Genomic DNA, 144,179 nt, shown 5'->3' with positions numbered 1-144,179 from the left:
AATGGGAGCACAAAATAAACTCGTACACTCGACACGGGGTAACAATGGCCATTTTTTCATGATCTCATCCGTGAAATTCGATTTTCCACTATCCACTCTTCAGATGCATGAATGAAAAATACCTGGCTCGCCAGGGTCGATCTAATGAGTCATCGATCCGCGGAAGGGTTAGACGTCTTTTTCCTTACGTTATTCAACTTTCTGCGTTCTAGACCAAGACGTGAAGACTTTTCTAAGTTAGGCCGCTAGTTTCCCGCAGGAGATTGAGTAGTCGGCAGCTGTGTATAATAACGCACTAACGGGGCGACCATCGAGCAGAACAGGTTTGTCTAACGAGAGTCTGTCACTCTGTTCAGCTGCTGTCGTCGTTGAATCGCTTCGAACAGAACGTACTCGCGTCTGTGGGGGTTCTTCGGAAGGGCGATTTTCAGCGGCCTCGCCCCCAAAGGTCGCTGTTCTCAAATTTACCGGAGAGGACTTCGCGACCATCCTTGCGCTGCGCTTGGAGGGCTTCGAGGAGCAGGGAAAGATTGCCTGGGAGACGGTGAGCGCGACTGTCGCAACGGGAACTGCGACGATGTTGACATACTCTGTTGGTTGAAGTATTTCTGAATCGCTCTAGGCCTTTAGTCATATCAGGGGCTTCATGAATCTGTGGCAAACCTTGCAGGCCAAGGTGGTGGTCTGCGGACTCGCGGCATGCATGACCGGCTTCGCCACATTAGTAATAGCATAGCTGAACATCTGTTCGGGATACGTCAGACATCAGATTTCCTCTGGAGCAGACGCCGACCTTAAACCGACCACAAGTTTGATCGGTTGCACTGATGGGAGTTAGACGTATGCGTCGGAGGCGTCGGAGCGAAAGGCGTCGGAGCGTGGACAAAGGCTCGCTCCAAAAGTTTCGCATACGATGCACGCTGAAGCTACAGGATGTTTGGATCAGCGCAACTCTTCCTACTATTAACGGTGTATTGTCTCAGGTAACTAAACAGGCTCAAGTAAGCGAAATTCTGCGTTTTTAATTGCGATAAGAATTATGCGCTTTCAGACGATGTAGACGATCGTCTTCTTGCGCTCTGGCGCGCCCGCCTTCATCAGAATGAAAGTTTGGCCACCCTCTTTATTAATGCCGTAGACGCCAGGTCTCACTAATTTCGAAACATTTGAACATTGAGCAGTCGTCAAACAACGCGAAACTTAAGACGGTATCACGCGTACGCTGTACCTGCAGTGCGTCGCGAGAATCGGCGGCTAGAATGTGCAAGGGGCGTGCTCTAGCGCGCTCTTACTCTTAGCTGCTGCTTGCTAGACGTCTTGGCAGACATCTCCTTGTATTAAGTGTCTCGACCGGCCTGTCGCACGGCAATTTTCCGTGTATTCGCGGGCTGCTTTCATGCTTGGAAAAACAGAATTATGTAGCATGTATAGAGCAACAGAAAGCTGTATCGGGAGTTTTTCATGCTGCTCTACAATTTTCTAATTGGCACTTCAAATCTAATTGCAATACCTGAGAAGTTGATTAATTTACTAGGATCAATTATGGAATTAAGCGGAGCGCAGAAAAAGTAATCTATGTCCAAGCGACGGCAAACAACATTAACTTGGTTGTGCCTAAATACGCGTTATTTTCATATTTTTCAATCTTCATGCATGATAGTTGGGGCACCCTGTGTAGACGGCGTATCCTGCGGGCCGCGGCAATTCTGCAATTGCGATAGAGATAAGCACAACAAGAAAATAGTGGCACCACTCGGCACGGCAAAAAACAGCCTCGGGCTGCTATCTAATACGTTGTAGCATTACAAAGCGATGAGACCAGTATACCTATAGTGTCAGCGACTGGAAGTATATGTTGGTAACCACACTCGTCAATTTTCGCAAAAATAAGAAATGCAACTTTGAAGAAAAGCAGCCAGGCGTGGTAGGTGGGGCACCGCCAAGCAGCGCTGCTCCACTTTTTCGGAACGGAGGACGTTGAGGGGTAACGAGAAATGTATATATTGAACGTCTGGGCTATCCACGCTCATGCAAGCGGTTTGAAACATTTCTTCTTGTGTTATATTCCTACAAGGCACCATACTAGTTCTAAGGATTTTTCGAAGCTTCAAAAAAAGCTGGTATAGGGCCCTTTTATTTATCTCGTTGCTGGTAACATTGATCTGAGGTCGACAGTTGAACAGTAATGTTTATTAACATGAACATGAAACCGCAACAGAAATACACGCAGAGAACCGATCAGGGGCGCTATAACGTAAAACTATTGCAAACTTTGCTATTCCAATTCTGCAATAAGCCCTTCGCGATTGGTCAAAAACTCTTTTGGACCACCCCCACTTCCCTTGTCTGTCACACGACATCACGAAAACTGCGATAGCTCCTCATCTGATATGGCATGCACATACTGATTATGCATGATTGGACTGAACAAAAAAAAATTCGAGGAAGTTTAAGCTTCGCCTTCAAGGGTGGAACGCGATAGCGTTCCCGTCGATTCGCCAAGGGGTGTAAGACAATGCGCTACGCCGCAGCGATCACTTACGGTGCGCCCCGCATTAGACTTTGCACCCGTCAATCACGCGGTGAGCGCCGAGCAACGCAGCGTTCGGCGCGGCAACGAAACGTGCGCCTGAGCAAGCGGAACGAACCAAAGAACTCGGTGTCTCGGAGGGGGAAACGATCTACGCGAGCCAAACGTCGTGATCGGCACGGACAGCCAGACCGCGACGCGCCTTGAACCGGTCCCCCGCACGGCCCCAATGCGCTCAAACGAGACGAAGGCGATAAGCGGGCGAGTGGCGTGCCACCTGTCGGGGCAGCGCCGTATATTGCGAGGAGGGAGTCTTCTGTATTTGCCGCAAGATGGCTCTGCGTATGCAGGAAGCGCAGAAGAAATGTAGCGGAAACGTACTTCGCTACGCGGTTTAACTGTGACTTCTGTAATTTACATGCTTATAATTAGCGATATACACCGCAGTATAACTTTCTATGGCAAGTTTCTAAGGCAACACTGGATTCACTAGAAGCGCTTTTCTCTCGCTTTGACGAATCAAACTCATGGCAGAGTGGTAGCGTCTCCGTCTCACTCTCCAGGGACCCTGATTCGATTCCCACCCAGCCCATCTTGCAAGTTGTTTTTATTTATGAATTGCCTTCCGGAATTTTTCGCTCACGGCCGATGCCGACACCGACGACACCGGCTTTTCTGCGACACGATCTCTTTAACGTTGTAGCGTTAAAATAGTTATTTGTGATTCGACGCCTTTTTGCCATTAGCTCTCGGCTATTGGTCAAAAGTTTTCGGGCTGCACCCACTTCACCTGCCTATCACGCGACGTCACCAAACCGCAAAAACTTACCCCGTCAAAGTGACGTGTACGCGTTAAATATGCATTAATATGCCGAACAAAACTGAATTTTTTTTCTGAATAGCCGCAGGCTGCCCTGGTCTGAAATGAATAAAAGGTAGCTGCCCTCGATCATTCAGACACTGGCTACTCGCACCTGCGAGAGAGCATGGATTTATTTTGAGATAATAAATGTCTTTGCGTGGCTGTGTAACGTTTTCCAGCACTTTCGACACGTTTACGACCTCGTTCTGCTAACTCTCCTTTCCTGATAATCTGTTTTAGCGTTATTCTTAAGCTTCCGTTGCATGCCGCCGCGATTTTCCACCAGCCACCGCCAGCTAAGTAAGGGACAGCGGACCAATCGCAGATGCCGGCACCACCCTCTTCATCCAGTTATCGATTTTCAGTGCACTGGCTCGGCCCCGTCGAATCCCTTTCCACTTCAGCTTGCTCCTCGCCTCTTGTCAACCAATTAGATAAGACAAGGCACTCAGTATAGACAATTTTATTCGTTTTTCAAGCAAACAAAAGTGACCTCCTATGAACGAGGAGAGCGTTTGATTGGTCTGTTCAAACAACCCTGCGGGTGACTACCCTATGTTTGCGTCGGCTGTTACGCGAAGTTGACGTCGGGAGAAGGGAATAAAAACATATTGGAATATTTTTACGTTATACAGCCCCAGGACAGTTGATGAATACTAACAGTAAGTGTTCTTGATGTTAGAATAAATAAAAACTAGAGCGAACTTTGAGCACACAACCACAAGACGGCATTTGTAAGAAAATTAATAATACGCAGTACTTTTTGAAAATACAGTACTGGGACACGTACACGGGTTTTCGTATCCCAATAATTCATTAACATACTTTTCGGGGTTTAACACACGTTAGTAGAAAGCGACACGAGATAGAATGGGCGGATATGAGCAAGGCGGACCTTTTGTTTTGCTCATAGGCTGCCGCAACTGTTCACCCATGCAACAGTCAGTTTGCCTAATATAAGCTCTTCCACAAAAAAGGAGGCATCCTATGAACGACGAAGGTATTCGAAGAGTCTATGTGATTACATATTGAATTGCAACTATCGGGTGTTGGCTAGTATTTTTTTTTTTCAAATGTGATTCTGTCTCAGATGAAGGTTGACCTTTTAGTATTTCCTCTTTTTCCTTAGAGCTTTCCATCTTAGTCAGCGTTTTTCAATTAATTACCCTATGTTTTCGTTTTCTTCGGTGTGTGCACTAACGAGTATGAGTCATAATCACCTAGCCGGGGTGTCGACCTTTCTACAAAATATGAACGGACATTTTTACCGAGCAATTCTTCGCATGTCACGCAGCTAAGTCGGAAGCAATTATGTCCTGCTTTCAAGAATATTGAGCGCTAAAAAGGAATAAATGGAAGAATACTGCGTTGTGGAATTTGAACGAAACGAAAAACATGTTTTAGCTACTTATATTTGAAGTAGGAAACCTCTTACCATTCCAATGTAGTCCACAGCGCAAGAACTGTGTGAATAGGAAATCTGTGTTCTGAAAGGGTATAGTGCGCTGGTTATTTAATCATATAAGAAATCCACACCAGCGAAACCCCAGGCACATAACAATTCATTACGATCTGTGTGTACGTAACGGAAAGGCGCCTCTTTGACCTGGCGCTCAACGTACAAAAGCACATTTCACTGATTCCGCAACATACTTTATTTGCTTCTCTTGATCAACACATGATTTTATGCAAAATTAGTTTTTGCGATGCGCTGCTACACTTAACCGGGTTTTCCGTAGGGCGCCTGATAGCTGGCCTCAGTGGAGGGTACGCAAAATGAATGAAAGAAAGAAAAGGCTAAAATAACAAGTAAGCTGTCAAGGAGAGCTAATGAGCGGTGCATGACAGATGGTGTGGAACTCTTGCTTTCATTTACTGGACTGCAGGGAGAGCGCGATTGTGCATATTTTAACAAACTAGAAGGAACGCGAAACAGCAACTAGCTTCCCAACAACCCCGAGCTGGGAACCATGGCACATCCTGTGCCACAGCCTGATATATTTATATTGTAGCAAAACAAAACAAACAAAGAACACATCGGTAGTGAACCGGAAACACGCACAGGAATTATTTCACCAAGCCAAGGTAAACATCATAATGGTGCTGCAATCATCTGCTGGAAAAGAATTTGAAATTTCAAGCATTCTCTAATGAAAGCATCAATAGTATTGCGAAAATGCGGAGGCATGTCCCGAAGGGAAATGACAACCATAATGACACTGAATTTATGGGCAATAAATCGACTTTGAACGCAACCCACTTTTGGCTTGAAAAATGGCGATTTTTGCGGGTTCTTTGTGATAAATTTACCGCTATTTCAAGCTTAAAGTTTCGCCCAGAGGCTACTGCATTTCTGAATTATCTGAAACTGTGCTTTTTTATGCGGTCGAAAATTTCGTTGCAGTTGGTCTTTAACGTCACATGATAACAGACGCTGATATACGTTACCACATCCTTCGATGCATCAATTTCAGCCCTCGATATAATATTTCACCGCGTGTTATTGGAACAGTTAAATTTTGATCTATATTCATTACATTAGTGCCTCAAGCGCCAGCGACAGCGTTCCTGATTGCCACCTGCCACATACAGGCTGGGTTATTCAAATGTGGGCAGGAGTTTTCGGAAGAGCGCGACAAGATATACGAAAGGGAGGAAGGAAGGAAGAAAGGCAAAAAAAAAAAGCTTTTTTAAGGCCAATACTAAGGCTCAGTAAAGAAGAGTGCGTGCTCCGCTAAGACGGTTGAAGATTATCGGTGTGAATAACAGAAGAAAATGCGGTGTACAACAGGCCGTAGAGAACTGGAACGTTTAACTTAGCAAAATTAGCAATGAAAGGCTCGATGAATAATTGACCAACAGAATTAACCCATAACGTATTCAAAAATATGATTGTTTAGTGCAGTATGCATTTCTGAAGGCTCCGACTGTCCACCTGTTTGAGTCGGGTTTTAGACAGTACTGGTGTATGTTCTGAACACACAACTTGCGTTGTACACTGTTGAAAAGGCGCAGCACGCCGGGTTTCTAACATAGCTCATGATATTGAGCACGTGCTCGCGTGCTCTAGCAACAGTCCAATGTTGGTCACAGTGGCGCCCAGGTAGGCCTAGAAGGAAAGGCATACAGTGTGATGGCTTTTTTTCCCTTATATGTCATACCTTCTGTATATAATAACAATATAGGCCTGCATTTCTGGTTTCCTGCGAATATTTCGAGTGAGCAACTTGAAAGATTATTTCAAGCACGCTTCGTGGCTTTCCAGCACGCCGTCACTTAGCGCGTCTGTCTTTTAGCTACTCCTGGACACAATGGCACGGGTTAAATCTTCGGTGGCATTGACGAAGAATGACTTTTTTAGCCGACGAATGTTTAGGATATAACAATTTTCCCGACAGGTACAATACTTCCTAATGCGAAATTTGAGCGCAGCTGTATACGTGTTTTCATTTCGCAATGAAAACGCGGACAATCTGTTGGGTGCGGCCCATTGCAAACGGAGCGAAGTGTGACGTGACTGCCTCACTAATCGTGACGCGTGGGTGCCACTCACCGCAGCTGCCGAAGAGGGACCTACGCTTATGCAGCGCTTTGTTTTCATAGAGAGGACGTGCGCTACGTTGGCGCCATCTCGTTAGCTACTGTCGTCGCAAAGCCAGTCGTGCGCGGCACTACGCTTTTCGTATGCTCGGTTAAGAGGACGCCGAGAGAGGGACGATGCCGACGCTCGCCGAAGGAACGGGCACCTAATAGATGCACTATAACACAATAACGGTAGGCTGAAGCGCTTATGTCTGGTCACTCTCAAGTTAAGAGCAGCAGCACAGGGATTGATGAGATGAATATTAAGAGATAAGCAGAATAAGGGCTTCGCACGCCCCATCGCAATCGAATTATTTGCTTACCCGAAAGCTACGTAAGCAAAAGACAACGATCCAAGTTTCACAAAGCACACCGTTAACAGCTATCGAAACAAAACAGATACTACGGGCAATATTTCCAAGCATGGATGAAAGTTGCGGATATGCCGCTGAAGCAGTAAAAAGAAATGAGAAGGATAGCAATATGAAACTCAATAATGTCAATGAACGAATCAAACATATGTGTACTGTGCGATACTTACACCGAAAATATAAAGAGTGCCAGTAACACGGATGCGTTCAGTTCAGACATCGCAAGATAGGATCGACCTGCCAGTTGCCGTTCTTTCTTGATGTTCACACTGGGTTCCTTTACAATCTTGTTCTATTGAGGGCTTCCTGACGCTAGCCTTACACGGCATTCAACGGCGCTTATTTTCAAACGAGGAGCCGCCTTATCAGAGATACAGGAAATACACATTGTTCTGTCCTACAAGAAGTTCTCATCCAGTCGACGCTCGTCGAAAGTAGCTTTCGCTTGCCTAACACAATGGGCCTGATGGATTTGGGCGGAAAAGTACAGGGGCAGCATTGCGAAGGCACATAGATAGCACCTGCTAGTCGGTTATTATATATTCGCTGAAACAGACTCCAAAAAAGAAGCAGGAGCTTAAAAGAGAATTTCTGCCACTGTGGAAACACGTGAACAGTGAGCAAGTCTTGTCGTTGAGCATTCGGGCCTGAAATGTAGGCGATATGGGCAAGCGTCCAAGTTGATATTGTGCTTCTTGTCGCTGCCAGGTGTTTTTATATAAAAATTTCCCAGCGAGACCTCACAATAGACAAGCTGGCTTGCAAAAGTTCTAGTATACGCATTGCTTCTAAACAAGTCATAGATGCACTTGTTGCCGCCTGTGATTATTTATTTACAAAACGAACTTACTGCTTAAAGACCGCTACATTTCTAAGGGCAGAAATGTCAAACAAAGAGAAGCCAGCAATGAAGCCTGCGCGGGAGTCCTGAAGTGACGGCATCAGTGAGACCGCGCAGCCCACGAAGGTGATGAATCATTACAAAGCCAGTACGGCGGCCTTCCGACGGCGTGCAAGTACGCTGCCCGTAGACAGCGTCGGTAGAGCCAGCGCTGAATACAAGAAATTGTATTGAATATTATACAGAGAGTATAGTATGCTCATATAGAGCTTAGCATTTGCAAAGGATCTAGTTTGGCGAATGAACTGCAGCGAATAAAGGAAGGTGTTTGCAATATAATGGGAAGATATTGGGCTGTGGTAAAACAGATTCATAGTACAACCAAAGGCAGTCGGAGCTCGATTATACAGCTTCACTATCACTAATGTATGAGTTTCTGTTCGCTTCTGTTCTATCTTCTATTCCGTGTGCGAGTTTTCCTTTTGTGGCGTAACTAGATAGCACAAGAAAGTGCTATTTAGAATTTGTGGAAGCATCTATCGCCAAATGAGCCAGCGAATTGCTTGTCGTTTTAGCCAATATTTGTCGTTTTATTCTATATTACATGATTGTTCAGTACTGGCGAAGACAAGCACGCGCGCGACGTAGTGCTCATTTGAAAGGGCATAGCATGTCGAAAAATCAGCGCCTATAAAACAAGTTGGTTCTCGTAGCCGGATGAATATCGTCACGCTCCACAAACAAGGGTAGGATATAACACTCGAAGTCACGGAAAGGAGGTTTAAAAGTGAGTGCCAAGCTGCACTGAGTGTAATTTATTTTCCAGGCCCTGTATCGAGGCTGCTGGGTTCCACAGCGAGGGCCCCTAAACGTTTCCATGTGACAGCCTGTGAGTGACTTTACGAAAGAAGTACACTAGCTCAAAGTGACAATAAATTAGCCCCTAGAAGAAGAGTTGTACACTGCGCTGTAAGGACAGGGGGGTGTCTTCAAGGTCGACCCACATTTCCCAGCCCTTCTTTCATAGCAGCGACCACTCCACACGCCTTATTCGACGGTGTACTGCATTCAGAATTGGTTGAGGCCGCCACAGAACCGCTTGTAAGGTTTTTTCGTTTTAGTGCAAAATGTAGTCGTCGTACGCCATCGCCATCTTGCTGCAGTTGTACACACATGTTTGCGCCAAACAACAAACCAGACAAGTGCTGGCATTGCTCGCACTTTGACCCACCTCATAATGCCTTGAAGAACGCCTGATGACACCGGGTGCCCGATAAACCTGCAAAATGCTCCATTCCAACACCGTGTAGGGGTTGCGTGATGTTAACTGCTTCACGAAAGCTTGACATAAATTCCAGTATGTGCATTGGATCTGCATATATTGTTTTTTTTTTAATTTTTACCCTTTCTTTTGACTTGTTTAGGGCGCGAACAGAAGCATTGCAAGAGGTTACGCGGTGCACAGGATGAACATGAACCTAATTCTACGGACCGCATTTAGTTGGTTGAAACTTTATTGTCGCTTCACTAAAACATCGCCTCACGTAGCGTGACACATGTGCCCTAGATAAGAGTATTTATGTTCATGTAAGAATGGCTCTAATTGGACGTGAATAATTTGGGATGGCCGTACCACAGTCAAGCAGAATAGACTTTGTGAACCACTAATGCGACTTGTTATTTAAATGTATGTATATACTGTCGACAGTGTAGTTAGAAAAAGAATTGTGAAAAGCAAGGCAGCAAAATAGGCGAGGTTAGTGCTAATAGCCGATTGTTTCTGCTCTCAATTTCCAGCGCTATGATCTGCGCCCTACTACAAGTAGTTAGTGCTTTGTTTCTACTTGTGGCTGGATTCTGAATGGTCTTGTAAGCACGCTTCCTGTGGGTACCTTCGGTTTGAATGGTTGGCTTGATAACTTTTTGCTGGCACCACCCGTCCTTGCGTACGCTAACGGCATCGCTCCTAACAAAGCTCGGCTATGCTTTTCGCCTCGACTCTCTGAGCATAGCAACAACAATGTGCCTTCAGGGTGGCATGCATATCATGTTCAAGTGGTCCTTCAAGCGATGACGTTTAAATCAGCTGAGAGTACAGTGCATTTGCTAACTTTAAACCCAGAACAATATAGCTGCCGCAAGCACTTCTTCCTCATTGAAGACTTTGTAGGACTGTCTCAACGCCGTCTATTGTCTGTTCAGGCAAGCTGGTTCGACAAACACTTGTGCTTCGGGGAAGAGAACATTGTTCATGAGCCTGTGCCGCACGCGTTTTGTGCAAATGTAAAGTACAGAAGCTTATTCCAGAACGATTGTTCACCTATGTTTCTTTGGTTCTTTCCAATAAAACATATATGTATGGAGGCAATCAGGTGATACGCTAAATTCGCACTACCGGAATCATTGCTAAAAAACATTTTTCGCTTATTCTTCTGATGATACACATCTGGGGCCCTATATCGTAAAGCTATTTCAATATCCTTTTATTCCAACCCCCTGACGTAAAATTTGTGTAACCGCTGACGCAAGCGTCGCGTGGTGACCCACAGGGTTGTGTGAAAAGACCAATCAAACGCTCTCCTCCTTTATAGGAGCTCACTTTTCTTTCAATTAAAAGCGAATAGGATTGCCTACACTGAGCGGCTTGTCTTATCTAATTGACGGGCCAGAGGCGAGGAGCACGCTGAAGTGGAGATGCATTCGATGGGGCCGAGCCGGTGCACTGAGAATCGATAACCGGATGAAGAGGATGGTGCCGGTGTCTGTGATTGGTCCGCTTTCCCTTAGTTAGCTTGTGGTTGCTGGTCGAAAATCGCGATGGCATGCAACGGAATGTTAAGAATGCCGCTAAACCTAATCCTCAGCAAAAAAGCGTTGGTCGAACGAGGTCGTGAACGTGCCGAAAGTGCTCGCAAACGTTACACGGCCATGCAAAAAGCTTTATTGTAGGCAAATAAACCCATGCTTTCTGGCATGTGCGAGTAGCTAGTGCCGGAGTTATCGGCGGCAGCCATATTTTATTCCTTTGGGAACGGGGCAGCCTGCAGCTATTCAGAATAAAATTCAATTTGTTCGGCATATTAATGCATCTTTAACGCGTACGCTACACTTTGGCGTGGTGAGTTCTCGTGGTTTTGTGACGCCACGTTATGAAGTGGGCCTCGCACAAAAACATTAGACCAATAGCCGAGGGCTAATGGCAAAGAGGCGTGAAATCACAAATAGCTATGCTTATTTAGTTCTTTCTAATCATGCATAATCAGTGTGTTCACGTCATATCAGATGGGTAGCTGTCACGGTTTTCTTGACGTCGCGTGATAGAGAGGCAAAGTGGGAGTTGTCCAAAAACGTTTTTGACCAATCACGCAGGGCTGATTGCAGAATTGGAATAGAAAAGTTAGGAATAGCTTTATGTTATAGCGCCCCTGATTTCCCACAAAATTTAGGCGCGCAACACCTGGTGTGCTAGGGCAAGGATACTGTATCATTTAAAAGGCATTACAACGAAGTAGAAATTTGAATTTGAACGCTGGAACGTCCAAGTACAGACAGAGACAATGGGAGTTGGAAGCAACGTAGTTATGGTAGCATTTTCAAAAATTCTCTTTCGTTATGTATGCAGCATATGCTGAGACACGGAGCATGACACGTGCTCAGAGCAATGCTTTTTGAGGGAGCTCAAGATAAAGTTTTAGCTCGGGGCCAGCTACAATTTTCTTGTTCATGTATACAAAAAATGAAAGAAATGGTTTTCTAAGGCAGCAGCTTCACCAATTTCAATAAATTTCGTTGGTTTTGGGAAGTTTAAGTTGTAGCAAAATTTTTAGCACCGTTTTTGCTTAGAACATCAATTCATTTTTACAGGAAGTTGCAAAAAATTGTAGGTTTTAAAAAGTGGACGCTGGAAGTTCGATTATCTTTAACGCCGTAGGGAAAAAAATACATCGCAGTTGTCGAAATCGCAACAGCGCGAGCATCAGAAGTGCATTATGTGCACATTACGGGCCTTAAAATGGACTTTTGTTGGTTTATCGCCTGCAGATTAACAATGCATGTAACTGTTTTGAACAGCTGCATTATATCTCTCCATATGTTTTTTTTTTTAATTGCAAGTTGGGTGTTGGTTCAATTTCAGAAATACCATGAAAGTATATAAATGCTAACCTGGCATTCAACGGCATTAACGTGTTTCATGCTATGCTCCAAATCAAAGCACTTTTTCCAGATCAACAGATTGTTTTGTAGGGCATCGCAACTCGTATAAAGGCAACACGCATCTTCCATTCCCTAACTTTCCATTAATTCCACGCATAGCCAGATTTACGACGTCAATACATTCGCCTAGGGATTCGTTACCTTTTGGCAACGATAGCATTCTGTTTGTCCTCACACTAATCACGTCCAAAATAGCACTCAGCGTCACAGTGGGGTCGGTGACCTTTCATCTGCGCCCAGTTCATCATTGATGCTTTTATCCCCTCCATGATAGCGTTCGAAAACAGAAATGATTTTAACATGATTGCACGCGCCAATACTGCTGACGATTGACACTATTGACGGTGGCATTTATGCATGCTTACCGCCACCCACACTTGCAGAAGCAATAATAAATAATTTGCAGAAGAATAAAGATGGGCTGTATAGCAAACGGCAGGTACTACCAAATCATTAGCGGGAGCTTACGTCTATCGTTGAAAAGATAAATATAAAATCATTGCATTCTACCAGTACTAACATGTGGGGCAGACACTTAGAGGTTAAAACACAAGCTTCAGTATAAGTTAGGGACCGCGCAAAGAGTGATGGAATGAAAACTGTTAGGTGTAACCATAGGAGACAGAAAAGAGCGCTGTGGATCAGAGAGCAAACGGGCATAGCAGTCTTTCTAGCTGACATTATCAAGAGAAGAACTTATCTCATGATGACGATCGATGGTAATTGGATTAGTATTTGTGCAATGTTACGAAAAAACCTATTTCTGAAGTCTCACTTATTTAACATATTTAGTAGTCCTTCTGGAACTTCCGTTGCTTCAGCTATATGCGACATACTTCGCTATCGTTCCGCTTTGCTATGGCACTCGCTTGCTAAAGACGTGCATTAGCACGGCGGTACAACGACAAATGTATTTTGCCAATGCAGCAACGACGATCAAATAACGAAGTAGGGAAATTCTGGTAATGGCCAAAGTTGTATGACGAAGACGGCCTTCTGAAATGAGATCCCGCTCCATAAATAATAACAGTAAGAAGACGATGGGGTAACGAAGAAGACATGACGACAACGGGATAAAGAAGCTGGAATGATGACGATGGGCCTACCAGGGCGGCATGACGACGACGTATGGCAACAAATACATAATAGCGTCTGTCTGACAAGTATGCAATGATAACGACGGCGGCATAATCATGATTTAATGATGAAAGCAAGATGATGATATACTTACGAGCGGAAAAGGTCATCCCTGGAACGACGAAGGCGGTATTACGCCGTTGAGATGAATACAATGGAATGAGGTTATAAAAGCAATGAAGATGGTGAAACGACGCGATGGCGAAGATAGGATGATGACACCGGTATAACGATGGCTTTATGATGACCGTGGTCCAAGACGGCGGTATGACAGAAATCAGATGTCGAAGTTATGGTGATGATGTAACGACCGCGACTGCATCGCATCGCTGGAATGACGAGTGTATGATGACTTCATTGCGACGACACCATGGCGACAATGGCGTGACAGCGGCGTAAGGACAATGGGATGACGACGAGTGTACGATGACAATGGCGTAACGATGGCAGCATCATGAAACTTTATGACGAAGTTGGCGTGGCGACGACGGCATAACGAGAGTCGGGCAATAAAGCTCGTCTGACAAAGGATGCTTGATACCGAATGCCTGACGCTGACTGCATGACAAGGCCTGCATAATCCCGCTTGAATGAATGCAGAAAGATTGACGTCTATGAAACGTCGATGTTGGTATGACGACAATGGGGTGACGTAACTGCAGTGATGAATACTATAAAGCGATAGGGCGACAACAACGACATGACAAAGACGTGGATGGTGAGATGATGACGGCTTGACGACAGTAAGAACACGAAGGTGGTATGACGACGGTGGAACGACCACGACGGCACCACAATGGCTGTGTGACCAGGAACGCAAAACGACCGTATGACGACGTTGCGGTGACGACAAGGAAATGACAAAAGTCAGATGAAAAAGGTGAAATGACGACGATGCCGCGATTATGAGGGCTTCACACCACGAGCCCATACATAGTGGCCCAAGCTGTTGAACAACATGAACCACTGGGTCAGGGTGGAAGCCGTGATGGCGACGGCATGACAAAAGTAGGATCACGAAGCTAGAATGACGACGGCGGAGGGGACACGACAGCATCATGATGGCGGTGTGACAAGGAATGCAGTACGACTACATGACTACGATGGCGTGACGACGAAGGCAGGATGAGAGCCGGTATACAAAGCTGAAATGACGACGATGCAATGACCACGACGGCAACACGATAACGAGCTTATTTTGTCCAAGCTGCTAGGTAACTTGGCTACTGCGTCACCGTAGGAGGCTAGACAGACAGATAATTGAATTCTGTGGTTTTGCGAGTGAGAAACACGATTTGCTTATGAGGAATATGAGGAACGCCGAAGCGGGAGACTCCGGAATAATTTTGATCACCAGGGGATCTGTATACAGATCACCTGGTGATCACGCTACAGGTCGCGCTATCGCATGACCCAAATGCACGGGACACAGGCGTTTTTACGTTTCGCCCCCACCGAGAAGGAGGAGTAGATTTTAATGAAGACAAAAGAGGAGAGATCGGCCTGGAGAGCGTGTCTCTAGCCTGCCCCCACCGAAATCAACGTATCATCAATGCCTCTTTATATGGTGCAGTTCGACAGTTGCTTTTTATGATGCAACAATTACGACCCTGTGACCATATGCACGCAGTGCACTTACTTCATCAGAGCGAAAACACGTTGATGCTTGACAATCTACAAAGGAAAAGGTTAGAATAATACCAACTGAAAGACAATTGCGCGCTTTTTACTTTCAATAGCATTTGCGCCAGTATACCCCATCTGTCATCAACTCGAAAATGGTGTGGCAATTGAAAGCCCATCCATGGCTTCTTGAATAGGTGTTTTGGTGTGGCCTTTTATCATGTTTTCTTTTTGTATTTGGCCACCTCACCAGAATTCCAATTTTATGAAGATCAGCTAATTTCTTATACAAAGTTTTAGGGTGGAATGCACACGGGCGTCAGCGTGGGTGTATAAAACGCGGCGAAGCTTAACAGGAAGCATCGACATTGGCTCGCATACATCTTCGTCTACTCGGTTCAAACTCTTCATCCTTGCTGCGACTAATATAATGCTGTGTGTACGCCGCGAGTGATAATGGCACAACCACTTGGCCCCATGTAATATATCAGTGAACTTTCCAGGTTTCGCATTTGAAAATAGTGAAGTGGGTCGATACATCGAAGGATAAAAATATTCTGCAGAGCACCTTAAATGTTTCACCTTTGCTTGATAGAATGTTTAACTTTCATAATTGCCTAAATCCAAAAAACTTGTTTTACTCTAAGTGAATGGATGTTTATGGTGCGGAATTTTCTGTGCGGTGAATGGATGGCAGTCCAAGCCCGGTTCGCCAAGTGCTCTCGGAGTGATGCTGCTGAATTGCCCTATTTTGATCATTTGACCTAGAGTCAGCGCTACCCACGACGTCTGGCCTTGGTGGAACGTAGCGAACAATTTATAGATGTTATGTCAGCTAAGCAGCACTTGTCTTATTATTTTGGTGAGAACGCTTACGCAATGCGGAACCGCGATATATATATATATATATATATATATATATATATATATATATATATATGCGAAGTAGAAAAACACATGCGAGCGTCCGACCAAGCCTGATTCAATAATTTGGGGCAAAACGTTTAAATTCTGTAAGCATAACATAGTGTTTAAGCCCACGCCAATCGTTGGCAGCTTTGGCGATTCTCATCCAAGTTCTACGAAAGCTCCTCTTTCGCTGTATTTGGGAGAGGAGGCTAATTTGGTGCCTTCACACTTTCGCAACGATAGTTTTTCTTTTATTTGCATTGGGAATACAGTGTGCTTGCTAGGCATGTGGCAAATAGAAGAAATAAATGCTGTTAGCGGACGTACTTTCACAGAGGACGCTACTTGGCCAACCAATGTTGATGGAAACGTAATATGCGTGTCTCGTTACACGCGCCGGTATTAGATTTATTTCCCTATTACCAAAACTTTTCGTTAATATTGGGGTTCATATCGCATGTAGTAGCCACTCTGAAGGCTACCTCCTAGCGTGAGATTCAGCACAAGGTAGAGTGCTATTTAGCAACGCTGGTTCTCCGGCAGGCAATAAGTACCACCGCTGTCAGCGCATGTTTTCGAGCGAAGTAGGGATTTGCTGAGTATTGTAGAGCACAGAATAAATTGTTGTTTTCCGGCGGCACATCATTTGCTCAGCGTAAAACAACAGACAGTGCTGGAATTTTGTATTCTGCATTTGTTGGTGCGCGAAGCAATTGCGCAACAACTAAATACACAACAAAAAAACACGAACTCAGCATGGGCATCTCGCGAAGGGCTCACTAACCCGCTCCTAGTTGGACGTTCTGCTTTCAAATAAACGAAGCTTTAGACAGGGCGCATATGCTTTTCCTAGCGACGTGCTTGCTTGCTCTGGTTTTGGTGGAATTCCTTAGCACTGTACAGGTTTTTACAGGCGTTTGTTGATTGACACAGGAGTTTATTCAAATTTTTATTGCACACTAGTTTTCTAAATTATTTTTTCAACCTTGCTCCAGCAGTATTCAAGAAAGTTTACATATCTCTATACCTAACGAGTAGTCGTTAGGTATACTAGGTGAATTAGTGACTGGAACCTAGAGATTTACAAATTACATTGCGATGATATGAAGGGTAGAGGACTTTCCACACATTCATAAGCGATAAGTCGTGCTCGTTAGTTCGGCATTGGGCAGGTCGGCGTCATACTGCTGAACATTCACTAGAAATATTTGTTTTCATATGGCGCAATTTTTCTTTTGTTAAACATTCAGAACGCTGCTATGGCGCAAAAGAATGCGAAGGATGTAGTACTTCTTATACTGAAGCTTTATTTGCCACTTCTCGCCACTTTGTGGCAGCCATGGAGGAAGGAAAAAGCTGAGGAGAGGCCCTGCCCCCTCCGCGCCCTAGGAGAAAAGTGCGGAGGAAGTCACCTATATTTTCTCCTTTTATTCTGTTCTTTTTTTTTTTTTTCACTGCAGCGACCATGTTCCCAGACCACAATGGCGGTTTTGTTATGGTTGTATATGCCCACACGTGTCACTCCCTGGTTTTTTTTCGGTGGCAAAGGCGTTGTGCATGCTGAATTGCGTTATTCTCTGTGTTTTGTACCGCTGTGTTATCTAGATTGCGCTCTCCTAGCCGTTGTTGGGGTCGGGTGGGACTGGAAGAAGTAAAACGCGTAAAATGAGCGCGCATGGAACGCCATACACTACGCCACGGAGGAAGAATGACGTGGTGATATTTTCCCCGTCTTCTGTGGATTCGTGCTAACGTGTCATCAAAGACTGAAACCTCTGCGCTTCAGATTTCATTCGATACACACCTTGCGGGTTAGTGACAGCTGTGCAATGTTGCTGCTTTTGACAACGGACGATGCATTTATGACACGTAAAATAGCCATATTTAAGGATGGGAATTGCGCGGCTGATGGGAGTAATGAAGGGACGAACCCGCTTTACTGCAGTACTCTTATCTGTGTGCTCGAGAGGCGCAGGGAAGGGAATGATGGCGGATGCGGTGCAAGAGTGAACAAGGCTTGACGGAAGAACGTACGCCTGCACGTACGGTCAACGCGCTAGTGGCACGCATACGGGCTTACTGTTCGGCGCCGCAGAACATTGTTTGCGTGAAACTTCATTTACCGTGAGCACAGTATAACTCCGGCCTCAGTCGGTGTATTTAAACCGGTAACGACGTTCTCCTCTGCCGGACTATTCGTCGGTGCGCTGTGGCTCGTCACAGCTCCACTGCTAGTGGCCGTCGTAAACGTGGCCAATAAAGCAAAATGATTCCGATGAAGCCACGACCGGCATACGTGTTAGTTCCCATAACTTGGAGATGTGTTTGCCATAGGTTGTATCGCGATGGGATACACTGCGATTAGACCCTTGGTCAGACCGCAGCGGCACGCAGCCCCACGTGTTTGCGACTGTGGTTGCGTGCCGAAGGCGAAAAATATAAACAAGACAGGAGAATCTAGCCTGACACGATGCCGGAGTAATGCCGACTTCCAGTGTCACTTTGCTTCACAAAGAGTGACGTCAGGGTCCCTCCTTACATTTTCCTTCCTCCATGGTGGAAGCTAGCTGCTGGTACCCTGCACAATGCGGACGGGGTCAGATATAGTTCGAACCAACACTGGGTACTGCGCAAACCTGTGGTTCGTAGCGGCAGGTGATTAAGCGCAGAGGTCAGCTGCAACATAAACACCGTTTTTGACAAGGCGTCATCGGGTCGCCGTTTTCATGGGGTCCTCATCATACCATCGAAGAGACTGAATATCCCTATTGTTCAAGGCGAATGATTTGGCAATTTCCTCAAGAACAGAAATGTTTCAGTGATTGTACAGTTAAAACTTGATGAAACAAAACCAGATTTTACGAAGTTTTCGATCTAACGAAGAAATTTCTATTCCACGTCAAGTGCCGATAAGGTTCAATGTTGTCATCAATCCGAATTAACGAAATTAACTTGCATTAAACCCCATTTGAACAAGCTTTTCAAGAAATAAATGAGTAGAGAAAGCTGTGACTTCTTTCTAATTTTGACGCAGACGGATTTTTCTTCGAACGTGGGCTCTAAGGCTATCGCGTTGAAACGTCTAGTTATCCTTGCCACGGCCCTTGTTTTATTTTGACGAGGCTGCATGCCACGCCCATGCACGGAACAACGGGTTCAGCAGTCGCTAGCGTTCTGATGTACCAGATGGAGCTATCGGTGGCGGTAGTTCGGCCGCCCTCGCGGACCTTTTGCACTTGCGAGCGTGGGTTAGCGGATATACAATGCAGCGGTACCTTTTGGGTGTCGCTACATTACAATTTTAGGTGTCAAAAGACCAAACAATTCCTTTCTTAATTTTCCGAACTTCCCGATTTAACGAAATAATTCGAGCATGATCATTACTTCGCTAAATCGAGTTTCAACTGTATCATTGAATATGCAAAACAGAGGTGAGGCGTGCAGACAAGACACAAGAGTAGAGAAGTGGACAACACGAACGCTGACTATCAACTGAAGAGAGCACTGAGGCCAAAAAGAAAGAAGGCACAAAACTCATCTGCGCAAGCCCAAAAATGCGACGTGTCAGTGTGCCGGTCTGGCACACTGACACGTGCTGACATGTGCCGTGTCTACGTGAGAGATAACTGTTAAGGCGCTCAATCTCTTCCTCATGTAATGTTATCGAAGGCTGACTCTCGTAAACACTTCCACCATTATAGATATGCGATGCCTCTACCATAAGACGTGTATCTTCATTCTTATGCCTGTACAATATCGCGCATTCATCTAACTCTGGCGTGCAGTTACAATCTTGGCAATGTAGGGAAAGATTCGAAGGCGATCAACCGGTTAACGACGTTTTATGTTCCACTAGCCTCTGATTGATAAAAATGTATTATTCATATATGCACAATGCCGTACAATTCTCAGGGCCAAACCTTTAAGGGAGGCCGCCACCAGTGTGACTGCTGCAGTGGCCTGGTACCCATGCCAAAGGGAAGAAGCTTAACGGTTTCGAAATAAATGATAACATTCTCAGAGAACGGCAGGTATATTTGGAACTCACTAAGCAGAACAAACGGACAGGGAGTCGGTCGTTATAACGGCTGAGGAAACAGACGTGGGCAGTGCTAGAATATTAGCCAATATATCTGCATAGAATGTTGGTGTGAAGTGAGGCAGTAGAAAAAAATTGGCTGAAGGCTTAGCTTGGTTAAGCCTGGAAGATTGCGAAAGCAATACCCTTGGCTGCGCCTTGGTTCGGCTGATGGTGTGGACATGGTTGCCATTTCTTAAACTTGTGGCTATGCACCATCCGACATAGCGCAAGGCATTGCGCCGACCACTGCGAGGAGCCGAGCTGTCGCCCCATTTATCCTCCTAGCGTGACGTCACAACAGCGAGCGCCCTCTCTCTATGGCGCCGCAGCAGCGGCGCGCAAGGCTTCGCCTCCACCATCGGGCTTCTTCGGTTTTCCACTTCTGGCTACCCGCGGGCTGCCAGAGCCAGCCAGAGCGCCTTCGTTTTTCTCGGGTTGCTCCGCCCACCGCGCGACGCACTTCCGCCGGGCGTTCGTTTTGCTCGGGCTGGACGGTTCTGGCTACCCGCGGGCTGCCAGAACCTGCCAGGACGATTTTGGTCTGGCTGCTCTCTGGAAGTTCTCTGGCTAACAGATGACTAAAAGATGCGATGGGCGCTCGCCGCCATCTTTGCTAGGACTTCACGGATTGCAACGCGGGCGCTTGAGGACTTACATTTACCTCGCTCAGCCAACTGTCTACGGTCATCTTCAGATTTGCTTACGTCTAGTGTTATCTTTTTAGGTGCTAACGCTCCGTTCCGCATCGCGAAGCGGTGTGATATGAGCCATGGTGAACCATTTGAAGCTTTTGTGTGTGTGTATATGTGTGTTTGTCCCCTGATTGCTTCTTCGCGGCGGTGAACAGAGCGCCGCGCTTTCATGCGTGCACGTTAGCTGCATCGTGTTCCACGCAAGTTGTAGACGCTCATTCACACATTGAGGTACATTTTGGATTCGTCTTTCACTGGTGGCGTTCCTTTTCACATATCTCGCGTATGTATATCTCTCCTTTCTCTGCAGTTAGCGAAGGCTTTGCAGCTAGCCCGTGTTCGCTCCGTCTCTCCGTCGTATGCTTAGGTGGCAGTTCGAAACCGATATGTGTTCGGACTGCAGGCCGTTGATATAAGAATACACTGATTGCACTCGGTACATTAGACACACGCACATTGGCTTATTGCTCTCATGATTGCGACCAATGTTTTTCGTGTGAAACGTTTCGCTGGTTACAGGCGACGTGCATTTTCATGCGCCAGCCGCGTCCCCAGCTCCTTAGGGTCAAAATGGGAAGCACCATCAGCCACAACAAACTTTCTGAAATCGAAGCCCAAGCAGGTCGGCGCGAAATTTTATGCGCATGAGATGTACCCGATAACCTGCTTTTTTATGTCTAGTGATGACACAGCGCCAACTCATCAAGGTCGCCGGTGGTCGATGTGATCGCTGCGAACAGGGTTCCTCCAGCTATCGCTTTCGAGTATACAATCACGATTTCGCGTCTTGCCATCCGTCGCGTCGGAGGCCATCTGTTGCGCTGCGCAAGGCGAGGTTGGCCCAGTACGCGCCCTGCGCCGAGTCGCGCGAAGTCGCGCAAAAGTTATCGTATTCCTGAATGCAACTATATATTTTCAAGCTGGTAACGCATAAATGGGCCGACTACGCCGAGCGCGCGCCGGCCTCGCCGGGCGCTGCCATGCTGGTAGCATCTTTACATTCGGCCAGCTGTACCGGCGTTCGATTTTGCCAACTTCGGGCAGGTTCGGGTTGTCTTGGGATCCCAGCCCACGTGACTTCCTGTCAGAACCGGAACTAGCTGGCTTGCATCTGGCTGCCAGCGGGCTGCCAGAACTCCGAAAATGAAAGAGGCCCATCGATACCGCGAGCTGGGGCCCCGTCTCTCCATCTGGCGTGACTGACGTCACGCGAGCGCCCAGCGAGCGCCCTCTCTCGGTAGCGCCGCAGCAGGGGCGCGCAAGGCTTCGCCTCCACCATCGATGCTGCGAGCTGGGGCCCCGTCTCTCGGTCTGGCGTGACGTCACACGGTCACGTGACGCGCAGCTGTGTAAGGAGGCGCCACGACCACAGATGGGCCGAAAGTGCGAGCAGTATTGCTTTCGCAATAAAAAATCTGATCAATCGCCTGTTAGTCAAAAAATACCCACTGCTGCATTCTCTTCAGTCACAGAAGTACTTGTGGCTGTCAACCTATTTATTTGGAGGTAGTGAAGGTGGTCAGCTAAAAAGCCGTATCGAAAAGGATGAAGCTCAGAAGTTTTAGATGTATTATCAAATTCCATGCTCACCGTAGGAGCTGGTACATTTGGGGAAACACTCACTGAATATTACGTGTGCAATCAGGAAAAACAGGAATCAAGCAGTGGAGGGGCGCTTCATGGTTTTAGGACGCGACAGCAGATCACGAGCTGTTGGCGCCGAGACCATGGCTCCCTTGGGACTTCTTTGGTGTTTAGTGCGTCGCATGCCGTCACTAAATCTCTTTATTGGTGAAGGTTGTTGGGTAACCTTTTCAAAACTGGAGTTCCGAAGCCGGACGTTGCCCACCACCGCTCCGACAATGCCTGATGACGCCACCCAGCAAGGCGCGGCCCAATCTCCGTCGGTCATCGTGTAATGCGTGCTGCGCCAGCGCAATCCTCCTTTCTTTAGCGGCACCCATGACCATGACGTAAAAGATTGGCTGTCGTCGTTTGAGAGGGTAAGCGCGCCCAACATGTGGGAGGACGCTACGAAACTGCGCAACGCCCTGTTCTACCTAACACACGTCGCAAACCTCTAGTTCTATAACCCTGAGTCTGACTTCGCCAGTTGGAGTATGTTCAAGAAGAGCTTCGCGGAAGCGTTCGGTCGCCCCGCGGTGGGCAAGCTTCGTGCTGAATATCGTCTACGCGGGCGAGCGCAGCAGCAGGGTGAGAACTTCACGAGCTATATTGAAAACGTCATTGACTTGTGCAAGCGTGTGAAGCCTTCCATGATCGAGCAATACAGGATCAAGTACATCATGAAAGGCATAGACGACGATGCCTTTGATATGTTGGTGGCTAAGGACACACGCACCATGTCTGAACTCGTGAGGCTGGCCTAGAGCTTCGACGATCTACGTAAACAACGCGTCTTAGCTCGGCGGCAGACGTCAACAGCCGATTCCCTCGCCGCGCTGACCATCGGTGGCGACCACACAGTGCTTCTGGCACAGATCAAGGAGATTGTGTGTGAGGAAGTTACTCGACAGCGTTCTTTCTTCCTAGCCACACATGCGCCTACGCACTATGTCTCCGGCCGTCCGCCAGGTGATACAGGAGCAGGTCACCGAGGCTTTGCCGTCTGTCTGCCAGCCGACTCCTGTCGCTGCGCCGCTATCATTCGCGGTGCCGCCTGCCTCTGCGCCGACTCCTGTCGCCGCGCCACTGACGTATGCGATTGCCGTCATGAAGCCACGTTCTCTGCTGGTGTTGACCCATCTACCACCAATTCAACCACTAGTGACGCCGCTTGTCGGGGCACAGCCGCAGTACGCAAATCCTTGGCGCACTGCAGACAACCAGCCAACCTGCTATGCTTGCAGAATTCCGGATCATGTTGTCCGCTTCTGTCGCCGGCGTTTCGCGGAGACCTCCAGTGCACCGAGATATCCGACCTCGTTATAGCACACAGCCAGAACAAGGACCTGAGACATACTCCCGCGATCGTCAGCTGACTTCCGGTGCCCAGTCTTTCGCTTCTCGTCGGTTACCTTCATCACACCGTCGTTCTCTTTCACCTATGCGTCGCCGGTCAAGCCATCTTCACATGGAAAACTGACTGTCGCAGCCTCTGAGATAGGAGCTGCGCCGTCGTCCACCCGTCTAAGTCCTCCCTTGTCTCCCGGCAATCTTATTGAAGTGTTTGTTGAAGGTGTACGAACTCTCGCGCTTCTTGTACCACTGGTGCCGCTATTTCTGTAATGAGCCATAGGTTTTCCCGCTCCATCCATAAAGTGACGACGCCACCTTCAGAGTTTCCTCTCCGTACTGCAAGCGCACAACATATTCAACCCCTTGCAGCATGTACGACCACGGTGCTCCTACAAGACGTGATCTACAGCGTTAGGTTTCTTGTTCTGACTTCGTGTTCTTATGAACTGATCCTTGGGTGGGATTTCTCATCACGAAATCACGCGGTTATCGACTGCGCTCTTGCTCAGGTAGAGCCCTTTGTATTTTGCGAGACGCCTTCCGCCTATGTGGCCGCTCCTGGTGATAGCAAGCTTGTCGTCGCCGTCGATACTGACCTGCCATGTCACAGTGCCGTCATTGTTCCCGTTTCTAGTGCCACGCTTCCCGATGCCGCCATTCTGTTCACGCCATCTCAAATATTTCGTCGCCGCCACAATACGTTAATGCCATTTTCCATTTTCGCGGCTGATCAGGATATTTCCAGACTACTTGTTTGCAACCCAACTCAGGCCCTCTGACTTTGTACCGCAATGAACCACTTGGCCATATGCAGCCTATACACGTTGATGTTATCGTGCCTCTTGATCCCTCTGAGCCTGAGACAAAAGGTCAGCTGAACGCCCTGACACCTCGCCTTGCGTCCGATGCCGAGCCCTCAGAGTCTTTTCACCGGTCCGTCGATAGTGGCCTCGCTCCGGCTGAACGGACGCAGCTTCTTGCCCTTCGTCACCAGTTCCGCACTTTTTTTTAGTTACCGCAAGTGTCACTAGGCCAAACTAATGTGGTTGTTCCCATGATTGGAACTGCCACTAGCGCTCCTTTACGACAGCAACCCCTCGTGTGTCACCAGCGGAGCGTCATGTAATTACAGAACAAGTTGACGACATGTTTCAGCGCGGAGTCATCACGCATCCTTGCAGCTCCTTGTCCTCTCCCGTTGTACTGGTCAAAAAGAAAAAAAAATTAAATTATGGGCTTTTACGTGCCAAAACCCCTTTCTGATTATGAGGCACGCCGTAGTGAGGGACTCCGGAAAATTTGACCACCTGTGGTTCTTTAACGTGCACCTTAATCTAAGTACACGGGTGCTTTCGCATTTCGCCCCTATCGAAATGCGGCCGCCGTGGCCGGGATTCGATCCCGCGACCTTGTGTTCAGCAGCCCGACACCATAGCCACTGAGCAACCACGGCGGGTGGTCCAAAAGAAAGATGGCTCTATTAGGTTCCGTGTGGACTATCGGCGCCTCAACAAGATTACCCGCAAAGATGTTTATCCTCATCCTCGAATAGACGACGCCCTCAATTGCCTTCAAGGTGCCGAATTTTTTTTCTTGCGTCGACTTGCCATCGGCATACCGGTAGGTACCTATGGTCGAGTGTGCTGGTCTGAAGACGGCGTTCGTTACACCGGATGGCCTGTATGAATGTACAGCAATGCCTTTCGAGCTTTGCAGTGCGCCCACAATATTCGACCGGATGATGGATAACATTGTACACGGTCTTAAATGGAAGTTATGTCTTTGCTATCTCGATGACGTCATTGTGTTTCCCCCGACTTCGCCTCACATATCGCTCGTTTACGCACAATTTTCCGCTGACCTATGAACCCACGCCTTCAACTCAACCTGAAGAAAAGTCCCTTCGGGGCTCGCCGCCTCACCATCCCCGGCCACGTCGTCTCCCACGATCGAATTCTCCCTCACTCGGACAAACTATGTGCTGTTGCCGAGTTTGTCCGAGTGAGGGAGAAGTCTTCTACAATCAAATTTCTTATAAGCTTTGTTGGCTTGGCCTCCTATTTTCATCGCTTCGTCCGAAACTTCGCCTCTATCATAGCTCCGCCTACGAAGCTCCTCGCAAGCCCCAGGGACCTTTCTCACTGGACGACGCCTTTGCGACACTGCACCGCCTACTTACTTCGCCACTATTTCTACGCCATTATGACCCTGCTGTGCCAACCTAATAGATACAGAAGCCGGTGGTATCGGCGTTAGTGCCGTTCTCGCGCAACGCAAGCCTGGCTTCCCTGAGTATGTTGTGGCATATGCAAGCCGCGCTCTCACCAAGGCGGAAGCAAATTATTTGGTCACCGAAAAAGAATGCCGCACAATTTTACGGACCCTATTAAAAGTTAGTCCCTATTTGTACGGCGGCATTTCCACATTGTATCAGACAATTATGCACTCTGCCGGTTGGCTTCTCTAAAAGGTCCCTCTGGTCGCTTCTCTCGTTGGGCTCTTTGTATACAAAGACTCAACATTCGCGTTGTTTATCGATCGGGGCGCAAGCATCCTCATGCGGATGCGCTCTCTCGATCGCCCGTGAAATCAGACGAAGGCCCACCTTCAGCAGTAGACTTTTCCTTGAATGCTGTCATCATCAAAGACATGCCTTCGGAACAGCGAAAAGACCTGTGGGTTGCATCCTTCTTGAAAGTTCTCAGCGCCTCTTCACCTGCAAGCCAACCCCGTGCCCTTCGTCGCCAAGCCATGCATTTCGCAATACGCGATGCATTTTTATACCGCCGCAACTACCAGGACGAAGGACGTAAATGGCTACTAATCATACGCAAGCGCTTGCCGGCCGATATGTGTGCCTTTTTCCATGTTGATCCAAACATGCCCCCGCTGGGGGGCTGAAAACGTATCAGCAGCTCTGCCAACGCTACTACTGGCGTGGGATGTACACATTTGTGCGTAAATATATTCGGTCCTTTTCCGCATGTCAACAACGGAAGACGTTTCACCATACACCCGGCAGGCTGCAGCCTCTACCATGTCGAGCCCGCCCTTTTGAACGCATTGGCATCGACTTTTATGGAGTGCTTCCGTGTTTTGTTGCTGGCGATCACTAGATATTTGTTGCGGTTGACCATTTCACGCGATACACAGAAACAGCTCCGTTCCCAGTGGCTGGTGCTTTTGACGTCGCTTCCTTGATATTGCGTCGTTTCATACTCCGTCATGGTGCACCACGGGAACTGCTGATTGACAGAGGCCGAGTGTTTTTGTCCTGCATCAAACAAGAACTCCTCTACTGGAGCCGTATCGTTCAACGCACATCTACTGCCTACCACTCTGAATACAATAGCCTCACGGAACGTTTCAACCACACGCTGGTAATATGCTCTCGATGTATATTGTTTCTGACCATTCCAATTGGGACCTCGTTCTCCCCTTCGTGACTTGCGCGTGGAACACCGCGACACAGCCAACGACCGGTTTTTTGTCATTTTTTCTTCTATATGGCCGTGAACCGCCCTCGACACTTAACACAATTTTACCGCACTGCCCGGACACCTCTGAATTCAGTCCAATTTCTGACGTCTCACTGCATGCAGAAGAGTGTCATCAGCTGGCCCGCTTGTTCACGTCCGACAGCCAAGCCCTCCAGAAAGATCGCGTCGACAACGATCATCATATGCAGAGTTTTGCCGTTGGATCCCTCGTCTGGCTCAGACTGCCATTCCACTCTGGTTGCTGCCGTTGAAGAATGCTTGTGACGTGGGTTCGCTCAAGGTCAGCTTCGCATAAATTTAAGGGAACTTTTCCTTCATTGTATAGCGGCAGATTCCCAATGGCACATGCCTTGTCATCCAAGTTGGCGTCAAAGGTGTGTATTCAAGGGCGGCGCATGCCTGCTTGCACATAGCAATTGACTCATGTTGTCATCATAGAGGTACATTGGATTTCAGCATTTCAGCATTTCAGCATTTCAGCGGCACATACCCGGTATTCCAAGTCGGCGTTAAAGCGCTTCTTCGAGCAGCAATGCCATTCCACCCTAGAATATAACTTACCTTCTCTTGTCGTAAAAAGGAGGCCGCGTTTACGGGAGTATGAGTCATTGCTTAAGGGGGAATGATCCCTTGATTGGCGACGCCTGTCTACTAGCAAATAACATTTGACTCAAGCTGGCATCATAGACGTGCATTTCAAATCAGCGTAGACTGAGTATCACATACGAAGTACTCCAAGTCGGCGTGAAAGTGCTTCTTCGAATAGCGATACCATTCCGGCGTAGAATTTAACTTCTCTTAATGGGGAGGCCCCGTTTACGGGTCCTCCCCGTTATGAGCCACTGAACTCCACATTATGAACCGCTATGAGCCATTGCTTAAGGGGGCATGAGTTCTTTTTGGCTTATATACCGGACTCATTAAATAACATGGGCGATACGCGAATCTGTGTCTGTACCGATATCTCCACGATGACCATAGATTTGGAGAATAAATAAGTTCCTACATTTGTTCAATATTCTGGGTCACCTCTGTGTTGTGTGCTAAAAAAGCTCTGCAAGTCATCCACTTTCGCAGAGTGGAATGTCTTATGAATTTTTTTCGACTGTACTGCCCTCGTGATCGGGTCAAGAAAGTGGCCAGAGGCTGGATGCTGTCCAGAGCGTCGGCACAGAAAAGTGTGTCAAGCTCGGAATGCTTCGCATGCAATTTTTTTTTCCGTTCATGTACTTTTCACTGTGCAATCACAAAGAGAAATTTCCGAATGCGACAGCGTATATCGATGTTACATTAGACCCGCCGTGGTTGCTCAGTGGCTATGGTGTTGGGCTGCTGAGCACGAGGTCGCGGGATCGAATCCCGGCCACGGCAGCCGCATTTCGATGGGGGCGAAATGCGAAAAGACCCGTGTACTTAGATTTAGGTGCACGTTAAAGAGCGCCAGGTGGTCGAAATTTCCGGAGTCCCCCACTACGGCGTGCCTCATAATCAGAAAGTGGTTTTGGCACGTAAAACCCCATAATTTTCATGTTACATTAGATATCACGCCTTTTCCTATTACTACAATGTGAATATTAAGACCTGAGGCTGGCAATTTAATTATGTGAAAGCTATAAATGGCTGATATATTGCTACGGAACAGCCGCCACAGTGTGGCTGCACTGAGGAGAAAGAAGACGACGTGTGTGCCGGCTTGATATAGCGTCGCCATTTTGGCCTCCATTAGCTTTCTTGTAAATAAATTGTAAATAGCATTCAGCTTCGGCTACACGTAACATTAATTTGGTGGAGGTGGACGTTCCCCGTACCCGTCATGGAGCTTCGCAGCGGTCGCAACGGCGACAATGCAAATTCGGCTCCTGCTGGCGGCACTTCATCTACGCAAGCGTCTCCGCCTGCAGCCCCGACCTACGTCGCCGTTTCACCACCTCGGGATCCTGGTGTTTTCAACGGAGTCGGCAGTCCTGAGTTTAACGACTGGCTCCGCTTATACGAACGTGTCAGCACCAGTCACAGGTGGGATGCGACTTGATCCCGCGTTGCCTTACACACTTTGCTGCCCTCGGCCACACGTTCAACCACTGAATACGCCCGTGACGCGATCGCACACGCCGACCACGCGTGCCAATTCGCCCGCACCCGTCTCGAGGCCCCACAGGAGCATCAGAGACGCCTCTATGATTGCCACCATCACGACGTGCACTTTACTCCGGGTTCTCTGGTGCTTCTCTGATCACCCATTCGACGTGTGGGCCTTTTCGAAAAGATGCTGTCGCGCTACACTGGCCCTTACCGTGTGGTGGGACAAGTGACAGATGTCACGTATGAAATCATCCCCGCCGACCTCTCAGCGTCATCATCAGCTGCAAGTGACATCGTTCACGTGGCGAGACTAAAACAATACCACATACCTTTCACCGCAGATGTGTAGATTAAGCACCTGGACGGTGCTTCTACAGCCGGGGGTGATGCTACGAAACAGCCGCCACAGTGTGGCTACATTGAGGAGAAAGAAGACGACGTGTGTGCCGGCTTGATATAGCGTCGCCGTTTTGGCCTCCGTTAGCTTCCTTGGAAATAAATTGTAAATAGCATTCAGCTTCAGCTACACGTAAAAATATAAAACTCGTGACCACACGATGGTAGAAAAAGGCTACAAACCCTTTGGTGGGAGTCAAACCCACAAACTTCGATGTCAATAACTGTCAAGTTAAGCAAGGCGCAGTAAATAATGTACAGGTAATTAAGACACTGGAACCCACGCCTTTTCTTTGGATTGGAACCCTGGACCTTTGTTGGGAGTCGAACCCACGACCTTGCATTGTGCGCACCTTGTGATGAACCCCGTTGGCCATGTGAGGGCACGGCGCTTCAGGTGACGCGGCCGCAATTCTTTCACATTCAACCACGCCGGGATAACTAAGTGCCCCTGAATTTTGATGCAATTTTCCGTCTTAAATAGCAGCAATGCCTGAGACGCGGCTGCACAGCACTGATGTGGCTGATCATGTCCGTTTTGTCTCCATTTACTGTAGCACGCCAGAGCAAAACAAAAAAAGCGCGTCCTGGCTAAGTTGGTGCAGCGCTCGAATGCGCTGCGACCGTAAGCTGCATTAGTTCCTGGCTGTTATAAAATTAGCAGTGGCATAGCTCGGCTATGCGAGGATACACGTAGCGAAAGCTAAGACGTAGCATGGTTAGCATAAAAACAGCGAACTTTCACACCACTAAGTTCATTAGTCAAGTTGCTGAAATCGACTGGAGCCCGATTCTTACTATAACATACCCAATCCTGGCATTCGAACAATTTAACAACAAAGTTAAAAGCGTGTACTCGGAGTGTACGAGTCTAAGACAAAATACTCTCTGGTTCTCCGCCCCTAGAAACCCATGGATAACAGGATCCCTCTTAAATAGTGTTAAGAAACGTGTTAGCCTCCATAAAAAATTCAAACGCCAACCTTTTAATGTAACTTCAAAGTAGCGGTACATAACTTATTCTAATACACTTACCAGACTTTTGAAAGAAGCCAAGCGTTCCTACTTTGAGAAAACGATTGTTCGACACAAAAATAACACCCGCGAAACGTGGGATAGCATTAGGTCCTTTCTTCATCTGTCTTCGCCAAACCACGCACTGAGCCAACTTAATACAGGAACAAGGGTAGTAACGGAGGCCACTGATATCGCAAGTGAATTCAATAGTTTTTTCTGTCCTACACATGATCATTTACTAGGCAGTATACCACAGCCAGTACTCAGGCAAACCCCTTATTCATTTCGCTTGTTCCCTACATCACCCAAGGAAGTATCCGATTCAATCGCTTGTTTACGAACTACAGGTCCCGGCCTTGATGATTTAAAACCTTCTAAAATCAATTTTGTATCATAGTATATCGCCGATGTAGTCACGCACATTATTAACTGCATGTTCACAACAGGTGTTTTCCTCGACGAATTAAAACACGGTAAAATAACTCCTATATTAAAAAAAACATTCAAACTATCGCCCTATCTGCATGCTATCTTTTTTTAGCAAAGACATTGAGAAACTACTTGTAAATCGCTTAACAAATTACTCTCACAAATTTACTCTTCTCTCGCCTGAACAACACGGGTTTCGTAAAGGTTATTCGACTGAAATAGCTATAGCATCATTCACTGGCAAAATAAAACATGCCCTTGACAACTCCCATATTGTTGGTGCAGTTTTCGTTGACTTCAGTAAAGCATTTGACACCATCTGTCATAACATCCTTTCTTACAAGTTAGAAGCTCTGGGCATTCGTGGCCCAGCTCTTACCCTCATCCGCAGTTATTTGACTAACAGAACACAAGTTGTAAATTTCGGAGGTTCACTCTCACGTACCAAATCAGTCACTAAAGGTATCCCACAAGGCTCACTTTTAGGCCCTTTACTTTTGCTGGTGTACATTAATGATCTTCCTCACTGTTTAAGCAGTACTTTATCTACACTATATGCTGATGACACGACTATATTTACTAATAGCAAATGCATAAATACTGTAATAATACGACTAAATTCTGACCTAAGCAACTTATCTGCGTGGTGCACAATTAACAAACTTCACATCAACCCTTCGAAAACTCAGTTTATTCTTTTTCAGACACATAAACGCGTCATTGCGCCCGCGCCACCACTTGTCTTCCAAACTCATGTTCTCTCACCTGCACATGAAGTTGTCTTCCTTGGCGTCAAACTTGACCCCCAACTTAAGTTTAACTTACATGCTGACATGGTCTCAAAAAATTGCCTTTGGAATAAGAGTACTAATTCTAACGCGCTCCAAGTCGCAGGTTTTCAGTACCCCAATTTAGCCACATAGACAACTCGCCCAAGTCAACGCCAATTTTTTTTATTTCCTCTAGCCCAATTTGGCTATATATAGCCAAACCTGGCAACACTGCTTCCAGACATTCAGAGCCTACAGAGAAGGGCGAAGAGATTCAATAAAACGGCGGCGTTAAGTCATGTGACTGACTACGCGCAAATCAGCGCAAAGCGTGCTTACAAAAGACAGTGGCGATTCGACTGGATAAAGGTATTCACTGCTCTGTTCTACGGCAGCAATTGCCGTCATTGCAGAGGTTGCATTACTCTGCTTTCTCGACATGTTCGAAGAGCGTTGAAGCGTAGGACACGAGTAATTCAATTACACCTTGCGGTAGTTGGTAAAGCGTGGTAACGCGCAGCTGTTGCAGCGCTGTGCCTACCACTTTGTGACGTTTCCTCCCGATATGCTCGTGCAGCTTTGGTCGTTCATTGCAACTTCTCCATTTATCGTCTGCAATGGAAGTTTGATCCCGATTGCAGCAGCTTCATGTCGCTGGCTGGCACGTTGTCTTTTCGGAAGAACGTACGCTGAAGGCAGCCATGGAAGAGACTTGATATTCCGCGATATGATCACGTACTACGTGTTGGATTGTGTGTGGTGGGTCCATATATGTCCAGTATGGGACATTCTGTTGAAGACATCCTTCGGACATCCACGGGATGATGGTTTTGGATTTGTTTAGATTACAGAAGTTCAGTCGTGTGGATGTCCGAAGGATGTCCTAAATAGGGCATCCCAAAATTAATGTCCTCATGTTAACCACTGCACGTCCTATCCAATACTTGCGCGTCCGGGTATAATCGGAATTTCCAGAGGACACTCGTGGTGCAATGGGGACGTGCTCCACGTGACATGAAGGCGTCGTAATTTCTTGGTTTTTATGGCGTTCTTAAAATGAAGTGCACGGAAAATAGGTTTCCCATACTTTGTGATTACTTCATGTCTCAATCTGTGCGGCATATGTAATTCCTCGCATATAATATCCAGCCGAAGCTGTAGAGGAGGCAATAGCTGGAGGGATTGCTATGGTCGCAGGCGCGCAATGATCTTGATGTATAGTGCCTTAACGTTAATTACAACCTAAAAATACACGTGCCTGTACTTTCTCCAAATAAACGACCGTAATTGCCTGGTTTCAACCCACGGCTTTATCCAAAGTAGCCCACCAGCATAGCCACTGGAGCGTCGCGGTAGGTTTCGGGAGTGTTGAATTGGTCGTATACATCCGTCTATATTTGGTTTCATTAAAGTTTCACCATTCCTCAGTGAAGTGGCAACGGCGCGGCATAGTGTACCGTTTGCGTAAGGAAATATATGACTTCGGACGCCTTCCTTTAATGCGAGCTTGCGGAAAGGTGTGAACTATTTCAGGTTGGTAAAAATAATGCGCCTTACTTGAAGCCCTTCAGTGAAGTAGGTCCTTGAACATTGGCCAATTAAAGATAGATTTCTGCCTTTACTGCCATCGCTTACCGTCAGAAAATCTGCTCGGTTTGTACACGTCACCTATGCGAACAAAAAAGTAAATTAACGTTTGTGGCAGTAAACACAACGCAACCAGGCATCTGCACGCAACCGCGGAAGTGGACTCTTAAGTTGAGGCCGACTGAGACTAAGACCGTGAAAAGAAAACGAGTAACAGCGTTGAACAATGCGACGTGACGGAGACAGACAGCGCTTCGTATGTTTCAGTCACGTCCTGTTGTTCAGCGCTGTTACTCGTTTCTTCAGGTATGCACCAACCAGCCCAAGTTAGCACAATATTAAAGGGCGTCAAGGCTGACCCTACATATCCATCACCACTATTTAACAAGCCTGCATTGTCCTTTGAAAATCATCATTCCAGGTTACAACTCCAACGACTAAAGTACGGTTTCGATTTATAAGGCGCCCGGCTAAGCCGCATGACAATCCAATCAGACAGTAAATTTGGAAGAGGTAAGGAATAAAGAGCAGGCGGAGGTGAGGACGTAAGTCGCTTTTATGCACCAAATGCTTTTATCCCCCGTTGTCAACGACCTTCAAGTGAATTTGAGCCAAAATCCAGAGCCGTTACCGGGGCACTCAAGATGAGAGTGAGAAGAAAATGGGGCGAGAACGAAACGAGAACATCAAGGCAATCAGTGAAAACTGAAGAAAATGCAGTCTCTGGCCCCCAACCCCTTGTACAGGACCTTTTTATATACGCCAGTTACTGTTCACACAACCTAGGGAAATATTGCTTCCCAGTTCGTTCTAATGTTTGTCCATAATATCCCTCAAGCTGCAATTTCTGGTACGCTGAGGCTTTGTCATTTCCACTAGCGAATTTCAAAAAGCAGATACAAGGCGCCATACACTTCAATCTCATATCTTTTTGCGCTGAGCGCCGAATGCCAGTGGTCCCCGAGTTCCGTGGCGCGGGTATTGCTTCGTCTCGAGAGGAGGCGCCACGCTGCATGGCGCCTCCTTCAGGCGCTTCTGCCCGCCACGGTGACGTAGCGGTTATGGTGTAACGTTGCCAAGCACGAGGTTGTGAGATGAAATCCCGGCCGCGGCGGCCGCATTTCGGTGGAGGCGAAATGTACAAACGCCCGTTTGATCTGCTTTGTGGAGATGTTAAAGAGCCCCTGGTAGTCAAAATTAATCCGGAGTCCCCCAGTATGGCACACCTCATAATAAAATCGGGGTTCTGGAGCGTAAAATCCAGGAAATAATTCTTCTAGCAAGGCAGTGCGCTTAATCTCTCTGGAATCTTTCGCTGCCTGTCGTGCGGTATTAAGCTGGTTTCCTTCTAGTTGAGCAGCGTCTATATGGACCAGTGCACAGTATAGCATGGTGCTGTGCGGTGGGGTGTTCCATTGTCAACATGCACTACACCCATTTTAATATTATGGCTAGTATCATCTCCAGCCAATCGCCTTTGCCCGTTGCCGCTTCATGCTTACATCTACTCAAGATTGCGAGAGAGCCAGCAGTGTTATTGGAATTCATTCTGCACCCGCCTTCTCAAAGCGCCACCGAACCTTTTGTACGCCTATCAGCTGCAGCACAACTGCTGAATCACATTCGAACAAACGGCCACTAGTCTTATACGCAAGGGGGTTATCAGATCACAGATCCTCGATTAGCGCTCGGCGGCGAAAGCTCATGCCATGGTCTTGCTTTTTTTAGCGGCACGAGCATCGAGTGACTAGTATTTTGCGCAGCACTTCCGGTTCACCTCCTGGGACGACAGGGGAAGAAATTGAAAATAAATCAGAAAAAATACAACAATATAGTACACTAAAATGTTTACGGGTTCATTAGAGCTACGATATCAGAGCATAAGTTTAGTTAGCATTTGAGTTGCTGAAGTGTCTGGCATAATGATAATTAATTAGAGATAACTGAGACGACCAGGGATGACATTTCAATTAAGTGAGAAAATATAGGCAAAAATAGTGCAGTATGGGTTTAGTTATACATATGATAACTAAGCATACGTTTAGCTATAAGTTGAGTTACGGAAGTGTCTTGAATAATTAGAATTACCTAGCAATCACTGAGACGACTGGGAACGAACATCAAAATAAGTAAGAAAACTAGCAAAAGGTAGGGTTTCACTATAGTTATGAAATAACAGCGTAAGTTAAGTTAGTTGAGTTACGGTAGTGTCTAGAACAACTACAAATAATTGGAAATCACTGATCACCGCACACCAAAGCACATATACGTAGACATTAGAGACGGGCCTCGTGAGCACGTCTCTGGCGAAATTGCTGGAAACCCAAAAGTAGAAAGCGGCAGTAATGACGTCACTAATCATGTCAAACACAAGAAGGTGACATGATATTCAACCGGCTAATTATAGAAAAACACTTGCCTTCGAGTTTGGTTCGCGCGTTGCGTTCGCCTAAGGTTAACCTAAAGAACACCAACGCCGAGGTACGAGTGCCACAAGAGACACCTAAGTCAAATATTGGGGTCGCCTACAATTTTTTTATTCTCTTTTCGTCAAGCACACTTGTGCGTCATCACGCGAATTTCAAATCTGGAAGGTTCATCCGCCACATGGTGCAAAAGCGGAGAACTAGGGGCTATGTCCGGATCTGATGAGGTTGAAAATATGGAAGAAAACTTGCAATCTTCTGGGATAAAACTCGCAGTCACGAGCCTGTAAGTATCGCCAGAGCATTTATACAAGTGTCCGTACTACACGACCGCCAAGAACGTAATTCCTTACATTTATCAAAAGCAGAATTACACTAGTTTTCAGAAAGTGGTATTCAACAATTGAACATAGCTATGTTATCGGAAGAATATTACAGAGTGCAGCGGAATATAAGCAACCCTTTGATAAGGCCCAGACAAAATACCAAAATGTGATTAGGCAGAGATGCCGGCAGTCACGGAGGCACTTGGTTGTCAGGGCATAGCGTACCATAGCGGACATGAACGTCCAACGCCCGTAGTATCAAAGGTTCCACCACATGACCTTCAACCACGACTGAATGATACACGGCTCTCGACTTCTGGAGTCAGTTCACCTCTGCAGTGCTACTGGGATTCCTGTTGGAAAGGCCAGACGTGCTCACGCCTACTAAATCAAAATAGACGTGGACATTTGTTTTAGCTTCTACGCGCGCTATCGATGACTACTTTTGCCTTTGAAAGGGAAGCTTTCTTTGCCTGTTCTCCGTACTTTTCAGGCGTTGCTGCTGTTGTGCTCTTGCTCACGCGCGCCACTCTGCTTTTTGCTGCACCACCAGATTGTGCTCGCCTGCGCGCATCCCCGCCGGCGCCTCAGCGGCAACGTTTCACAGTCAGTTTGTTCGTAAGCACGGGCTATGCTTGCTTTCCTATGCTACAAATATGCTGGTGCTGGACCGTGGATGCCGCGTGCTGGGCTTCGATAGTGTAAACATTATAATCGTCTATAACCTGGAGAGAGCGCTTGGAACTGGCGTTTCAACAGCTTGCTGCCCACGTATGCAGAAGGAGCACGCGCCTGCAAAATAGCTCCAAAGCGTGCACTCAGTGTCGAGGGCACCCAGGCCCGAAAGAAGCGTTGCGCGGAACAGTTTTCGCTACGCAGCGAAATGTGATGCAGACCGCGAATGTATGTGTACAATGCCTGCAAACAATTTTACAATCATTAATTGAATTACGTAGATCCCCATAATTCAACTAAGGTTTAACACTTCCGCCACAATGCGATGTGACATGTGAAACAATGATATTGCTCAACCTTCTCGGAGATTATGATCAATGACGTACAACATCACCTCAAGAAAACACGTTTCCCTGCTTGTTCTGTGGACTACACAAACGAACAGCAGTGGCACCAGCAACGTAAGGCTTAACATCAACTCCCTACTCTCATATTGAACTAAACACCGAAGAAATTACATATTCACGGGCAGCATCTCCGCTAGTTATCCTCAATCAAAGCAAACAGGATAGGAAACTTCGGTTAGCGCGACAGCCACAGTGCGTGAGATCCGCAGAATTTTTTAGCGCGGAATTTCGCTGTCTAGTATCTTCTCTTCGAACATTATGAAATTTTTCAAGGAAGAAACGCCTTCCCTTTAAATGGGGAAATAAAAGATGCGCAAGCGCTACAGCCTTCACTCAGGATATCCACATTAGTTGGCCTGCTGAGTTGTTAAGGACTTCTGCCTTGAGAAGTACAATGCAAGAGGTTTGTGTTTTCGAATTTTAGGAAGATGTAACATTTAAATGTCTTTGTTTGTGCTAGCGATAGTTCTGAATAGAAGCCCACATTTTTCTGTTTGTTTCACAATCAACTGCTTGTGCAGTTAGTGCCTAGTACATTCTTCCATGTTGTTTAAAGTGCGCAAGCGACAGAATGCACATTGTGCAAAAGAGGGCATTCGAGGGTTGAAGAGTGATAAACTATTATTAGCTGCATAAAAATAATATATTCTATAATGGCTTTGATTTCTCCTTGAACATCCTTAAAATTCACCTGTAGGAAAGTGCATGCAACGTTCCTTGAAGTTAACCATTTCCACAGTGCGTTCATCAGAAGGCTACACCAAAGGCGACGGCAGATGTAACATTGCTTTCTTCAGATGTATTGCTTAAGATGTATTGCTTTCTTCAGCGCATGCGAAATTTGACTGCTGGCTTCAATTTCCCAACAAACTGCGTCGCTGGCCTAAAGGTTTCTCTGTGAGAGCGCACAAGCTGGCGTAATTGATAATTCACCGTTTAATTTATCATTAACACCACCATTAGCTACACTGTGAGCTTCATGCGGTTTAGAGGAACCATGTGTATTTCTATCTAATTGTTTTGCCGCCAGCTTTCGTGATTAGGTAGTCCGTAGTCTATTGGGTATAACATCGGACTGTTCTGATGAGGGAAGAGAGTTCTATACCGACCGTTAGACCAATTTCGGTGATTACTTATATCATATATAATGTGCCGCTCTTCAATTACCTTTTTTTTTTTACGTCAAATTGAGTCGCTTCGTATGTGCCACCAGGTCGGTGCCACTCTTCAATAAACCTAATAACGCCGATTGCGGTCACAGGGTACGAGAGTGTCGCGACTGTTCGACGACAAAGGTATTAATTATTTATTCCGTGCTGGACGGAATCTAACCCGCGTGTTGTAGTTTGTTAACGAAGCTTTCCCTTTAAATCTAACTATTTTAAGGCAGTTTGTCGTGTGCGTATCATCGCCACGCACGATTATATCGCCTTCCGTTTCTCTACCACGGGTGCGCTTTAAAACCACGGCACTGCAATTTTGCTTCAGAGACTTTCCTTTCTTTCCTTCTTCTCCTCCCTTAAACTGACTCTCTTAACTACTACACGCAGAGACAAAGCAACAGCGCGCGGATTAGATCCCATAGATGAGATGAATATTTACAATTATTATTAGGGTTATAATTATATTCGAGTGCGGATTGCCACGCTATCGTTTGTTAACGAAGCTTTCCCTCAAGTCTAAATATTTTAAGGCAGTTTGTCGTGTGCGTATCATGGCCACGCACGCTTATATCGCCTTCCGTTTCTCTACCACGGTTGGGCTTTAATATTACGGTGCTGCAATTTTGCTTCCGAGACTTTCCTTTCCTTCCTTCTTCTCCGCCCTTAAACTGGCTCTCTTAACTACTACACGCAGAGGCAAAGCAACAGCGCGCGCATTAGCAAAATCATATGAATAGTAAAATTGGGAGCTAACATTAAAAACAATGTTCGTTCACCCGCGGCATGCGTTAGAGCACTGCCATTGTTGCACTCCAACTGGTAGTCACGACAGTTATTTTTCCCTTTCATAGAGCGTTCGCTTTCTTTAGAACCCCTAGTAATTGATTGGGTTCCGCAGAAATCTCTAGTGCTGCTGTGCATAGCGGTTCCCAGAACAATCTACTACTTTTTTTAATTCATGGACAATAGATCAGACTTTCGAAGTTGTTTAAGAAATATGGTTTCGCTATGCAATTGTTCTAGAGAGCTGCTAAAGACATACCTAACTGTGACCGTAGGCAATATCAGTTATGCATGAAATCTGGGCTCACATTGTCCGTTGGTCTATTTCATTGCGCTGACGAAGACCACTGACGTCATTGACGTTATTGTATAGCCGTCAGGGCACCTTGTCCACTCCTGCTTCTGTATTGCGATAAAATGAAAAAAAAAAACTGCCTATACCACCATTACTACAATACGTATGCTTCAGAGAAACCAAGATCCTGCAAAGCGTAATTTTGAACGACGCAGTCGTGCCAATAAGCACATGTCTGTTCTTCATATTCAAAATATGTCTTTACATAAAATTTGCGTAACACATAGTCTGTCTATGCACCCAATTACGGCACACAGATCTCCTAATAGAGGAGGGTAGTATATTCAACAATTTAGTAATAAAATGGCACACCTAAGTGGCTGCAACACATGCTATCGTACATAACATGCGAGAGAAATACGTGGAAGCTAGCCAGAACTAGTACTACCACTGGGATTTCAACTCGTTTAACTGCATTAAATTGGACTTTGCTGTTGCATGCGCTAACGACTGTGCTACTTCGAAAAATACCGCCTAGCCATCAATGAAATGAATTGCACTCCTACGAAAACGTGAAAGTTGTGGCGTCTGTGCATCTATTTCTGAAGTCACAACAGGCAATGCTCTATCAAAATGAAAATGCCTTATATATACAGCATAGCCTTGATAAGATGGCGGTTTGTTGGTGCGCAGTTATTCGTTGTTATGGCTGTGAAAACTGTCGACGGCACGAATCACGAGTAGAGGAAAAAGGAGATGATGAGCCTCAAGCATGGCACATTCCTAGAATTGGGTATAGAGGAAGAGCAAAGAACAAGGCGAAAGAAAAAAAGAAACGCTGAACCATCGATGGCGTCACTGCGAACAACGACATTAGAACGAGAATGTGTCGATTTCTTTCCCAATGTAGTTCCCACGAAATAACAACAACAAATCGCGCTAGACATGAACACTCCAAATGTAGAGGAAAAATCGGTGCATCCCGCAATTGTGTAGGAATTAGGGTTAAGCAAAGCTTTTGTTGATGTTAGCGTAAATATGAAGGCAAATATTATGAAAACCTAGGCTAATGAACGAAATACTTGCATAAAATTATGTAAATGAAATGTTATTTTACGTATATAAAATGGTAATTTTGAAAGGGAAATACAATGTTTAACCAAACGTAATACGGTTAGGCAAGTGTAACAACGCAAATGTTTATATTGTTACGTGAAAGCACATCAGCACGTAGGAAAATGCAGGTGCGGCGCCTCTATTTACCGCAACAGAAAGGCACTATAAACGCACACACACCCTGTACATAAATTATTTACGTTGCAGAGACCTTATGTACCTCTGTGTTACAGACTTCTTCTTGCCTCTAGTAAATAATAGTATACATTGACGGCAATAAGTTGGAAACCGTAATATGGGGCAGGAATGATCCCGATGGAACTATGACGACATGACATCGCGGCATGAGGACTATAGACGGAAGACAGCTACATGACAGTGACGGTGGGCTGACAACTGCATGATTACCATGGCTTGACGAATGCATGTGGAAGATTGACGACACAATAAAATGGCGTTATTTGAATCAGAGTGATTGAGTGGTGATGGTAGATCGAGTTCCAATGACAAACTGACAACGGAAGAATGGTGACGATGGAACCATGACTACGGAATAACTCCAGTTGCACGACAATGATGGCACATTAACGATGTGTCATTACGAAGGTGCCGCAACAGGATGTCAAAGAAGTTATGATGACGATGGAGTAACAACAATGCAATGACGGCAATTGAATGACCAAGATGGAATGAATACTACAAAATAACGACGACACAGGCACTGGGGGAACGATGATTACATAACCGCGAAGACCTGAGGACCGCGGCATGAGCACGCCCTAATGGCGGCGATAGAATGACGACGACAGTCACGACAGGAACGATGAAGGGAAGTACGAGGACCGAGTGACGACAAATTGACGACAGTACAACGATGACGATGTGAGCACGAAAGCTTCAGGACCATGGTTCGACCACCACGGAACAACGACAGCCGTATGACATTGACCGCATGCCAAGGGCTGCGTGATTACGACGGGGTACCGACTGAAAGACGACAAAGTGAAGGCTATGGAATGATATCGGCGGAGGAATGACGACACAGTGTATCAGGTATGTAGTATTCACTATAGCCGCACGACAAAGGAAATACGGGGGTGATGAAAGCGGGTTTGTGTTGGAGATCAAGTCGGTGCTTGCGTTTATCATCTGCCGCCCCCGTCGTCTTACTTCGTACACTTTCTGATGTTCGTGGGCAGAATACCCGGAATGGTAATGGTAGGAGAGAAAGGCAGCACCCATTAGCAACACGCGACACATGCCCAGTGAAGCATAGCATTTGTTATCGTTCCGCCTGGACAGATGGAATGCTAGACACACCGATTGTTCTTCGTATTTGATGAGTGTTCCTCGGCAATGCTGTCATTGCTGCAATAGGATATCTTATGCTCACAATGGTAATGATATGAATAACGAATTTGGGAGGAAACAATAAAAGCGCTGTTCGCTCACGCGCGGCATGCGTTAGAGCACTGCCATCGTTGTACTCCAACTGGTGGTCATGATAGTAGTTTTTTTTCCTTTTACAGAGCATTCGCTTTCTTTAGAACACCTAGTATTTCATTGGATTCCGCAAAAATCTCTAGTGTTGCTGGCTATACCGGCTCCTAGAACAATCTACTATTTTTATCATTCATGGACAATAGATCAGACTTTGGAAGTTGTTTACGATATATGGTCTGGCTATGCAACTGTTCTAGAGAGCGACTAAAAACATACGTTACTGTGACCGTAGGCAACATCAGTTATGTACGAAAACTGGGTTCACATTGTCCGTTGGTCCATTTCATTGCGCTGACGATGACCACTGACGCCATTGTTCTTATTGTGTAGTCGTCAGGGCACCTTGTCCTCTGCTGTGTGTTTAGGAAAAGCTTATTGAACAAGTGACGAGAGGAACACTGAGTCCTCTCCTGCTTCGGTATTACCGTAAAGTGAAAAAAAGCTTCCTAAACCAACGTTACTACATTCCTTATGCCGCAGAGAATCTAAGACCCAGCAAACCGTAATTTTTAACCGCTCACTTGTGTCAGTCAGGCTATGTCTGTTCTACGTACCCAAAATACAAGCCTTTAGATAAAATCGGCGTAACACATAGTCTGCTCATCGACCCAGTTATTGCACACAGATCTGCTAATACAGGAGCGCAGTATATTCGACAGTTTCATAATAAAGATGGGACGCCTAAGTGGTTGCAACACATTATATCAAGCATAAAATGTGGGCAAAATACGAGCAAGCTAGCCAGAACTAGTACCACCACAGGCATTTCAACTCGTTTAACTGTAGCAAATTGGACTTTGCTGTGGCAGGCGCTTACGATTGCGCTATTTCGCATAAATACCGCCTAGACATCGATGAAATGCATCGCACTCCAAAGAAAACGTGAAAGTTGTGGCGTCTGTGCATCTATTTCTGAAGTCACAACAGACAATGCTGTGTCGGAATGGAAATGGGTTATATTTACAGCATAGCCTTGATAAGATGGCGGTGTGTTGATGCCCTATTATTCGTCGTTGTGGCTGTGAAAACAGCGACGACGGCAGGAATCAGGCGTACATGAAAAAGAAGATGATGAGCTTCAAGCATAGCACATTACCAGAATCGGGTATAGAGGAAGAGCAAAGAGCAAGGTGACTGCAAAAAGAAACGCTAGAACCATCGATGACATCACTGCTAACAACGCCGTTAGAACAAGGATGTCCCAATTTCTTCTACAAAGTAGTTCAAACGAAATAACGACAACCTAGCACACTAGATATCAGTGCTCCAAATGTAGAGGTAAGATTGGTGTATCCCACAATTTTGTAGAAGTTAGTGTGAAGCAAAGCATTTGGTGATGTTAGCGTAAATAGGAAGGTGACTAATGGAAACGTAGGCTAATAAACGAAATACTTGCATAAAGTGATATAAATGAAATGATATTTTACTTCATATAAAATGTTAATTTCGAAAGGGCAATAGAGTGTTTAACCAAACGTAACACGGTTAGGCAAGTGTAACAACGCAAATGTTTAATTGTTACGTGAAAGCACAGCAGCACGTAGCAAAATGCAGGCGCGGCCTCTATTGAAGGCGACAGGAAGACACTATCAAAAGAGACACCCCGTACAGGAATTATTTTTGTTGCAGACTTATTACGTACCTCTAGGTTACAGACCTCTTCTTGCCTCTCGTATTTAATAGTAGAAATTGACGGTAATAAGTTGGCAACGCTAAAATGGCGAAGAAACTATCACGATGGTACCACGACGGTGTGACACCGCGGCATGAGGACTACAGACGGACCACTGCTACATGACGGTGACGGTGGGCTGACAACTGCATGATTACCAGGGCCTGAATATGTCAAAGTAACTCAATACGAATGAATACGTCAAAGTAACTACCACAGAGTGACGACGAGGGAACGCTGATGAGGTAACCACGAAGACCTGAGGACGGCGGTTTGAGCACACCCTAATGGCGGCAATGGAATGACGATGACAGTCACGACATGGAACCAGGACAGGAGGCACTACGATGGAGTGGCGTCAAAGTGACGACGCTAAAACAATGACGATGCAAGCACGAAGGCTTCAGGACCACGGCTCGACCACCACGGAACGAGGACAGCCGTATGACGTTGACCGCATGCCAAGGGCTGCATGATTACGACGGGGTGAAGAGTGAAAGACGACAAAGTGAGGACTTTGGTATCATGACGGTGGAGGAATGACGACATACTGTATCAGGCATCTAGTATTCACTATAGCCGCACGACAAAGGAAATACCGGGAGGATTAAAGTGGGTTTGTGTTGGAGATGAAGTCGGTGCTTGCGTTTATCATCTTCCGCCCCCGCCGTCTCACTTTGTACTATATCTGATGCTTGTGGGCACAATACCCGGAATGGTATTGGTGAGAGAGAAAGGCAGAACCGATCAGCAACACGCGACACAGGCCCAGTGGAGCATAACCCGCAGCACAGTTTGTTGCGCTATCGTCAAGGCAGCGGCAGCCAGCACCTGAAACGGAGAGATGAGTGATAGAAAGCTTTGCGGCAAAGCTACGTTGATTTACGCAAATCCCATAGCTGTCATTGTGTGACTTCGCCAGGTCTTTCATTGGGACTTTGCCAAGGCGAAAAGGGAGAAGCTTTTCACCAAGCAACTCGAGTTAGGTTAGGAGAGTTCACCATACTGGATTTGCCAACCTGGCTTTCGTATGCTTCCAGTTACTACATTATTAGCCCACCTTCATATTCTATCGCTCGATTCCCGATGCCGTGGGGATGTAATTGTATAGTTCTAATAGATGGGGACCTAGCACATTTTTTTTAACTTTTCTTTTTGAGATATCCCGAAAATACGCTCTTTCCCAACAATGCAGAAAAAAACATGATTGATTGTCTTGGGTTGCTAACACAATAAATAGGTTATGCAAGGCACAACTACACCAGCTTCATTCGAAGCTGTCTTTATTGAAAGCGTTCCTCTATGAACCATTAAAACAAGTTTTTACCCCTCGTGTGATTTGCAGATGCTTTTCTCTTTTTAGTACATTCTGGTGTTGGCAGCCACTATAAAGGGATCTACATAAGACACAAAACTCAGAACCACCCACATGCCAATGCAGCCGTTTCGTTTGTACAGAACTTAGATATTCGCTTGAGTAACCTATGCCTAGGACCCGCAAACTGGACACCAGCTCCTTGAAAATCCCGTAATGATACCGAGAATGCTGTTTGTTTCAACAATAAAATCTGTCACCGCTTTTCACAATCTAATCTGTGCAAGAGAAAACATAAAATATATAAACCTGTTCACAAGCTCACACACAAAGACGTGTTCCTGTCTTGCTCCCCCATCTTTGAATCCTCATAAAGGTTCGTCGTACTACACCTACCCCAACTCGAGGCCCACACAGATATGGGAAATATGCGGTGAATTTACAGAATGTTTAACAGAAGCATTATAACGCCTGCATTGCATATCAGATATTGTTGGCAATGCACAAATTGCGCACTGTTGCGCTGGCAAAGATGGTCACTTTTCCTTGTTGCCAGTGCAAGTTAAGTTACACAAAGATGATGATCAATCTTTATATAATTCAAGCGGCTTACCAAGCTATTTTACCAGAGTAGCTTCTTAACTATTATGTTCGAAAGCAATTTGTGTCTAAGGCCATTCTCCGCGCTATAAACTCAGGCACTTTCCCCAATTCACAGGACTTAAAGAGGAATCACTAAATTGTTCAACCACTCTATGTGCTTGAATGACGCTTTCTTTGTTCCCCCCCCCCCCCCCCCAAAAAAAAAAATAGCTACGCCTTCTGCATAAGCCAAGAATTTACTAGCGGGTGCATGGAGGAGGAAACATCGAATGGCACTGTTCAGCAATATTGTTAAACACGGCGTTTCAATGTGCAGGCAAAAAAAAGGCTGTGGGGGCAACAGTGGCGTACCGACCATTGCACGCTAATTGAATTTTCTACCGCCTTGTTAACAATTAACGGTTTGGAGCAGTTCTGGTGCGCTATGGCTGCACCTTCTTTAATAGCAGTGCGGAAATGGACGTATTTTGATAACATAGCTAACCAAATATTACGCGAAACACAGCTTAACGCTTTTTCGAAATCTATCTGAGAACCGCGGCACAAAGCTGCACAGCGTCACGGCATCGAAGAACGCATCTAGACTTAAATGCGGTTTGAAATTGGACGACTCTTTATAATGCAAGTTTGATGGTCGCCAACAATTCTGGCGTTACAACATGAAGCCTTGCTGCTGAGCTCTTCGTTAAACTCTTATGGTCAACGTTTGTCAATGCGATGGGTTTCTATGACGGCGGCTGTCTCAGTTTTTCCGTTTTGGTGTGCTTCTGGATGTGGATACTATGAGTAGTGCTGCACCATGGCGGCAGCATTTAGGCTCACACGCATAATACAGAACTGCGTCGAGAACTGGGCTAATTTTTTTCTTACTAGCTTTGTAAAATGATGAACTCAACGCATCCAGTCCTGGTAATTTAGTCACATTTATTAAATCTAAAGCTTAAGAGACTTCTGATATCGGCCTCTCCAATCTTTCTCTTTGTTTCATTCTCCAGCCATGGCATGATATCCAAAAAGCATTCTTAAACTTATCTTTGTTACCGTTTGTGAACCAAAAGAGCTTTCGGTGATAATGAAAAAAACATCTGTGCTGTGTTGAAATGGTCAGTTACGAAATTACCGTTCGACTAAATCTGATCAATAGGGTTTCGACTGAGGTATGCCTTTTCTAACACTATCGCCCTTTTCGTTGGCGCTTCTCCTGCGATCAGTGCTTCCACCTTCGCCCTCGCGATTGCACCAGCGTACGTCTCCTCTTCTATTACTTGGATCTTCTCTTTTATTTTTTGTTTCTCATCTTGTTTCAATACCCGAGACGTGCCGCGTTAAACTCAATATAATTCAACCTATAATAAAATACAACTCAATACAACCTTTCAATAGCGTTCATTTTAATGTGTTATTTGCACCATTCCAACTGTTCTCCAGTATTGCTTCCACGTTCAGCGTTTATTTCAGTTATTCGTTTTTTTTACTGTACAAATTAAAACTTTGTCAGTAAATTTTGACAGCTACACATTATTTCCCACCAAGCCCAATTAAAGCTATTACTTAGTTTTTTGTTTCTATTATTAGATTTGTCGGACGATCTCACCGCTGCCACCAGTTGAAGGGTTTGTCGGTCGTAGAGAGGAACTTGGGGGGGACAGTACTAGGCGAGCAGGATTTCTTTACAGTATTTACATTTTAAACAAGAGATACATACGACAGTCTAGCGTGGCTCCCAAATGGAGCACGTCAGACGAGCATACAGCACACAGCTTACGAGCACGATGGCGAGTACATTGACGAGCACGCAGCTCAAGAGCACGATGACGAGCACATTGACGAGCACACTGACAAGCACCCTTTTGTTAGGGAAGTTCTTATTGCTGCAGAGAGACCATGAAGACCCGGCACATCAACCAACAATACACGGGGCGCCAAACGTGGCCAGCCCTGCTGCCGTGGTCTCCACTTCTCCGAAGGAAGTTCATGGTCGGTTAGCGCTGTCGTCCTCGCCGGTTCTCTGAAGGGCGCCACCACCGCGGGTCAATCGAAGCACGTGCAGCGGGCTGAAATAGCTTTGCAGAGCAGTACCCCTGCAGGCCGATCCTAACAGCTCCTGCATGGCCCGGAAAATTTCGCCTGGCCAGTGCTGACAACCGCTGGGCAGGAAGAGAATGGCTGGCGAGCAAGAATACGGCTTTGCTCTCTGCAACCCCTGCGCAATTGGAATGCCTTAAGCCATCTCACAACAACCGGCACAGAAGAGTCGATCCCGGCAACACAATACCACTCAGCGTGCAAACGCCCGGAATCAGCTGTCAACCCACCGGGCTTCCTATCAAAATTTCAACGCAAGCCACACAACTGGGAACCCCACATCTTGCCCCAAAATTTCGTGCCGCCCAAGCGAGCGTTCACGTGCCCCTTGAGTTCGAACAAACCTGACCGTCGCGCTGCATAAGAGTAAAGGTTTACGCAGAACTAAACCGAAGGCTCTCAACCACCAATACCCGAACATAACTTAAGCAGCCTAAGTTCACGAACAGCCTGTTCTTACCCTATCGCAGTGGCGTACTTATCGCACGTACTGGTGCCACGAAACAGTCTGGTGAACTCCGCAGGTACGTAATTGCAATCGCGCTAGCTTTCTGGTCCGTATTCTGAACACGTACTTGCGTCGCACGCAAACGTTCCATCACGCTTACACGTGTCTTACTCTAGTCCATACAGGACACGTAACATAAACGAACTGCTAAACTTGCGTAACTTACGCACTCCGCAGAACCTTAAAAAAGATGCTTTTTCTAACAACTAGTTCTACGCACGCTCACTAAAGATGTGAGCACACGGCCGCTCTAAACACACACGAGCAACCCAGTCATAAACATTCTGCTTCCTTCCGTCCGCACAGGACACGCGCTATGGAAGTAAGAGCTCTTCTCAGTGCAATGGATGCACTAACTGACAATCTACGCGCTTATCCTTAGAAAATTCAAAAACACTTATAAAAAAGAAGGTTAACTAATACACATGCGCGTCACCATAGGCCTCTCACCGATAACCTTGACACTCAGGTTACTAGGTTACTCACAAGAAAAGAAAGCCTATCTACTCATTAAATAACTCCTCGCGAAATTAAAGGTTTACCTAAAACGCCTCCTTAAAATTTTCGAGCTTCTCAAACGAGAACACAAAAAGCTCATACCTTACTTATTTAAAGAAACAATAGCCTCAAATCGCGAAAATTTTGAAAAGGCTCAAAAATAAAAGAAAACAACACCTTTCAATTCTACTGAAGCTCTCTTGGCCTCCAGTTTCAAACGTTTTCGACTGACTCATACTTTTGAGCAGTACTCGAGGTGGTCGCGGTTCGAAAGCTACTCTGGCTACCCAGGAACAACAAAAGGGCTGACACACTATCAGCTACTTCAAGACGTTACAGTCATCTGCCAGTTTGTGACCCGGCGCCTCGCTTTGATCACGAACTCGATTGACCGCGTCGCGACTCCCTACCACCGCGTCTCGTCTTGCCACCTTGCGCTTCTTCGCACTACATGCTGCACGCCAAAAAGAACGACGGAATGACGAGGAACGTAACTGCCCCGTGCCCTTTGTCCGCGTCCGTGCAGAACATGCTTCTCTGTCTCTTTTTGATCGGTGGCTCGAACGTCCTTGATGCGCCACCGTCGTCAACAACGGCCCCACTTTTCTTTTCCTCACGCCCTGGCTTTTTGGGTCTGTCGCCGTCTTTGGCTGCGCTACATTAGTCACCGTCTTTCGGCCTTTACCGCGCTTCTTCTTACGGCGCTTTCTCTTTGAAGTCTTTCTCATGCCGCCTTCTCGCGCCTCGTTCTGGTCGGTACACATCTCATCAGCCCGGATCGCTCTCCTACCCACACAGTCTGAGTGATTATCAGTTAAATCAACTCTCTCTTTGCCTCGACTGGTGGACAGCTCAACCGACTCTTGAACAATGGAGCAGTCTTTATTCGAGCTGTGCAACGCGCGCTCTTGCGAACTGCCCTCTTTTGCACTGACCAGCTCACGCTGTGCGTCGGCACACAGCTCGTCGGTCTCTATCGCTGTCTCACCCGCACAGTCCGAACGATTAATAACTAAATCATCGCTCTCGTGGCTACCTAGATACGCGGAGAGCTGCACCAATCCCTGAACAATGCAGTTGTCTTCCCTTGAGCTACGCAGCTCGCAATCCTTCGAACTGCCCTCAACTGCATCGTCCAGCTGGCACTGCGCTTCGGCAAGCAGATCTGACCCGACATGGGTGCTCGCGTCTATTGCATCAGCAGTACTCTGTATCTCGTTAGCTACCTCACTAACATTACAAGCAGCGCACACGCGTGGTGACTGTGCCCATTCACTCAGAGCTGGCCTAGCTGTCTCTACAGTGCTCTGTTGGCACAGCACCTCGTCGCTCGCACTACGGCCTTTAACGTCCTCTGTTGCCACTATGGCATCGTTAGCTGCTAGCACTTTGAGTTCACTTATGAACGTGGTGCTGATCTCGCAGGTGCTACTCCTTCTCTCAGCTTTCGACCAAAATCTACTGTCTACTTCCTCCCACTTTCGCTGCGTCCAGCCTACAGATTTCTCAAGCCGCTGTTGACTTTGCTCGATTTCCTGCTCCAAACCTTGATTCTCTTCATTCAATGCAGCAACGTACTACCTCGTTATTTGTGTTAGGTCTTTCTCCTGCGAAATGCTTTTCAGTTCCTGCCTAGCTTTTTCCTGTTCTTGCCTAAATTCTTCCTGTTCTTGCCTAATTGCTTCCTGTTCCCGTTTTTTTACTTAGAATTCGTTTGCCCATTTGTTCTATGAATTTCAAATCATTGCCAATTTGCAAAATGGTCTTACGAATCTCTCCTTCCGTCAAGTCCTCCTCTACGTCTACATCGAGCTCTTCACACAACCACAACAGGTCAGCTCTCGTCAAACACAATAGGACCATGGTCGCTAATTCAAGCTTTGGCTCTGCTGTCACACAATACTTGGTGCGATACCCACGCAAATCAGAATGCAAGTAATATATCCCCAGCGAATCAAATATACATACACAGAGAAATTGAAACCTTATAAATCTTACAGCCAAAACCAAACGCTTACCCACTGAAGCAGCGCCATATCACCAGTCCTTCTCCGCCGTATCCAGTCAGTTGCAAGAGGTGGTCGATCCCAAGTCACCTCCAACTTGATCAGGATGCCGGTCGGTCACCATGTGCCAAAGTCCGTGAGCTGCTGTTGCTGTCTACAAGTCGTAGGCACATGTACGAGCCGTAGGCCGGTCACACCGTTGCCATTCAGATATTAGAGTTGTCGGACGATCTCGCCGCTGCCACTAGTTGAACGGGTTGTCGGTCGTAGAGAGGAACTTGGGGGGGGGACAGGACTAGGCGAGCAGGATTTATTTACAGTATTTACATTTTAAACAAGAGATACATTCGACAGTATAGCGTGGCTCCCAAATGGAGCACGCAAGGCGAGCATACAGCACACAGCTTACGAGCACTATGACGAGTACATTGACGAGCACACAGCTCACGAGCACGATGACGAGTACAGTGACGAGCACACTGACAAGCACCCTTTTGTTAGGGAAGCTCTTCTTGACGCAGAGAGACCATGAAGACCCGGCAAATCAACCAACAATACACGGGGCGCCATACAGGGCCAGCCCTGCTGCCGTAGTCTCCAGTTAGCCGAAAGAAGTTCATGGTCAGTTAGCGCTGTCGACCTCGCCGGTTCTCTGAAGGACGCCAGAACCGCAAGTCGACCGAAGCACGTGCAGCGGGCTGAAATAGCTTTGCAGAGCAGTACCCCTGCAGGCCGATCCTAACACTATTAGGCAATTTAAAAGGCAGTGACCAAAATTTACGTTGGTACCGCGTCGTAATTACTACAATCCGAAACCATGTCCAATAAATGTAAATTTGGGTAATGCAAGCATAGCTGGTGCCTATACTGCACGCCATGAGCCACCTGGAAATATTCAGCCGCATCATCGAACTCATATTCCCTGATTACAGCGGTTAACAAAGCATTGCTTTTATCTATGAAAGCCCTCCTGCTCGTTTTCTCATGCCCATTCAACATGCTGTTAAAATAGCCCGTGAAACCAATGCGCTTGTGTGAACTAACGTTCTGGTTAAAAAATTCGCGAATAAATTTTTTCTCTCATCAACTTCTTTCGCCCGTAAACAAAGAAGACCTGCCGTTCCTTGTAGCGCAACAAAAAATCACCTAAAACCAGTCTTTCCCCTGGAGACGACAGTTTTCTGCAGAAAAAGCCCCGACCATACATTAAAAAAAAAAGTGCACATTTAGCTAACGCACCATTTTCTTGGCTGACTACGACGTAATACCTCGACGTGAAACGCTCAGCACCATGCCCTCGTTCATTGTTTCCCCCTGTAATTATTGTCTCTTTGATGGCTAACACATCCGGGTCCTGATTCGTCATTAAGTGATATACTTTACTGTTTCTTTCAATACAACTACAAACTGTAGAGACTCGCATGTTGAAGACTGTAAAGGCATGAAATAATTATTTAGGAGCACGAGCTACCGTACACATGCACAAAGTAGCGCAGAAGACATCATGTGACTTCCATACATGGTAAAACAAAAGAATGCCAAAAGAGCGCGCTGTGAGCCAATCCTTTCCAGTGGGAATTGTGTCGGCTGTCAGGGAATTCGAATAAAAATTCGGCACTGCCTCATAGGTTTGTTCGGATAGCTTGTTATTGTTAGCCGCTGCTTGAGGAACAGGAGCCGTTGTTGCTCTATAGAATGCAATAAAGTTTTTCTAGACTTCCTAGCAGAATACTATTGCGTTAGCGCCCGCAATAACCCATGTTGCCGTTGTCCTGCCAACAATATATATTTTATATTCAGAAAGCTGTTTTACATTGGCTGAAATATATTTGTCCCGGTTATTCGTATATAAAGCGGCTGAGATATTGCACAAAGGTACAGTTTGGACTGCGGGAAAGGGGTAGCTCAGTTAGGCTCACCATGCTGGCAAACAAGATTCCCGGGGCGGTCATTTTGCTTGCATTTTGCTTAATGCTTGTGTAAGTATGTTTCTAAGCATCAATTCTTAGGCTGATAGAATAGTGGCCGATGTTAGATGAAAATTATTGCAGCGGAGTATTTCGCCGATTTCTGGCTTTTGGTGGCTGAATTTACTTATTTTCGCCTTATTCTGTACATAAGTGCAACATACCATATATACTGAACACATTTAATTAAGCTTCCTCCTCGTGTTGTCGCAATATGCCAAAACCGTTGTCTATCTTGCATGACCTCTCCCCAAATATTATTGCAATAGAAGACTTCGCGTCATATTGGCAGGAACTATTTGTAAACATATAGTCGTGTTTTGTCATAAATAAACCTGGCATCTGCAGGTACGAAGGCACGTATAAAGTTGAAATCGCGAATTCGTAGAGCTTTAGGCTGTCGAAAGCGCTAAAGGCGAATGAATCTGCATCGATATGAAAACAAAAAATTGTCAGTTTCATGCGAATAAGAAGGGTTGAAAGCGGCAGCAAGCTTTATGCATACGTTAAAGTAGTGTCAGAACACCGGCGTCACCGCCAGTGGCGCTCGAGGCGTCGAACCTTGATCGTGCACGAGATGATCCGGACAGGCCGCCATTGGAATATGATGAACCTGGCAACGTTTAACGCAAGAACATTATCTAGTGAGGCGAGTCTAGCAGTGCTATTGGAAGAATTAGAGGGCAGTAAATGGGATATAATAGGGCTCAGTGAAGTTAGGAGGCCAAAAGAAGCATATACAGTGTTAAGGAGCGGGCACGTCCTGTGCTACCGGGGCTTAGCGGAGAGACGAGAACTAGGAGTCGGATTCCTGATTAATAAGAATATAGCTGGTAACATACAGGAATTCTATAGCATTAACGAGAGGGTGGCATGTCTTGTTGTGAAACTTAATAAGAGGTACAAAATGAAGGTTGTACAGGTCTACGCCCCTACATCCAGTCATGATGACCAGGAAGTCGAAAGCTTCTACGAAGACGTGGAATCGGCGATGGGTAGAGTGAAAACAAAATACACTATACTGATGGGCGATTTCAATGCCAAGGTAGGCAAGAAGCATGCTGGAGACAAGGCAGTGGGGGAATATGGCATAGGCACTAGGAATAGCAGGGGGGAGGTATTAGTAGAGTTTGCAGAACAGAATAATATGAGGATAATGAATACCTTCTTCCGCAAGCGGAATAACCGAAAGTGGACATGGAGGAGCCCGAACGACAAGACTAGAAATGAAATAGATTTCATACTCTGCGCTAACCCTGGCATCATACAAGATGTGGACGTGCTCGGTAAGGTGCGCTGCAGTGACCACAGGATGGTAAGAACTCGAATTAGCCTAGATCTGAGGAGGGAACGGAGGAAACTGGTACATAAGAAGCCGATCAATGAGTTAGCGCTAAGAGGGAAAATAGAGGAATTCCAGATCAAGCTACAGAACAGGTACTCGGCTTTAAGTCACGAAGAGGATCTTAGTGTTGAAGCAATGAACGACAATCTTGTGGGCATCATTAAGGAGTGTGCAATAGAAGTCGGTGGTAACTCCGTTAGACAGGATACCAGTAAGCTATCGCAGGAGACGAAAGATCTGATCAAGAAACGCCAATGTATGAAAGCCTCTAACCCTACAGCTAGAATAGAACTGGCAGAACTTTCGAAGTTAATCAACAAGCGTAAGACAGCTGACATAAGGAAGTATAACATGGATAGAATTGAACAAGCTCTCAGGAACGGAGGAAGCCTAAAAGCAGTGAAGAAGAAACTAGGAATTGGCAAGAATCAGATGTATGCGCTAAGAGACAAAGCCGGCAATATCATTACTAATATGGATGAGATAGTTCAAGTGGCTGAGGAGTTCTATAGAGATTTATACAGTACGAGTGGCACCCACGATGATAATGGAAGAGAGAATAATCTAGAGGAATTCGATATCCCAGAAGTAACGCCGGAAGAAGTAAAGAAAGCCTTGGGAGCTATACAAAGGGGGAAGGCAGCTGGTGAGGATCAGGTAACAGCAGATTTGCTGAAGGATGGTGGGCAGATTGTTCTAGAAAAACTGGCCAGCCTCTATACGCAATGCCTCACGACCTCGAGCGTACCGGAATCTTGGAAGAACGCTAACATAATCCTAATCCATAAGAAAGGCGACGCCAAAGACTTGAAAAATTATAGACCGATCAGCTTACTGTCCGTTGCCTACAAAGTATTTACTAAGGTAATCGCAAATAGAATCCAGAACACCTTAGACTTCCGTCAACCAAAGGACCAGGCAGGATTCCGTAAAGGCTACTCAACAATAGATCATATTCACACTATCAATCAGGTGATAGAGAAATGTGCGGAATATAACCAACCATTATATATAGCTTTCATTGATTACGAGAAAGCGTTTGATTCAGTCGAAACCTCAGCAGTCATGGAGGCATTGCGGAATCAGGGTGTAGACGAGCCGTATGTAAAAATACTGAAAGATATCTATAGCGGCCCCACAGCCACTGTACTCCTCCATAAAGAAAGCAACAAAATCCCAATAAAGAAAGGCGTCAGGCAGGGAGATACGATCTCTCCTATGCTATTCACAGCGTGTTTACAGGAGGTATTCAGAGACCTGGATTGGGAAGAATTGGGGATAAGAGTAAATGGAGAATACCTTAGTAACTTGCGCTTCGCTGATGATATTGCCTTGCTTAGTAACTCCGGGGACCAACTGCAATGCATGCTCACTGATCTGGAGAGGCAGAGCAGAAGGGTGGGACTAAAAATGAATCTGCAGAAAACTAAAGTAATGTTTAACAGTCTCGGAAGGGAACAGCAGTTTACGATAGGTAGCGAGGCACTGGAAGTGGTAAGAGAATACATCTACTTAGGACAGGTAGTGACTGCTGATCCAGATCATGAGAGTGAAATAATCAGAAGAATAAGAATGGGCTGGGGTGCGTTTGGCAGGCATTCGCAGATCATGAACAGCAGGTTGCCATTATCCCTCAAGAGAAAAGTGTATAACAGCTGTGTCTTACCAGTACTCACGTACGGGGCAGAAACCTGGAGGCTTACGAAAAGGGTTCTACTTAAATTGAGGACGACGCAACGAGCTATGGAAAGAAAAATGATAGGTGTAACGTTAAGGGATAAGAAAAGAGCAGATTGGGTGAGGGAACAAACGCGCGTTAATGACATCTTAGTTGAAATCAAGAAAAAGAAATGGGCATGGGCAGGACATGTAATGAGGAGGGAAGATAACCGATGGTCATTAAGGGTTACGGACTGGATTCCGAGGGAAGGGAAGCGTAGCAGGGGGCGACAGAAAGTTAGGTGGGCAGATGAGATTAGGAAGTTTGGAGGGTCAACATGGCCACGATTAGTACATGACCGGGGTAGTTGGAGAAGTATGGGAGAGGCCTTTGCCCTGCAGTGGCCGTAATCAGGCTGATGATGATGATGATGATGAGATGATACAGAAGAAACACCGTTGGCGTCTATCGACGCCCAAAGAGAGGATTGCATAGTTGCATAGATTTACCTTGGTGTTTGCTGTCCGATCCGCTCACACCAGTGCATGAATCACGGTGTCGCAGTCACGCAGTCGCACGGCAAGAATGACAGCCTTTAAGTGTCGCCAATTCACCAAATGCGAAAATATTGTCCCGTACAATTCATTGATGCAACCGGAAAGCGTGGCCAATTGTGGCCATGTAACGCTTCTGAACATATGCTCAATGAATTTTTGCAAAGCCTGAATTTACGTAAGATTCTTGAAACGCTGCCTGCGCAGCTCTCAGACGATGCCCCCTGTTTTCTTCACGGCACTGTTGGACACTGTGGCATGCTCTGTTTCACTTTGGACTCCCTAGAAACATTGTGCGCTGCTAGTAAAAAGTGTGATATTCCTATAAAGTGCATGGAGTGGGTTATTCACTACAACTGTTTTAATTGACATGAAAATTGAAAATTTGATTGCACATTGCCATCAACATGCCCTCATTTTGACCCAAATGCAATCTAGGTGAAGCATTTAGTTTGCTCGGATACCGGGCGAACGGAATACGTAACAGATATCACACTCATGAGGAATAAAAAGCTAACTTAAAACGAAAATTTGGTACTTACTCCGAAAACTTCCTATTAGTCTACCGATATAAAGCTGTTGGTGTATGTTACTTATAAAGTGGCTCCTATTGTCTCTGACAATGAAATGATGTGACGTTTAGTTCTCCCAGGGAAATGGAAAAGCATTTCATTTCATATATTTCCTTTAAAACCATCAGGAACCAGTGTTTAACAATCTTTATTTAGCCCCCAAAAATCACACAAACTTCAACTTTTTACCGCCTCCTTAGCGCAACGTCATTTCTCATTAAATATGAACTGGTAGAATGATCTAGTTCTTCCAGAAAATCAGCTAAACATGCATGTAACGTTTTTGAGTGGTTCTAGCCACGAAGACTGCTTCCTTGTAAATTTTCAAAGCAGGGAGGACACATCCAACACGTAGCGTGATTGCCTTCGCTCCTACTCCTCCCCCACGCCTCCTCTCGCCACCCAAAACCGAACAGGTAATTTGCCCTTTCAAACTCTTAGGGACGTCGTACAGCATAGCGCGAATACGTTGTGTAGCAGCTGTTGCTCATGAATATTTTTTTGTTTTTTCACCTACTTATCCTAAAAACTTACTTAGCCTTATACGGTATGAAAAACTTTATTCACGTCCTTCAGGTCACGCTAGATTCCTAGCCTGAATCGATCCGCTCCCGCGTCGCGACCGAAAGGCCTAGCCTCTTGGCCGCATCCTGGGCCCGATGGGGTGCCCATGTCTGTTCTTCTAGTTCGAGGCTACATAGAGCCACGTCCCAATGCTCTTTGGTGTTGTCCTTGCGGCTGCGTAACGAGGAGCACCGCCAGAGCATATGCACTAAGTCTGTTCCGCTACCGCGTTGAGGGCAAGCGTATGAAGCCAAGGCTTCGGGAAATATCTTGCTTAATAGGTGGCTGGGATAGGTTCTCGTCTGCAAGTGCCTCAGGGTGAAAGGTTGGGGTCAGTTTAGCTTTATGTGCGGAGGCGGATAGCACCTGCGCGCTAAGTAAAAGTGTTTCGTGAGTTCGGTGTAAGAGAGGATGGTCCCGGCAGTTTGTAACCTCCAAGACTGGCTACCTTGGCGGCACGCACTCTGTAAGCCCTCGCGCAGCGTCGTGACCCGACTCGTTTAGATTAGTCGGGCTCCGCCAATTTCTACAATGTCTGCGGGTTAACGTTGTTGCCGCGGAGGATCGCCAGGGCCTGTCTGGAAACGGTGCCCTTGGCAGAGGCTCTCACTGCCGCTCTCGAGTCACTGTGTATTGTGGTTGCCTTGCCATCCAGCAGTGTCAGGGCGATGACTACCTGTTCGACCGTCTCTGGATCCGTTGTAGAGACGCGGCATTCGTGACGTTTCCTCTAACATCCAGGCATACCACGGGGAAGGCTCGCCTGTTGGGTGCGAACGCCACATCGGCGAAAGCGCTTTCGTCTACTCGTTCCCTGGCTTTCTCGAGTAAGGCTTTGGCTCTAGCTCGCCTCCTGCCCACGTTGTGTACTGGGTGTAGGTACGTCGGAACGGGCATGACCGCGATGCAGTCTCTCAGCTTTCTCTGCCTCTCACAATACTTATCTTCAAACGTGGTGGGGCGCGATGCCTACCATCTTCAAGATTTGTCTTCCGGACTGAGTTGTGGAGAGTATGATGCATTGAGCTCTCTCTTGCGCCTCGGCAATCTTAGTTTGAAGAAATTGTACCATTGTGGATGTATAGATGGTGCTTGGCTACCCTATGGCCAACATGTTCACATGTCAATGTTAAGATCGAATTTTTGATGAAGGAAAATGAAATTTTGTCTACCGACTTTTTTTCGAAGTAAAATTTATTGCTAGTAAATTGTGGCAAGTAAACCTGTGTTAATTTATACCGCACGTATAGCTAGAGCTCACTGTGGTGTGCAATGCATTGTTTGTAGCTCTTACGGTTGGGGTGTTACCCATGTGACACGCAACCACCCTTAAGAGTGCAACATTTTGTTCAAGTGTATTAGCGTCCGTAGCAAAAGCCTAATTAATGCCCCGTTCTGTAGTTCAATTTATCCGCCTTTCTTCATGTCGCACCCCTTAAGACGCACATGACGCAAGCCTTAAGACACACAAACCTAAGACACGGGGAAGCTTAAAAACCCAAAAGAAAAGGATTATAATATAAACAACTAAATACAATGACGTGGTGTGGCCATGAATGGCCCTTGCACCAATATACCCCATATACCATCAACTGAAATACCGGTGTGGCAGTACAGTGCTTGCATCTATCATCGATTGGTTCATGCAATAGGTCTTTTTGGCGCGACTTTTTTCATTGTATTCCGTCTTTGTTTCGTTACTTATCCAAATTCAAATTTTATGAAGGTAATGCTAACTTAGCGTTCAAAGCTTTAGGGCGAAATGCACACACGACCATTCGTGGAAGTTAATTACACGACGAAGCTTAACAGCAAGCGGCGACTTCTACCCGCAAATTTTTTTTGCCTGTTTGGTTCAAGCTTACAATGTCCGCTTCCATGTCTATAGGACTCTTGTTCCTTCTTGTGACTGCTATATAGCGGTAAGTATGCCGCGAATGTTAATGTATCTGCTAACCTCCTTGCCTAATGTGATATACAAATACACTTTGAAGCTTTGTCTAAAAAAATAGCGAAGTTGCGGGATACTTGAAAGATAAAAGTGATTCCGGAGAGCACCCTAAATATTTCACTTTTGCTTCAAAGAACGTTTCACTCTCATAATCGCCTAAATCGCAGTAAATCATGTTTACTTTTAAAGACCCTCTTTTATAGACCGGAATAGTCTGTGTAGCCAATGGATGGCAGTCCTAGCCCGATTCGCCAAACGCTTTTGTATTGCAGCTGGTGAAATGCGCAGTTTTATAATTTGACCTACGGTCACCGCTACTGAGGTCTTGCGCTGGTTGACCGCAACAAATAATTCATAAATTCTATGGCATGTAAGGGGAACTTGTCTGTATCTTTTGGCAGAAACACTTACGTAGTGCAGAACCAGTGCCCCCTCCCCCACCCCCACTTTATGAGCTCTGCTCACCGATTTTTTCAACTGAAGCTTTCATTACCTACACTACTGTGTTAGGCGTGGCTGCTGGGGAGCTTTTCGGATGGTCAGCCTCTCGACAGATAGAGTTTTAGCTCTTTCTGTCTTTCTATATTTATCCTTTCGTCCACATCCATTTCTGTTTCGCGCGCCTTTTCATTATTTTCTACATGTCAACTTCAACCACACCAAATGTCCCCAATGATTTCATTGGCTTCAATGCCACTTGGCTTTATCAGGACATGATTTACAAAAAAATCGAGTTCCCTCGTGCATATATATATATATATATATATATATATATATATATATATATATATATATATATATATATATATATATATATATATATATATATATATTGTTACGGTGAAGGGAAGGAAGAAGTTGGATTAGACGAGAGGAAGACGAAGTCTGGCAGTTGCCTGAACGCCATTAACCTCAGTTGTAAATATACATTATTTTACACTCGTGGGCCTGCTTTCTTACTGCAACATTTTGGTGGAAGGTGCGGGGTACAATCACGGAACTTCGCAGCGGACGTCATCTACCTGCCGCCACAATGGCAAATCAACCGACACAAGCGACAATGCCTCAGCAGCCCGTGCCAACGGTCATCCTCACTCACCCGCGGGACCCAGGGACATTTTGTGGCACGGACAACGCCGACGTCGAGGACTGGCTTGCGATGTACGAGCGAGTGTGCGACAACAACAGGTGGGATCCAACAATGATGCTTGCAAACGTGATATTTTATCTAAGAGGAACTGCGAAGCAATGGTACGACACACACGAAGCTGACCTAACGAGCTGGGATGTCTGCAAAGAAAAAATGCGAGACCTGTTTGGCAGACCTGTCGGTCGTCAGCTGGCAGCGAAAAAAGAACTTGCGTGCCGCGCTCAGAAGTCCACAGAATCCTATGTCATGTACATACAGGATGTGCTGGCCCTCTGTCGCAAGGCTGATGACAACAGGACCGAGGCAGACAAGATTGGTCACATACTGAAAGGTATTGCAGACGATGCCTTCAATCTCCTAATGTGCAAGGATTGTGCCACTGTGGATGCAATTGTAAAGGAGTGCCGGCGTCGAACAAGCGAAGGGCCGCCGCGTCGCTCAAACTTTCGACCGGCTGCCTAATACCGCCGCGACATCTTCTTGCGAAGACCCGCCGCGGTTCGTTCAGCCCGCAGGACCGGAAAATATCACACGCATCGTTCGCCGTGAGCTTGAGGCCATGGCTCCGGCTCCAGTTCGTCCCGACTGTCGGGAAAGCGTGCCCGCTATCTCCCTCATACAAGCGGTCGTTCGGGAGGAAATAGCAAGTTTGGGCATTCCATCTCTCTGCTCGGTCCGCCATACAAACACCTACCAGATTTCTCCGGCCGCTCGCTCCCAGACGCAAAGCTTTCCGCCACGCCGTCGCAACCCAGCTGACTGGCGCACAACGGATGATAAACCCATCTGCTTTAATTGTTCCGGTATTGGACACATCGCCCGTCATTGCCGTAACCATTGGTCGTCGCCCCCTCGGTGGTCGTCTCCGAGTCACTACCGACAAGTACCAGAGAATCGTACTTTCTCGCCCTATATGCCGTCTAGGAACATCAACGCCGACAGTGCTCCACCAAGATCTAGCCGCTCCCCGTCTCCGCAAGGTCGTAGGTCCCGTTCGCCTCTCGTTCACCGCTCTTCGTCCCCTTCTGCGACCGGTCCTTTGCTTCGGGAAACTAGGCGATGCAGCTCCCGGAGGTGAAGCTGCAACTACGACCCGGCCCACAAATCCTCTGTTGACCCTGCCTACGTGTGGAAACCTACTGGACATTGAAGTTGATGGCGTTCCTGTTAGATCTCTCGTTGATACAGGAGCGCAGCTTTCAGTTATGAGCGCTGCTCTCCGCCGAAGGCCTAAGAAGGTTCTGACACCCGCTGTACTGGGCACTGTGCGAGTCGCCGATGGGAGTACTTCACCTGTCCTTGGAATGTGCACAGCACGTGTGACCATTGGGGGCCATTATACCGTTATTCTATTTATCATCCTTGAACACTGTCCGCACGACCTAATTCTCGGCCTCGACTTCCTTTCCAAACACTGCCCAAATTGGCTGCTCCGCAGGTGTTGTACAGTTGGATCTGCCGCTTCCTGCCGACGCAACAACTTGCGCTTCACACCGCTTATGTTCAGCTGAGTTTGCAAGGCTGTCTCCACAAGCGGCTACAAATGTCCTCCTGACGCCCTGTCCTACCGTACCTGATGGCGAGTACGTCGTGTCGCCGCTTACTGACGTGGTTTTGTCGCGCAATATTGCCCTGCCGAGCACCTTAGCGCGGTGCCGAGCACCGCGAAAACTGCACTCGTATGCCCATCCTCAATTTCAGATTTTCGTCGCATGTGCTGCCACACGGTATCTCCATAGCGCATATCACTCCTTTGGAAGAATTTGAGGTTTCTTCTTTGACCTCTCAATCCTTCCTCAGTACCAACGGACCTTTGTCACCCACTGCTCCGTCCTGGACGCCTACGGACGATGTTTCTAAGATGATCGCCCAGACCTTCCTTCCGAGCAAACAGCAGCTCTTCTTCACGTCCTGTCATCTTACCGGGACATCTTTTATTTGGACGACCGTCCACTTGGCCAGACATCTGTTGTCACGCATCGCATCAACACCGGTGACGCCAGCCCCATTCATAGGCGGCCATATCGCGTCTCCGCAACAGAAAGGGCCATCATACAAAAAGAGGCAGACAGGATGATGGACAAGGACATGATTGAACCTTCAAGTAGCCCGTGGGCATCACCAGTTGTCTTAGTAAAGAAGAAAGACAACTCATGGCGCTTCTGCGTTGACTACCATCCCCTCAACAGAATAACAAAGAAGGATGTTTGTCCCCTGCCTCGCATTGATGACGCTCTTGACTGCCTTCACGGATCCCAATATTTTTCATCAATTGACGTCCGCTCCGGCTATTGGCAGATTAGCGTCGATGAGATGGACCGCGAGAAAACCGCCTTCGTCACACCGCATGGTCTGTACCAATTTAAAGTCATGCCCTTTGGATTATGCAATGCGCCAGCTACATTCGAGCGCATGATGGACTCTCTCTTGCGCGGCTTGAAGTGGTCTACATGCCTGTGTTACCTCGACGATGTGATTGTGTTTTCGCCGAACTTTGAGAGCCATCTGCGGCGTCTCACAACCATACTCTCCGTGTTTCGCAGGGCTGGCCTTCAGCTAAACTCCTCCAATTGCCATTTCGGTCGCCGTGAAATTAACATGCTCGGCCATCTCGTAAACGCCGCCGGAATCCAACCTGTACCACAGCAAGTTCACGCCGTGCGAAATTTTCCTGTACCTTGTTCAACAAACGATGTCCGTAGTTTTCTGGGCTTATGCTCTTATTTCCGGCGTTTTGTGACAAATTTTGCCGACATAGCTCACCCTCTCACTGACCTTCTTAAGAAAGACGTCTCTTTCTCTTGGGGACCACTGCAGGAGAAAGTGTTCTCCACCCTGATTGAGCGGCTTACAACTTCCCCAATTCTGTCACACTTTGACCTATCTGCGCCCACTGAAGTACGAACTGACCCGAGTGGTCATGGCATCGGCGCTGTCCTCGCTCAGCGTCAACAGGGCCAAGACCGTGTCATCGCTTACGCTAGCCGCCTTCTTCCCACGCCCGAGCGAAATTACTCCATCACTGAGAGAGAATGTCTCGCGCTCGTATGGGCGGTCGCGAAATTTCGGCCGTACCTTTTCGGTCGGAGCTTCTGCGTCGTAACCGATCATCATGCCCTCTGCTGGCTCTCCTCTTTGAATGACCCAACTGGACGACTTGGACGTTGGGCCTTGCGTCTACAAGAATATACATTTTCTATTATGTATAAGTCAGGGCGCCTGCATAAAGACGCTGACTGCCTGTCTCGCAATCCAGTGGATCAACCGGACGATACCGATCCAGACTCGGACATCAGTGTTCTATCCCTCTCCGGCTTCCTCCATATTGGCGACGAGCAGCGCAAAGATCCTGTTCTTCGAACGCTCATGGAACGCCTAAGCTCCTCGCCCAATGACCCGTTCCTCCGGATGTTCACCTTGCGCGATGGAACTTTATACCGTCGTAGCGTTCGTCCTGACGGCCCGGAGCTCCTCCTAGTCGTTCCCAAGCACCTTCGACTAGCCGTGCTCCAGCAACTTCACGACGCTCCTACTGCTGGACATCTGGGCATCACTCGAACATACGACCCCCTGCGGCGACGCTTCTTCTGGCCCGGCATTTATCGCTCTGTGCGCCGTTATGTCGCTTATTGCGACCTGTGTCAGCGCCGGAAGACGCCTGCTATGCCTCCCACTGGTTTGCTGCAAGCAATTGACATCCCTACAGAGCCCTTCTTCCGTGTGGGCCTAGACCTCCTTAGCCCCTTTCCAATTTCCATCAAAGGAAACAAATGGATTACTGTAGCAACCGATTATGCCGCGAGATATGCCATTGCACGAGCGCTACCAACCAGCTGCGCTACAGATGTCGCCGACTTCTTACTATACGATGTCATCCTGCACCACGGCGCCCCTCACCAGTTGCTGACGGATCGCGGCCGCTACTTTCTATCGAAGGTCGTTGATGATCTGCTCCGCTCCTGTTCTACAGAACACCAGATTGCTACCGCGTACCACCCTCAAACGAACGGCCTCACCGAGCGACTCAACCGCACGCTAACTGAAATGCTGGCCATGTACGTTTCCGACGATCACCGCGACTGGGATGTCGCTTTACCATACATCACTTTCGCATAGAACTCGTCCCGACACGATACTGCCGGATTTTCACCATTTTATCTGTTGTATGGCCGCGACCCCACCTTGCCTTTTGACACGTTGCTACCTTTCGCAGTACAATCACCCAGCACTAATTACGCTCGCGATGTTATTGACTTAGCCGCCTAGGCCCGAGAAGTCACCCGTCATCGCCTCACAGTCTCGCAAGCTTCTCAAAAGCGACGCTACGACCTTCGGCACCGAGACTCCCATTTTTCACCTGGTTCCCTTGTCCTTCTCTGGACGCCTTCACGTCGCGTCGGCTTGTCGGAAAAACTACTTTCCCGTTATTCTGGACCGTACCAGATCTTACGCCAACTGTCCGATGTGACATACGAGATCGCCCCAGTTGGTCAGCCTTCAGTGCCTTCCAACGTCACTAGCGATGTTGTTCACGTCGCCAGGCTGAAGCCCTATGTCCCTCCATTAAGTGAGGCTCTATAACTTGCACCGGGACGGAGCTACTCCGCCGGGAGGGTGATGTTACGGTGAAGGGAAGGAAGAAGTTGGATTGGACGAGAGGAAGACGAAGTCTGGCAGCTGCCTGAACGCCATTGACCTCAGTTGTAAATATACATTATTTTACACTCCTGGGCCTGCTTTCTCCCTGCAACAATATATATATATATATATATATATATATATATATATATATATATATATATATATATATACATGCCAGAAAGGAACTCTAATCTGTATAAATCCCGAGCATGTAGATACAGCTAACTCTCATTGTAGCCATGGAAAGCATTGGGGAAATTAGTTGTGTTTTACTTCGGAATGAATAGAAATTGAATGAAGAAAACAGAAAATGAAAGTGGAAGAAACTATAACTTGCCTCAAGTGGGAGCCGAACCACAACATTCACATTAAGCTTTCATTGCACTAACAATGTGCTACGGTGAGGGCTATCATTCCGTCCACTAAGTTGGGCATTTTTGTTTACTAAATGTAGCCCTGTGCGTGTGAGCCAGCGCCACCTAAAGTCATGATTGGCGGATGTGAAAAAACCTCACGGGACCTAACGCGTCGACTTACTAGAGCAAGCACGTCGCTAAAGAACTCTTGTATATGACCTTGAATGGCAGAAAGGCTGCCAGTTTTGAGAATCTCGCTGTGAACGAAAGAGATGAGAATTGAAACCGAGGGGCTCAATTTTCGTAAAACATGACCATAGTATTACGATATCATCAAGCGATGCTCAAGAGACGAGCCGCCGCGAGAACGACGATGAAGTTGGTCGCTGTACTTGGCGCGAGCGAGTGTCGGCCTCGCTGTCTGGCTCCAGTGTTAATAGCCTGAAAATAGCCTCTTTCGATTTTGTCTTTCCACACGTAACATTCTGGCGAAGGTTAGCAATCCCCGTCCTTGCCACGAAACTCCGAAGTGGTCGGCACATCAAGCTTCTGACCATGCCTCCCGGACCACAGACAACGTCCACAGACAATAATGGCAAGGAAAGTATTGAAGTATCGGGGAAGTTAGCCGTGGTTGATATTGAAATTTAAATAATAATGCAGGAAAGGGAAATGACAGGGGATGAAAAGATAACTTGGCGCCGGTGTGAGTCAAACCGAGAGCCTTCGCCTTACGCGTGTGATATACCACCACTTGCGCTATAGTGACCGCCATGAACCCATCCACAAATTTGGATATTTGTGTGTACTAGATCTAGCCCTGGAAGAGTTGGCCAGAGTGACTCACAACTATGGTGAGCGGATGTGGAAAACCCTTCTATATATACGGGGTGGTGAATTTAAAATTTTTCGGAATTTGGTAATGCTGCATGTGGTCGATTTCACAATTATTGTCCTTGAGCGGCATTATTCAAAGAAGCGGACATTAGCAGCACGACAAATCGAAATACATATTCAACGAATGACCGAAAATTTCCTAACTACTTATTTAATAACTATAGGACATATGTTGCAACTTACGAAGTGTAGCCGGTTAGCTTACGAGAGCTTTCCCCTTCAAATGAATCTACAGGATGACACCAGTTTCGAGATATTTCCCCAAGTGGGTGTCAAAATACATGGTCTTTCCAGTTGCTTTTGCGATTCAACGTATAAAAAAGCGCTTTATTAAAAAAAATTACCGACGATTACGATAATTCCTAATGCGAAATTTCCGGCCAGCTGTATACGTGTTTTCATTTGGGATGGCTGGCGCGAACAATTTGTCTCGTACGGAACGGCGTGAACGGAGCGAAGTTGGGCGCGACTGCCTCGCTGATGTGGAGATCGCGAGAGGCAGCGCGTGGGTGAAAGGTGGGTGTTATCCACAGCAGCCGCCGCACACAGATCTCCGCTCACCCAGCGCTTTGTTTCCATTAGAGTACACTAGAATATGGTTGAATGGAACCAGCGCCTGGGGCGGCGCATGCTTTGCAACGAGGTGTGCGACGACAAAAAATACTGTGGTTGCGCGCGATGAAAGTGGCTTGGGCCACACCAAGGTCGCGCCGTTCGAAACTGGTGGCGGTACTTCTCAGAAGAGTCATTCGTACTGCTTCCCGCGTTGGGATATGCGTTCAGACCACTTAAATGGTGTTCATAATTGCATATTACATGTATTTATGCCTTAGGAATAGATTCCTTTCTTTCTTTTCTTTGTTTCATTTAATTTTTTATGCTGCTTGGCGCGCGCGTGTATTGCGGCCGCAGTGTCGGCTTTCATCCAACTATGTTATTGTACGCCACAATGTTATTGCACAGTTCCCTCTGAAAAACAAAACATTTGTTTTTGGTCTTCAAGCAGCATCTATCTCTCATTTGTATTTTTGCGCTTATAGTTTTTCATTAGTATGTATTGCGAAACGCAGACTGACAACATATCAAAATTACCTGCTTGCCTCTTCAAGTGAACAAAACATATCTGCGCCATCCGTAGCCCTGTGCTCAGATTTCCGGCAAGTATTCTTATAGTAACCGCAAAAACGCACTGCAACATTTAATTCGTGTTTTCGGCTTTCTTGCGCAACAGATTGCGAAGTAATTCGTGCCCGTTCTTTTATTGCGGCCGGACCTCGAGCGCTGAAAAGTTTTAGGAAGCCATTTTTGCTACATTGTGGGTGCGGCGTTGCGCTGATAAAGTCGAGCTCATGGGTTCAGAGCATGTCGCAGAATTTGACGGGAACGAAATGGAAGAGCACTCGTATGTTTCTGTTCATGTGCATGTCAGAGGACCCCAGGTGGTGAGAACGGAACAGTGTGCCTCATAATCATATCATCAAACGTAAAACGCCAGTATCTGTTTAATTAAGAAAAAACGAGAAAAAGAAGGTAGCTGCGTCCTTCGGCTTTGTTCTAGGGTTGCAAATGAAACAAATTCTTCTCATAGTCTTATTTCTGAGAAAAACATGCTACGCTTATCTTATATTTCATACCGAAATGTAATGGCAATTCCAACTGTACGTCCGCGGAACTAAGCAGCTTTTTTATTATATAAGACTCCTTTCAGTTATCTGGTGCACTGTCATAAGGACAATATTGAAGTAATTAAAGGAATGGTATGCCTCACATACACCTAGACATATTTGTAGGTCTGCTGTGTTTGTTCAAGAACATAAGTATGGTACCACATTGGGCATCCAGCTTTAAAGGGTTGCAGACATGGGAGGCTGTCGAAAAAATGTTTCCCTTGCCTGAATCAAGTTAGCAGATTTACAGGTTGCCCCAAAACGGGGTGTTTATATTGAATTACAACTGGGAACTTGTTCAGCAGAACCGATTAGCAGCCGTGCAGTTATTTATTCTCTCAGGAACTGGTGCCCCTCCGCTCCACAGCCAATGCTGTCCAGCAGCACAATCATAGGGAATAAGAGTCCTCACTTGCATCGGCCCCTCATATTCGAGACTTCAAAAGTGCTGTTATGTCTTGCATTCGAACAGAAACGACTATTCGATAATTGTTAATATTGAGTACTAAATTTTAATGCGATCTGAATAGCAAATACCAATACATATGTGTCTACTTCATTTTTCCTGCTAGCATGTTGAAGGAGATCGCAGGACAAGCCAAGGAAATCGCATTAATAAGGACTTCCCGGTCTCCCCGATTCAGTCTGACTACATAGGCAACCTATTTACCCTAACACTGTCGTTTATATTAACGTCCAATAATTGCCTTGATTCCTTTTATCGGAAAGTCGACTGGTTCACCTTAAATGGGGCTGGCGCAGCTTATAAAAGAAACACCTTAATTCTGACAGGCAGTTCTCACATTTTTAATTAGTGTATTTAGAATATTTGATAATTTTTATTACATATTTATTGTAGATATATACGTTTATCTACCCTTAGATTTACCCAGAAGTTCATTAGTCGTCGGCATCTCTGCGCGCCACGCAGATAATAAACCTGTTTTAGTTCACTATCAGATTGTGTTCTTTGATCATTGTCGCTGATAAATATTCCACCAACAAGAAGTGCGCGCCTAATGACACTATATCAATAAAATTTTCTTCCGTAGCTTCCTATGTTGCAGATAGGGGGCTTCTGTGGCAAACATTGCGTGTTACTTTTAGAAAACAGTGTTAAAAACAGCAGTTAGGCTGTCTCAAACGAATTGGTACTGGCCAAGAGTCGCGGGTGCACCAAAGGAAGTAAAACCATAAAAACGTCTATTGCACAGACATTCTGCGATAAAAACTGGGCCTCCGCCTCAGTCCTTGTGATATCGAGCTGCAATCGAACAACGACAAGGCATTTTCAACGTGCGGGTGGGTGTACATATTGTAAAGTAGTAGTTTCGCGGAGGGTGGCAGTCTGAAAAATGGTGGCAGTTTCACCCGCAAGGCGTAGCATCGATTGCGACAGCAAATTAATAGACAGCTATACAAAAAAAATATTGCAGTATTATATTCCGTATGAACTTGTAGCATTCGCTTATAACTAACTTAACAAATACTGTGTCAGCACGCACAGACAAACATGAACACATCACACTCGTTCACTGCGGACACTCGCTGTGCAAATGCTGGCGTGAAGAAGCGCAGCACCTGAAGTGAACCAAGGACCCTATAACGTAAAGCTATTCCAATATGTTTCTTTTCCAACCTCCTGACGTCAAATTTGCGTTACCACCGACGCAAGCCCCGGGCGGTCACCCACAGGGTTGTCTGTACAGACCAATAAAACACTCTCCTCGTCCATAGGAGGTCACTTTTGTTTGCTTGAAAAACGAATAACATTGCCTGCACTGAGCGGCTTGTCGTATCTAATTGGCTGACAAGAGGCGAGGAGAACGCTCAAGTGGAGAGGGATCCTCTGGGGCAGAGCCAGTGCACTGAAAATCGATAACCGGATGAAGAGGGTGGTGCCGGCGTCTGCGAGTGGTCGGCTTTCCCTTTTAGCTTGTGGTGGCTGGTCGAAAATTGCGGCGGCATGCAACGGAAGATTAAAAATGACGCTCTAACTGACCCTCAGCAAAGAAGAGTTGGCAGAATGAGGTGGTAAACGTGCCGAAAGTGCTCGAAAACGTTACACGGTCACGCAAGAAGTTTTATTATACGCAAATACACCCATGCTCTCCGGCAGGTGCGAGTAGCCAGCGTCTCAGCAATCGGCGGCAGCCATCTTTTATTCCTTTCGCAACGGGGCAGGCTGTGGCTATTCCGACGAAAATTCAGTTTTCTTCGGCATATTAATGCATCTTTATCGCGTACACGTCACTTTGATGCGGTGAGTTTGTGCGGTTTTGTGACGTCGCGGGACAAACAGGTGAAGTGGGTGCAGCCCGAAAGCTTTTTACCAATAGCCGAGGGCTAATGACGAAAAGGGGTCGAATCAGAAATAATTGTTTTTCTTTTTTGTGTCAAATCATGCATAATCAGTGTGTACACATCATATCAGATGCGGAGCTATCGCGGTTTTCGTGACGTCGCGTGACAGACAGGTGAAGTGGGGGTGGTCGAAAAAAGTTTTTGACCAATCGTGGAGGGCTGATAGCAGAATTGGAATAGAAAAGTTTGGAATAGTTTTACGTTATAGCGCGCCAAGTTACCTTCGTTTTGTCTTTCGCTCCAATTCAAACTGAGCGGTGAGAACGAAGCACGCATAAAGGCATGAGCCGTCGGCGCACCTAGACTCTGCCTGCAACGCTAATCACTTTGAAGATACGGCCCGCTCGACCCACGCGCGGCCGCACAATACGCAGTTGCTGCCATAGTACTGCGCCCCCCCCCCCCCCCCCCCCGGCGCCTTGCCATTGCCTCGCGCGCGACCGAGGAGGGTGCGCTTCCTGCCTGCTTTCTGCCTTTGCGTTCGCGAGATGGAGCCAGGATCGTGGGCTCCGCTCGCACGATTTCACTTGCGTACAGCATACGACACGCGGCTACGGTGTAATCGCCCTTGGATACAATGCGGAACATCACAGCAACGACAGTGGCGATGGCAACATTCGCCTGGAGGGTCTATATAATTGCTATCGCAGTAAAAGTTGCTGTGCCATGCATTCTGGTCGACTAAGAATTTCATGTGTTCTATGTGAGTTTTCAAAGACAAGTTCTTGCTTCAGTAAATGCCGAATTACATGCATGACCTTTCTGATTTTAGCGATTGATTATATCTGAGGTATTGTAGGGTGCACTATGCGAGTAGGGGAAATTTGCATAGCCTTGCTTCAGGGAAGAGCTCTTACAGTCCCTTAGCCTGGGCGTAGGTACACGCAGATACACGTGGACATACACCTGGTGCAGCTAGTACGCGTACCGCGTGCCTTATTTCCGAGGTAATCGGCAGCGGGTGCATAGATGCGGCTAGCCACGATGGCTGGTGGCTTCATGAGCTTTGTTTTCTGGCGTGAATAGTGTTAGATGTCGCGTAATTTCAAGTTTTCGAGACGCTTGGAAGCGAACAGCAGCACGAGGAGCTCGCCCACTGGCACTGGCGCTCTTTATGACGCCACCGTTGTGAAAGCGAATGTTCGCATTTAGCTAGTGAGATATGTTCACGTTTCCTCTACGCGCGTGATACCATGCTAGTTCCTTGTTAATTTGCTTAGTAAGCGAATTTCATCTGCCATTTATGCTAACAATAAATCTATTAACAATGCTTCTTGTAGCTTATTTATTTATTTATTTATTTATTTACTTTAAATACTTTCAAGGCCCGTAGGCGCTACAGAAAGGAGTGGTACATATACACAGGAAAAGAATGCAGATTAATGAATAAAATATTTGTTAGATGGCATGGAAAACAGCAGTCTTGAACCTCGATGGGTCTATAATAGTAGCGACCGATGCGGGGAGGTGGTTCCAGTCATTGCAGGTGCGAGGTAAAAAAAAGTAATAGTACGCGTTCGTGCTACAAGATGGCACGAAAACTTTATGCAGGTGATCGCTGCGGGATGAAAAGTAGGAAGGTGGAGTAAGAAGTTTTTCTTTTAATAACGGGTTGTGGTAAATCTTGTGGAAAAGGCAAAGGCGACTGTATGCACGACGTACTGAAAGTTCCGGTATGTTAAGGGTTTGCTTCATGTGTGTTACGCTAGCATGACGAGAGAAATTAGATAGAATGAAGCGGGACGCGCGGTTCTGAATGGCTTCGAGGGAGAGGGTTAGTGATACTGGAGGGTGATCCCAGATGGCCGAGGCATATTCTAATTTTGATCGAACAAGTGTTTTGTAGAGCGTCAGTTTTAAAGATGCAGGAATGGCGTAAACGTTTTTGCGTAGATAGCCTAGCGTGCGATTAGCGTTAGCAGTTATAAATTCAACATGCTTGTGCCATGATAGATCGTGAGTGATGTAAAGGCCGAGTTACTTGTAAAAATTAACTTGACAGAGAGGAACGCTATTCAGAAAATACATGTGTGTGTCCGTATTGTTAGAACGGCGTGATATGCGCATATATTTACATTTATTTACGTTTAGTTTCATGTTCCACGCATTGCACCATTTAGATAAATTGCTAAGGTCTTCTTGTAGTTTAGTGGAAACGGCGGGGTCACTAATCTTATCATATATTACGCAGTCATCAGCAGATAGGTTAATTGAAGACGATTTCACGCAATCGGGGAGATGGTTAATATAAATTAGAAAGAGCAGAGGCCCGAGGACGGATCCCTGCGGGACCCCTGATGTAACTGATGAAAAAGTAGAGGAAGCGTTATTGGCAGTTACGTACTGAGTTCGGTTGGGAAGGAAGTCCTTAATCCAGGATAATGCTAAAGGATCAATGTTAAGCTGATCGAGTTTAAGGTTTAGTAGATCGTGTGTTACGGTATCAAAGGCCTTAGCATAGTCCAAGAAAATACAGTCAACGTCAAAGTTATTGTCAGATGCAGCAAAAAGATCACTAGTAAAGCAAGCTAGTTTGATTTCGCACGAGTACATTTTTCTGAAGCCATGTTGACAGGAATGAAAGAATGAATTGGTTTCCAAAAATTCAACAAGGTGAGAATAAATGATGTATTCCAAAACTTTGCATGAGATGCTTGTCAATGAAATGGGACGGTAGTTCTCGGGAGCATGCGCATTGCCTGACTTTGGGACTGGAACCACCTTTCGTTTCTTCCAGTCACGCGAGAGCGAAGAATACTGCAACGACTGAGCAAAAATTTTAGAAAGAATAACAGATGAAAACGCCACAGTGCATTTCAATATTTTTGAAATAGTTGTCTAATATTTTGCTAGCGCGATCAAAGCTTCCACGTTTACGTCAGCGCTTTTACGTCTGCATAATTAAATTTACAGCAGTCAGTTTTATGTATATATATATATATATATATATATATATATATATATATATATATATATATATATATATATATATATATATATATATATATATATATATATATATATATATATATATATATATATATATAAAACTGACTGCTGTAAATTTAATTATGCAGACGTAAAAGCGCTGACGTAAACGTGGAAGCTTTGATCGCGCTAGCAAAATATTAGACAACTATTTCAAAAATATTGAAATGCACTGTGGCGTTTACTTGTATGTTTGACTATAGTATCGAGAAGGTTGCTCAGATACGAGTACCACTCCACACATTTTCATGTTACTTTATGGAGGGGGAAGTTCATTTTACCACTACTTACCCTTGCAAAAAAAAAAAAAAGAACTCGAATTTTATTTAGCCTTCATCCGATGAGAAGCAGAAAATGCCCTGGTGGCTGTCATCCTTGTTGCTCACCAGACATCCATACAGCAGGCACTTTGGTTGTCTTGAGCTCTGCCAGTCGCATTTTCGCCTTGATTGTGAAGTCACGGCTGTGGCCGCTCTCAAGAAACATCGATACAAAGCAGGCGTGCACCAGAGATGCCCGTATGAAAGCAGACAATACGCATGAAAAGACAATGTGCCACCTTTACAGACACGTCAATTCAGAGGAATAAAATACAGTTTGCCCTCATACGGCCTTAATATGCCAGTGTGCAAGTAGCTCACAACTACGTGCCGGAAATATCATGTTCGTTGGTACTTGCGCAATAGGTCATACGCGATACGATCACATCTGTTCTTATATTGACCAAGACGAGCGTCATTTCAATTTATTCGGACTCGATCAGCGCTGCGAAGCAACTGAATAAAGGAACAAAGACCATTTGCATTTCACCATCAAACCAGGCTGCGCAGGGTCATCGCAACTACCACTAACATATTATAGAAGACAAAATTACCGCACATTATGCCTGCTCCTATTACCTTCAAACTGTGCTACATTTCTGTAGCTAAAGAAATCCCTTATATGATTGGACACGTGTGCCAAAATCCTCCGCGTGTTGGCACATTTCACCGTTATCTCACTGGGATGGTAGAAGTCTCTGTAACAAAACTTTGAGCAGGGGCGGCCGCTACGCCTACCATAAGCCTGATGAGGCTGTGCAATCAGAAATGAAGTGACCTGCCCGTTTGTATGAAGTGGGTCCTTGCCATCTGCTCTGGCGGTTTCTAAGGGCAAAGACCAAAATATAAAATGTTCTAAAAGGTGTCGGGACACTGACACGCCAACCCCAAAAAATAGACATTTAATTGTGAAAAATGAGTTTTAAATGTCACTTATGCAGCTTCTTCACGCAGAAAAATTGCATACATATATATAAACGAACTAAAGCACATGGCATTTCGTGGGGTAACGATAAATGTGAAATCCATTAATTGCTCATGTGACGCGAGAGCTGGCGCGGGAACTGAAGTGGTCAGAAGGGGCCGATGAGAGCACAAAAAGAGAAAGCAGTAAGTTATCTTGTGGATTCACCAAAGTTAGGCTCCACTATCCGTTATATTTATGTACGATGCAAATAGCTACGCTTAGGGAGATGCACAATGCAAGCTTGCAAGCAATCGCGAACACGAAACTGGTGCTGACTGTCCACTCAGTGACTATGATGCAGGCATTGAAGTGAAGCCGACGGCAAACTGTTTTTCAGCGCCCATTGCAAGTATTATCTATTTGCCTGTGCAAAGCTGTCATGACCGAATGCTTAGAATGCCAGTTTACACTGTGAAACAAGCTAGCCTTGTCATCCCATTTTGTGAGAAACTGCTGATTCAGCGTTCCCAACAGGTGGTAGCGTTGTGATACACTAGACGCTTGCCCGGGTTTCGCAGAAGTTAGAGTTTTCTTTAGACTGTATTGATCGCCCACATGACAATTACAAGGTAATATAAGATTTGCTGACTGTCTCACCTTTCAGTACCAATTTATTTGAAAGTAAGGACGTTATTCACATAAAAGTTTTCAAAGGATAAGAGATCTTGATTCACGTGTTCTTTGACGTCCATCATCACAAATCCATCGCAGACGGCGATAGATGCTCAATAGATATTGATGTTGTCAGCAGACAAAATTTCACAAAGGACGCTACTTGGCCAACTGATGTGAGTGAAAGCGTATTAGGTGTGCCTCGTTACGCGCGTTGGTATTGACCTTCGCTCCATTACTAAAAAATTGACCTGACTTTTGGGGCTCAGCTAGCCTGTAGCTTCCACCTTTAAGTTTACCTTCTCATGTGAGGTGATGGAAAAGGTAGGTTGCTAATTCGCACTGCAGGTTTCAGTGTAACCTTTAATTCGCACAGGTTACACCACCCGTGTAAGAATAGGTTGTCCAGGGAAGTAGTGGTCTGTTGAGTATGCCACAGTACAAGATAAAAGGTTGTTTTCCGCCATCAAGTTATTCCCTCAGTGGTAAACGCAAACAGTGCTGTAAATTCTGTGTCCGAAATTTCCGGGTTCGCGAAGCAACTGCGCAACAAGTACATACACCACTATAAACACGAACTCAGCAGGGGCATCTCGCGAAGGGCTAGCTAACCAGTTCATTTTTAGATGTTCTGCTTTCACATAAACGAAGCTTTAGACAGGGCACATATGTTTTGCTAGAAACTTGCTTACTTGCTCTCGTTTACGTAGAATTCTTTTAGCATATTGGTGCTTTTTACAGATGTTCTTTGACTGGCACTGCATATTGCTGAAATTTTTATTGGACAGGAGTTTTGCAAAATGTTTTTTATCGACCTTGCTCCAGCTTTCCTCAAGAACGCTTACGTCTCTAAACCTATCGAATAGTCAGGAACGCATACTAAAAGAATCAGTCACTGGAAGCTAGCGATTTTCAAGCAACATCGCGATAATATGAAAGGTGGAGGCTTTTCCAAACATTCATAAGCCATACGTAGAGCTGTAATGTTTGGCGTTGGACACGTTTGCGTCCTACTGTTTCACATCCAGTAGGAAACTTTGTCCAATAGCCATTGATATGGTGAAATTTTGTTGTTCGAATATCTTAACGTTGCTGTGGAATAAAAGAATGCGAAGGATGCGGTACTTCTCATAATGGAGCTATATTTGCCACTTCTCCATACTTTGCGGTAGATAGCTGCTGGTTTCTTGCGCAATACAGCCAGGACTCGGATATAGTTTTAAACAGCATGGGGTATTGCGTAAACTGGGGCGGTCCGTAGCGGTAGTTGATGTACGCGCAGAGGTCAGATGCAACATAAGCACACCGTTCTTGACAGGGCGTCATTGGAATTGTTCGCCTTTATTTCATTGTGATCCCTTCGTAGTTTTGATGCGGTCATCATCATGCCATCAAAGATGCCGAATATCCGTATTATTCAGGACGAATCACAGAGCATGTTCCTCAAAAAGATAACTTTTGAATCCTTGCATTAGTGACACACGCACAATGACGAACAATTCTCAGGGCCGGGCCATTTAAAGACCTGCTTCTGAGAACTGTATGCCGTCACCAGTGCGTGTAAATTGTATGAACTGGATGCCCCACTAAAGCGTCTGTTGATTCATATAATGTCATGCCCCTCATACCTGATACCCATACCAAAGGGACGAGCCTTAACCGTTTCGAAATACATAACAATATTCTCAGAGAACGACAGATGTATTTGGCGCTGACATAGCAGAACAAGCGAACAAGGTGTCAGTCGTTATAACGACAAAAGAAATATGTTACCCACGAGCTCCCACAGAATGATACGATCCGGTTTTTGGATTTGCGCTTAGCTTGTTCCGATATTCAAACGTGTTGGTACTATGAACCTCGTACAAACAAACCACTTCTTCCGTTTCATTCTGATTATTCTAAGTCGATCAATAGAGGCATTGCAAACCTTTGCGTAAATAATTCTTTGCAAAAATCGTGCCACCATACCGTTTTATCTACCTTTGCTTCTCAGTGCGAACGGCTTTCGCAGGCTGGTTGTTCCGTGTCCTTACAGGTGTCGGTAGCAGAACAGATTCTATGAGAGTTTAGAAAAGACAACCGGAACGAAGATAATCCTACAACTACTCGGGGTAGGACAAGCATTATCCCGTATATCAACACTGTCTCACATAATCTTAAGTAAACCGCCGATCGAGCGAATACTTGTGTGGTGTTTTCCGCCCCTAGCAAGCTTATGAGGAATTGCAATCTCACTAATTCGAATAAAGAGGCTCCTCCTAGCTGTGATAAGAATCATAAAAAAAAGCTCTTGAATTGCACACATTCTCTTTATTGTTTTCCGCTCAACTGCTGAAAACGTAACTTCGGTCAAACTGGCCTACGTCTGAATGATAGCCTGCGTGAACATTGTTAGAATGCTAAGGATTGTATTACAGCTGGGGAGTTCCTTGCGCAGCACTGCAAAACGTGTGGTTGCGAATCTGTTTTAGAAGAATGCGTCATTCTAGGTCGTACTCATAATCAGCTTACAAGAGAAATCATTCAAGCATAAGCTATAAGAGGTCTTGACCATGCTCGTGTAAGCTCACCTTCATTATCGTTGTCAAGCAATGAATTCGCGTATCTCAGACTGCCGCCTCAGGCTGTCTGCATGTCTTTTCATATAGTTACTTTTGCTTTTGTTGCTTGGTTTTGTGTTGTCTCTTCATGTCACATGGTTCGCTGAGTGCATAAGTATCCTTCTGAGTCACGAAATAAACCATCAGTTGGAAGTTAGCGCTCGCCCTCTTCTCCGTTCCCTTTCATTACCCCTTCCACCTTCCTTTTTTCTCGTTCTGAGCTGCGCAACAAGCCTAAGAAGGGTAGGCCTGACATCGTCAAGAGGCTTTTAGATGGGTCGATTGACATTACATCTTTATCTGTTGGAGGACGATCACGGTATGGGGGTGACTCGGCCCATTTCGGGGACAGTTCACCTTCGGCCACAGTGAAATAAGGACGCTGTTCAGGACGGTGCTCTTCAGGCACGTCACTATGACCGCTGCTTCTCCCTTCGTTCTTTTAGTCCAGAGTCAGGGACTTACCTGGGGCATCCTGACGCTAATAATATACAGAAGATAGTCACCCTTGGTGTCTTCCAGAAGTGGAGGGTTAGCACGGAATTTATCGAAATATGTTCCAGCACATGTCCCGGGATATTGGCCATAATGGTAACGCTTCGTTCACACTGACAACCTGCATTGTAGTTCTATATGCCCTGCACTGTTTCAGCGAAGACACAGCAGTGGTAGCCCAAAAATCAAGACGGAATGTAATTGGCAGAGACTCGTTCTTTCAACGTGAATGCAGTGCCCCAATTTGTCATTTCCCGTCGTTTCATGCCATCGCTGCACTACTTTTGCAGCGTCATAGATTTTATTGTGCCGCATGTCCCAGAAGCTTGCAGAATTTGTCCCGGCTCAAGGGTCAGACGGAAGCCAGAGGAGTTTCATCTTGGAGTTTCGACTTCATTTCAATTCTTTCATTGACGAGCTTCTATTTCGCCGATATGCTGACAAAAATAGCGAGCCCGAAATGATTATTTGATATTTCTCAGCCCAATGAATTTCCTTGGTGTCAAGTTATGAGGGCAAGCCATCTTGGAAGTTCTCGGTGCGATGCGGGTTGCCACTGAGTTCACTATAAAGAAAGATTTAATTCAGGGCAGTGTTACCAGCTAGCACACGAGGATAGGAGTTATAATATATTAGGCAGTGGTGTCATAAGTTGAGAGTGCATAACACCCTCGGCGTACAATTCATACGTTTTTCCAGGTAAAGCCGTTAACAGCCGTTCTAAACGACTCCTTCTTCCACTCCATCAATGCTGCAGTAACAAATACTACGCCTGGACATTACAGCACCTGGCCTTCTCAGCATGGAAAAAATAGTTGGTAGGGGTCGCGCTCTGTGGCACACCTGCAAACTAGCTTCGAGACGAAATATTATCATCACGCCTACAGTTTATTGCCCTTGAAATTTAAAGGTAAATTCTTAACTCGCGTTTATAGCAATTGTTATTCTTCTCCGTCACTGAAATATTACAATGTGCACGAAGACTGTAGCAAAAGGGAAACCAGGGTAAGAAGAAGAAAGAATCATTTCCCTCCGCTTCTCTGCCACAAAGGCTTTAATGGCCCATGTTTCCTTCTTCCGAGTGTTAATTTCAACCGACATGGCACGACACATTGCAAAACGTACTGCGACTAATATTCGGCAGCTATCGCATCACCCTCCCTCGTTATGGGAGAAACTGAAAGTTTTTCTGTAAACTTACACCAGCAAAGTGTTCCGTAAAACAGGCATTCGAGAAAAGGCATAATGCCATTCTAGGGTATAGTTTGAGCAGAAACTCAAGGGTCTTGCTTTCAGGCATCCACAGTGTTAGACCTCTTTATGTTACAGGTGAGGAGAGGGTAGAGAGGATATCATATTGTAGCGCCCACCGACGCCACTACGCATGGACGATATAGGTCGGCGCCTTCGGTAGGCAGGCAAGACATGATGAAAGTAAAGTTGGGCGGTTTGGGCTCGTGGCGTAAGCACGGCATGCTCTAGTACGTTATAATAGCCTTCTACGCTTGTCCTCTGGTCCTGGCGCTGCGCTGGAACATCTCGGTTCGTGACATTGCTGACTCCAGACTGTGAGGCGACCGACCTCAGTAACTCACCGCCCTGAAGTAACGTTCCGCCTGGCGCTACCTCACGCCCACAGAAAGTGGCAGCTCTACAGCTTCTCCTGCCCACGTTATGGCACAAGGACCCATAGGTTTGGTTCGCCCAGGTCGAAGCATCCTTCGATCGACACCACATCAGTTCAGATACTTCTCGGTATCGCTACTTACTTGCCAACCTTTCTCCTGAGGTCACTTATGAGGTTGCAGACGTCATCGCAATCCCTTTGCGGGATGCCTCGTACCAGCACCTGAAGCATAGTATTTTGGACCTCACCATGGCGTCTGAGGGCGCGCGCCTCTAGTACCTGCTCACCTCCGAATAGCTGAGAGATCACAGCCCTTCGCAGCTGCTCTACAGCATACGACGGGTCCTTCACTCAAGCAATGTTGGAGTGAACGGTGCGCTGTTGACGCAGCTTTTCATGAAACGTTTGCCGCCGTCCAGCCGCGTTGTCTTCGCCGCTGCAGGAGACTTGATACTCGATCACCTCGCCCAAATCGCTGATCGACTGCATGATGTGTCTTCTTCTGTAGTCGCTTTCTCTTCAACACCAGAGCCCTATATCATGGCCATTTTAGAATCCTGGTTCGACCAGCTCCTTGTCTTCATCGATGCCATTCGGACATTCTCTCATGACCAGTGCGACTCCTCCTCACGCCCCAGCCACCTTCCCACTTGCCCGAGCCATCCTCTATCGCTCAGTCCTCTAAGGTCGCCTATTTGCTGTACCATCGCACTGTACCATCGCACTGCGAACGCCAGTGGAAGTCCTCATGACAGTGGTCGGGGTATGCACTCAGAGATCACTGATGGAAGCATGCGATCTCACCTGCGATCTCACCCGGCTGCCTTATCAACCTCATGGATGGGATTTCGGGCCTGCCCTTCCTTCTAGACACTCGTTCCCAAGTCAGCGCACTGCCGTCTCCCAAGCGTTACCACGCTTCTAAGTCATCTGGTCCTATGCTCCGCGCGGCGAACTCTGCTTCCATCGCCACGTATGGCCTACGGTCCCTCACTCTCTACCTTGGTCTGCGGCGCACATCCTAGTGGGTCTTCATCGGAGCCGACGTCAATCAGCCCGTCCTCAGCTTTGACTTCCTGACCCATTTCGTCCTCGATTTCAACATGCGCTGCCGTCACCTGAGAGCAAGACGCAACTCTCTATCCCTGAAGTTATGTCAGCTGTCACGCCTACTGGCATCCGCACGCTGATTACACCACGCCAGTACGCTCGCATCCTCGAAGACTTTCGTGAGGTGAAGAGGCCTTGTTATTTAAATCAGCCGCCTAAGCACAGCGTAACCCATCACATTGTCATGCGTGGTCCCCCCATCAAACTAGTCCGCACCGCCTCTTCGGTGAACATCTGGCCTTGCTAAAGAGGAATTCAGGCATATGCAGCAGCTGGGCATAATTTTCCCTGCGTGCTGCAATTGGACCTCTCCACTTACCTTGGTGCCAAAGAAAGAACCTGGTAACTAACGTCCGTACAGCGACTACTGCTAAATTTTAATGGCGCCAAAAACCACACACAGCACACAAGAGAGACGAACGGGACAGAGCGCCACTCATAACTATTTTATTTTCCCACAAGACGTGTACATATATACCCTAAGTCAGCCCCCGAGCAAAAACCATACTCAAGCATCAGGTACAGTAGGATAAAGCTCTTTCAACGAACTTTTTCTGACTTACAGAACCTATAACGACGTTTCAGTAACACACAAGCTAGCTTTCGTATCCATATAAAATGTTTCCATTAATTCCCTCGCTTTCATTCTTCTGCTTCTGGTCAGAATCCTACGGTCAGAAATGTGTGCCTCAAAGAATGCGAGGGGCAGTTTCTAATATGGTTTGGTATATTACGGCCGTCTTTATTTTGCTCAGCGATTCGTTCATGTTCCCTGATCCGCTCATTTACAAAGTCCGTAATATATAGGAACAACCACTGGAGAGGGGAATCTCATGTACGACCCCTACAGCATATTTTATGAGCGGTCCCACATGCTTGGTTCCGCAGCCTCTTTCTTTTTTATTGCGAAGCAATACTACTTTAGGTCGCACTTCAGCCCATCCGTGGCGAGGCGGTGGTAGGCACCATTGACCTTTAGCGTGACCTCGCTGCGTGACGTCACACCACGTGACTTAGAGTGACGTCACACCAGCTGTATAAAAACGGGGCCCCATCTCACGCCGTCGCGAGGCGAGGCGGTAGCCACCAACGGCGGCCTAACTCCCGCTCCTCTCACCAGGGGCGCTACGGTCCGTCAAAGACGCCGCCCAACCCCATAAAGCGGTCTACTCGAACCGTGTTCAACAAAAACAATAAGAACGCGTTTTGCTACCTGGACGAGGTCTCTATAGGCGACGCGTACGAGCGCGTACCGCGTTACAAGAACGACATTGTAAGACGCAAGATGGGTCTACCGCCGGACCCCGGGGCCACCAGCTACACGCCGGACACGCAGATGCACAAGTGGGGCAAACTTAAGATGACCGACGAACGATGGGGGTGTTATGCAGACAACTTGGCCATCTACAACGTGGCCGAAACATACAAGCTACCGCTAATGCATCGTGAAGACGACAAGGAGACGTACAACAAACTGTATCGCATTTTGGACGGGGACAATAACCCCAACATTTATTACGGCGTAACGCTACCGTACTTTAACGAACGCTACTGCAAGCACCGAGTGGGCATATCTTACGACGCGGAGAAATGGAGTGTTACCGCACCGTCGGCCAATCGATACTGGAAGATTTTGTAATGGGCACGCTGGTGAGGGAAATGTTTGTCGGCATACACGAATTCGACGGATGACTTCCTCTTAGATGATTCACTGTAAGCCGTAACACTAGCATAACCCAAGACTACCACCAGCCATACTACCAGCTGATCCGAGAATAACACACTATTGCTTCGCAATCACCAGGCTTAACCAAGCTAAGCCACGGCCGCTTTTTCTTTTTCTATCCCAGAGCAAAAACCTATGAAATTCTGAGGAGCCGTAAATACGAGTGGAATACCATGCCTGCTCGCTACCTTCTTCAGACTGTGGGACAACTTGTGCACATACGGCATGGCCTCCGGACTCACCGCTTCTTGAAGAACCTCAGGCCCAGCTCAAATAGCCCTTCTCTTCATATATTGCAAGAGGCTTTCCGCAACCCCCGTTATAGTCAAACTCGGGAACCAAGCGGAAGCCAGCCGGGCCGATCGGTTTTTTTTAACTCGAATGCATATAGTAAAAACAAGATTTCGTGAGTGCGGATTCAAGACAGAGTGAAGCAATTCCTCGTTTTACTAGTTTCGAATTGCAGAAGTCGATTGGCAGAAGCCCTTTGTTTTCACGCGCAGCATAGCTCCAACAACGTCGATCTGAACAAAACTCGATTTTCACATCCGAAAACTGTAAATAATTACTCTCAGGCAGTTCACTCGTAAAATCCAACCCTTTTCTATGTTGTCTGAATAGGGATAAAATATTGTCCACAGCTTCTGTGACGTTCAAGCTTCCGTCGTTGGTTAAAATGATGAAAAAAATCGTCCACGTATCTTAAGCCTCTAAAAATCTTGTTAGCGAGTAAAACCTTGTGCAAAATTTGGCCCATTTGCGAAAGGAATATATTACAAAGCACTGATGCGACGCACGATCCAGTGCACATGCAAGTGTTCTGCAGAAAGAACCGCTGGTCAAAAGTTATAAAACTGGACTCAAAGCAAAATTTTAAAATAGCTTTAAAGTCATCAATAAAAATACCTGCAGATTTCTGAAAAGAAGCGGACCAGATGTTTCAATGCACTTCCTGACTACAGCAAATGAGGCCTCATGAGGAATGGAATAAAATCAATCAACAAGATCTACAGAAAAGGCACGACGAAAGTTACCGTTAGTTTCCGAAAATTCACAAACTTCATCGGGCCTTTTTGTTAAAAAGGGACCTTCTGTATCAAGGTTACTCAAGTGTTTCAACATGTAAAGGCTATGCTGTATCTGCCACGACCCCTTTTCAGTAACAATCGTTGTGATAGACAAGCCTTTGTGTATTTTCACCGCATACATTCCCCGCGGTAATTTTGCTTTTCTTTAGCTCTTTAGCAAGGTTTGTCAAATCCAGACGCTCATACAGCACTACAGCTCTAGCTTTTACTTTTGTAGACTTTATTGGGACGGGTGAGAAATTCTTTGCAACCGCTTGAGCTGCTCTTTCCGAGAAGTTATCATCAGACATAAAAACGAACCCACCCACCTTATCAGTTTAACCTTATCACCTTAACATTCATGGCGTGTGAAAATATCAGCCGGAGGCTGATATTTTCACACGCCATGTATGTTTTGGGTAACCAGATCTGAGGAAGCAGGCAACTTCCTCAAGAAGGCACTTTTCTTGCTCTTCTACGTCGACCTTCCTAGCAATTCGACGATTGGCAGCGATCAATTCATGCGGGGGCACCTTTGGTTCTAAACCAAACATGGGTCCTTTCTGAAGAACGGACTTCACCTTCTCTGGCAGACGAATATACCCCGAAATCACTTAACCACTCCCTATTCCTTTTTATCCCTATATTATCGCTATTTATCATATCTTGTCTCTATCCGGACATGGAAAATGCTTGGATTTCACCGGTGAACTAAGGGTAATTATTTACAGTTTCTTGATCTGAAAATCGAGTTCTGTTCAGATCTGCCAATCGCTCCTTCCATTCGAACCTAGTAAAATGAGGAATTGCTTCACTCTGGCTTGAATCCGCTCTCACTAAATGTTTTATTCACAAGATGCACTCGAGTTCTAAAAAACCAATCGGCCAGGCTGGCTTCAGTTGGCATACCGATTTAGCTTATAACGGGGGTGGCGAAAAACCTCTTGCAAAAGATGAAGAGAAGGGTTGTGAGAATTGAGGCTGAGGTCTCTCAAGAAGAGGTGAGACCGGTGGCCGTGCCGTATGTGCAGAAGTTGTCTCACAGTTTGAATAACGTAGCTACCAGACATCGTGTCACTTGCTTTTACACCTCCAAAGAAGCTCGGAGGCCTTTGCTCTCCGGTAGAAAAAGGAAAAGAAAAAGAAAAAAGAAGAGGCTACAGAACGAAGCACGGGTGACAGTTCATCAAATGTGCCGCAGGAGTTGTGTACGAAATTCTCCTCTCCTGTGGTTTTTCCTACATACGACAGACTGGGCGCTGTGTATATGTGGATGAAGAAACACGAACAAAACATTGAGAAAAATAAAGAGGGCCCTAATTAGCAAAGCAATCACAAACTTCCCGTCGTGTTGTGAGGCATACGTTTCTGAAGCGCGGATTCTAGCCAGAAAGAGAAGTACGAAAGCTAGAGACATAAAAAAAGCCTTTTATACCAGTAAGATAGGTAGCTTGTGTGTTAAAAATCTTTATCGTTGTGTAATTCAGAGAAGCAGTTTCTCGAAAGAGCCTTATCTTACCGTACCTGATGCTTGAGTGTGCTTGTTGCGCAGACGCTTACTGATGGCATATATGTATGTGTCTTCTGCGAAAATAAAGTAGTTGTGAGTGGTGATCTGTCCCGTTGTTCTCTCTTGTGTGCTGTGTGTAGTTTTTGGCGCCTTAAAATTTAGTATTATGAATCAAAAATTGGAGGACGCTTAAGCTTTGCCTTCAAGAGTGGAACGCGACAGCGTTCCCGTCGACCCGCCAAGGGGTGTAAGAGAATGCGCTACAGCGCAGTGATCACTTACGAGGCGCCCCGCATCGGACTTTGCACCCACCAATCACGCGGTGAGCGTCGAGCAACGCAGCGTTCAGCGCGGCAACGAAACGTGCGCCTGAGCAAGCAGAACCAAAGAACTCGGTGTCTCGGAGGGGAAAACGATGTACGCCAGCCAAACGTCGTGATCGGCACGGGCAGAGAGATAGAGAGATAGCGATCTAAAGAAAGGAAGGAGGCTTGATTCTGGAACCCGTGAGGGAGCATGGCGAAGCGTCGTCAGGGGAGAGGGAGTCCGGGCCGCGACGCGCCTCGCAGCGGTCCCCGCACAGCCCCAATGCGCGCGTGGCGCGCCACCTGTCGGGGCAGCGCCGTACATTGAGAGGAGGGGGTCTTCTGTCTTTGCCGCAAGATTGCTTTGCGTGTGCGGAAAGCGCAGAAGGAATGTAGCAGAAACGCACTTCACTACTCGTGTAACTGCGACTTCTGTAAGCTACATGTTCATAATTACCGATATACACGCAGTATAACTTTCTACGGCTGGTTTCTAAGGCAACACCGCATTCACTAGAGACGCTTTTGTACCGCTTTGAAGCAGCGAACTCGTGGCTGAGTGGTAGCGCCTCCGTCTCACACTCCGGAGACCCTGGTTCGATTCCCACCCAGCCCATCTTGCAAGTGGTTTTTTATTCATGAAGTGCCTCCCGGGATTTATCGCTCACGACCAACCCCGCCGACACCGACGCCGATGACAGCGGCTTTTCTGCAACACGAGCTCCTTAACGCTGTCGCGTTAAAACTAACTTGCCCGCAAGCAATTCTCGTAGGCTGCTACCACGCGCTCAATGCTCACGCGGTTTACGATAGCTATCTCCTTCTACACATTCAAGATTTGACAAGCCACCTGGAAGTATGTTACCTTGTCAAGGGCTATCACCAAATCACCGTTCAGCCTTCCGATATTCTAAAGATGGCCATTAGTACCCCTTTTGGCCTGTTTGTGCATGTGCACAAGCATGCCATTCGGGCTACGCAACGAAGCTAAAACATTCCAAAGATTCATTGCCGAGGTAACGCGTGGAATCCCGGCTGTATCTGCCTCCAGACTACATTCTCGTACCGAGTCCCAATCCACAAGACCACGAGCGTCACTTCCAAGAACTCTTTCAATGCTTTCAACAATTTGGCCTGGTCGCCAACCCCAATAATTGCGTGTTTGGGTGTTCCGAGCTCGAGTTGCTGGGTCACCACATCTGGGTGATGGAAATTCGTCCGTTGCCCTACCACGAACAGGCCGCGTGGGGCTTCCCAGCGCCCACTACCCTGCGACATCTGCGTGAGTTTTTGGGCTTAGTGATTTTTTTCCCGACGCTTTATTCGGCACTGCGCTGAGGTTCTGTACCATTGAGTGACCTTTATCTCAAGACCAAGGGCTCCTCATCCGCCATTTCCTGGTCTCCCGAAGCTCACGCTGTTTTCTGGGCTGCTAAACAAGCCGTGGCTGATTCGGTGCTTCTCATCAACCCGAGAAACACTTTGCCTACTCGCATCATGGTGAATGCTTCCAGTGTCGCCATCGGCGCTGTTCAACAGCAGCAAATCGACTCTGAGTGGCGTCCACTAACAATATCACATTCATGGACTGCTTCACTCGTTGGCCCGAAGCTGTGCCGATTCCAGACATCACTGCGGGAATGGTCGCCAAAGCCTTCGTTTCAGCGTTCGTTTGCCGCTTCGGCTGCCCCAGCATCGTGACCACTGATCGCGGCCGGCCATTTCACTGTACCCTATTCGCTTTCCTCAACAGCCTACTTGGAACTAAACACTGCCTTACCACTGCATATTCCTGTGCCAACGGCATGGTTCAACGACTACACCGCCAGCTCAAGGTTGACCTCACTGCGCACCTGGATCGGGACCCCTGGATCAACCACCTTCTCGGCCTACGCGCTGTCCTTCATCGCGAACTTAGGTGTTCTACGGCTGAACTAGTCCATGGTGCGCCCCTGTGGCTTTCTGGAGACTTGTTTCTTCCTTCGGACCCCTCGCCCCAGCCGCAGCGCTACCTTCAATGCCTACAAGACTGCATTCAGCAACTGCTCCGCGTCACGCCTCGATCTTCGGACCACAGCACCTTTGTGCGTCTGGACCTTTTGTCTTCGACCGGCGCCTTTCTCAGACGAGATGTCGTAAAGGCATCTCTTACACCCTCGTACGATGTGCCGTACTATATCCTTGGAAAAACGCCGAAGTGAGCCACCATCCTATTGAGTGGTCGCGAAGAGGTAGTCTCATGAGACCGCCTCATGAGACTACCCCGAGACGCCTCTCACGGAGCTCCCTGCGGATATCGCCGGCGTATCCGCGGATCTGCATGTAACGAACACCATCTTCACTCCATCCACGAGCATATTTCGCCGTGCCATCTGCGCAGAGGGCCCTGTAGCGCCCACTGACGCCGCTACGCGCGGACGCTAAAGTCGGCGCCTTCGGTCGGCATTACAAAAGATAACGAAAATACAGATGCGTGGCGCGTGCTCGCGGCGCATGCATGGCACGCGCTAGTTCGTTCTAGTGCCCCTGTATGTGCTCCCGCAGGGAGAAGACTTGCGCATAGGTCTGCTAGTATGTTCCAGAGATGGAGTGAAGCCACTCCACGCGCACACAGGAGGCAAATGCCACGCGGTGTTCCATTTTTTTTTTTTTTGCTGGCTGGCTGGTCGCTAACTACATGCGCCAATTGTTCGGAAGCGCTGATCAAGGTGGCACTTTTTAATATAGGCTTAATTGACGTAGCCGGAAAGGGGCAGGGTTACAACGTCCCGAAATTTTGTTGTTAAGTACGTATATACGCATATATACAGACACACACACGAACGTACATATTGATGGTAGGACCCCTGTCGATCCCCCGAAATAAAATCCTGACTACGCCGGCGGTTCTAACAGCTCAAAGGTTCGCCTGCAAAAGCGCTGTATTTTGCAACAAAAAGCGAAACAATGTTTTCCAGCATCCATGTGAAGTTTTGTCACCGAGGCCGGAAGGCAATAAATGTTCTAAAGGGTGTTTAAAGAAAGCTTCATACGTGTAAAGTGGACAATTACGTGAGCGCATTTTGGCTGCCAGAAAGAGCCAATTAATGATCGTTGCCAAGAGAACTATAGTGCCAGCAGTTATGTCAGGGTTTGTTAACACAGCGGGATTTATCACTAACCGTCATTCACAGCAGCTACACGTTTTCGATATATGCGGCGCCGACACATAGATTAAAACGCATTTCAAGCGTTCACATGCGCACATTGTATGAAAAGTTTATTTGTACGATTCATTCATACCGCAGACTTGCCATCCTCGTCGTAGAAGCAAATCTTCAAGTGTAAAAATAGTAAAGATGGACGAGCGGCTAGTTCAAATTTAATTCCTGCGATGGAATGGATGACCAGATGGATGCATGATGGCAAAAGGGCTAGAGTGCTGGTTTTGAAGCCTTGGGGGGGGGGGGGGGGGGGGTCAGAATTCAATGTAGCTGGAAATGCATAAAGCTATTACGAGTTACAACAGGTTATTTTATTGCAATAATCACGTCAAGATTGCAATACAGCAAACTTGCAAAGTAATTAATCACACATTGCATAGTCTAGTATGACACCTTGATCGTTTCATACTATTCGGGTCAATTTGCTATTACGCAGCACTTATTAAACGTACAGGCATAAGTTTACGTTGCTCGCGTCTACTAAGGCCTATCCAACAAGTAACATATGGCGGGCGGTAAATGCTGAAGCTATCACAACTGTCTCGTAAGCGGGAGCGCGCGAGGTTCTCGCTTACTACAAAACAATGAACATTAGCGCATCAATCAAGGTTACATGAAAATTCAGAAGGGCAACAAAAAATTTTTCAAAAGACAGGAGGAAGAAATGAGGGTGCAGCAGGCAAAGTGTATCCGTTAATGTTTACTCTGTTTTGAATACACTGTTCTAGAGCCGCATAGTCAAAACAATCGTACAAGCAAGACAGCAAATTAGGCTAGCTGGTAAGTTAACATTCTTGGCGTATACGTGCAGCGCAACACATGTGTCGTTCATTGCTTGTCCCGCATCTGTGAAACGCTTCACATATATGCGAAAAATCGAACAAGGGAACAACCTTTCACGCCACCCGTACGCATCTGAGCGTTAACAGGCTTGTTACTCGGGATAAATGTTGTTCTAATGTAAAGAAGGCAAAACTCACCTCTATAAACAAGGCGAACGTATCTCGCATATCCTGGACCCTTTCCGAGCCGGCCGGTCACGGCTGATACAGTAGCCATAATAGTTGCCGGCGCACGTCTGCCCGTCCGCGCGACACCGCGTAAAAAGCTTTGCCACTTTCCATGCGGTTTGAGCATTTTGGTGCACTGCACCCCGTGATAATGGAATACAAGTGTCGATATAATTTGTTTCTTATCTCTTCACCAAAGTCCAGGACTTAATATCATCGAACAACGTACCTACAGCCTGGCGCCGATGAATGCAACGCTGGCTCGACGGTCCGCTGATTGCGATGTCGATAGAACTGACGGGAATGACAAGTCGGCATCGCGCCCATAAAGTTGTCTTCACAGTGGCGCATTTGAACATTTGACGTCATTTTGCGCACACCTGATAGCTCTCGGCGAATAGCGGTCTGAGCGGCGCTGGAATGTTATGCGCAACTCTGCTCCCTGCGGGAGCATATACAGGAACACTACCTCGTTCTAAAAGCCTACTACGCTGGCTCTCTGGTCCTGGCGCTCCGTTGAAACCTCTCGGTTCACGGCAGTATGATAGAGTTACGTCGCTAGGCCGTCACAGTACATAGTGTTTTATAATGGCAGCTTGGCCACGCGGGTGGTGGCACACCCTGTCTGAGAGAAATAGAATACGTAAGGGCGCACTATGTATCCAACGAAAGGTACGTGAACGGCTCAAACAAGTAAATCGCAATCATAGCATAAAAAGCGAAAATTTGTAAAGCCGAAAACTTATATAGATATTTTGCTTTGAACATTATGCTTGTATTGTTTATCTGTTGTAGCTCTCAGAAGCTTGTTTCGTTGTTTTTATCTTATAACTTTTCATTAAATCACTGTTTCAATGACAAAGTACTTATTTATCATCAATAATAATAACTGCAATGCAGTTTATAATACCTCATCAGTCCTAGGCTTTGCCAAATATGTATTGCCTTTGGGATGTAAATAGTAAGTGAACATAGTGGCGGTCCCCTATACAATAAACAAAGCCCTATTTGGAATGAACTTCTCGATGTTGTCAAAATGTGTTCCACTAGGCTTCTGAGCCACCGAATGATTCATTTCCGTGGTTAACTCATGTGGATGTTGGCAAGCGTACTTACACCGCCAATGCATATACACCGCCAGCATGCTTGCGCTGTACAGAAATTCATGTTATTTTTCATAGATAGCCAGAAAGGTATAGAGGCACTGCGATGAGTGAACACATGGGCTGTACTACAAGCGATGCATTGAACTACACAGTCATGTGACCATGAAGCAAGATATCTAAGAAGGGGAAACTTCGCTTCTCACGCAGCCACATAATGTCACGATTAGGACACGCGATGCGCTCCGCAAGCTGGCGAGCCCAACCAACCATCGGTCGCAGGCAGTTAATGAACAATAACAACTTCAAGCAGGCCGCTCACATTACACGGTGAGCCGGCACGATCTAGCAGACTGGGGCATTGCTCTCGCGCGTCAGTTTCTTTAGCCGCGAGCTGAAGCTGGTGGGAAAGCACTGCAGTCACGAAAATGGCATAAAAGATTAGCTGCGTGGTTTGAATTAATAACTGTGCCTGAGAAACTGACAGGGTCAGGCGACGTCATTAGGCAGCGCATTTGTTATCTTGCTTCGTAGACGCGGACCACCTGATGCGCTGCACCGCTAGCGCGGACCGCCATTACTTTCGTGCCATCTGTCACATGTTGCTGGAAAAGGTTTGCCCCTTGCGATATGCGTGACACGAAATTGCGGCTTGCCCCTGCTGGGGCGGGTGGTATGATTCCTATCCTTGGTTATCTTGCTCTGCAGATATGACTGATAATTCTTCATTATATGACTATACTGCCTATATGTGGAAACGGTTACAGAATTCAGCATATGGCTGAAGCCTACGGCGAAGACGCACGTCATGCCCATGGAAACGAACGGCCATACGGTAATGACGCTCACCATCCTCCTAATAATGGCACACCCATAGACAGTGGAGGGCTCTCTCCTACACAGTGCCTCAAACAACCGGTGAGATGTTTTATAATTTTTTGTTAAGTTTGTTGTGTTTTACGTTGTTTTAGTTTTAAGTTTACATTCAGTTAAGTTTCAATTTTAGTTTTCAAATCTCTACTGGCACCACTACCCGTCTTGACAAGACGTGTAGTGCTTTTTTTTATGTGGTACCTTTAGATGGTTTCCTCTAGCTCCTGACGGCTCAACATAAATGCGGCTGCCTTTCGAAGATCTAATGAATAGAACTTTTCAAGAGTTCCGAGGAGCACTTATTAATTCAGGCATTATTCTGTGTTTGCCACGAGTTCAATCGGAGTCGCCTGCGGCAACACTTGTACCTCTCCGAGAGAATAGCACCGTCTGCTTCTTTGGTGAGATAGAAGAGGTCGTTGTGTGTTGCGATAGTACTGCACTCCCTGAAATGTGTTATGTGGATGGCTATCTGAGACACAGATATATTGGCGAAGCAGTTCTCTCCAGCTGATTGTTTCGTTAAGGTTAGGCACTGCACACAGCTGAGCGAGCCGCTCACAACTGACATGAACTCCAACACATAGAACAGCGCTGTCCTGTGTGTTCCTGCCTTCTGTCTTCGTCTTATTGCGCTGCCCCTTCAAGATGTACAAAGTAGAGGGACTAACGTGTAAAAGCACCAGTAGCGAGGTAAAGGGTTCCTGAACGACATCTTGGGCTTGGCGGAAAAATTCGGCAGGGACGCTTAAGACTGCTTAGGTTAGAGCATTAGAGTTCCTTTCCTGGGGTTATACCAGAATCAGAATCAGTTTTCAAAATCAAAATAAATTTATCCATGACAAAATGGGGACAATTACTCGATAAGTATACACAGACGGAGGCCTAGTTGTTAGAAACTGAAATGGGACCTCCTGTGCATGATGACAAGAATTAATAACAAACAGCAATGGCAACATTTAAAATTTACGATAACAAAAATATTTAGGAGACAACGCATAAATAAAGAGAAAAGCAACAGTTCAATGTATGAAACAATGACAAGGCTTCAGATTAGTCAATAATAGGGAGAACTTCAAAGGGTGCTTTAAAAGAAGGTAAGAAATATGCTGGAGACAAATATAGAAATAGTTAAATTTAAAAATAAGACTTACTGCAGCTAAACTTTTTGAAAGCAATGGAATTATGAGAACTGAAATCCGATGGTTTTCTGCGAATATCGGGAAAGTGGACGAGACTTGGGTAACCGCAATGAGGTTGCTCATGACTTGGCACGAGAGGCTAACCATGACTGTCAGAACCAAGCCATTCACCATCAAGCGAGGGAATCTAGAGATCACTTAATAACTTACAATGGCATTACCAAACATTACTATTTTGGACGCCGGCAATTCCCATTGCCGCATTCAAAACTAAACAGTGGTCAGGCAGTCTCACTGCGCTCATTGCAAACAGGTACATATATCACGCCATACCACATTAATGAAATATATCCAGAGAGGGACATTAATATGGATTGCAGCAATTGTAATGGCATCATTGGAATTAGACATGTGCTAATTCAAAGCCCACTGTTTCAAGACCAACTAAGGGCCGTCCAGAGGGCCCATAATGTCCCTGAAGGGCTTGACCTGGCAGTGCCAACGTGGGAGTGGCGCGCCTTGACTCAAAAAGTCAAGCGCCCGGATCTCATTACAATAAAGGTTTTCACACACATACACTCAAAAAGGAAAGTTGGAGGAAGCTAAAAAAAAGTGTCTAAGTTCTGCATAAAATCTCTGAGGTTGAGTAATCTTGAAGGAAATGGTGATGAGTCCAAGAGAGACAAAGGTACAAAGTGCAACGACTGCCTGCTGTAGTCGGTGCGAACGCAAGGTAAAGTGAAGTTCATATTGCTTGCAAATCTAGCATTGTTTATAATAATAGCGGATGTCTTTGGTATGATGGTTACTGGAAGATTATTGTTTAATGGCCTAAAAATAAATATGGCAGGTTATACTTAAAAAGATCAGTCACGTTCAAAATATTATCCGCATGTAATAACTGATTTGCGCTAATGCTACGACGTGCAAATGTTATTAGGCGAATATCTCGATCGCGAATGACTTGCTATGAATTAAGGTGACTATTATAATAGTTTCCACATGATTCAATGTTATATTTATGATGAGAATGAACAAAAACCCTATTCAACGACATGAGTGTGGAAAATGATAAATATGGGGCCCTATGATGTAAAACTATTCCAATATGTTATTATTGTTTTTCTTTCGTTCGGTCTAATCATGCATAATCAACGTGCACATATATCAGACGGGGCATTTTCTAGGTTTTCGTCACGTCGCGTGACAGATAGCCGCATGGGCGGTGGCTCCAAAATTTTTTGACCAATGGTGGAAGGCTGATTCTTTATTCTTTATTCTTGCTTTGCTTTGCCAGAAATGCGTTACAGCCGGGGGGTTACAGACTTAAATAAAGCACTTCTTCATCTATACAGCAAACTTGCGTCTCTTGCAGCCGGTTCTAATCTCTGATAGTCATCACAAAGAAGGAATTGAAAACATAGTTGTCCCAGCACGGTACTCTTTTACTTTGTGTCTGTGATCATTTCTACTGGATATGTAATTGGGCTGATAAAAGTAGTTATTACAAGCAATTCCAGTGTTACCATGAAAAATACAAAAGAAAAACTTCAACCGCAGTTTTCTTTTCTGCGCAAAGAAAGCGATTCCCAACCCAAATTCCTTTTCATAGCGGTACAGCTGTCTGTCCGCTTGTACCGCCCTAAAACAAACCGCGTAGCTCTATTCTGAATTTTTTCATGTTTATCCATAGACCTGGCTTGCATCGGGTCCCATACAGGGCATGCGTACTCCAAAATCGGCCTAATACAGGTGAGGTAGGCTGTGTTCTTTAAATTCTGGGGTGCCCATTTTAGGTTCCGTTGGATAAAGTTAAGAGCCCTTGCTGCTTTACCAACAACGTAATCAATATGGCATTCCATGAGCAACCATGCGATGAAACAATACCAAGATATTTGCATGTTGGTTCAGTAGTAATAACATACATATTTAGGCTGTTAGCTGTTTCAATTTGTTTCTTTTTTTTGGAAACTCGCATGTGCACACACTTCTTTGGATTCAACGTCATTTGCCACTTCTGGCACCACCTTGTAATACGATCCTAATCGTCTTGCAAAGAAACGCCGTCACTTGCGTTCCTAATCTGCCGATATAAAACACAATCGTTGGCAAATAAACGCATGCGCGATGCAATACCAACAGAAATATCATTAACAAAAAGAAAGGATAAGAGCGGTACAAGGACGGAGCCTTGTGGCACGCCTGACGATACACCAACATAGCATGAAAATCTCCCATTTCAAAGCACGCATTGACGCCTGTCGAACTAGTAATTGGTTATCCAAGTTGGTACATTCTGGTCAAAATTTAGAATCTGCAGTTTGACGAGGAGAAGGGAGTGCGACACGGTGTCGAAGGCCTTCCGAAAATCTAAAAAGACACAATTTGTTTGCCCACCCTCGTCAACGTTGGAAGCCAACTCACGAATGAACTCTACAAGTTGCATGGTACAAGAAAATCCTTTGCGAAAACCATGCTGCTCACTTATCAGAACATTATTATCTGTAAGATGGGTCAATATGTGCTTAAATAGGATATGTTCATAAAGTTAACATGATAACGATCTTAATGAAATGGGCCGGTAATTTGTTACATCATTTTTTGAGCCACCCATGTGAACCGGAACAACATGGGAAATTTTCCAATCATCGTGTAAAGTGCCTGTTGAAACGGACTTAAATTATGTAAAAGTAAAGCGAAATGGGCGCAGCACATCGCTTCAGTACATCAGGAGAGATAGCATCAGGACCAACTGCTTTGGATTCGTCTTGGCCTTCAAGAAGAGAACGTATACCGCGACCACTAGTTCCACCGGCGGCGTCAGTGGAAACGTGCTTGGGTGCGGTTTTGAAGAAGCGTCATGCTTAGGTAAAAACACGGATTGGAAATACGTGTTTAAGCATGTGGCTTTAGCTTCCTCATCGACTATCACCGTATTATTAAAATTCAGTTTGCTGGCTCCAACATTATCAGATCCGTACTCCTTGATATAATGCCAGAACGACTTGGGATTAGTTATCATTTTATTATTGAGCCCCTCGAAATATCTCTCTTTTGCTTTTTCCACACTCGCTTTATGCTGCTCCGTTAATGCTTGTAATTCTTTCGCGCGCTCACTGCTTCTGACTTTCTTTCATTTACGGAAAACTCGTCGCCTTCTCCTGATTTCTCTCAAAATACCTGACGTCATCCATGGCTTTTTGCATTCATTAATCTTGCCTGCTTGGATCGCAGCTATATACTTATCTACAAGGGCTAACACCTTATCCCTAAACTTAAACCATAAATCGTTTCCACTATCGGTTTCAGCAAGACACTCTAACACGGGCAAATAATCTTCTAGCTTTTGAGCTATGCTTCAGTAGTCACCCTTGTTGAATAGAAAAACCTTTCTTGTTGCACAACTTAAGGTTCTTCTGCTCTCTTTTTTAATGTCTGCAACAACTGCCATGTGGTCACTGATACCTGGAATAAGACTGACATTGTTTAAATAATCAATTTAATTTATGGGGTTTTACGTGCCAAAACCACTTTCTGATTATGAGGCACGCCGTAGTGGAGGACTCCGGAAATTTCGACCACCTGGGGTTCTTTAACGTGCACCTAAATATAAGTACACGGGTGTTTTCGCATTTCGCCCCCATCGAAATGCGGCCGCCGTGGCCGGGATTCGATCCCGCGACCTCGTGCTCAGCAGCCTAACACCATAGTCACTGAGCAACCACGGCGGGGGACAATATTTACCTGACTGGGGGAATTCGAGAACACGAGGTCTAGAACGTTATTATTTCTAGCTGGGCAAGTAACAAATTGAATAAGACCAAAATTATCAACAATATTTTTCGTTTCTATGTTTACACGGCACCCAGTGCTGCCTACACATATTCCATCACGCCATTCTAAGTCTGGCAAGTTAAAATCACCAGCAAGAATGAAAGGTCTGCTTGAAACTTCCGAGATAATTTGATTAAGCGATCGAAGTGTATTGTAATCAGAGTTTGGTGGGCGGTAAAATGTACCTACGGCGAACGAAGAATTATCATCTAGGGTAACTGTGCACCGAACAGATTCGACATGACAAGGGTGTCTAAGGCGGCCGATTTCGCAGAATTTCGCACAAGTAAAAATGCACCGCCCCCATGGCGCGGCCTATCTCTACGATACACGACAAATTCGCTCGGAAAGTCTTCACGATCGCCGATATCGCGGTTCAGCCACGATTCTGTGCCAACAACTACGTCAGCTTTCACCGTCTGAATTAGTCCTGCCAATTCTTCCGTCTTATTCGTTACACTTCTACAGTTTATTAAAACGGCAACCAGGTTGTGCCACGTTATTTTTTTTTTTCAGGCAAGCATCATTCTTTTTTTTTTTACTGGAGCAACTACGTCCTTTTCGTCATCCCATACGTTAGTTTTTTCACCAAGAGTAAGCCTATCAAAATTCAGTTTAAATTTTCTTTGCTCGCCTTTGTGCGCCTTACCGTAATACCATAATCGCTTCCGTACTTCCCGAGAAGCTGGCGCATAATCCTGATAAACTCTGATCTCTGACCCCTTAAATTTTCTTGCGTTGGACAAAATTTCTTGTTTTTCTTTATACGAAGAGAGGTTTACGATAATCGGCCTCTTTTTTGTTCTCGGTATACACCAATCCAATGGGCTCTTTGTAATGATGTAACTTCAATTCCCAACTTGTCGCCAACGATCTTTTTAATCAATTCCTCTGATTGGTCCCTTGTTTTCACCCTGTTGTCATCTACTCCGTAAAACAAAAGGTTTTGTCTCCGACCTCTGTTCTCTCTCTAGGTCAATATTCTTGACCTGCAAATCCCTAAATACTTTCTGAAGAGTCTCAAGTTCATCCTTATGTTCTGCAACTGCTCTAAGGTCCTGAACTTGTTCCTTAGTTGCTTCAAGGCTGCCTTTTATGTCCGCTATCATTCCTTCATGTGTGGCGATCCTGGATTCAATAGCATCTAGCTTATTCAGAATTGGACTCTGCCCTTTTTGCAGTCTTTGCAATATTTCCATCTCGACGGGACCCGGATCAATTTCGATATCGCCGGAGATCAACAAAAGCAGGAACACGTACAAAAATCTGTTGACAAATAGAAAAGACCTACTTCGAAGCGCACGCGCTCGTTTACGACAATAAGCATCAGCAAACACCATAGTGGGAGGAGCCGGCAACACACACAATAGCCGTGAGACTCGACTAGGGTAATGCAAACCAACCTGCGTGAACAAGAGGGGAATCAGCTGCAATTGCAGAATGGGAATATAAAAGTTTGGAATAGCATTAATTTATAGCACCCATGGGCCTGCTTTGACTAGAACGCGTATTTCATAGGCCATTTTCTTTTTACGTTAGCTATGTGAAGGTGAAATTTAACCTCGCGATCAAATTCAACACCTGAATAGGTGCTATGATCAACTACAGTGATTAGGCGATTCTAGATGTAAATGGATTGAAACACCTCAGGCGATTGCGCATGCGAGGCAAAGACGAAAAAATTAGAATTATTATGGTTCATCTGCAGCTTAGCAAGTTCACACCATGTGGAAATTTTCATAAGAGCTTCGTTTAGCTTCCTTGTTATCGTTGTTACACAATTCTTAGAATTAAATATAGTAGTGTCGTCAGCGTACGGAATGCACTTCGGTGAGGAGAGGCAACTTGGCAGATCACTAACATAAATTAGGAAAAACAGGAACCTAATATGAATGCCTGCAATACACCTATGTTAGGAGTACCTTCTTTAGAGTAGTGCCAAGAAGTCCTAACTTGTTTTCCCTCTTAAAAGTAAGTGCGGATTAGTAGTAGTGGCGGACCAGTTATTCCAATGGCTTCAAGTTTTGCGCAAGGAATTGTGTGATTAATTGTGTCGGAGGCCTTGCATAAGTCAACAAGTATCGATGCTGCAAATTTACCTTCGTGAATCACTTTTTTAAGGATATTTAGTAAGAGATAAGTTTTAGATTAGCTGAAAAGCCAGAATGAAAGCCAAACTGATAGAGGGAAAGAATAATAAATTTATCTAAACATTTTGTTGGACGCTTTTCGATAAGTTGCTCAATCACTTTATTGAAAAATGGGAGAACGCACATAGGTCTATATTTCTACGTAAGCATGCGATCACCTTTTTTGAAAACATGAGTGAGTAGACCGCGTTTGCGCTTACATAGGAAAACATCGGTTTCAAAAATCAGGTTAAGGATAGCTGAGAGAACGTTAGCAATACGTTGTACGATCATGTAGTATGGTAAGCGGTAATATTCTCGAGGCCCGCGTGGCCCTAATTATTCAAAAACTTCATAAGGCGTTGTTTGAAAAAAGAAATATGAATGAGATAGGTGGTTAAAGGACATGTTACAGCATGAAGCGGAATCAAAAGAGTCACTGAAGAAAGCATCACAAAAGGCATTTACGATATCAAGCGGAATAATGTATAATCTGCCATAGTGAATGATTCTCTAAATGACGTTCTGACAGCTATGGTTAAAAAAGGGTTAACTATTTGCTAGATTTCCTAATGTTATTACCACGTTCTCCAATTTTTTTGTCCGTTAAAATTCCTCTTCGCACGTCTCAGCTGAGCAGAAAGTGAGGTAGGGAATTTTTGGTAACGGGCAAGTAGTTTAATATTGAAAGGTTGTTTCTTAATATTGTATATCTCTGTCGATTGTAGATTGTACGAATTGTAAACTGTAGATTGACTTTATAGTACATCCCTGTAGATCCAAGTGTTTGCTAAGGTTCAGTGATTGCGCAGTCGTAGAACGACAGGGTAGTGATCAGTAAAGTCGGTGATAAGAATGCCAGCATTCGGTGGGTCTGTTAAGCTCAATAATTCGCGACCAGTCAAGGTGCGATCGGCGACGTTAGGACAGCGAGAAGGAGAGTAATTAAACATTCATGCCCAAAACTATGGAAGGTGCTTGAATAACTGGAAGAATTAGATGAAGGGATATCCAAAAGGTTAATGTTGATTTCACTTATGATTACTACGTTAAAATTAGCGCAAGATATTTTTTTCTTTGGCTTGATCAAGGGCACTGCAGAAGTCAGTAACTAAACAAGAAAGTGAGCGATAAAGGCAGGCCAACATTTAAGTTCTTGTTTTTAATAAAGAAGACGGGCGAATCAAATTCAACAAATTGAAATTTACAGTTAGTAATATTCAACTGCATGTCATGCTGCTGTCTGTATGGAATGTTAGATGAGGCAAATACAGCTGCAGCACCGTGATTATTCGCCTCTCTGTGAGTATATTCAGAAATGTGGGATTTGAGGCAGAATAGGTCTTTTTTATTATTACTAAGCCAGGTTTACGACACACGTGTTGTTTAAGAGGTAGTGTTAAGTATATGAAACTGGTGCTGAAAATTATCAAAATACTTGCGGAGACTTCGAGCATTGAAGTGAATGATTGAATGGCAGTCGCGCAACATGCACTTATTAAATGCCGATGTTGACAGGTAAGGATCCATGGCGGATGGTAATGACATTTAAGGGTCAGAACATATGCAGTCAGTTGAAAACAGAAAGGTCAGACTCATCAGCAATGCGACAAACACGGCTCTCATTTGTCTTTGTAGCCTTAATCGGACAATTATCCGTCCATATGTGCTTCTAGTTGCGCCGAGTTCCCAGTTTGCGCTAGTTTTACCCGGATTCGCTTGAGTGAAGTCAGTGAATGAGGATAGCAAGGTACGCGAAAAACCAACAGGCAACAAACAACAAAATAATGGTCAGAAAAAACCGTGTATGACAAAATGACCGCACCCTGCGCCGCAAACTGCTTCCGCATTTCAAGCACTGAAGGCTACGCAAAGAAATGCGCCAGCGCCGCATATAATTATCTACCTATCATCACAATTTATGAATGCTGTGACTATCCGGATGTCTATCTGCACACTTGGCCTCAGTTGCTTGCCGCGCCTTTCTGGGGCTCGTCGCGAGCTTGCCTCCATATTCGGGCGCAATCGTTCTATACCCCGTCGACTGCAAATGGGGCACATGCAGCGCGTTCTTGCACCCACACTTTCCCTCAATCGAAGACGTTCAAATAGAAGAAATAAAATAACAATCATTTTCTTTAATAAAGTATTTGCTTTTTGTTTTGAATCCTATAAATTTCTAATGACAACTGGATATCGGGCGAATCATTAAATGTTGCACATTTTGCCGCAATTGGCGACAGTGATGCGAAAGCTTACAAGCGGATACATTCTATAGGGTTGCACCAACGAGGGAGTTCATACGGTGAGGAGTCCCCAGGGGCACTGTAGTGTTACTCTCGATAAAGTCAGTCAGGACCATGACCTGATCATTCCCAGTACATGAGAGGAGTGGCAACGCAGCGCCGCGGTGTGGATGTTCAAGCGTAGGAGCTACGCAGCGGCTATTATTGGAGCCGCTTTATCAACTAAAATATCATCGCCAAATGACTGCGTACAGAGGGTTAACCAGCGAAGCTCAAACGTGCGGCCCCAGTGTATCACTGGGTTAATCCCAACGGTTCATTAAACGACAGCTTCGTAGGCTGCCGCATCCTCGGTACGCAGTTGCTGCTTGTGCTCGGCTGCACCAGCCTGTTTTCGCACCAGCTTGTTTTGAACAGGGAACCAGCCGAGCTGGTTCCCTGTTCTGCCTACGTCGTTGCTGGTCGAAAGCTGCCTGCTCCTCAGGAGCACGTATGACGCGTGGCCTACTCATTTCGGAGCCGGAGAGAAACTTCTGCGCCCGCGCTTGGCTGCGACGGTGAGCAACGACGTCACTACTGGCGCAGCCAATCGCGCGCCTCTCTTTCTCTTCATTTTTCGCTCATGCACGCGGGTTGTGCCGCAGGAGCTTTCGGCGTGCAGGTGACAGAGAGACCGACAGACGAATCGGCTTGCCGCATACAGCTTCGCTGTAAAACGACAATCACGAGCTCCAAATGGTAGTGAGGTATTCTATGGTCGCTAGTGAAGCGCACAGTGGAAATGTACCGGTTTATCTGTGTGCGCGAAGCTTCCGCGATGCATTCCGATGACGAACGTGTTGCCCTGCGTCGCAATTATTCTCTTGTCATCACTCGCGCTGTTAAGGCGTTTGTCTGCACATGTAGGCAGTATTTGAGTTTGTTGTGCACTCCAAGGTGCTTGCCGATTGCCTCTGCTCGAGCTAGCAGCCATCGCAGATGGATATCGTAACGACACCGCAGCAATTGTGTTTTGGCAGAGGAAGGCCCTTGTGTGCAGTTTTTAAATGAGACCTCGATTGGAGGAAGGTGTTGCAACCGTTTGGTGCGCAGAGCTTGGGACGAAGAAGTACCATCACACTGGGTCTAGAAAAGCGAGCGAGTCTTGACGCTGACAGTGTTTGCGACATTGCAGCTCTCACACATCACCGATGGCAGAGCAGCAATCGCAAATGACAACTGCGACACGTAGTCCTTGGAGAACATTACCTACTCCTCAGCAACGTCGTCCACCACGGCGCATCGACGCCTTACGAGCAGCTACAGGCTACGAAATGGTCAATGAAACTTTGTTGCAGGCAATGAAAATGTGTTCTGCGGCTATCACAGCGCGAGGAAATATATGCATACCAGCGTCAGCACACGCTTTGTTTTTGATAGTTGTCCTAATTACATCACAGATGACTGTGCGTTGTACGCTATTTCGTTGGTCACGGTACGCCTCTCAGCTCAACACAGTGTCGCTGTTGACGAAATATATTGCCACCTGGTGTTTTGAGCCAGCGTTGCGTGCCCAGCAAAAACGGCGAAGAAGACCACGAAGTCAAAGATCACGTGCCGGCTGGAGAACCGTCCCTTTTGGCTCTGACATTTTAGAAACAGCTGCGCTCACATCGGGCTACGCATGTTTGGTTTTTCGGGTGGACCACCTTCTGGGACCGGCCCGAAACGATCCCCACCATCTCCAAGAAGTGGTCCGGCGCCTGTGGAGATCAACTGCAGGTCAGTCGGACCATATTTCGGGGTTTTACGGCCGATTTTCCACCTTCACAACCTGGCGAGCTGCTAACCCTAACTTCAGTTAGGGGAGCAGCGTCAGCGCCGGCGGGCGAGCGCGCACTCGAGCATGGCGGCCTTAAGAACTCCGGCTGCGACATCGAACCCGCGACTTACTACAATGTCGCGACTTGAAGAACAGATGGATTTCACTGCATCTAAGATGGGTGATGCAACACCACACCACGAATGCAATAAGGCAGCTACGATAAACAACAACATGCAAACCGCTACCGTGGTCGACGAAACGACAGCAGAAGCCGGATGGGTGGCGCGTTCTTTCTCTGAAGGAAAAGAAAATTCTTGCTCAGGAGCGACGCTCCGCGCAAGGAAGCGCACTGCCATCAGGTCCGATTACCAACTCATCCAAACGCATGGCGCATAGCGGGCGCCCACGACTCAAGCGCCTTCCGCCGCTACCGAAGAGCGACCTGAAGGTGGTCATCAGACCACACCAAGGGCTACCACTCAAGAATGTTACCAGTCAGGCCCTGGCAAGAGCCGTCATGGAGGCGTGTCAGGACAGAACCACCGACAACAATTTTGTTCTAAGAATCAAGTCAGGTTCCAACACTGCAGTGATATCCACCCCGAATCAGGATACTGCCAAAGTCATGCAAGACATTAAATCTTTGAACATCAACGGACGACAACACCTGGTCAATGCGTACGTTACGGCAGGAGAAGACACGACGCGGAGAGTAATCCACGGGATAGAAGCACACACCCCTTCTGACGTGCTGCGATTGAACCTACGTATCCGAACGCAGAGACTGGAGTTGATTGACGCAAGAATGATGGGCGACTCACAAAGTGCTTTGCTCACCTTCTACGGCAGCCGAGTGCCAAGGTGTGCTTATTACTTCGGGGGGAGAAACTGCACACCCTACCGAAATGCGGTACAATTCTGCTGTATCTGTGGCACCGTGGGACACTGCACCGACGTATGTCCACAGCCCGACGTAGAGGTGTGCCACTCGTGCGGAGTGCGGGAGCCTGCCGATGGACACACGTACACCCCCAAATGCGCCATTTATGGGAGTGATCATCCAACGGGTGACCGCAGATGTCCCAAAAGACTAAAGCCAGTCAGACAGATATCAAAACCGCGGCCAAAGAAACCAACGAAGACCCAGCTACGGTGGTTTGCCACCGAAGACGAGGACTCCGAGCTGGAGTTCCTTCCGGCGATGGATCGTCGCAGCCGCTCCAGAACCCGCTCGCCGTCGCGGAGCCGATCTTGTTCCGGGCAGCCGGGCCAGAGAAGACAGTCGGCATCCCGACTCAAGGTGCCTCAGCAGCAACATGAGCCAAAAGAGAAGTAGGCCCCAAGAAGCAAGTCACCAGAGATCCCTCAGAGCACCCTCAAAATAATCAGGTGAGCTGGACGCAAGTCGCATCTTCCACTGCCAATGCTAAGAATGCACCTACACCATTTACACAAGATCCAGAGTACCAGACAATAGTAGAAAAAAACAAAATACTTCGAAACAATTTAGCCGAGCCACAAGCCGAGTTTTAAGCTTTTAAGCGCATGGAAAACAACAGCACATCACAGCAACCCATACAAATTGCGGACCACACATCCAAATCACCACCGCAAACATCACTGCAACAAAGTACCGCCTCCAGCGCTCAACGCTAACGCCGGAACAGTTAGCACAAAACATGCAACTAATGTTCGCAGAGCTACACAAACTCAAGCGAATGGTAGAGGATGTGCAAACAAAAGCCGCAGCCGTCCCCCGAAAGAGGGTCAGTCAAAGTCCGGGAGCTCCTACCAGGACACCGAAGCTATAGAGCACACTGATAGTGACAGTAATATCCATGGATAATATGGCAAACAGCACAAAGAACGGACACATTGAAATCTAGCAATGGAATTGTTGCACGCTACGCACTAAATCGGCTAATGTCATGCACTATATAGAATCGGCGCCAATCTCTCCCGATGTTATCTGTATCCAGGAAATATGGAAACAAAATCAAAAACTCAAAGGATACGAGCTTTATGCTCACCCAGATTGCCCTCAAGTAGCAGCCTTTGCCAAGAAGGATGTCGCGATTAGCGTAACTTATTTTTTTGGGGAACCTATTTAGCACCAGATAATCACGATTTGGCCGCAGAAAAGGGGCAAACCTAAAACAAATAGTGTCAACGTTTATAGTTATCCCAGAGAAAACCATGCGGATTTCAAAAACGTGGTTGCCAACGCGGTGCGACTCGCTCGAGGTACGGACAAATTAATATGGTTAGGCGACTTTAACGCACAACACTCAAACTGGGGCTACAGTAGAGACAATCCCAAGGGCATCTTGGTAGCAGACGTTGTAGAGCGCTACGCGAATCGGGAACAGCGTGTCCAAGGACACTTCCCCCGACATCACGTTCACCAACAACGAAAGTGAGACGCGATCGACGAACCTAGGTGAAAGCCAAGCAAGCGACCACTATATCTTAAGCATATCGGTTATTGCAGCCAGGATTCGAAGAGCTATTGGCAAGGCAAGGCTATCCGACTGGACCAAATTTCGTAAAAAAACAGAAAACAATCGGCAGCATACCAGACGTAGGAGAATGGGCCGAGCGGATCAGAGTTATTCACTCTGGGGTCACAAAAACAATTGAAAGGACAACGGAGGCTCCAGCCATGGATCGTCACCTCTTGCATCTCTGGGAAGCCCGGAGAGGCCTCACAAAAAGATGGAAAAGGCAGAAGCTTAAACGCAAACTCAGAATACGGATAGCTCAGCTAGCGCAGGAAGCTAACGAATACGCACAAAAGTTAAGCGACAGCAATTGGCGTCAGTTCAGCGACTCGCTTCAGGGCACGTTGACTACAAAAGAAAAGAAAAAAAAACATAACGCATTCTTCGAAGTATGATTGACCCGACAGGAACAAAAATAGTCGCGAATCGCACACTGAAGCTGCTTGAAAACGAGTTTGAAGGTCGGGAAGCTGACATGATAGATAAAATTAAACAGATATGCGTAGGAACTGTTGCCACTGGGCAATCCACCAAACCCGTTTACGAAGGTCGGGATCAACCGGAACTAGATGCCCCCATAACCTTTGAAGAGGTGTATGCAGCGGCACACTCCTTCAGGAAAAACACGACCCCAAGGGTAGATCAGGTCACGAACGCAATGATTCGCAATCTAAGTGACGACACGCTAAAGAGCTTGACCAAATTCTTTAACGACACGGCCTGGACAGAGGACGGCGTCCTTCCAAAAGAATGGAAGGAAGCAAAAATTATTCTCATTCCTAAACCAGGTAAGCCTCGTAACATCAACAACCTTCGACCCATCTCCCTAACGTTGTGCGTGGGGAAACTCTTTGAAAAGGTTGTGCAGGTCCGGCTCTCGAACCACATAGAGCTAAACAACATGTTCCCCTCCAACATGTTCGGTTTCCGACCCCACGTGTCGGCGCAGGACGTTTTTCTACTACTAAAGCACGAAATCCTGCACCACAACAGAGGGTCGGACGATAAACTTGTTATGGCATTGGACATCAAAAAGGCCTTCGACAGCATCTCCCACCACACTATTCTGGAGGGACTGGAAGCGGTGAACTGCGGAACGCGAATTTATAACTACATGCGCTCGTTCCTCAGCGACCGCACGGCCACAATCGGATTAGGCTCCACTAGGTCCGACACCTTCAACTGTCCCGACAGAGGTACCCCTCAGGGAGCTATACTCTCTCCACTGCTATTTAATGTAGGCATGAGAAAGCTAGCCCTGGAGCTAGATAAACACCAGGATCTCGGCTGTGCGATATATGCCGATGACCTCACGTTCCGGGCTCACCAAGGGGCCTACGGGGACAAGCAAGAAACTCTTCAAAAGGCCATAGACGCAGTCGTGGAATATATGAGGGCGGCGGACATGGCATGCGCACCCGAAAAATGGGAATCCATTCGGGTGCGTGCGAAATACGCAAGAAAGAAGGACTGGGTGCCACGCACTCTGACTCTCGGCGGGGCGCCAATTCGTGAAGTGGAGACAATCAGAATATTGGGAATGTGGATACAGCAGAACGCTGGAACATCCCACACCCTTCAACAACTAAAGGCGGTCACAGGAAACGTGGCCAGAATGATACGGAGAGTGGCAAGAAACAGAGACAGCCTAACTGAGGGAGAGACCAGCAGCCTGGCTCACGCATACGTAATTAGCCGAATCACATACGCCCTTCCGTATCAGGCCTTGACAAACCAAGAAAATATACAGGCAAACACAATAATAAGAAAAGCCTTCAAAGCTGCCCTTGGTCTTCCCGAATGCGCTAGCACAGAGAGATTCGAGGAACTGGGTCTGCACAATACTTTTGACGAGTACGCAGTCGCGACGTTATACGCTCAGAAAGAACGACTTTGTTCTTCAACTCAGGGCTGGGAAGTATTGGCGAGGTTAGGCTTTCCCCTGAGACCCCAGTATTGCGGACAGGAAACGGCACAGATAGAGCGCAACGTTCGATCGCACATTGCCGTGGCCCCAATTCCCAAAAACATGCACCCCAAGTACCATCCCGGATGACGCAGAGCAAGGGTGAAGAGAGAGAGAGCAAATGATAAAGGAAAGGTAGGGAGGTTAACCAGGACTGAGCCCGGTTGGCTACCCTACACTGGGGAAAGGGAAAAGGGGACGGAAAGATTAAAAGAAGAAGAGAAAGTCTACTGGGTATATCGTTCGGTCACTCAGTCCGGATCACAGACGCTGACTCAATCCAGTAGCCTCAACTCTTTACAAACGTTTTGGCATGGGACCGGGGGTGTATTATACGGATGCCAGTCGAGCCAGCTCAAACACTTTCTCCATAGTCTCTACATGCAACAACAACATAACAACGGCATCTTTCAATACCTCCTCGGCATAAGTGGCAGAGGCTGTAGCCATCGCCTTGGCCATTCAGGACGCCGAGCGCCAAACCAATACGGCTGTCATATTATCCGACTCACAAGCGGTTTGCCGCCTGTTTCTACATGGAACGGCACCCAAATCAATAATCAAAATTTTAGGCACTCAACTAGAGGGGCACAACGCTATCGTATGGTGTCCTGCACATGAGCGACTGGAAGGAAACGCGAGGGCAGACCGTATTGCTCAAGGATTAAACGTCCGAGCAACGGCATGGCCTAGCGACGCTCTTCCACCGAATTCTCGTGACATCCTCCTACAGCAAAGGCAGGAGCGGAGACGTTTTGGACATCCTCACTCCGATTTAAACAGTCAACAGGAGAGAGACTAGCGTCGTATTCAGACGAATACATACCCAACCTGCACCACCTACACAGAATACACCCCACGAGGTTCACTGATGAGTGCCCGTGGTGCACAGACACGCCCACAATAAAACACATCACATCGAAGTGCCCCAGGAAGCCTCCGCACATAGACAGCCCCATATTACACCAACATCCATTAATGAGGAATAGGCAGTGGGAGGCATGGCTTGCCGATGAGGGTCGGGAGAGCCAGTTGGCTCTTCTGGACCAAGCCCAGCGAGCCGCTCGTGCCAGTGGGGCCCTGGAATAGGGGCTCCAACCATAGTGCATCATTTTATTTATATTGAGAAAAGTTTTTACTTACTTACTCTTGCCATAGCGCGTGACAAACTGGTGGAGGTGGGGGGTAATCTAATCTATGCACCTAGCCCCTCCGAGCAGGAAGAGCTCCAGCCCCGTACCGGTGGCTACGCCTGGACACCGCGCCACCAGAAGGATCCGTGGACAAGCCCTTGAGTTTGGACTCCTCCCAGGGAAAATGGCAGCTCCGACCACCCCAACCGGTATGGAAGGCACAACGCCGATTCATTGCAGGCTACTCAATGCGCGAACGCCAAATCCCTTCCACGGCGCCATACATACGAATAATGAAGATTGGCTGGTGCACTATGAACGTGTTGCCGCGTTGAACAAGTGGGATGACGCAGACAAGCTAAAAAAAACATGTTTCAGCCTTAACGATGGCATAGGTGCTTGGTGGGAGAACCGTGCAGATGACCTAACTTCATGTGCAGAATTCAAACGCCGGATTCTTGACACGTATGCGAGCCTTGATTGCCGAGAGCGAGCTGAGCGTGATCTCTAGTCCCGTATACAAATGCCGAACGAGGGTGTCGCAATGTATGTCGAGGACTTCAAGCGTCTCTTTCGACGAGCTGGCCCCAGCATGTCGGAAGAAAAGAAGGTGCGGTACCTGATGCGCGGAGTGAAAGAGCAGCTGTTCGGCGGTCGCGTGCGCAGACCTCCCAAGACTGTGTCACAATTTCTTTCCAAGGCCATCACCATGGAACAGACTCCTCGGCAGCGGGCATCATCATACGAACGCCAAGTGAACACAGTCTCACCTACGGGCTCCTTTGGAGCTCTCAGGGGCCACGTCGATTTCTTTCGAGAGCTCATTCGTTCCGTAATCCGCAAAGAACTCTAGAAACGGCCGGTACCCTCACAGCCGACGCTCATCTGCTTGTCCAGCGTTATCCTTGACGAAGTCCAGCATGCGCTAAGATGACCACTATTCAACACAGAAGCTCGACCGCTATGAAATGACAGCCCCCGTATGTGATAATCCCAACCTTTGAAGCAACCTGCCCCGCCTCCCTCCCCGCTTCGCGTGGCGTACACGGCCATGCTAGAGCCCGTCCTAGCTGCCTCGTATTACCAGGACCCCCGACAGGCCCCAAGGAAATCAGACGTGTGGCGGGCACCTGATCGCCGTCCCATTTGCTTTCACTGTGGCGAAGCTGAGCACGTCTACCGACAGTGCTCCTATCGAGAGCTCGGACTACGCGGATTCTCAGCGAACTCACCACGACCTAGGTTAGGCCAGCGTCCTCCTGAAATTGAAGAATACGTTGCCCAGCAGCGCGGATCTCCATCAGCTCGACACCAGTCACGTTCCCCTTCACCGCGGCGGTTTTCTCCGACTCGCCGAATTTATTCGAGCGTGGTGCAGGGTTGGCCGCCCAGCCCACGCCGGGAAAACTAACCACAACGACCTTCGGGGGCGAGGCCGCTCAGTCTGGACGTGCTCATGGACCCGTACTGACGTGTCCGCGGGCCGACGATACATCGACGACGACAGTACCTGCTGATTACGAAAGACGAATTTCTTTGGACATTACTGTATTGCTGGGCGGTCTTGAATTGACTGCTTTAGTGGACAATAGAGCGGATTATTCTATAATCAGCGAAAAGCTGGCCACACTTCTCAAGAAAGTGACCACGCTTTGGAATCAAACGCCAATTCGTACAGCTGGCGGGCACATCGTCACACCACTCGGCAAGTGCACGGCACGAATACAGGTTCGCGGCTCTACGTTTGCTACTAGTTTGAGCATTCTCCCTCAGGGTTCTCGATACCTAATAATCGGCATGGACTTTCTCAGGGAACACGGAGCTATCATCAACATTCGACAACGCCTCATCACTTTCTCCACAAAGAGCGCCACAGCGTCGACGAACACCATCCACCCTCGAGCATCTCTTCGTGTCATCGATGACGCTGTCACGTTACCACCGCGTGCAAGTGTCGTGGTTCAAGTGGCACGTGACAGGCTCGTACATGGTGAAGCAGACGCAGAAAGCAATTGCTCTCTCCTGCTCTCTCATGGTGTTTGCGCAGCAAGAAGCCTTGTCGATCTCCATGATGGCCACTGTGAGGTTCTTGTCACGAACTTCAGCTATTACCACCGGCACCTTTTCACGGGTACTGTCATCGCCTATGTCGACTCGATCCCCGATGTCACTGAGTGTTTCGTTTCCGAGGCAATCGGGAGTGCTGAAGCACCTCTGCAGAACGTGGACATTAGTCCAACGCTTCCTCAAGAGAACAGACAACCCCTGCGCGAGCTGTTGCGTGAGCTGCACTCTTGTTTTGCACGGCCGTCGAAGGTACGTCAAACATCGATTACGAAACACTGTATCATCACCTATGACGACGTACCCCCCATACCGCAACAGGCCTATCGTGTTTCCCCGACCGAACGACATGCGATTCAAACACAGGTTAAGGAAATGCTTCAAGACGGCGTAATCCAGCCTTCATGCAGTCCCTGGTCATCGCCATTTGTGCTTGTTAAAAATAAAGATGGCACGCTTCAATTTAGCGTTGACTACCTGAAGCTAAACAACATCACCAAGAAAGACGTGTTCCCGTTGCCTCGTGTCGAGGATTCTTTGGACAGGCTGAGGCGCGTGTAGTATTTCTCCTCTATCGGTCTGAAAAGTGGCTGCTAGCAAATTGAAGTAGGTAAGCGTGGCCGCGAGAAAACTGCTTTCGTGACTCCGGACGGCCTTTACGAAATTAGAGTACTCCCTTTCCGCCTCTGTTCCGCTCCAGCCACATTCCAGCGAATGATGGATACCGTTCTCGCTGACCTCAAATGGAAAAGCTTCCTCGTCTATCTCGAAGATGTCGTTGTCTTTTCGGAAACTTTTGGCGAGAAGCTTCGACGCCTTCGGAATGTACTCGAAGCCATTCGCTCGGCTGACCTTACACTCAAGCCAGAGAAGTGCCAATTCGGTTACGAGGAACTGAAGTTCCTTGGTCACGTCGTAAGCGCGGCAGGTGTTCGACCCGATTGCGAGAAGACTGCTACCGTAGCAGCTTTTCCCGCTCCAACCGACAAGGAAAGTGTCCGACGATTTTTGGGCTTGTGTGCGCATTATCGATGCTTCATTGAAAATTTTTCGAAGATCCCTGAGCCGCATTTTCGGCTTAAGCGTGACGACACGCCATTCCTCTGGACTGATGAAGAACAGACCGCCTTTGCGGAGCTACATCGTCGATTGTCTTCTCCTGCCGTGCTCGGTCATATTGATGAGGATGCTGACACAGAAGTATGCACCGACGCCAGCAATATTGGTCTCGGAGCTATCCTAGTGCGACGGCGAGATGGGACTGAGCGAGTTATCACCTACGCGAGCCACACTCTTTCACGCGTCCTATCCAATTATTCCACCACAGAGAAGGAGTGACTGGCGGTTATTTGGGCTACATCAAAGTTTATGCCGTATCTCTACGGGCTGCCTTTTAAAGTTGTGACCGACCATCACGCTTTGTGCTCGTTGACCAATCTCTGAGACTCTTCTGGACGATTGGCACGTTGGAGTCTGCGACTCCAGGAATTAACATCACCATCGTATACAAGTCAGGCAGAAAACATGAAGATGCTGACACGTTATCACGAGCACCTGTCGAATCTCAGAATTCTGACGAGGAAGACGACAGCGCCTTTCTGAGAGCCCTCAGCGACCGGATCTCCTCGCTAAACAGCGATCGGACCCATCATCGATCACTTAGAAGGCGGCATCGCGTCCATTCCTCGGCTTATTTCGCGACAGTTGTCTTCATTTTGCCTACGAGGGGACATCTTATACAAAAAAGACACACGTGCCGGTGACAAACCACATCTTCTAGTAGTACCTCAAGCCCCTTGCGACGACATCCTATTAGCCTGCCACGACGAGCTGACATCTGGTCACTGTGACCAGTGGCTACGTCATCAAGAATATTTTGATACGCATGCGCAAGCCTGGTCTGCCTGTGTATAAACACACATGCTTCTCGCAATAAATCGTTCTTTCGTTTCCTGCTGCTCGGCCATCTACATGGTGTCACAAGTGGGATCGGCGGTTCGTTTTGCTACCGCCGCCAGTCAGCAATGAATGATTCCACGGACCGACTACAAACGCCCATTGCAAGAATGGCGTCGACTCTGCTACAGCCACCAAGGCCACTCGATACGACTGGAGACACGTTTCACAACTGGACCGTATGGAAAAGTGAGTTTGACCTTTTTGCTACGGCGACGGGACAGACCCAGCAGCCTAAGGAAGTTCAAGCCGCAACTTTTGTGATGACGATAGGCGAAGACGTGAGACGAACGTACTATACTTTAAGTTCGACACCGAAGACGAGAAGAAAGACCTCAAAATCCTTTTAGCAAAGTTCGAGGCCCATTACAAGCCATCTGAGAACCTAACCTTTAACGAATTCCGATTTAGCTCAAGGGGCCAACAAGACGAAGAGTCCTTTAATGACTGGCTCACGGTACTGCGAATTCTCGCGAGCAGATGCGAATTCGGTGAGCTCGAGGAACGGCTGATACGAAGCAGAATAATTCTCGGCATCAGAGATAAAGACTTCCAGCAGAAGCCCCTCTCGGAGAACCCCTCATTTTCAAAAGCAGTAGAAATGTGCCGCGCACGAGAACAAGCACGAGTACAACTTCAAGAAATCCGAGCCAGAACGGCCGACGCGACAGTCGCCGCAATAAAAGCGAGAGCAACGCCTTGCTCCAGCTGTGGCCTTGAAAGGCACACAAATGGGAAATGTGCGGCTCAGGGCAAACGCTGCAACAACTGCGGTAGAAGCAATCATTTCGCTCGAATGTGCCGTCGGACACAAAAAAGGTCAAGGTTAGCGGCATGCGAAGTTAAACAGGTTGTTTTAGGAACTGAAGAAGAATACTTCCTGCACACGCTAGAAGCATATGCTATCGCCAGTGAGGACCGTTGGTCGGCGGAAATTATTATCGAAGCAGCGGCGGTTGACTGCAAAATCGACACGGGAGCCAACTGCTGCATCATGCCTGAGACGATGCTCCGAAAACTATCTACACAGTCGGCACAGCCATGCTCGACCACATTGCGCGCCTTCTTCGGCCACAAGCAAACAGCTTTTCAGAAAATCACCTTGACTACATCTTACAAAGCTCACAGTTGTCTAGCGGAATTTTTTATCGTACCCCAGGCCGTTCCAGTAACAATCAGCGACAATATTGCAGAACGCTTGGGACTGATAATCCGCGTACGCTCAGTCGACGCGCGTCCAATGCAGGACCCAAGCGCCAGATTTGGTGATGTATTCCAAGGCCTCGGAGAACTGAAGGGTGTTACGTACCACATTCAGCTCAAGCCAGGAGCACGAGGCAGCGTCAAGCCAGACGGAAGGGTGGCGGTTGCTCTTCAAGAACGCGTAAACCAGGAACTCGATAAAATGGAGCGCGACCTCGTCATTGCAAAGGTAACTGAGCCTACTGTCTGGTCAAGTCACATGGTCGTACTGGTTAGAAACGGCAAAGTACGCATTTGTTTAGATCCTTCGGATTTGAACAACGCCTTGCTGAGAGAGCACTATCATATGCCAACATTAGAAGATGTTGTTCCGCGCCTGCATGGGGCAAAATACTTTTCAACTTTAGATGAATCATCAGGGTTTTGGCAAATTAGGCTTGACGAAGAAAGTTCATTAATATGCACTATGAGCACTCCCTACGGCCGCTACAAATTTCTGCGCATGCCCTTTGGGATTGCCTCTGCCCTGGAAGTTTTTCAACGGGCAATGCACCAAGCAGTAGAAGGCTTAAGTGGCGTCGCCGCTGTAATGGATGACATTCTAGTCTGGGGAACGTCTCGAGAAGAGCATGACAATATCCTAGCAGCTTTACTTGTGCGCTGCAGGGAGCACAATCTAAAGCTAAATAAAAAAAGTGCCATTTGTTGCAGCCGCAAGTTCGCTACATGGGACATATCCTCACACAAGAAGGACTTTCCCTGGATCCCGGAAGAGTGGAAGACATTTTGCAAGTACCGCCACCGAAAAATTGTAAGGAGCTGCAAGTTTTTCTTCGGATGATTAACTTCGTGGCGCGCTTCATCCCCAACATGTCTTCCCTGTCCGCGCCTCTCCGGGAACTATTGAAAAAATACACGGCATGGCTCTGGACAGAAGAGACTGATCAAAGCTTCCAAGGCCTTCGTGCCTGTCTAACAAAGGCGCCTGTTCTCGTATATTTCGAGAAAGGAATACCGCTGACGTTGTCAGTAGATGCAAGCCAGAAAGGGGTGAGGGCAGTTCTTTTGCAAAACGGATACCCAATCGCCTACTCATCAGGGTCGCTTACCGAAGCGCAAAAGAAATATGCGCCAATCGAGAAAGAAATGTTAGCCATTGTTCACGGGTGCGCAAGGTTTGAAGACTACTTGCTAGGGCAGCCAGAGGTCATCATCGAATCTCATCATCGCCCCCTAGCGTCAATATTTAAGAAACAGCTGTGCGAGTGCCCGTTACGCTTGCAGCGTATGAGACTCGCTCTTCAGAGGTTCCCCATAAGAGTGACCTACAAGCCAGGAAAAGAACTGTTCCTAGCGGATGCGCTGTCACGCTTTCCCAACAAGACGGGGCTGAAGGAAGAATCGCTGGATTTTCAAGTACATGCTCTTTCTTCGCTTCCAGTCTCCGATCGGCAACTGCAGGGAATCCGTGAAGATCTACTGAAAGATGCAACAATGACTGAATTGTGTAGCTACGCAAGCAACGAATGGCCCGAGAGCAAGCAACAGGTATCTGAGGCCGTACGCGCGAGCTGGAATTACCGCGACGAACTACATGTCGAAGACGGTCTCCTCCTAAGAAGCAACAAACTCGTCATTCCCCCCACAAAACGACAAGAGGTACTTCGTCTACTCCACGCGGCACACGGAGGTCAAGAAAAAATGAAGGCAAGAGCCAAAGAAGTAATATACTGGCCTGGCATGTCGGCGGATATTGCAGCTCTCGCGAAGACGTGCCTACTTTGTCAAAGGTACAAGAACAGGAACGCCAGGTTACCCATGCTTAGTCACGACATAACTACTCTGCCGTGGCAAGTAGTCGGAGTCGACCTTTTCTACCACAAGAGCGATGAGTACCTTGTTATGGTAGATTTCTATTCTTTTTTTTCTGAGATCAAGCAGATGCGTCGAACAACAGCAGAAACAGTGACAAACGTGTGCATGCAGATTTTTGTCACTCATTGCATCCCAGCAAAAATATGCAGTGATAATGCCCCCCCCCCCCCCCTTCAATAGTGCGTGCTTCCACGTTTTTTCCACACAGTTGGGCATCGTTCACAAGACTTCCAGTCCGCATTACCCTCGCGGCAACGGCATGGCTGAAAGGGCGGTCCAAGAAGCAAGGAAACTGCTCAAGAAGTGCCGGTATGGAACGCTGGAGTTCTATAGCGCCTTGCTAGAATGGAGAAACATGCCAAGGGACGACCGCCTGAAGTCGCCCGCACAACGACTCATGGGACGTCAGACGAGGACTAAACTGCCAGTACTTGACTGCCACTTCGAACCGCAAACCGTGCCAACCGAAATTGTCCGAAAGCGACTCGACGAAATAAGGCGCAAACAACGCGTATTCTACAACAGAACAAGGCGAAGTCTACGAGATATTCACAGGGGCTCCACGGTGACTGTTTATGATACGACACACAGGACATGGGCACCAGCAGTTGTCATAGGCCCGGCAAGTACACCGCGCTCTTATGTCGTTGCAACAGAGAATGGGCAGCATCTACGACGCACCAGGGAGCACCTGAGATCAATAGAAGGACAAGCTTTCCCCCCGCAGAGCGAGTGTACGACAACGATCCTTCAGTGCTCCCCTCAGCCGAGCAACACCGAGCAACAAGCACCTCAAGAGGCGCTCCGTAGAAGCACACGACAGCGTAGAGAGCCGCAACGGTATCCTCTCCCAGTACGTCACACATAGACAGTTCCGTGGAAGCTTTGCAAATTGACTTATTAGTTGGTTGTGCAATCTTTCGTACAATCTTGTTTTCTTTCATTTTTTTTCCTGAAAGGAAAGAAGATATGACCAGTGGCTACGTCATCAAGAATATTTTGATACGCATGCGTAAGCCTGGTCTGCCTGTGTATAAACACACATGCTTCTCGCAATAAAGCGTTCTTTCGTTTCCTGCTGCTCGGCCGTCTACAGTAACTTGGGCTACTCAAGGACTCTGGACAGGGTACGGCAACTGTACTACTGGCCTAGACTGACTGCTTGCGTCAAACGCTACGTGAAAGGATGCCGTGAATGCCAGCGCCGCAAGTCACCACTCTTCCAGCCTGCAGGCCTTCTACAACCCATCGACCTTCCCCGTACGCCGTTTGATCAAGTTGGAATGGACCTTCTTGGGCCATTCCCTTTGTCTTCCTCCGGCAATAAGTGGATCATTGTCGCAATTCATTACTTGACGCGTTACGCTGGCACGAAGGCACTACCACGGGGGACAGCATATGAAATTGCCCAGATTTTTATGCATTGCATTGGGCTTCGGCATGACGCACCGTCATTCATCATCACTGACCGAGGGACGGCATTTACGGCGAAGCTTCTGGACGGCATTTTCAAGCTGAGTTACACTAGTCATCGAAAGGCCACTGCATACTACCCTCAGACTAACGGTTTGACAGAAAGACTAAACAAAACACTGGCAGACATGATCTCTATGTACGTGGATGTCCAGCACAAAACGTGGGACGAAATCCTGCCGTACCTAACGTTTGCGTAGAAGACTGCCACGCAGCAAACTACACACTTCACGCCATTTGGCCTCGTTTATGGTCGAGATGTCCAAACTATGCTAGACGCCATGATTCCGTATGAAGATACCGACCAGCTCGACCAGTTAGCTCCTGACGTCGAGGAGTACATTCAGCACGCCGAGGAAGCACGTCAACCGGCCCGTGCGCACATAAGACAGCAGCAGTGTACAGATGCAATAAGGTACAATATCCACCATCGACAAGTTATCTACGCGCCTGGTGACCAAGTTGGGTTTGGACACCCATTAGTCCGCGAGGCCTCAGCGAGAAACTCCTGAGCAAGTACTTTGGACCATACACAGTACTAAGGCGTGTAAGCGACTGGAACTATGAAGTGATTCCAGAGGGAGACCTGCCATCGCCCAAGCGCCGTTTACCACGCGCAGAGACTGTACATGTCGTCCGCTTCAAGCTGTATTTTACACGTTGATGTGAAGTGTATTATTGAAACAACCCTTTCTTCTGCTGTCGTCGCGTCATCCTCCAAAGAACTGCGAAGCGTTTTTTTTTTTGTTCCCGACCACAGACCACATTTTTCCCTGTGCATATCTGTATGTGCGCTAGCGCATTTCCTTTTTTTTGTCTTACCTAATTTGTGTACTTTCCGTGTACGTTTTGTGTTTGGGCATCGAGTCGATGCTCCTTTGGGAGGGGGAATAATGCCACCTGGTGTTTTGAGCCAGCGTTGCGTGCCCAGCAAAAACGGCAATGAAGACGACGAAGTGAAAGACCACGCGTCAGCTGGAGAACCGTCCCTTTTGTGTCTGACATTTTCGTGCCTGGCTGCTGATACTGCTGCTTACTCTTGCCTTAGCGCGTGGCAATATGCTGAGCATTGCCGAAACCTGGTGGTGCGGGCACAAGTGTTACAAACCTCCTGCAGGGTGTGACCTAAGTTTGATTAACAGGCGCACTCGTGCCAAACTCGTATATTTTGAACCCCCCCCGCCACATATTTGAACTTGGGAACGTGGCGGTGGCAGCAGCAGCCTGCGTCGTCGTATTCAGCAGCAGCAAGCGTCAATATCACTGTCTGTACCTGTTCAGCTACTTGACGGACGCAGAATTTCAGCGTCATTCTCGTTTTCTCAATATATCAGGACGCTGAATGTGTGCCGAATTAGGCAAAGACCCTCGTCTGCAGAGAGAGCAGGGGGGGGGGGGGCAAATTAAGTTTTCCGAGCACATATTGGCGTGACTGGGCGGTGGAGGACGAGCTAGTGCGATCGCTTCCGCTCACTCCGAATTTAAGCGCTGCCCGTCCACCATGCCCCAGTGCCAGACCACGTCCGGCGGCGTCATCGCAGTACTCGGGCAGCTGCAAGGACCTAGGGTTAAACCCGGACCAACCAACCTGCTTGGGCGAAATTGTCACATTATATTAGAAGGCTCATAATGGAACCCGGGCTGCCTTCTGGTGCAACAGGTGCCAAAAGCAGTTGTCGCTGTTGCATGGCACCGCTGCATTGCACGCGCAGAGAGACGAAGAAAGTTACTTCGAACCCATACCCCCTCAGCCATCGGCACGTCCACCTCTCAAGGCAGCAACTGATTTGGCTGACATACTGCGTGAGCAAAAGCGCAGGCGTGTGGCTGTTGGAGGAAATGACCGGTGACTTGTTTCCGCTGTCGGAGGACGTCATCGCCTACTGGAGGAATTACAAGCTTGTGGTCGTGAGGGACGAGCTGCTGGCACGAAGTGTACTCTATGGTCCAGGGAAGATAAAGCACACTTAAGAGGGCGTTCTTCGCGGCAATCGATGGTACAATCGGGACCGCCTGATGAGGGGCCAGAACGTTTCGTAGAGCCGGCAAAATTACGGCAGTGTTGCAGATCGTGGACCATCGGTCTTCGGGATGGTCTTCGTGACCACAGGGGAACTGCGACTTTGGAAGGTCGACCGACGAGTCATGGCGACGCTCGGCCCCATTATCGCAGCCAATGTTCAACGGCGGACCGTTATTCACAGTGATGAACGGGCCGCATACCATTGTATATCAAATGCAGTGGATGTTAATGGGGCAAACCTCAATCTACATTGGGAGACAGTCAACCACAGCGTGAACCTTGCGCACCCCATCACGGGTGCTCATAAGCAAAAAACAGAAAGTTATTGTCGAAAAGTGAAGCGCCACTTCATTAGCGGCGGGGACAGAGTAACTGCGCCCATACTGGGGTTCTGCTTGACATCGATGGTGGCACTCAAATAACGGTCCCGTTCGCTGCAAATACCCTTTCTTGTGTTTTTTAGAAGCCATCGCTCGGCGCTACCCAGTATGAAGGTGCATCATCAAGTAAAAAAAAAACTAAAGCGTAAATTTCTGGTTCTTTGCTTGTATGAGTGTTTCCTGTCATTCCTGTGTTGAGACACGGTAGCACGCGGCGCTCTCTGACGATCACTTCATCTCGCAGCCTTACTTTCGTACCAGCAATGCGAGATCTGTTGAAAGCGAAAAGCGGAAACCAGGCGCACACCAATCTGTCCTCGGAAATGCGAGCGCAAGCACGTAGTGAGCCGTGCCAAGCCCGTAGCGAGCCAATACAATCCAGAGGAAAGCGGAAGGGGAGCGTCGAACGACAGAAAGCTGGAGCTAGTTGGTAAGGATTCATCAAGCAAAAAAGAGGTGAGGCGTGCGGACAGGACACAAGAGTAGAGAAGTGGACAACACGAACGCCGACTATCAACTGAAGGGAGCAATGAGGCGAAAAAGGAAGAACACACAAAACTCATCTGCGCAAGCTCAGGTATGCCACGTGTCAGTCGCGTACATGTGCCGGTCTGCGTGAGAGATAGCTGCTAAGGCACGAAATATCTTCCTTATGTAAAGTAATCGAAGGCTGACTCACGCGCGCACTTCCACCATTATAGATATGCCATACCTCTACCATAAGACGCGTATCTTCATTCTTATGCCTGTACAATATGGCTTATTCATGTAAGTCTGGCGTGCAGTTGCAATCTTGACAATGTAGGGAAATATTAGCAGGCGATCCACCGGTTAACGAACTTTTCTATTCCATTAGCCTCTGATTGATACACTGTCCCATTTGCCCTATGTAGAACGAGTCACACCTAGAGGAAATTTTATAAACCACACCCATACGACAGTCTGTAAAACTGTTGTTCTTATTGGGCTTCACTGGACAAATATTTGTTTATTTTTTTTTGCCTTTTACTTGCTCCTTTTTCCTCTGTGCGGCAGCGCAGATCTTACCTAGCTTATGGGGAGCAATGAAAGCAACATTAGCATCATATCTACTTGCAACCTTTTTAAGCCTGTGCGACACTGAATGAATGTGCAGAATAGCCACTACTCTTTTTTTTTTGCTATAACTGCTTTCTGTAATCGCGTCCGCCCCCCTCAAACCCCTTTTATTGCGACGCAATGAAGATAATTCTGGTTGCCATTTGGAGGCAGAAAATACTGGTGCAAACAGCAAGATTGAGGTGGATGTATTACCAGAAATGATCGTTAACAAGCGTACTTATTATGTGTACCACCACGGATTTTTTTTCGTTCCGCCTATTATTTATTGGCAAATGTTTCTCGCTGGTTTATGACGGCATCACATACGATTTGCTACCCGCTTCATTATTCGCTAAATACAACCTTTTTCTTTGTTACAGTGCCAGTTTAAAGTAAATGGGGGCTCTACTGGCTGCCCTCCAGATTGCATATGTCAGAGCGATGGAAATTCAAGACAGGATGGGCCAGGAAAATGCTTCCAAATGCCATAAAACTGCTTCCTTGTTATGACTCAATTGAAATAAATAAATGAATTATAAGCTTTGTGCCACTCCGTTACCTTTTCGCTAAATTTACCAACAAGTCGGAACCTGATACAGTAAATGTTCTGCTAACAAGTAAGGGAATTCTTCTTGCGTATATAGGATAAGCGCTTGCATTTTTTTATGCATAAGCAAGGGGACTGAGGACAGAAAGACCATGGGAGAGGAAGGCGGGAAAAAAAAAAGATATACGACCACGGTACTACTTACAGGTGAGATAATGGTGATGGCATTGATCTAAATAGACTTGGGCGTGTCAATTAGACCAATGCCTTGAAAAAAAATAAAAAAAATTAGAAGAGCTTGACGTTGCATTCAAAGAAATGACTTAGAACATAGTACTGAAGAATTATCTCTCAAGAAGACTCCTGCCTTTGCTGCACTGCTCGCTGTGCAGGGCCCAGGCTGTGCACGGCTCAGACTTCTACATACAAGCACTTAACCGATCCCGGCGACACTGCACAGAATGTACCCTGAACAGTTCCCAAGCCTAGACTGCCCCCTGTGTGATGGTTATGCGGACTTCGAGCATGTTCTGTGGGGCTGCGTCTTTGCTGGTCTCCCTTTCACCAAAGAGGAAATGATGAAGCTTATTAAGGCCCAGAGCCAGACTTCTAAAGTTTTGGCGGTCCAGAGGGCCCGCGAGAGGGCCGTCAGATTTGACCTGATGGTCCCCGGGTTGGCTGTAAGATTTGGGGTCGGGCATGAAATAAATGGCAGCTGGCCCATGCCGTCGTCCAACTCACCCACGCTTGGGACGTGGTTGTAGGGAGGAACTTGCTCTTATCAATAACTAGGAGTACGGGATTTATTTAAAACATTTACATTACGACCGGAGATATATTTCAACAGTCTAGCATGACTCCCAAATGGAGCACGAAAGACGAAGCATCAAGCACGAAGCACACCGAGCACACAGCATCACGAGCAGACAAAAAACGACTGCTTAAAATCCCTCTGTGCCCTCTAGATCCCTACGTGAGGCAAAACTGCCGTCCAATCGGAGCGTCCACAGTCATTGGAGGCGTAATCGACCCGCTTTGAGGGTGAGGGTTCACACATTCACATCCGCACTTTGGATTCACAGAACACACCGAGCGGAGAGGGTCTTCGTAGCCATGTATTGTCACGCTTGACCCCAGCTGGCGCCTCTTGATTCCAGAGCTGACTGATCAGGTAGTCGCCGCGACTGTCAGCAGATTGTGACGAATTCTGGGGCCCCTGAAAACGCACCATATAACACCCTTTTGCAGGAGTCCTTTTGCTCCAAGTAGACCTTGAAGGCGACAGCACACCAACTAACAATACTCGGTATGCCAAGCGTGGCTTTCCTTGTTGGCGTCGCCGGTTCTCCGAAGGAGGTGCATGGTCGGTCAATATTGCTGGCGTCGCCGGTTCTCCAAAGGAGGCGCATTGTTCGCTGTCCAAAGCGACTCGTCGCAGCGGGCCGGGAAGTATTCGACGGTCGCTACCCAAGCAGGGCAATCGAAACAGCTGCAGCGGGCTGGGAAAGGTTCGCAGGTCAGTACCCGTGCAGGCCGATCGTAAGAGGGCCTAGGCAGGTGACGTTGAGTTCACTCGTGCCTATTATGGACCAAATAAACTTGTTTCACTCACTCACTCACTCACTCACTCACTCACTCACTCCAACCGAGCGTAGCGCGAAGATGCAAACGAAATACACGTGAGTTCTTCAGAAAGGAGGCTTTGAGGTCGAAAAAAACAAAACATGAACATCCTATGTAAATGTTCGAATCAACGTGAAGCGACGCTTTCATGATGCGGTCAATCGAATGCTATAAATTTGCTGATTTCGTTCCTTCGTCTTTTTTCTAAAGGAAACTGGCATGCGCATGTACTGTCGCTCAGCCGTGCATTGCAAGGTGACAAACCTGATATTCAGGGAAAGCACGGGGAAGGCGGGAGATGGAAATTCCAGACGATGAGCAAAACGAGAACAAGGTGAAAGCAGGAGCCAACGTTTCGACAAGGGGACTTGTCTTCTTCAAGTCGACATATGCCTTCCTCTTCACAGTATATATAGGTGGGGCTCTTCTAAAGGGGAGAAGAAGATAGACACGATAGTCTACGACCACGAGAGAAACAGGTAATAGAGGGCTGCTGTGCGGGTCGTTGACACGGCGGCTCACACAGGGGCGTTGACACGTGATTGACAGAAGGCCGTGTCCCTGGCCTTGTGCACAGGACTTCTTTATTCTCATTTCGACACCTTCGCTGCTAACACACCTTCGCTCGTTGCCGCACCCACCCTCCATGCGCCATCAGCCCTTTAGCCCCATCAGCCCCACCTATATATACTGTGGCGAGGAAAGCATATGTCGCCTTGAAGAAGACAGGTCCACTTGTCGAAACGTTGGCTCCTGCTTTCACCTTGTTCTCGTTTTGCTCAAACCTGATATTGACATATGCCTGGCTTCTTTGCCGATCACCCGTTGTGTGTGTGCGACATTTTGTGGAAATTGTCACCATTATTGCAAAACGCGCATACGCTCGAAAACCGATCCCCTGTTGTGGGCATGTGAAACACTGTGGAAATCAAAATCATCAATACGCGATGATCATCTCGAAGACACAGTTGGCGTTGTCACAATATGTACCTCCCACTTCTTGGCCAATCTCCGGTTGTGTACATGTGGTATTGTGTGGAAATTATCATCGTGATTATTACCACGCTGACACGCATTTTGGCCGATGCGCCATAGTAGGAAATCATTGTCGGCATCAACAAGCGCCTATCATCTCAAAGTTGTGCTCTGCTTCAGTACTTTCTTGCAGCAGTGTGGAGGCTACAGACTTTTCCCACCAATCAGGAGAGCGAATACATATAAAAGGTGCCCTCCCACGTGCTGTCGTCTGGTAGCAACAAGCGCAACAGTGCAGGCCACGGCAGCATCTACTAATAGTTTGCAACTGCGCTGCGAGATCAGCTGTTGCGATAGAAGCGGTAGAAAATTCGCTCCATACTGGCTTTTACACCGAAAACGCTTACGTCTACATATGTAAAGCCGTAAAGGAGAAAGAGGGTCGCAGAACGTCGGAAGCGGAGGATTCTGAAGAATTCGGGCCCACAATTCTTGATCCCTCTTATAACATTCACTTGCGCATGGTGTTCTTCCTGACGTTAATAAATGCCGCCGTCTTGTTAATTAGAACTCCAGGGCGTTTATGGCAGTTCTAGCGCACTGTTACAAGCATGTTCAACGTTGACTTATCAGTTACTTTCACACAAAAGAGCAGTTTGGAACGATACCACACACGTCTGTCTGTGGCCGCCATTATTGCAAAGGACCAAGCCATTGTGGACAGAGAACTACCCAGGAGGGAGTCCTTCGAGATGTTGCTGTGTGGACTACACGCACGAATTTAGCTACTTTCGTTGCAATATTTTTGTTTGTACATTTTAAATGCAAATAATTTCATACGACAGCATAGCATTTTTTTTGCAGGGGAGCAAATGCCCTTAGGAGACAAGGACGAAACTATAGAAACGACGTATGCAGCGCGTGTCTCTTGTCCTTTTTCAGTCCTTCTCTATTGTCTTGTATGAAATAATTCTTCCAACTAGCTGTCTGGATGAACCTATTTTTTAAATCCAAACGTCATTTCTTGCCTACTTCAGTCGCTTTGAAACTATCTATCTATCTATCTATCTATCTATCTATCTATCTATCTATCTATCTATCTATCTATCTATCTATCTATCTATCTATCTATCTATCTATCTATCTATCTATCTATCTATCTATCTATCTATCTATCTATCTATCTATCTATCTATTATATGCAGCCAAGAAACAATGAAGGGGAGGAAAGCTTCGGGGAAGTCAGCTGTGGTTGAAATGAAAGTATAGAAAATAACTAAGAAAAGGGAGATGAAAGTGGCCGAAAACATAACTTGTCGCCGGTGGGAGGGGAACGATCACCTCCGCATTACGCGTGTGTTCTACTAGCAATTGTACTGCGGTGATCGCCATCAATTCGTCAACTAATTTATGTATTTTATGTTTACTCGATCTAGCCATGCGAGTGTCAACCAGCGCCACTCAAACCCATGGTGGGCGGATGTGGAGAATCCTCTTTTTTTCTTTTTCACGATGGCATTACGTAACACGTGAACTTAGATGAGCACGCACGTGGCTAAAGAGCCCTCATGCGCCGTCGAATAATTTCAAGGTTGCGAGATTCGAGACCCTTGCAATAAATGTACGATAGAGCAAAAGAAACCGAGAAGCTCGACTTTAGTTAATGATCATACACAACCAAAATACAATGAAGCCAGGGAACGATCATTAAGAAAACTCGAGCCCGGTGGTTTTCATTCTTCTCTGATCTATCTATCATGCCTCTTACGCCAACCCAGTAACCCAAGTTGTCTAACCGCTTCGGCCGCTACGTACGTGCTTCTGATAGTGATGACATCAAGGTCGTTGCGTTTTCTTTAGTCCAGCCTCGTGGTCTTACTCTAGTCATGCCATTGTCATCACTTCTTTTACACAAATACAGTCGCCCAAGTTGTCGAATAGCTAGGGCCAGAATCTATGGACTGGTGGTCGCGATGACGCCGTGGTCATTGCATTTCCGTCATCCGAGCTTGAGGTCCGACACTCGTCATACTGTTGTCGCCACACCATCGTTGTCATACAGTCTTCATGCATTTGTTGTCGCACCGCAATAGTTATGCCATGGTGGTCATTCAGCCGTCGTCATTGCAGCTTCGTGAGCTGACTCGGGTAATGCTGTCGTCGTCATGCTTTCTACTCAAACCGCGTTTTTCAAGTAGCTTTGGTTACTAGCTATGCAATCAGAGTCATGAAGCCGTCGTAGTCGCTGCATTTCTGTCATTCCAGCTTTGTGACCCGACTCTCATCAAGCCGTTGTCGTCACGCTATCGTCGTCACACAGTGGCTGTGACGGTGTTATTTTATCATTTTTACCACTTCAGTAACATCATCGCATTGTCGTCATTGTCGTCATGTCATCGTCATCCTACCGGCACTATTACACCGGCAAAATATTGGTGGCCATATTCTGCAACGTTCGGTCATGTTCCCCTGCGGATGACAACAATATAAACAAAATAAAGTCGGACGAAACCTGGACAAATGCATTTTAGTCTGAAAATTCAACATATGCACCAACCAAATAGACATGTATAGGCAGAATAAATGTACGTCTAAAATATTTTTGACAACCACTTATTGTTATTGTAGGTAAAATAGACCCTATATACACGTATGAAAAAATAGGCATTTAGCCTAGAACTCTGGGGCGGAATCGAAGAAAGAAGACGACAAAACTGCTGCTGTCTGTCTAGTAGCTCTGCCTGCATTTTTTATGTTCTAGGTATCTTACTGGTCCCTACTGTTCAAGACGTCGGATGACTCCAAAAGATGCCTTCCGTACCGGAGACCGAGGGGGGCTGCACCACCCGTCGCCTCACAAGGTGCTAGAAGGGCCCAAGCTGGCACCGACTAGCACTCCACCATGACCTCTCAAGGGTAACACTGGGTCAGAAACGCCAGCTGGTTTATACAAGCCTGCCTGACTGCAAGCGACAAGACAGTGTGGAATCTCAGGACGAATCAACAATCATCAGGGACCACGACAAGGCGAGCCTTTCAGACCTAAATATGGACGAGGCTGGTTACCGAATCGGGCGCCATCGTAAAGACAGGAAGGTGGCCATTCCTGTGGTAATCACTGCAGCGTCAGAAAGATGTGATTTGAGCCGAGTGAACCTTACTGTCCTACATTCTGAGATTGAAACGATTCTCAGTGGAGCCCCTGTCAAGAGCCATTTCACAGCGCAGGGAGCATTGCTCTTGGATGTAGAGGCAGAAGGACAAGCGAATGTCTTTCTAGAGACCAAGAATATCCGTGACATAGCCGTATCTGCCCGTGTTCCACCCAGTTACATGAAAAACACGTACAAGTTAGGGGAGTCCCAAAATGGTATTCGGATGAATAGCTGCTCACCTACCTGAGACCCCAGAGAGTATTTCGTGCCAGAAAAATCATGTGTCGGGTGCAAAGCTCTTCATCTAAATAGGAGTCAAGGCACACTGACTCTGTCGTTTTTACTCTTGCTCCAAATTCTGAGCGCCCGGAGAAGATTAACCACGGTTTTACGAGACAAGAGCTTGTTGACTACGTGGTGACACTACCACGCCGTTTTAAGGGCCAGCGCTTCAGGCATGTAGCTAAGTACTATAATGGGGAGCAGAGTTGCAAGCGCTGTGGGGGACATCATGACTTTAAGACGTGTGCAAGTAAAGACAATTTTATGTTTGAAAACTGCAGCGGCGATCATCCAGCAAGCTACGGCCGATGCCCTGCAAGCACCGCCGCTCAGCGAAGGAGTAAGATGTTTGTCCTGGGTCCAAAGCATGCAAGCGCACAATCGAACATGAAGAAGAGGCCCCGTGGGCCACAACTTAGTGGTTTGGAAACAGATTACGCATTTAATTTCCCATGTCTCACACCATCAAAAGATGTTATTGAGCCAACGCAACTGGTTATCGTCGCGGGAGAACAGTCTTTAAAAGAGACCTAGAAGCGAACCTATGCAACTGCAGTCAACCGACCTCAAGCACCACTTGTAACCACTCAGCAGAAAACGGCCAACATGTGATACGCGCCTTGTTCACGGCACTACGATCACACGTCGATAAGATGCCTGCGAGTTCAACGAAGGATATGCTAAAAACAGTGACCACTCTCGAGTCAGTAATACTCTGCTCTTCTTCCGCATACCCTCAGTACCACAATGGCACTTTTTTGTCCATCTGATCCTGTCCGCCGTTCAAAAGTTCCCTAATAATACAACGGAACTGCGCTGCTATTTTACAGCGTTTGTCCGAATTTAGCCTTTTCCTTCGAGACGTGCCTATACAATAGTAGCATTCTAGGGGGCTGGTCTCCCAAATGCAAGGACGATCCCTGGGTACATCACACAGCGGCAAATCGAGTGTACCTTGATTTGCAAATGGCAGTACAATGATATACATCAGGCGCGAAATACCTCACGTCCCCTTACGTGTGCAGGTCCATTGTTCTACCTCCATGAAAGTCGCATCTGTGCAATTGTGCCTAGGAAACCGAACACTAAGTGTGGTGTCGGTTATGTAAGTCCCCGAAGGAAGGTCTCCATGGAGGCGTTCTTAAAGGACCTTTTTATTCGTTGTCCCTCGCCTAGAATAAACTGTTGGGAGTTAAAGGCACATCATTCGCTTTGGCGAGATGAGGCTGTAGATTTGCGCGGCAAAGAACTTGTCAATGCCGCGGATGCTACTGACTTACGTGTGGCGAAGGGTGGCAAGCCGGCTTTCTTAAGGCCACCTGATCCATAGAGTGTAACAGACCTCGTGCTACACTCTACTGCCCTTTTGATATCATCTACAACGGCCCCAGCCAGGATAGGCAGCGACCATTTCCCAATTTTCACAAACATCATCGGACTCCAGACTGCTGGTCGACAATTTTGTTCTGTGACACGCTGGGATACATACAGAGAAGCGTTGGATGAATCCTCTGGTGAGCTATTCACCGATATGCTGCGGAGCAAGAGAGTGGCTACTTCAGTGCTGAAACTACCAGGCCATTTCTCTACTCCTGACTTGAAACTAAAGAATCTCTGTGCGGTGCGTAGGACAGCGGAGCCGTAACTAATGAAAAAAAGGGAAATCTCTCTGCGACAACTGAATATATTAGGATAAATGCTTTCATCCGTCTTCATACGAAAAGGTTAAGACCAGTTCAATGGGCTGCTTTCTGTGAGACACTGTCGGCATTTACTCCCATGACACGGATATGGGGAGTAATCAATGGCCGATTCAGAAAGATTTACTCACTCAGGCCATTCGAAGCACTTGCTTTAAAGCATGGAAGAGATTTACCAACCCTTGCAGACGATTTTGCAGATGTATACAAATGTGGCAGATCAACGGAAATAGCGACTCCTCTCTCATCTCAATCATTGCATGCAATAGATACGCCATTCACCTTTCGCGAGTTCGATTTGCCGCTTGGCAGATTAGCTTAGCAAGATGCTGCGCTGTGGCTCCCGATTTGATCAGCAATCAAATGCTGACCAATCTGCCATATGAGCGAAGGCGAACTCTTCTGGACATATTTAATCGCGCCTGGAATAGAGGAGAGATCCCCGTAACGCCGAAGACAGCATGGGTGATGGCACTGCTCAAGTCTGGAAAGGATCCTGAGAACCTTGCCTCTTATCGGCCAGCATCCTTTCATGCCTAACAAAGTTGATGGAACGGCTAATATTGTCACGATCCTCAAGCAGCAGGAACTGATAAAAAAGGGCAGGACACTTTAATTGCAGGCGAACTGAAAAACGATCGCGCAGGGACCTCTTCTTCTATTCCGCAATGCGCGAGATCTTCGTCTTCATATACGTGCCGCGTAATGGATGTGGCATTTGCCTACCTCCAGTGAGCATCGTCCCGATTCTCGCCTAGTGGCAGGAATATGCGTAAGACGAGGTGTGGACACTTCATTCCGAGCAATAGGGCTTCATGCACACAATGTTTACAACTTCTGGTGGACGCTGCCTTGCCCTGGAGGTAGCAGGACCGTCAGGGATAACCTTATAGTTCAGGTCGCTGAGGCACCGTAAAACATTGTACGGACCAAAGTACCGCCTGAGTTGCCTTTCTGAAAGCCCTCGCCGACGGATATGACTACAAACCAACACTTTGTCGCCTGGCTGATATGTGATGTAGCGACACCGTACATTGTAGCGTCGAGCGTCGTAGTCCTGTTGTCGGGCGATGCTGACGCGGGCGAGTTGTCTCACTTCTTCAGCACGTTGAGCGAAAGCTTCAGCGTCCGTGACTGTATCCTCACAGTCATGTGGCCACATCGCATCGAGCATCGCCGTCACCTCACGGCCATGAAAAAGACTAAATGGTGTCTCTCGCGTTGTTTTTTGTTGAGCAGTGTTGCAAGTAAATGTGATGTGCGGTAGAATGTCATCCCAATTTTTGTGCTCCACGTCTACGTACATACTCATCATATCCGCGACAGTCTTCTTCAAGGGTTCTGTTAGGCCGTTCATTTGCGAGTGGTAGGCTGTGGCCTTTCGGTGAGCCGTGCCGCTGAGGCTAAGCACTGTCTTTAGTAGTGTAGCCAAAAGGCAGTCCCTATATCCGCTATTATTACCGCTGGTGCACCGTGCCTCAGAACCACGTTTTCTATAAAGCATCGCGCTGCTCCGACTGCAGTGCCACTTGGAAGGGCCTTGGTTTCTGCATAGCGTGTCAGGTAATCGGTGGCAACCATTACCCACTTATTGCCAGTTTTGCAAGTCGAGAATGGTCCCAGAAGGTCCATCCCGGTTTGGGCAAATGGGGTCGTGTGCAATTGGACTGGTTGTAGTAGCCCAGATGGTTTCATATATGGTGGTTTGCTTCCCTGAAAATCGAGGCACGTGCGCACGCAATGTTTCACAAAGGTGGCAATCCTTGGCGTGTAATATTTCACTTCGACCCGGGCGAGTGTGCGCCTGTAGCCGAGGTGGCCAGATGTTGGATCATCGTGGCAGGCTTGCAAAACCTCATGACGGAGGCACGTTGGGACGACAAGTAGGCGGCTGCTTCCACTTGTAAAGAAGCTCTTCTTGTAAAGAACATAATTACGTAAGCAGAATCATGGCAAGCTTCTTGCAAATGTTTTGGGCGCGCTTGTAATGAACGAGCTTGTTTCGGGCGCGCTTGTAAGACAGTTCGCTGTATTCCCGCTGCTGGCGAGCAATCGGGGCCGTGCCTAGAACACCTATAAAAGCCATGTCTTCGTCATCTTTTGTGACTTCCTGTTCAATCTGAGATCTCGAAAGATAATCGACGTCGGAGTGCTTTCGTCCGGACTTGTTCACCACTGTCATGCCAAAATCTTGAAGCCTTACGCTCCAATGTGCTAGTCGACCGCACGGATCCTTCAAGAGCGTCAGCCAGCAAAGTGAGTGGTGATCGCTAACAACACTGAAGGAGCGTCCATACAGATACGGGCGAAACTTCATAACTGCCCATACCACCGCGAGGCATTCCTTTTCTTTCGTTGAGTAATTAGACCCAGCACGTGAGAGCGTCCTGCTTGCGTATGCAACGACTCTCTCGGCAGAGACTTGCCACTGCACAAGCACAGCGCCTAGACCCAGGAAGTAGCGTCCTTATAAATCATGGTAGAAGCGTCCTCGTCAAAATGACCCAGTACAGGAGGTGTTTGTAGGCACTGTCGGAGATCATTAAACGCTGCTTGTTGTTCTTCGCCTCATACGATCGGCAACGTCTTTTCTTGTAAGGCGCGTTAACGGTGAAGCTATATGTGAAAAATTGGCTATAAATATTCCGTAATACGAGCAGAGACCTAGGAACCGCCTCACTGCCTTCTTATGCGTTGGAGTTGGAAACATTGCGACGGCCGTGACTTGTCGAGGTCAGGGCCGGCGCATCGATGACTCACAACATGACCTAAGAACTGGTGCTCCTCGAAACCAAAGTGACACTTTTCTGCTTTCATCGTTAAGCCGGCGGACTGGATCCCTTGTAGAACCGCCAGCCGCCGTCTCAGGTGTTCCTCGAACGTTTCCGAAAAACCCATGACGTCGTCCAGGTATACCAGGCATGTCTGCCACTTCAGGCCTGACAGAACTGTGTCCATGAGTCGCTGAAAAGTTGCTGGAGATGAGCATAAACCGAAAGGCAGGATCTTGAACTCGTAAAGCCCATCAGGTGTTACCTCGATTTACCAATAGCCACTTTTGAGGTCTATCGACGAGCAGTACTGGGCATGCCTCAGCCTGTCGAGAGAATCGTCGTTAAGCGGTGATGGGTATATACCTTTCTTTGTCACCCGGTTCAGCTTATGGTAGTCGACACGAAAACGTAGTCTGCCGTCTTTCTTTTCGATTATTACTACCGGTGATGCTCAAGGCGTTTTTGACGGTTGGATAACGTCGTTGTCGAGCATTTTCTTCACTTGCTCTCGGATCGCTTCGCATTCTTTTGGTGCTACATGGTACGGGTTTTGTCGACTTGGTCTCGCTGTCTCCTCCGTGATAATCCGGTGCTTCGTCAGTAGCGTCTAACTCTGGATGTCGAATAGAAGCAATCGCGAAACTGGTGAAGCAGGTCCACAAGGCGCTGCCTTTCCGCTGGTGATAAGGTCGCGCTCAAGTCAAGAACAGGTAGCGGTGCCAAAGCGTCTTGGTCGCCTTGTTGTAATGCAAATCATTCGCCAAATTCCACAAGCTCGTCTAGGTAAGCAACTGCTGCGCCTTTTGCAATGTGTCGTCGTTGCTTGCTGAAGTTTGTCAGCAGTAGTTCTGTTTGCCTATGCATTACTTTTGACGCGACTTCTGGGCGTGGCAATACCTTGAGGGAGCGAAAGCGTAATTATCTGCTCGGTAATACCTTGCCCATCGTACTCTGCGTCGCACCTGAGGGAAGCAAGACGGTAAGATAACGGTGGTACGGTCACGTCGTCTATGATGCGCAAAGACTTGTGCTGAAGTTGTGCACTTTCGTCCCCACAAAACGTTTGTATACATTTTGGTGTGTTGATGACGGCGCCGTACTCGCGTACGAAGTCTATACCTCAGATTACATCTTTGCAGCAGTCGGGAGAATAAGAAAATTTGCGACGAAGGACGGATCCCCTAAGTAGACTCTTGCAGCGCACTTTCCAGTCGGTGTCAGTAGCTGGCCTCCAGCACCTCCAACGTGCGGTCCTGACCATTCCATTTTCAATTTGCGAAGTCTGTCAGCCAGTTTTTCACTTTCGATTAAAACGTCCGCGCCAGTGTCTACTAGCGCGGTCACGTCGTGGCCGTCAATTGATACAGCAACATCGGCGCTAACAATCTAGTCTGTCGTTCAACCATCCGGCTGTATCGGCTTCGCGTTCGACGGCAATGGGCGATTTTCGGCACTTCGACGTGTCGCAGCCTTCCCCCCTGAGGGCGCGGCCTTCAGTTCCCCGGCGTGGGCTGGGAGATCCCCCTGGGGCCATGTCGGTAGAACTGCGTTTGGAAGCTGGAAAACGATGTCTCGGAGAAGGGGAGCGCGATCGGTAACAGGGAGAATCGGCTTGCCAGCTCGTCGAATTCACGTCGATGTTCGCTCGGCGACCGTCAAAAGCACGACGAGAAGCAGTGAATGGAAACGCTTGGTACCGTTCGACGCGATAAGGGCAATGACAGCAGATGTGGCCCGCTTCCCCATAGTTGAAGCTCATAGGCCTGTAATCAGCTGTGCTCCAAATGTCCGTTCTACGAAGCGGTGGTCGCGTCGGTTGTTCCCTATAGTACCAAGGTGTTGCCGATGCTGACTGCTGGCGATACTGCGGCGTCGGCATCGGAAGTGGTGGTCGACAGACAACATCTGCCTAGCTGGGCTGCCACATCAGGGAATTTGGCTCGTGAGTCGCAAATGCTTGCTTTATTTCTTGGCGCACAACTTCAGCCACCGACGCAGCTGTAGGTTCATTCGGCTTGGAAGTGAGCTTCTTAATCTCTTCCTCAACAATTTCGCGTATCAGCTGGCTCAAAGAATCCTCGTCTGTTACCGTCACTGCTGTGGCACTTGCCGGTCCAGTGCTGGTCTGGTGTTCATACTGGTGGCTGCATAGGTGTAACGCGCCCTCTATAGCCGTCGATTCTTTAATAAGTTCATCCACGCTGGTTGGCGGGTTTCGCACAAGACCGGCAAACAGCTGCTCCTTTACGCAGCGCATGAGGTGGCTGAGGTTTTTTGCCTCGGGCATATCGGGGTGTGCACGACGACAAATACGAGCCATGTCCTCAGCGAACAGGGCAACAGTTTCATTCGGCTTTTGAATCCGGGGTTCGAGAAGACGCTCCGCATGGTCTCACCTTTCGGTGCTCCCGAACGTATGGAGGAACTGGCGGCGGAACTCATACCAGCTTGGCCAGATTCCCTCGCGATTTACAAACCATGTGTGGGCGCCGTCTTCAAGAGAGAAATACACATGGGATAGCTTCTGTCCAGCATGCCACTCATTATACTTGGCTACGGGCTCGTATTCCTCGAGCCAGTCTTCTGCATCTTCGTAGGCATTGCCATGGAAGTTCACAATAGATCGAGGAGTCAAACGAGTCACCTGTGCAGGGCCTGGTTCTGCCATGGCTTCGGCTCTCGTGGTAACAGGCAAACTTGGTAGGAGGCCAAATTCTGGACTTAAGCCTACTAGGCGACGGCTGGCGAGATGAACAGAGTGAACGGGTGTTTCTACACGCGAAAAATGTCCTGGGCTTGATGCGGGGCTGTTGACAGGCGTCACAAACATTTATGCAGCGCCTCCACCAGTGTCACGATTCACAAGCAGCAGGAACTGATAAAAAAAGGGCAGGACACTTTAATTGCAGGCCAATTGAAAAACGATTGCGCAGAGACCTCTTCGTCTCTTCCGCAATGCGCGAGATCTTCGTCTTCTTCTACGTGCCGCGTAATGGATGTGGCAGTATGTACGCGGTTAACTTCGTATCTTGAGCAAGGAAATATACTGCCATCGTGTGACCTGATTTCGTTCACGGTTGAGTGCCCAGGACAGTGTCTAAGACTTACTAAGCCCCATCGAGCACGATCACGTCAATGGCCTTTTAACAACCGCCATCTTTATGGACGTTGCCAAAGCGTACGACTGTGTGCTTCACACTGGCGTCATCAACGGACTCCAAGCTCTGGGTGCCTCTGGAAATGCTCTTCGCTTCATCCATCAATTTCTTAGAGAACATGTTCAGGTACACGTCGGAAATATAATGAGCGAAAAGCGACGCATTTCCCTCGGCGTCCCTCAAGGAAGCGTCCTATCTCGCTTGCTTTCTAACATTGCCGCGGCCACCCTTCCAGATGCACTGAAGATAGGCTGGACGGCTTTTAAAATGTCCATCTACGCAGATGGCGTCTGCACTTGGATCTCGGGGTGCAAGCACAAATGTTTGGCCGGATAGCCCAAGGTGCAATCTCCGTCATCGATCGTCACTTACCGACGCTTGGCCTATTTTTATCAGCGGAAAAATCTGCCTTCATCCTTTTCCCGGCAGTGATGCGCAAGTCAATTTGCCTGTCAATGAATATTAGAGGCCATCCAATTCGTCGTGCAACTAGTGTTCTATTCCTGGGCATCACCATCGACAGCAAGCTACTCTGGCGACCCGCAATTGAAAGTGTTGTGGCTGCATCAGTGCAAAGAGTCAACGCAGTTTGTCGAATGGTAGGTGTACGTTGGGAGAACAATCATATGTCTATGCTTAAACTTAACGCTGCACTGATAACGAGCTGCATTCTTTATCAGCTGCCGCTGATATCACCATCACCGACCCAATTCGAGCGCTTGGAGGCAGTGAACAGAAAGGGACTTCGCTTGGCGATGGGAGTTCCTCAGACGACTTCAAACAAAAAGGTTAATAATAAAGCGGAGTCTCTTCTCCTCTGCCTTTTGGCGTCTCAGGCCTTGATGATGCAGCTTTGAAGGCTGGGCGAGTCCCCCGCAGGCGCGGCGCTTCTCCGGCGGCTAAGAGCAAGAACTCGTTCTCATTTCCATGCGGTGCTGAACACCTTTCGATTTTTAGGATTGGAGTGGCCTAAAGGGTGTCGCTTCGACCCACCATGGTCTTTATTGGACGTAACGTACAGCCTCAATGTACCCCATCTACCACCGAAACACACCATTCCAACTGCCAAAGCAAAGTTTCTTGTGTTAAACCACTTGAGCACAGCGTTTCAAAGCCACCTACAAGGGTACACAGACGGGTCAGTGTGTGCACAGACAGCTGCGCAGCGGCATTCTACATAATCTCCCTTTATGTGTCCTGGTCTTTCCACCTGAATCGCATTGTGTCGTCTACAACAGCAGAAAATGCCGCCCTTGCCGCGGCATTGCGAAAACTACGCATTTATTCCGCACGTGACGTCGCGGTGCTGACGGACCCAAAATCATCGTTAGAACGATTACACCGTGGCCTACCTCCAGACAAGTTTACAAGGCAATCTGTGGCACTCATCAAAGTTTTGGTGAGCGAGGGATTTACTGTAAAATTTAAGTGGATCTCATCCCACGTAGGAATTGAAGGAAATGAAAAAGCTGACACTCTTGCACGCCGGGAACTGACATGTATCCCAAACGTAAGTGCGCCAATGATTTTTCAGAACTCTAAGAATGAAATCGGCACTCACTTTAGGACGATCTACCAGGCTTCACACCCAGCCTGCATGGACTTACTCGGGAAGAAGGAACGCTGTTGTACCGCATCCGAACCAACTCCGCGTACACCCCGGCTTGGTTATTCAAGACTGGACTATGCGGTTTCCCGTTATGTGCCTTCTGTGGAGATCGCCGACATTGAACACTTCATTTGTACATGCCGGCAATTCAACACATAAAGGAAAGCTATGGTCGACAGCCTGCAAAAGAATGGTATTCTGCACAGAACCTTTGAAGAAGTCGTTTCTCCCGTAGGAATTGCGGCAATCAGGATGAAGGCGCAGCGACTGCTGATTGCCTTCATTCGAGACACAGGGCTCTTCGACACCTGGGGCGCTATAACGTAAAACTATTCCAAACTTTTCTATTCCAATTGTGCTATCAGCCCTCCACGACTGGTCAAAAACTTTTTTCGACCACCCCCACTTCACCTGTCTGTCACGCGACGTCACGAAAACCGCGATACCTCCCCATCTGATATGATGTGTACACACTGATTATGCATGATTTGACAGAAAAAAGAAAAACAGTTATTTCTGATTTGACCCTTTTTCGACATTAGCCCTCGGCTATTGGTAAAAAGTTTTCGGGCTGCACCCACTTCACGTGCCTGTCACGCCACGTCACAAAACAGCAAAAACTCGCCGCGTCAAAGTGACGTGTACGCGATAAAGATGCATTAATATGCCGAACAAAACTGAATTTTCTTCGGAATAGCCGCAGGCTGCCCCGTTCCGAAAGGAATAGAAGATGGCTGCCGCCGATCGCTCAGACGCTGGCTACTCGCACCTGCCAGACAGCATGGGTGTATTTGCGAATAATAAAGCTTCTTGCGTGGCCGTGTAACGTTTTCGAGCACTTTCGGCACGTTTACCCCCCATTCTGCCAACTCTTCTTTGCTGAGGGTCCGTTTTAGCGTCATTCTTGAGCTTCCGTTGCATGCCGCCGCCATTTTCGTCCAGCCACCGCAAGCTAAGTAAGGGAAAGCCGACCAATCGCAGACGCCGGCACCACCCTCTTCAGCCGGTTATCGACTTTCAGCGCAGTGGCTCGGCCCCATCGAATCCCTCTCCACTTGAGCGTTCTTCTCGCTTCTTGTCAGCCAATTAGATACGACAAGCCGCTCAGTGTAGGCAATGTTATTCGTTTTTCAAGCAAACAAAAGTTACCTCCTATGAACGAGGAGAGCGTTTCATTGGTCTGTTCAGACAACCCTGAGGGTGACCGCCCGGTTCTTGCGTTGGTGGTTACGCAAATTCGACGTCACGAGATTGGAATAGAAACATATTGGAATAGTTTTACGTTATAGGGCCCCTGGTGACGCACACTGTGACACTCATATGAGGCTCAGGAGGAACAACTACAATGTATATATGCCAGGCTAACCCCACCATCCACCACCATCTGCGGCGGAATTCGCAATGCTAAATTGCATACAAATCTTGGCGTAAGATTCAGTAAAGAAGTGTATTCAAAAAGCTAGAAACATTCTCGGATCCGCAAGTACACGCTGCCTCCAGTTATAAAAAGGTTGACAAAACCTATTCACGCTGTAAAGGTGGTTGGACTGCGAAGCTCTAAACACCTAGAACGGTTACACATTATGACGTGTCTGAAACTTTTCACATTGCGACATCGCATGTACTTGCCTAATTATTATCCAAAGACGTTGCACGGTCTGTGGCTTGCCTTGCGCCGCTAGTTCATACAACTTCAAAGCGGGAACTAGAGGCAAGCGGCATGCGTCAACCGTATCGCATTAGCTCTGCAGAATTTTTGAACTCTGTTTTGTGGTACATGCGGCATAAGGCAGCGCTTTCTGCTTGGCGGGGCTCCTCGTCGTCTCGGAAGGCTTGCCGCTTGCGCTCGTTTTCTCTGGCAATAACTGCTGGATGCTGCACCTGTGGTCACGCCACCTCTGCTGCTGGTATGTTCCCACTCGGAACGGCTTGCAGAATCATTATCTTTACCAGGAAACGCAGACTACTGCTTCGCAGTGTTCGCAGGCGCCTTATCATCCATCATACGCTTTTGATACTTATATTTAAAGCTTATTCTTACCATACGGAACACTATGGGGACTAGAGTATAGGGGATTTTAAAGCAGATGAACACTTGTTTGCTTTACTTCGCGGCATTGGGTTTTGGGAACAGGAAAGAAACTATGGTGGGGTAGAGGTAGAGAGCTTCGATGTAAAATGAGCACTGTTCTGAACAACAAGCGTGTACGCAATTGTAACACGGGTGCGAATATCCTTACTTGCGCCTAAACTAACAAACAAATTCAACGATGGAGGGTTGACAGCCTTACCAAGATAATTATGACGATGTGCACACTTCGAGCCATCGCTGGTAAGCGACGGCATGTTCGCTGGCAGCAGATCGGCCAGAAGCGCCAACCGATAATCCAGGATGGTGAGTGCTTTTACCTTATCCATGCGCTCGGATTGGTCATCTCAAAGTATACCGGCTTTTGCTGATATCCTGCATCACGTTTCTGAAAAAGACGTGCCATTTTACGTGAAATAACAAAGTTCATATTGTCCAGTCGAGTAGAGCTGCCGCCAGTGACTTTTTGTTGATGTCATTCAATTTGCTGATGCCATTCACTTATGAGCTCTGTCATGAACTACGGCTGCCGCGCACACAACCTGGTGGAAGGAAGAAGAAAACGACGTTAGCCAAGCTGCCTCGGGAACGCGCTCAAAACGCGCCTATCAACCAGATTCACTTGGTTCGGCATTAAACACCTCGTGTGTAATATTTGGTGGGGCTGTGCTGGGTACTTCCCACGACCTACAACGGAGCCATCAGCACAAGATCTACGCCGAAGCCGTCGCTTCGCTGTACTTTCACCGTCACGCTCAATCATGGCCACAGAGCAAAATACCCTAACCGGCAATGCCTTGGCAAACCCAGTCCCTAGCCAGCACTACCGAGAGCAACGAACGTTCTCGGCGAAGGCAGAGGAAGATGAGGATGAGTGGCTTACCCATTACTAAAGGGTAAGCCAGTGCAATAAGTGGAGCACTGCCAGTCAGCTTAAGCACGTTGTTTTCTTCTTGGCCGGCACGGCATTGCTATGGTATGACAACCACGCGGACATGCTAACTACATGGACACGCTTGGAAGAGGAGATCGAGAAGTGTTTCGGTCACTCGGACGCAAAGAAGAAACTTGCGGAACTGACACTAGCCCAGAGAGCTCAGGTACTCGGGGAGACTTGCACTACCTATATCGAAGAAATATTGAAGCTGTGCTGAACCGTCAACCCTCAAATGACAGAGGAAGATAAGGTGGGGCACGTAGTAAAAGGAATAGCGGAAGACGTCTACAATTTCCTCATAGGTAATGAGAACTTGAACACTGTATCAGAACTGATGCGGCACTGCCGTACGTTTGAGGCGCTGAAGACTCGCCGAATTACACCAAAGTTTGGACGGCTGGCCAGTGTAACGACCGTAGCAAGTGTTGACACGAGTCCTCCGCCCCCAGACCTTTCATCCGCCATCCGTCAGATAATGATGATGATGATGAATCCTCAACAAATGGCACAAACCCACTGTGGGGGATAGGCCACGAATCGGGTGGTAATATGATTCAATAAATAAAATAAATTGGATAATAAATAAATAACACAGGAAAAAAAATAATCCAAGATGCAAAATGAAATGTGAATACATGAAATAAAGTATTGATCAATACTGTAGTATTGATCAATATAGTCGGCAAGGAGCTCCAGCTGCATGACGAACAGGCACGTTATGCGGCGCCACGTTGCAGCTCCTCCGTTTTCCGGGACACTCTTTGGGAACCCCCTTCGGCTACTTGGAACCACTCGGTGAACGTCGTGGACCTTAACGGCTCCAGAGACGAACGGCATTACGGTACGACCGAACCACCACGCAATGATTAGCCCCCTCAACGTTTTGATCCACGCCCACGCAACTTTCGTCCGCGAAGACTTGCCGCTACCTACGACTTTAAAAGGAAAGAGCCTCGCTACCCTCAACTGATGTCTTCGACAGAATACTTCAATCCGCATTCTGAAGTTCGCCCTCTGCCAGTGTTACTTCTGCGGCATGCCTGGCCATATAGCTAGGTACTGTAGCCGACGCCGAGCATCGAACTACGGACCGTCAGTGCCGACTATGCGTTCTAGCAGTCGTACACTGCTCACTCAATGACCAGGAGACTCCACTTTAGGAAGTCACTTCCGAGAGGACCCAGGAGACCTACTTTGGAGAAGAAAGAGCCCGGAATGGCTACCGCTCCCCTGCCTCCGACCGTACTCTGACGCCACCACCAGCCTTCCGAGCTTCCAGATCACCATCCCCTCGACCGCAATTCACGTCACCGTCGCCTCGGCGCCGTTTCGTGTCACTCCCGCCGGGGAACTAGCCAGCGCGACCGATGGAGGTGAGGCCGCTGGAAAATGTGCGCTGCCGACTCAACTGCCTCCAACTATTTTCATGCTGAAGAATAAGGTTCATGTACTGATTGATGGGGTCTCTACAATGGCTTTAGTCGACACCAGAGCAACTGTCTCGGTCATCACTGGGGAGATTAAAGGCCTTCTGGGACGCAAGGTAATGCTTCGTTGGGACCAGTGCACAAGTTTCCGTGGAGTCAGCGGTGAATCATTATACCCGGTTGGTGTGTGTAACGTGGATGTGTCTTTGGGTGGGAAAGATTTTAAAAGTAGAGTGTACTGTTCTTTCTCGGTCCTCGCATGGCGTGATTCTGGGGATTGACTTTTTGCAATTGTGTGGTGCCAATGTTGACTGCCGGACGGGAGAACTCAGTGTCGACACCAGTGTATCGCCTCTGCTCTTTGAAAGTGCAGCTTGCTCGCAGAGTGTGTTGTGCGTGTCTGATGATACAGTTCATCATCATCATCAGCAGCATCAGCCTGGCTATGCCCACTGCAGGGCAAAGGCCTCTCCCATACGTCTCCAACTACCCCGGTCATGTACTAATTGTGGCCATGTTGTCCCTGCAAATTTCTTAATCTCATCCGGCCACCTAACTTTCTGCCGCCCTCTGCTACGCTTTCCTTCCCTTGGAATCCATTCCGTAACTCTTAATGACCATCGGTTATCTTCCCTCCTCATTACGTGTCCTGCCCATGCCCATTTCTTTTTCTTGATTTCAACTAAGATATCATTAATACGCGTTTGTTCCCTCACCCAATCTACTCTTTTCTTATCCCTTAACGTTACACCTATCATTCTTCTTTCCATAGCTCGTTGCGTCGTCCTCAATTTAAGCAGAACCCTTTTCGTAAGCCTCCAGGTTTCTGCCCCGTACGTGAGCACTCGTAAGACACAGCTGTTATACACTTTTTTCTTGAGGGACAATGGAAACCTGCTGTTCATGATCTGAGAATGCCTGCCAAACCCACCCCAGCCCATTCTTATTCTTCTCATTATATCCGTCTCATGATCCGGATCCGCCGTTACTTCCTGCCCTAAGTAGATGTATTCCCTTACCACTTCCAGTGCCTCACTACCTATTGTAAGGTTCTGTTCTCTTCCGAGACTGTTAAACATTACTGTAGTTTTCTGCAGATTAATTTTTAGACCCACCCTTCGGCCTTGCCTCTCCAGGTCAGTGAGCATGCATTGCAGTTGGTCCCCTGAGTTACTAAGCAAGGCAATATCATCAGCGAATCGCAAGTTACTAAGGTATTCTCCATTAAGTCTTATCCCCAATTCTTCCCAATCCAGGTCTCTGAATACCTCCTGTAAACACGCTGTGAATGGCATCGGAGAGATCGTATCTCCCTGCCTGACGCCTTTCATTATTGGGATTTTGTTGCTTTCTTTATGGAGGACTACGGTGGCTGTGGCGCCCCTATAGATATCTTTCAGTATTTTTACATACAGCTCGTCTGCTCCCTGATTCCGTAATGCGTCCATGACTGCTGAAGCTTCGACTGAATCAAACGCTTTCTCGTAATCAATGAAAGCTATATATAAAGGCTGGTTATATTCCGCACATTTTTCTATCACCTGATTGATAGTGTGAATATGGTCTATTGTTGAGTAGCCTTTACGGAATTCTGCTTGGTCCTTTGATTGACGGATGTCTAAGGTGTTCCTGATTCTATTTGCAATTACCTTAGTAAATACTTTGTAGGCAACGGACAGTAAACAGATTGGTCTATAATTTTTCAAGTCTTTGGCGTCCCCTTTCTTATGGATTAGGATTATGTTAGCGTTTTTTCAAGATTCCGGTACGCTCGAAGTCCTGAGGCATTGCGTATACAGGGTGGCCAGTTTCTCTAGAACAATCTGCCCACCATCCTTCAACAAATCTGCTGTTGATGATACAGTTGTGCCCGCCTTATCCGCGATGCTTGTTGCCATCGCCTGTTCATCACCGACTCCTATCTTGTTCGCTGCTGCAGTGGAACCTGTAAATCGGAATTGCCTCAAGAAAAACATGTTAGTTCCGCACTGCGTGGTCTCAGTGACCACGCGGGGCTGTGGGGCTGTGGGCGCTAAACTGTTCCCCGGAAGCGGCAGTGCTACCTCAAGGCCTAAAGATTGCCACGTTTCAGGAAGATTCACCCGTAACGGTGGTAGTATTTACGGAGCTACCCGACGGAGGAGCAACCAGTGTCTCGAGCCCCGGGAGCTGGAAGATACACTCTATGATTGATAAATCACTCAGTGATCACGAGCGTCAAGTGTTGATAGCCCTGCTTACGAAACACACCTCGGTATTCGACTTTGCGCAGCACGACGGCCCGCCATCGATTCCTGCGTCCAGAACTCGTCACCACATTTAAACAGGAGCCGCCCAGCCAATCCGACAAAAGCCCTATCGTGTGTCCCCGTCAGAACGCAAGATAATCAGCAAAGAAGTCCAAGAAATGCTATGCAAAGGCGTCATTCGAGAATCATGTAGTCATCGGGCAGCGCCCGTGATATTGGTGAAGAAGAAAGAAGGTACGTGGCGGTTCTGCGTTGATTGTCGTCGCCTAAACGCCGTTTCTAAGAAAGATGTATATCCGCTCCCACGAATTTACGACGCCATCGGCTGTCTCTTCGTGGCATGTTACTTTTCCTTATTGATTTACGGTCAGGTTACTGGCAAATTCCTATGCACAAGGACGACAGAGAAAAGACAGCATTTATAACGCCCGACGGAGAATTTCAGTTTAACGTGATGCCTTTCGGGTTGTGCAACGCACCCGCAACGTTCGAAAGGTTCATGGACACGATATTGCGCGGCTTAAAATGGGAAGTTTGTATGTGCTACTTAGACGACGTTGTGATCTTCGGGCGAAGGTTTAGTGAGCACAACAAACGTTTAGACTTACTTGGTCTTGGACTGTTTGGAGAAAGCGGGCCTTGTTCTCAATTAAA

General features: G+C 47.2%; 1 long non-coding RNA gene and 1 pseudogene across 1 annotated transcript; both read left to right on the top strand.

The window, feature by feature from the left end:
- The first annotated feature begins 52,872 nt into the window (after window positions 1-52,872).
- Window positions 52,873-121,539, top strand: LOC140216370 (uncharacterized). The gene is made up of 3 exons (XR_011893022.1): window positions 52,873-52,963; window positions 92,086-92,236; window positions 121,381-121,539. It is a non-coding gene; the product is annotated as an uncharacterized lncRNA (long non-coding RNA).
- On the top strand, window positions 114,717-119,367 carry LOC126529954 (uncharacterized; annotated as a pseudogene).
- Window positions 121,540-144,179: the final 22,640 nt, after the last annotated feature.

Source organism: Dermacentor andersoni, chromosome 3 (assembly GCF_023375885.2).
Source record: "Dermacentor andersoni chromosome 3, qqDerAnde1_hic_scaffold, whole genome shotgun sequence".
Taxonomy (NCBI): domain Eukaryota; kingdom Metazoa; phylum Arthropoda; class Arachnida; order Ixodida; family Ixodidae; genus Dermacentor; species Dermacentor andersoni.
Note: the sequence above shows the minus strand (reverse complement) of the source record. Positions and strands in the feature narration are given on the sequence as shown.